The sequence below is a fragment of the Mytilus trossulus genome, chromosome 13 (assembly GCF_036588685.1).
Source record: "Mytilus trossulus isolate FHL-02 chromosome 13, PNRI_Mtr1.1.1.hap1, whole genome shotgun sequence".
Taxonomy (NCBI): Eukaryota; Metazoa; Mollusca; class Bivalvia; order Mytilida; family Mytilidae; genus Mytilus; species Mytilus trossulus.
In genome coordinates, this window is record NC_086385.1 from 33,453,711 (window position 1) to 33,592,769 (window position 139,059).

Sequence of the window (139,059 nt, forward strand, 5' to 3'; positions counted from 1 at the left end):
GAGTGTGAGTTCCAATGAGACAACTCGCCATCCAAATAACAATTTATAAAAGTAAACTATTATAGGTTAGTTAACGGCCTTCAACACGGAGCCTTGGCCCACACCGAACAACAAGCTATAAAGGGCCACAATTTACTAGTGTAAAACCATCCAAACGGAAACACCAACGGTCTATATAATCTATATAAAAAACGAGAAACGAGAAATACGTGTAAATTACATAAACAAACGACAACTATTGTACATCAGATTCCTGACAGTTGCAAACATTTACAGCAGGATTAAAACGTTTTACTGGTACCAAACCTTCTTCCATTTTCTGAAACAATAGCATAACATCATAACATAGAAAAACACCAAATTGGCAGGCTTAACTCAATCAAAAAAAGTAAGTTAACACACCATGAACGAATAAATTTAATTTGCTATATCTGAAGGCAAATGCCAGTTAATAAAATATTAGGGACACACATTCAAGGCCAAAAAGCAAACAAACAAGTCCAAACAAAGCCATGGCAAGACACCACTGCAAAATATTAAAGTCTTGATTAACAAACAAAGATAAGTTTTTACGGGTTGTAATGAGTTAATTAATAATCAATGAAAGTGTTCAGTCGTGTACAAACACCGTTACAAATGTCTCTAATTAGGTTGGTAGGGTTTACCGCAGTTCACTCTGACTTTTTTTCTTGTTTAGAAATATGATCTGGTCAACAATTTCAGACGAACTACTTTTTGACTTCCTAATTTTTGTAACAAGTAGGGCACATGAAAACATTCCCTCGGAAAGAAAGGACGTTGGTAGTAAAACAAATAGTATCCTCAGGATAAACATATTGATGTTGTTAATCGATTTTATTTAGTATTACGATGGGGATATTTTAACAGAACTAAAGAGAGTGGAAGACGTATAACAGGCAAACGAGTATCCGAGTACTAAAACTGTACTCGAGAAATCGGCCTTCCGAGCAAGAACCCGAGTACTCGAGTACACGTTGCCATCCTTATTATTATAGTAGTCTTACATTGTCAATAGTTGCGTCATTGAATTTAAATCAGGATGCGCACTTGCATTAATAAAAAAGCCACAACCCAATGGTTCCTTTTCGTTTATTCACAAGGGCACCACAGTACTAAACATCTTATAAGCCTTGACATCAAATAATATAAATGAAAGACTGGCGCCGAAATAAAGCCTTTGAGTATAAGTAATAGAAATTTTGAATGAGATGATTCAAGTTTCAAATTTTTTCACCATCTTGAATGTATTATGTTAAAGAATATATGTATATAAATATTGTTTACAAAGTTGAACGACAATTCACAGAAACAAAACACAAATAAATCCATAGAAAATGTGTACAAACTTTTGTGTGTACAAACAATGTACAGAGCATTTTGTCTTTTAAAAATCTGAAACTAACTAAAGAATGTCAAACAAGCAAAAAAACAAAACGTTCTGAGATGAGAAAAGTATAATGTCGCACAATTCGAAAAAAAATAGTTTACGTTTGACTTGCAATTTATTTACCAAACAAATTTTCAAGCTGAATATAATGAAACAAAGTACAAGGTAACAAAAGATACATTCTTCAATTTTTTTAAAAGCAACAGGTCGAAATACTGAGAATAAAACTTAATTGATGTGTTGCGACTGAATGGCTTTTCTACGTTTACCCTCATTAAGGTAGCACAATACAAAGATTTTTTTACCTCCAATCACTAACATTTGAAATGCTGTAACTTTCTTATGAATCCATAGAAAATAATAAAAGAGGTACATATAGATAGACAAAAGATTAATCTTTTAAATGAATGTAATATTTCAATTATGCAATCATTATGTAATCAATTATTATGTAATTAGTGGCAAAATCTGAGTAAGGTCACCTGAATGAATTTAGCTCTTTCATCTCTTTAACTATACAGAAAATTTTAACGAAATCTTAATCAACACATCATGGGCTTCAAACATGTCAAAAGGGTGTCTCAGATTGTCTCTATGGTATTCTATTCTCTCATAAATCTCCAATTAGTGAAACATCCTAACCACATAAAGGAAGATAATGTTTAATTAGGTGTAAAATTTGTTCTATACATTCTATCTGAAATCTGAGACACCCTTTTGTAGATAATGGCTATAGAAACAACATCTAATAAAATCAAGCCTCTAGTGATACCTATGCAGAAGCTAATTTCATTTGAAAGTGGAAATTTAGTGAAAAATAATTTAGACACCGTTAACATTTTAATTGGTTACATAATTGTTGTATAATGCTAATATTGCATTCATTTAAAAGAGTAATCTGTTACCTATCCAAAACTACCACTTTTATAAATTTTCAAGCATTATTAAGAAAGTTACAGCATTTTAAAACTTGGTAGTTGGAGTTATAAAATCTTGTATCGTGCTACCTTAAGACAAAACAAAACCTATTAAAATATGTCATTGTGATGTCGAAAAATGTATGCTTTTGATTTCAATGTATATGTTTGCATTTTTTTTTAATCAATATCGATTTCATTATTTCTATTCGAAAATATTTCTAGATCCTCAATTTCAACGAAATCTTCGTCGTCACTGTTTGATTCATGTTGTGTATTGAGGACACCAGTCTGACCATTTGTTAAATTTTCATCAGCATACTCCGTCTTGTTTTTAATTCCTATGATACGCGTTTTACTTATTGGTAAAGCAGGTTTGAATGTTATATCTACATAATTCAATTGTCTAGTCTGAAAAATAAATAAAACTGAAAAACAGCATTTTATTGTGGATATGTACTCTACTGTCAAATTGATTTTCTTTTTAAATAAAAATAATGTGGTTTAATTTGGTTGAATAATCCGAAATAGAGGTTTCGTGTGGCCATATTTGTTCAATTTCATTCAAGCTTATGGTAGTTGTTTCATTAAGGTCTTGGATTACTTTTATCTAAACGTTACATCTTTTACATAAAATGTTTTGAGCAAACAATTGTTTTTCTTGGAGAAGTTCAAACTCTGCTGATTCACATTTGTCTCAACATAATTACCAGACAGACTGTTAATTTTTTTGGGCGTCGATTTCGTATCTTGCATTATACATGGTGATTTTAAATTATAAAAAACAACTATCCCTTCTGTTTTTGACTACATAATTTTTTTGAAGTTCATTGTACCAGATAACGACGATTCAGGATATTTTAATTCTGATTTCGGTCTCTTTATTTGATTTAATACTTTACAAGCGATTGACTTTAAAAATTCACTTGATCATTTCAAACCAGCATGCAGCAAATTAAAAAATGCAGTATTACAACTTCACAAGTACCATTCATTCAATTGCAATAATATACTATTGTTTAAAGTTAAGCACTTTTTTTTTACAATGTGTCTATACTTTGTTCGTTTTTAAAATTTAGTATGAATCCGTTTTATTGTATGTATTGCTATCTTAAGATTTTATTTTTTTTACGACACGTACTTTGAATGAATGTTTAATTTTGAGTTTTTAAACCGTAAACCCCAATAAAAGATTACTTCCTTTAGTTTTTTGTTTAACATGTTTAAATAAAAACAATAGGAGAAATACATTTGATGTTGGTATAATTTAATCTCTTGTTACATTTTGAACGAAACAGTCAGAAATTTAAGAGTGCAAAACAGATCATAACTTACCGATTCCTGAACCCTGCTGTTTAACCTCTGAGGTCTTTGGTTTTCTAAAAACAAAAAAAAACTAATTAAAAAGAGGCAAATTGAAATATATTTGAAAAATTCATTTAGCTCAAAATGTCACTTAAATATAAAAGGTTATATGAAGATTCAAAACATCTCGCAAGAAATTTACAATTAAATAATTTAAAATCAGTCAAATTGTAAGGCACTCAAAAAAGAATAACCAAAACAATGTCGGAAAAACAAACGTCATTTTGTTAAAAACAAAATTAGTACCTGACATAATATGCACGATCTAAATTTTCATAAAACATTGTATTTTGTACTTGCTTAACATTTTCTACGTGTAAATAGATGATAAAGATAAAAATTTTCCTAAATCTCCTAAAATGATGAAACACGTACCTTCATTAGTTGGATTACTTCTGTGGCTGTTTGAAACTGCAGCACTTTTTGACAGAGTACTTCGATTTGTGGCTTCAGTGTATATACATGCATTAGACTGGTAAAGTACATTCTCCACAGCGTCTGTTCTATCTGTAGTATATAACATTGTTAGTTGGCCATGTTGAATGTAAAGAATCATGGGTAATTTCATTGATCGTATCCCAAAACGATAATAAGTTATTGGTTGAATTTCCATTGTTTATGACATTTATAACCAATCACGATGTTTTGGTGTACACTTTTTTTTAAATAGTACCCAGGATGCATTAGATTATGAAACGTCGAATTGAAAAACTTCAGATCAAAGGGGTTTTCTCATTAGTATCAACTAATACATTATGGCAATTTATGTTCATTGTTCTTTAAATAAGATGTTTACTTTTAATAAGTTGGACATGAGAAGCAATATTATTTTTAATTTTGCTTGACTGTGTAGACGTAACACATCAGATGCTTTACTTTACTGTCGCAGAATTAAGAATCACTACTGTAATACTAATTATGCTTATGTTTTCAATAAGTCTGCTTTTCGTCAGATTGGGATACTATCCTTGACTGTCTTACATTCCTGTGCATTCAATGTTTTAAGAAGCGATTATTTGGTCAATTTGTTATTCTATATAAAATATTTTCCTAACTTTTTGTGTGTTTACATTTTGGTAACAATTTGTTCAATGATTCTATGACAAGTTTTTCAATACCCTTCATTTCCCATAATATTTAAATTGTTAACAGTAGTTAATGTGGTAGATGTTGCACTGGTAATGTTCTTATACAGACGTGAAATTAGTCAGACTACCAACAGATTTGTATATATTTACTAGTAAAGATGAATAAAATAATTTATTTATACCTTCCACAACTTCTATAACATCGTCGGTAGTTTGTATTCTGAAATAAAAAAAATTACATCTGATACATTGTAATAACACTCTGTTGTTTCTTATTTAGAGGAAAAATTGCGTTAACAGGTAGATGAGTGTCTTAAAATGTGACATGACAGAAAGCAATAATTCTACATCTTTAATGAAATGCACACCTTTTGGAAGATAAATATTATCAATCATTTAGACTTTTCATCTGAATGTAAATTGTTATTTTCTATCTAATTTTTACAAACTGTTTTACATAATTATTGAAAATAGTGTTGTTTGCATTTATTAACGTACTTTGTTTAAAAACTCTTTATAAAGCTGTCTCACTGCTGCCCTAACTAAAAGTACTTCGTGTAAAAAAGGATAATGTTCTGAGATAAAGTATTGATATACAAATATGATTTCAAAAGAGAGAACAGGACGGGTTCGTACCTTTTATTCTCAAATCTTTTAACCAATGCTGAAATAGAAAATAAAATAATTAGTAGGTTCAACAAGAATGTGTCCATAGTACACAGATGCCCCACTCGCATTGTCATTCTCTATGTTTAGTGGACCGTGATATTGGGGTAAAAATGGCATTACAATTAGAAATATCATATATCAGGGAACATGTAAACTAAGTTTCAAGTTGATTGGGCTTCAAATTCATCCAAAACTACCTTTACCAAAAACTTTAACCTCAAAACTCCAATTTGGCATTCTAACCAGAACTATCATATCATATCATAGGCTTATGTGTACTGAGTTTCAATTTGATTGGACTTCAACTTCATCAAAAACTACCTTATTCATAAACTTTAACCTGAAGGGAGACGAACGGACGGAAGGACAGACGAACGGAAGGACGAACGAACGGATGCACAGATCAGAAAGTAAAATGTTCCTATACTATCGTAGGTGGGGTATAACAATCTGTTAACCGCACATCTGGCATTTGTACATCAACTGATGTAACATCGACAAACCAGTTTCAGAAGAGAACATGAACAAATTAAGGTTCAATATCAATATATAAACCAGGTTAGCTTAAAATGACAGTTATTTTCATCGTCCATTTCCGATCAGTTCGATAAGTTTGTGGTAGCCAAGTACAGTTTATAATATAAAAAAGATGATGTGTTGAAACAATGAAACAACTCTTTAAAAGTGACCAAACTAACTTAGAAATTAACAACTATATGTCACTTTACGGCCTTCAAGACGGTCACCTACAAAGAGTAAAATGTGTAAACATTTGAAATTAAGGATACTAACAAAACTAAAAGAATACCTCATATCTTTATGTTTGTGTTGTCTCGCTCATAACACGGATAGAATACTTTCAACTAAATTCTATGACAAACTTGAAGATTTGAACTGCCAAATTGTCAAATTACAAATGTATCATATCATGCATATATCTGCATTAAGATTGCATCTACCCACTTGGTAGTCGTTTGTTTATCTTAATTGGTACGTTTTTCGCGTGTAATTTTTACTTAAACATTTGTGATCCTTATATTATGATTGCTCAACAAGTGAGGAAAACTTAAATCTAAATTTGACATAACATCAGTCTTAAGTCACTATCACGATACGATAGATTAACTCACTAAGACATTGTGTATATAAAGATACTTGAACTATAGTCAGCATAACAGTTATTTTATAGTTCTTTTCCAATTCCATATTCGATTTGTGAATTAGAGTGGATTACAATGGCGGATGATGCATGTTTATTAAGTGACGCTGATCCTGTCGACGCATGCTTGTTTTTTTTTTGTTTTTTTGGGGTATTTTTTAATTGATAAGATTTTCTTAGTTTAAATCAATTTGTAAAAGATTAATATGAGTTAATTCTTTTTGTCTACATTTTTTCCTACAAAAAAGTAAAATCACAAAAATACTAAACTCCATTGAAAATTCAAAACTGGAAAGACCCTAATCAAATGGCAAAATCAAATGATAAAACACATCAAACGAAATGAATGGACAACAAATAAAGACTCCTATTTGCTGTTTTCCATCTATATGTTTATACTTACCGATAACTATTCCTGTTACCAGAAGTATGGTAGTCAATAAACACAGAATAATAACATTCAAATCTAGTGCACGGGGTATTTCAATTTCTACAAATATTTAAAAAGATCAATATCATAGCAATAACATTAGGATCTTTATCATATAAGGGTATGTAAGGATTTTATCTGTACTTTTCTTAAGTATGAACATTTTCATTGGATATTTTGATACGCTTTTTGTGGTGAAATCGTATGCGTAAATCCTATGTTTTTCTCTTGTGTTTATTATAATCTCAAGACGATTACTATCATTAATATATATGAAATTAAACATTCCTGTCACAATAAATGTTATATATTACATATGAAACTGATACCAAAAAAATTAAGGAATTTGACATCGCATTATAAGTGGACTAAGAAGCGTAATAATTTCTTAATTCTTTCATTGTGGATAAACTTCCTACAAGCAGTAGTGGTTTACTGTAGAATAAAAATAGAAATGGATATCATTAATGATATGATTGAAAAAATGTTATGTCTTAAACTGTTCTAAAGAGATAACAGAACAGTAAATACAAATTGATTTAAGCAAATAACTCTTATAATTAGAGGAAACCAAATCCCTCTTTAAAGATTAAAGCAGATTTGGTGTTGCCTACCTGTATCCATAAGTTTTAATTCCATAATGCAACTGCTGTTGCCATCATGATTGCATAGTGTAATCTTATATTTCTGATAATCACTTTTTTGCATCGAGGTAAAGCTGATAGCAATTTCTAGCTCTGGTATAATATTATTCGAGTCATGAACAAAAGGCGTTGTGTTTTCAGGAATACATTCCATATCATGTGGTATTTCTCTTCCGTTTTCTCCTTCAATATGACAGCACGTAATGCTTGATACAGAGTGCGCAACCAACTTTTCATCAGTGTGTTCTCCCAAATTTCTAAACTGTATTATTTTGTGTTCCTCTACAAAAACTGGAGGATCTGAAAAGAAATAATCAATATAAAAATTATGAGTGATTTGTAAAATAATCAAGGAAAGATAAACCCGATACTTTGAATATAAATGTGTACATAATGATCTCTGTTTGTTTTGTTTTATTCATTTCTGTACGTGTGTATATGTGGGTTGGAATTATTCTTGGTATGATAAAAAAAAAGTAAAAAGTAGGAAAGACACAAACATGACAAAGGTTCAGTATTAAAAGTCTTGATAAGAAATTGATGCAAATCATTATTGGTACTTTGAAGCAAAGGGCATTATAATAAGAATAAACAATAGTTAACAATTGATGTTGATTTATAGCGTGTCACTATTTTCATTAGACGAAGTATATGGTCTGCTTTTAAACTATCACTTTTAAATGTTGTATTAGTTTCGGTTGTCATATCAAATCCTGTTTATTTTCTAGTCGATTCAACTACTGACATTCATTTATGTGTAGATGCTTCGTAGTGTATTGTTTAAGAAAAAATGCAACATATCCTTTACATGGAAAAAAAGAAAAGAAGTATCCTTTTTTAATCTCAAACTCACTGATTCTATCTAATTTTCATTAGCAGAAATAGCAACTGAATGATAGAAACAATGTTTGTAAAATAGCAGTGAACTGTATACATTATTATACAGGCATTCATTTGTTGTCTTAAATAAGTTTGTTTTTATTTGCAGGACAAAATTTTATTTCAATGTTATTTAACAAACTCTTTTTGATATATTTATTCTTTTAAAATCAAAATGTGTGCCCCTCGAATAATTAAGATAGAATAATATTCAAAGATAATTAAACATTATAAAAAAACAATTTAATATCTCCTCCCTCTATAAACAAAAATAAAATATTACTGCTTCGTTGAAAAGTTTCTTACATAATACATTGATGTTGATTTCTTGTTCGACACGTCCTATTTCATTATCCCCGAAACATGAATATATTCCGCTATCGCTATCACTAATATTCATTAGAGTTAGGCATACATTGCTTTTATAATGTACTTCTTCTGATGCTTTTTGGTTTTTCAGCCACATTGTACTAGTTGGCGGATTGCTGTCTGAACTACAGCATAGTGTCTTTGTTTCTCCTTTAATAAAAAGGCTTTTTTCTGTATAATTGAATTTGAGCACAGGCGTGTCTATAAATAAAATTGTTTATATGCATTAGTAGAACAAATAATAAATATAACAAATAAAATATAAGAAAATTATATCTACAAAATTATTAAGATTAAAGGTATATTTAATAAGATAAAGTATATTAACGATCAAAATCTAAATTAAAAGTAGCTCGACTGGTTTCCGACAAAAAGTTAACAATAAGACCCTGTTCACACTAGCATGTTGTTATGAATCTAATTTTAATCGATCTAAACAAAACACGTTAGCGTTCACATTATCTCTAATCATAGCAATCTCTATCGGTCTAATCTGAAGTTCTGAAAAATGCTCTGCTTTTGTACTACAATCACAAATGAAATCGATCTAACCTTGTTACCCATAAAACTGTAAACATTGTGTATTGAACAGTACCGATTGATCAAGTCATGTGTTGATACACTGATACACACACTTACAAAACCATTTGGATAAAGTTACTGTTTTTCTTGAATCACAAGTTGAAATTTTGTTACTGGTGTTATTGTAGTTTTCTTTTATTTAGAACAAAAATTAAGAATAGCAACGAATTTACAACATGACGAAATACTGCGGTTCTTGAATAGAAAAACAAATCAATATAAGAAGACACAGATTTCGCTTAGATATGCTACGGCGAAGACAACATGTTTTCAGTTTGTTTAATATGTCTCTTTCAGAGAAATATGGGTTAAACAACGAACCTCTGATATAGTTGTACCGCTGTCATAGCAGTGAGACGTTTAGCCATGTATTCATAAGATTTAAGTGAACCATTTTCTTTTTAGGAAAATGCATCTACTAAGTTAGGTATATTACAATTGTTATTCATAGGTTGATGTGTTTGAGCTTTTGAATTTGACGTTTGAGTGTGGACTTTCCGTTATGAATTTTCATCTGAGTTAGGTATATTTTTTCGCATTCACTGTTTATTACAATATACGGTAACGTCCTAGCTGCGGCTGCTACAGATGATTTTTAACGAAATCAAATCTATTTAAGATAAATAAAAATCGTACATATATCAGAATCAAAAAATTAACTACTGCTAAGTGGGAAGGTAAATCTGCCACTGAACAGTGCATAGCAACTGACATTTGTTTACTTATACAGTTCGTTTTAGTGTTTTTTTATCAATAGAAAAGGCAAAGTTTTAAAAATTACGTCTGACCCATCATACAAAGAATTAACGTTCTCTTGAAATATTAATAACAGTCAACAACTGTATCTATTTTGGTTTTTGCTTAAGTTCTTATTCATAACATCTCATCCGAAACTGAAAGAAATTTTAGAAACATATGTCTTTATTAACACGGGAAATTGGAATCTTTTGTTTTATTCCATATGGTATTTCTATTTTCCGGTAATTTCTTCACTCAAAATTATAGATTTTTTATACGTTGAAATCGAATTTCGTGGTTTCTTTTTTTAGTGAAGAAGCCATATGATGTAAGTGAATATCTCTAGAGGCTTATTAAGTTTCTATTTCAAAAAAACAAATACTAACATTAAAGAACAAACAAAAAGCAGTTATCAACATACATTTTATATCCAGTGTTATAACCTTTTCTTTGATTTCGCCTTTCCGTATATCGTGCACTTCACAGCAAAATTCGGACAAATGATCTTTCTTCGTTGGAAGAAATGAAAACAACGCATATCCATGGCGACCATTTGCCAATATTTTGCCGTTTCGTTTCCAAATAAGAGTTTCCCATGTGTTTATACCGTCAAATGAGCATTCTAAAGAGAGACGTTCATTTTCAGTTCCACGACGTATGCCCCCTGGTTTTTCGTTCATAATGATAATGTCTACCATCGAAACTGTAACAATAAATAGATTTTTATTTTGTAGAGTTTTACAATAAACGAAAGTTTTACTTTCTTGAAATACTATTCACAATTCCTTATTTCATAAGAAGTAACACTGTTAAAGAAGCGATTGATATAATATAGAAACTACCAACAATTAGCAAAAACAGATAAATTACGAAAGGCAAACAAATTCATAAACTTGTGCGTCTTAATAATGTCAGATTCATAGAACTATTTGTTTGATCTAAACGATGTTTATTTTTAAGAAAGATAGATGTTGCCCTCCAGAAATCAAGTTGACACATATGTTTGACCATGTTGTCTTTCAATGGAAAAAAAAAATTTTAAATTTTGTAATGTGAAATTGTCAACGAGTTCTTTTAACGGTATAGGGGTTTTCTTCTTTCTTTGATTAGAAATAATGCGAATTATCTTGACAGATTTAAACTGCACTAAGTTTCGATGCAATCGATGCTTACAATTTTTACATATAATTCGTTTAATATAAAAAAAAAATGAAGATGTGGTATGATTGCCAATGAGACAACTATCCACAAAAGAATATATTTGTTTATTTGTCACTTGTAATACAACATATTTTTTCAATCATCAAATTAAGATATTATCTCTGTGTTTGTATCGCAAAATGAATCGCCTTATTTTCTTTTTTCCTGGTTTATTTATCAAAACCAAATTCTTTTTTAATGATAAAAAATAAATTGCTAAAATTGTATGTGAAAGCAAAATACTATTTTTCAAATGGTAATACCTTGAGAGAAGAATTATACAAATAAATGTTATTAAACAATATAATCATATCTTATGATTAAATCTGGAAATTTTATGATGGTTAGTCATCTGTACAAGGATTAACCTATTATCAATACATCATATCCAGCATTGTTCAACCGGGATATTCCGAAACCTCAGATATTTAGCTTAGCATTCATTTGAACAGCTTACACTTACATCTGTACTACAATAATTTTAGAAAATAAGAAGATTTGATATGAGGGCAAACGAGAAAACTGTGATGATCAACAGGAGATCACATGATGTACATTTAAGTAATCAAATGTTTATGATATAATATGTAAGGAGGAAGATAACACTACAGGGAGACAACTATGTAAAAAGCAACTAAACGATGTAATCATAGATATAGGAAGATGTGGTGTGAGTGCCAATGAGACAACTCTCCATCCAAATTACAACTTAAAAAGTAAACCATTATAGGTTAAAGTATGGCCTTAAACACGGAGCCTTGGCTCACAACGAACAACAAGATATAAAGGGCCCCAAAATTACTAGTGTAAAACCATTCAAACGGGAAAATCAACGGTCTAATCTTTATAAACAAAACGAGAAACGAGAAACACGTATATATTACATAAACAAACGACAACTACTGTACATCAGATTCCTGACTTAGGACCGGTGCAAACATTTTAATGGATCCAAACCTTCTCCCTTTTTCTGAAACAATAGCATAACATCACAACATAGAAAAACATACGATAAAATATCAATTGGCAGACTTAACTCAATCAAAAAACGTATGATTACACAAGGAATTATAAATTTGATCTGCGATATCTGAATACATGTATGTTCAGATATATATATATATATATGTATATGTTTTTTTGTTAAGAAAATGTAACGCTTCTCAGTGATCAAAATAAGGGTTGGTCACTAGTTATCAAAGGTACCAGTCTTAAAATATAAAACGTTAGACGCTCGTTTCGTCTACATAAGACTCACCAGTGATGCTCAGATCAATATTATTATGACGCCAAACAAGATCAAAGTTGGAGAGCATGAGGACATAATGCTCCAAAAAGTTGTGTCAAACTTCTATATAACCAATAAAATTTTCTAAAAAACTGGCTGGTTCAAATTTTGAGAATTTTTTATATTTGTAGTTTGTCAAAGGGTCAAAGAAAATATTTTGTCATTTTTTTATGAATTAAAACTAGCCAATGTAATAATAGTTAATGTGCTTGAGTGACCATGATGACTTTAAGCACAGAATTATATAAGTTGAAATTGAAACTTACCTGTTCTTAATGTCATCATCAGAATATACAGTTACTGGCAGAATATTTGTTTCTGCATGCTCCTGGTCTTTAAATAAATTTGAAAAATTACAATTGTAAATAAATAAACTAAATATTCAGACATCAATAATTTTGCAGTCTTAATATTACGCATTCATGTTTGAAAACTCAAACATTAAATTTAGCAGCAAGAAAATATATTACTTCGATTGTATATATTTTGATTTGAAAATCATTTTTCATGTTATTACCGAAAGACACAGTTTGGTCAACAAATAAAATATGTTAAACTTAATTTATGAAATATGTTAACAAACGTATATTTCAAAAAAGGGTTAAAGCTTTGTCTATGCTCTTTTCTCGTTGTGTTCAAGAACCAATTGGTGGCCTTCATCTGTTTTCTTTTGGTTGGGTTGTTGTCTCTTTGACATATTCTTCATTTCCATTCAATGTTATGAGTTTCCTTATGCTATTTATTAAGGTGACTCAATCTTTGTTAACGATTGTTTAGCTTAATTTTATTTTGAAAAACCGCTGTATTATTATGTTTTTACGCACATCATGTCATTTCTTGCAAATGTATAAAAAATAACGATAAGTAAGCTTTAATACGTACCCTTTTAATAAAACATGTCTGGAACACTTTTTGTACATAAATAAAACCAAACGGCATTTGTAAAAATTTATCTTGGTCAATTTCAGATTTTCTATATAATCAAATTTTTATACAAAAATACAGGTTATCGGGTCACAGGAGTTTCAACTATGCCTGAAATCTAGAGACGCAGATGCTTTTCCTCCGTTTAGTGCTGAACATAACACATAATTTCACTATGATCCGTAATTGGTTGTTATTTGTGGTTTCATTCCAGGTTTCATCAAACACATAACATCCCAGTCAACCTACTATGAAGAAACTATCAGCTGGCTTTATATGTTTTTAATGCCAAATTAGTTCGGGACGTAAATCAGAACAAACAACAAGAAACAAAACAAGAAACAAATGTTGGTGACATTTATATATTTCGTATCTTTTAAACACATTTGAGTATAGAAGAAATGGCAAAATAAACTTACCTGCAAAAGGTAAAATCACAAAAATACTGAACTTAGAGGAAAATCAGTTCGGAAAGTTCATAATCACATGGCAAAATCAAATATCAAAACGCGTCAAAAACGAATGGACAAGAACTATCATATTCCTGACTTGGTACAGGCATTTTCAAATGTAGAAAATGGTGGATTAAACCTGGTTCTATAGAGCTAACCCTCTCACTTTAATGCCAGTCTCATCAAATTCTGTCATATTTACATTGATGCGTTAAATAAACAGACACAATAAATAAAATAGTCAAAAAATGGGTACATCAGTCATCACCGTATAACAATATTTAAAGGGAACAATTTAACAGAACACAAAAACACAAAAACATCTACTTTCTACTATCTACGAACACATTCATTGATTTAAGTGTCTAACATCAGAAAAATTGTATACGTCAAATAAATTTGTCGTTCAATGTGCATGTTATGCCCTCAAAGCAAACTAATACGTTATATCTCGGACGGATTTTTACAATGATTAACAGTGATGTGTGTCTCCTCCGTTAACTGTTATGTAAATCGTTTCGTTTACGTTTTCTGAAATTTTAAATCCAATTAAGATAATTTGTCTTCGATTAAATTGACAGATGAAATATAATATGATGTATTAAAATTAACCTGATACTTTGGTAATAACGTTTACTTATTAACTTACTAAATTAAAAGTAAGTAGTGCTGCTCCTGGACTTTATACCTATTCTGATGAATCATTTCAAATATAATATACATTCAAACAAATAGTGTCAAGTGGGAAGAGAAATATGTATCATGATATATACGAAATTATGATGAACATTTTTAAATCATTCTTCCTGTTGAATATTTGATACTCTATGACGTCAAGTCTAAACTTCAAAGTACTGTAAACTATAGCTTCTATTGCTGAATTATATTGAACATTTGTCTTTTGACATTACTCCATATTAAAGGAGGAAAAGGTTCCTCTGGAATAATAATAAAAAATGTAAGATCTTTTAAAGAAAAATGACTACCAAATTGTTCTGAAAACTGTATATTTTTTTCAAAAGAAGCAATTTTTCCACAGCACCATCGTTTTCTTATTTATTGGTTTTATAACGTCCTTGATGATAACTTAGAAACTATACCATGTTTTCCTTAATCATTGTCTATCTTTTACTTAATGGTAGGTTTTTTTTCGTGCATTGGTTTAAGGATTTTAACAAAATAAATTATAAAAACAGAAGAAGTGATTTTATTTTTTCAGTCAAATTAAAAAAAAAAACACACCGTGGTAAAATCAAAATTCAATATTATAAACATTTTGGTGTCATTGAAAAATAGTGATCGTTTTTTAATTTAACAGCTTTTATTTCCTTTAGCAAAATAATGAATTTTCATTTTCAACAGTGCAACGACTGGAAGATAATGTCTATTCTTTCCTATATTTTATGACTAATCTGGCAAAGAAGGAATTCTGTTATCTGTATATTTTTTTCTATATTTCATTTGTTTAAGAGGGGTGAGTCTGAATGTCTTTACAGTTGTAACAAGTTTTAAGTTTTAAGGTTTTAAGTCAACCGCATTTGATTATTTTATGAGTAATCATAATTAAATATTACAGATGCTTTTTGTAAAGCTTGATTTTTTGGAAATTTTGACATAGATTGTTGAGTGCTTTCTTCCTTAAAAGGTTTTAAATCGACAACGATGTGTCCTCGTGTGTCATACAACAGGAAACAAAAATCTCGAGCAATAAAGTTAGAATTTATGAAATAGACTGTAATGTTACAATTAGGTGAAACTTGCACATTATTATATGATTTGTATGTTTTATTCAACATTTATTTAAAAAAAAAATTAAAGTGTAATTTAATATTTTTCCAAATTTTTCCCCACATATTGTTGGGTTGGCTGGGTCCTCTTAATAAATGTCAATAGATTTTTGAATAGTTTGTCAGAATTGAGTTAGTATCATGCTTTTTTCCAAAATATGGTAATGAGTATATGGGTCACAGGACTTTTTTTTCTCATTCTGGTGCAAAATTGTTAGATTTTGTAAGGTTGTGAATGTAGACAATCCAACTTTGTGTGAAAAAAAAAGCAAAACTACCTTGTAGAATTTTGTATAAAATGTGAGAAGATAGCTTGAAGATAAGACAAATGTAAAATGGGCACTGTCCACAACAATTGTAATGGCGTTTCTATGCCTTATTTTATCAGAAGATTGTATTAGCTGCAAATTTTTGTACAATAAAAAATACTAAACAAATAATTGAAATAAGGTTTTAATAAAAAAAAAAAAAAAAAATTAGTCACTGATATTTAAAGTAAGTAAAAACAAGTTGGAATGACAAACAAATATCAGGTTGGGATGGCTGCACTAACTAAAACTCAGCCTTTTCTCTCTAAAACTAATCAGTGAAAGAAACAAACATATAAAACGAAGATTAAAATCGAATCTAAAAACTAAATATCAATATAATTGCATAATGATAGACATAAAAAGACTAACAGATATAGAAAGGATTATATCCTGCAATGTATGTTTAACATTGCTCTTTTATAGTTCATTTTAAGTCTGTAACCCATACCAGGGTCAAATTCTCTGTGTCAAATAGCATTGTTTCAATGCATTACAACATTTTACTTAAGTGAATGTGGAAATAAATGTGACTTTACAGGAAGAATTATATATGACTCGTTAATCCTATATCCTCTTTCCGATTTCAATTATTTTCTCACTTTAAATGTCGAGATTTTTGTTTTATCTTCTATTTTTAAAAAATAGCTATTAATATTTAATGAGAGTACTTTCCTTATAAGTGCATATCAACAGAGTATCTACATGTAGCTGTTTGGCTCTAAAACTGGAATAAGAAGAGAACAGTCGCATCCACATATGAAAACGTCATCGTGTTTGTAGTATGAAATATCTTATTGTTACCAGATCTTGATTCAAATGATGAAGACAACTAATATACGATATAGCTGGCAACTGTTAACTGTTCTATTGTTTAAAACAGGTAATTGTGTAAAATTACTAAGTCTAATTTCTTCCTGTTATCAATTTTATGAGTTATGACTTGCCAAGTAACAAAGTGTTTCCTGAGTTATGAAGCAAGTTAAACCTATCATACTAAAATTTAAAAATACAAATAAATTTCATGAACTAATTTTGACTTTGAGCGTTCCTGATGAAGGTAAATCCAAAAATTTATAAGGGTTCCGCGCAACCAAGTGTCTCGCCTCCTTTTGCTGTTAATCACACGCTCAACAAAAATGAGGAAACAAATAAACTAAATTATTCCCGTTTATACTATCTTTTGATTGTAAAAAGCTTGTGTCCAAGTTTGGTAAAAATCCAAGATAGTTTATGAATCTAATAAATGTTTGAAAATTTAAATGCAGACTGTATGTAATGTTAACTAGAAGACAAATTAAGTCCATTTATAAGTAAAATACAGATACACACTGTCAGGTACAAAATTTCAACAAAATTTCCTTCTCGATACAACCTTTTGATTATAAACAAGCTTTTGTCCAAGTTTGGTACAATTCCAAAATGGTATTGGAAAGTTATTAAAATTTTAAAAACTTGAACCACAGAGTGAATGTGTTGTTTAATGGCAGAAAATCTAAGTCCATTTAAATGTAAAATTCGGAAAAAATGAAATTCATTTTTTCAAAATTTACTTCATAATACTACCTTATGATCATAAACAAGCTTCTGTCTAAGTTTGTTAGAAATTAAGTATAGTTTAAGAAAGTAACTGAAATTTCAAAAACTTTAACCATAGAGTGAATGTAATGTTTCCCAGCAGAAAAACTAAGTCCATTAATAAGTAAAATACAGAAAAAATGTAATTTTATTTTTACAAAATTTACTTCTTGATTCTATCTTATGATCATAAAAAAGCTTCTGTCCGAGTTTGGTAGAAATCCAGTATAGCTTAAGAAAGTCATTGAAATTTCAAAAACTTTAACCACAGAGTGAATGTTATGTTTCCCAGCAGACAAACTCTGTCCATTTATAAGTAAAATACAGAAAAATGTAATTTTATTTTTACAAAATTTACTTCTTGATACAATCTTATGATCATAAACAAGCTTCTGTCGACGCCGAAGCCGACGGAATGTAGGATCGCTATGTCTCTTTTCTAACTAAAGTCGAAGGCTCGACAAAAAAGCACTTCGGACGCAATAAATTATTAACCGTGGTTGGTTTCCATTTTTTTTTATTGCATTTATAACCAAATGTGGATTATCGGTAATACATTTTTTATCACGCAGACCCCTCCACATAAAAGATAATTATTGGTGGGCATATTCAAAGGATTTGCTTATACTACTGCAAATTTGGCACGAAAATGCTCAAAACAAGAAAATTGATTAAATGTTAGTTGTTTTTAAACGTATTTTACATAGATTGGGCCAAAATACTGCAGCAAAATGATAAAAAGTTTTTTGAACAAATTATGATGACAAAGATACATCGTCTTATTGTTAAACACGTGGGTCAATATCCCTAATTGACCTTGAGATGAAAAACTCAGATGAAGAAATAGAAGAAAAAAAATAGTCCGCCAGATAATTGTGGATGCTGTGATTCAAGAAATGGATATAAATGAATAATAACTGTTTTATAGAGCTGATATGATGAGAAAAAAATATGAAGATTTGTCCTAAAACATGTTAAATTAATTATTTGAAAGACCAATTTTTTTATTGAGTTTTATGATCAGAATTAAATTTTTCGGATTATTTCTTTAGGAGAGTAACATTTTTCACCATCTTTAAAATTTAGGGGTCCTGCAATTTGTGAAAAAAAGAAATCTCACTTGGCAACCCCAAAATATGACCAGACATGTATAAATGTACCAGCTTCGACATGGGCCACCATACATATTCAAGTAAACGATATGGACTGAGCAACAGAGGGAAATGATACAATTGTCGCCTTTGAATAATTATTTAAAGATCTTGACTCATTATAATAAGATGTTGTCATAACAATAAAGGTTGTGCAAACACATAAGAAAATAAAATGCATATATTATCAGCCTTAATTAGATTTAACTAAACATGTATCATGTATGTTACGTGATTAATATTGATTATTACACCTTACATTACATAGTAATCATGGTAATCATTTGATTGGCTAATACGGAATTACCTTTCATGGTTAAAAAACGGTTACACATTTTAGTGTTAATCATTTGTACGGTATAATCGTACAGTTATGGCCCTTTGAGTCGTTGAATATCCAAAATTGTTAACCCGAGGAAGTGTAATTCTTCGACTGCTTTATTCACCTTCTACGCGGGCCATAATTGTATGTTGCTTCATCATTCATTTATTAATTTCAAAGTTGTTTGGTATACATTGTTATGCGTTTACTTTTCTACATTGACTAGAGGTACTATAGGGGGAGGGTTGAGATCTCAAAAGCATGTTAAACCCCGCCGCATTTTTGCGCCTGTGCCAAGTCAGGAGCCTCTGGTCTTTGTTAGTCTTGTATTATTTTAATTTTAGTTTCTTGTGTACAATTTGGAAATTAGTATGGCGTTCATTATCACTGAACTAGTATATATTTGTTTAGGGGCCAGCTGAAGGACGCCTCCGGGTGCGGGAATTTCTCGCTACATTGAAGACCTGTTGGTGACCTTCCGCAGTTGTTTTTCTATGGTCGGGTAGTTGTCTCTTTGATACATTCCCCATTTCCATTCTCAATTTTATTCATTTTAAAATCACAAACATAATCAGTACATCCTTAAATAAAAATTGAACAAGTAATACTTTTAAGTATGACCAAATATGTAATTAAATATGTATCAAATATGTTTAAGATTCAGTGTGAACCCTGGTTCTACCCTAGGTGTAATATATGTCTTTTTTTTTTTGTAAAGGTTTTGTGCATCTTATTACAATACGCAATGACCCTACGATGAAAGGAAATTCAGCAATGCTTCACGGCGAAAACAGGCAGGATACCTTTCAGAATTACACGCGTGGAATCAAAAATACAACTTATAAAAGAATAGGAAACCTTAACCAAGAATTCCGCCACAGGTCTCCAATTAATTCCAGTAAGTCATGCTTTTTTTCGTGAAGTAGATTGATGATATCAACAAGATGGTACTACCCTCAAAGAAGAACTAACAAAACACCTGAACACGCATCCAACGAAACAACCAGTCAAGCAGTATTTTTTCCAAAAAAAAAAATTGAGTTATAAATGAAGATGGTGTGTCCTCATTTACCACGAACGAAAAAAATATTTCATTGACTCCCTTTTACATCAAAATTTGTAAAATTAACTTTTGTTTTTAAAATGTCAAAAATACATAATACCGTTGGCGACAAGACAGGGTAGGCGCCTCCTGGTACACATGTATGCATGCATAATCCACTATGCAAATCCTCACTGAGTAAAATTGTCAAGATAAATATTGACGCGTAATGCGTTTATTTACAAATAAGACCACTAGTTTTATAATTAAAGGTTTACTACTGCAAACCGATTCACCATTTAGTTGAGACACCATTCCATCTTATCAGGTTGCATTTTGTATAAGGGGCTGCTTCAAAGACCACGTCTCTTTTATGGGTTTATTGATATTGATATATTTGGTTTTATTTTGTTACTGGTTTTATACAAAAAGTCATAATCCTCTTGATTAATTGCATTTAATCTGGTAATTTTCCCAGTATACATACAGTTTGATAGCCGTCTAATTGAAATATCTGGAAAACTCAAAGTCAAAAGGGGGTAACACATAAGTTTATACATGTATCAACAAAAAATTCTGGACGTTCCACATTGTTTCAGAGGTTTTCCTTGTTGAAGTTCTCATTGTGACCCTGAGATGAAGATCAGAAATACATGCGCCTTTCTTCATACTTTTTATTTGTTTTTGTTTTTTTGCTGAGCGTGTATTGATTGTGCATCATGGCTGGATACATCATATCCTTTGGTTTTTTAATGATAATTCAGGAATATGATATTTTTTTTAATTTCATAGTTAAAGTGGCACATTTGTATGCATACAGGGATATCCCATGAGAAATACATTAGTTGTTATATGTAAAAAAAAATTAAAAAGTGTGCGTGCCGAAAAAATGTTAATCAAGGAATTGAATATGTGGCTGCAACTTGATGTTTTCTGTAAATCTTACGGCTTTATAAATGTGTAATGAATTTAAGATATTCGTATTGAAAATGGCTAAGCATAGAAAATATCACATTTTGAATATTATAATTTGACTTTTTATTTTTATATAGACGCACCCCATTTAACCATGAACATTACGCCAAACAAGGTTTATGAGGGACAATCTGTTATACTCTGTTGTACCTTTAATAGTAGACCGATAACAATAGATTTGTGGTGGGATCAGAAAAGTTCAGTTCTATTTTCAAAACAGGATACGACCGTCCTTTGTTATAAACTTGTAAACGCCAGTCGTTACAATAGCGGTGGTTACAGATGTTATGCAGAAGATGGGTTTGGATTTGTAAATACTGATGTTCAACTTAAAGTTTTATGTAAGTTTTTTTTTCAGTAGTCTACTATAATTAATATTTTGTTTATTCGTCCAATTGAAGCTGTTGGTCACATATTGTAAGAATTCTGCTTAATATCATTGGACCAGTCGCTACACGTGTTAATCAAATTCAATAATATTATACGCAATTCCATAATACTGTTTCTTGCCATTGGTGATTAAAGTGTTCGTGGGAAATTCATTATATTGATGGAATTTCAATTATTCAAAAAGATCATACCCATTCAGAACGTGTGAGTGTATGTCTTAAACAAAATTGATTTAGAATGTATTAGGTTATTCAACGCCGAAGTTGGCTCTACTGAGTCGTGCAATATTTATTTTATTTTTTTTTTTTTCAAAGTAAATATCTTTAATTATATATCTGCTGCTTTAACAATTTACTCGGATTACAGCGTTAGCCCGAGTATCCCTGTAATTAGTTACTGAATTTCCAGGGAAAAGTTCAGTAAAGTATACTAAAGTATAAAGTGTTAATTATATATATCACATACACATTCTTTTAAATACAGTGTATACATATTAACAATAAAATTTCATAGTATAAATCACGTGTTTACGGAACATCATTTTGCCTTCCGAATTTGTGTTCATCGTCCCGTGTTTACATCTTTGACCCAGTTAATTGTACTTGACCTTTTGTGCTGGATTAGTTACAAATCATTGTCCGAAAGCTAGTGCAAAAGGAAGCACATGTTTGTTGTGAAAATAAAGTGCAATATTTTTCATTTCAGCTAAATGCTATAAAAAAAAACTTCACAAAATACCAGTTTACTATGTCATCGTTTACCTTAATTTAACCTGTTTTGAATTTTTGAACTTCTGTAAAATTTGAAAATCAAACTCGAAACAAAATTTGAAAATGTGACAGCTAAAAAGTGGTTTTTATCAATTATTTACATCAACTTACTTTAAGTCATTATTCATGTTATTGTTTAAACATTTTTTAAACAAATCTTTCAGATCCTCCTGATATTTCTGATCAACAAGTAAATTTTAACGACACTGATGTCTCACGGACCCTATCATGTCTTGCCAATGGGGTTCCTGCAAACTATACATATGGTGAATGGAAGCATTTGTCATTCTTCGGCGAACACATTAGATCTATAAATTTTGCAGATAATGGAAGAGTAACTCTGCCTCAAATTTCAAAAAGAATCAACAGGTATCAGGACAGCGGTATCTACATCTGTAATGCGTCAAACGGAGTGGTTGATAGTACTGGCAAACATTTTCAGGACGGAAAAATCTTCGTTATTGCAAATGGTAATTTAAAAAGTAGCAAACAAATATCTCTCTCATCATTCAAGACAGTTGCACTCCTTTTTGTAGATAAAGCACTGTTAAGCGCGAAGATATCATTAATAGTTTTATTTGACATGGAAAAACATTGGACATAGAATGTAGAAAATTAAACGTTGAATTATTTCAGAAATTAAAAAAAAAATGTTTAGCTATTTAGGAGTAGATCTAGAGAACTCACATCTAATTTACACCACTTGATGAACATACATATCCGAACTTCATTTGAATATGGTCCAATCGTTAAGAGTTGAAAAAATAGCAGTAAGAACAAATTATATTCGGTAACAAAGCTTTACACCGATAATAACTTGAAAACTAAAGTTTTATATTCTGTAACCAAGACAAAAGCTTTTGTGACCTAAGCATATTATATTTCAGGGTATATTGACCTTAACATTCAAGTGATATATGAATTTATCCTGAATTGAAGGTAGACCAACATAATGAGTTTAATTCTTAAATTTATCAAATACTGTTCAAAAATATTCTTACTGAAAAACCAAGGATCGTTTTTTGTTGTAAGTTTTTATGCCTTGTTTTAGGTAAAGACAAAGGTGATACGGGTATTATTTTGTTTAAGGTTTGAACCTTTATTTTCCGAGATATTAAGTTAATATCATTATCTGTATACTGTAAACAAGATTTATATACATTTTTATATTGCCTTTACACAGGGACTTTACACCGAGGGATGTCAGGATTGATCAAATGAAAGACCGACCGGAGGGAGGTCTTTCTTTGAACAATCCTGACACCCCGAGGTGTGTTCTACGACTAGAAAAACCTTAAAATATGCATTATCTGACTTATATACCGTCAAAAAATATTAATTTTATGAGATTTGTAAAATTTAGTATCCTTTTTTACCGACAACACTAAAGTGGGATATTCCTTTCTAATGCGTTCATGTTTTAATACGCCCTGCGGCTCATTTAAAATGTGAAATAAAACTCACTAAATAATTAAGATATAAACCTTTTAAAAATTGTTATCCATACACAATAAAAATATTACTGTAACTGCATGAAGTAAGACACAAATGTATTGTTACCATCCGATAACGGTGTATGACAAATACAAGACAAATTGTAAGTTATTTATTGTACCATTTAGCTTATGGAAAAGGGGGAGGGTATGTTTTTTTTCTATTTTTATGTTATTTCTATCGCGGAAAAATTGTTATTTATTTAACCATTTTACTTGAATCGAATGAAACGAAGACGAATATAAATACATGTAGGTCACAGTATGATTTCCTATTCAGTGTGTATCGTTCTGAACATGCATGAAATATTTGCCACTGGACGTTAAGCAAGCAATCAAAAATCAATCAACCTATTCAGTTTGACTCAATAAGATTTTCAAAATCTTACACACGAATATGTTAAATCTGGATTTATTTTATGAAAGTCTACATTAAAATTCATCTGACATATATGATAATGTTTCTTTATTGTAGCGATAAATCAACAAAACTTCACGTTATTTGTTTTTAAAATTAAATTGCGGGACTACAATGACGGTTTCTTTTACATCTATCATTGGTTGAACTTTAGAAAATAAATTTCAAAATCGGCAACAAAAAACTATTAGACGAATAAATGTTTGAAGTAAATCATAGATTGCATGTTTATCAAGGAAAATAATGACCTTACACAGGTCATTATTTTATGCCTTGGAGCATATACCATTGAAACATGGTATCGTCCGGGTTGATTCTGAAAAAGAATGACCCGACGTTCTGAAAGAAAATATCTCCTTATAGGTATATAATTTTTAATATATACATTAATAAACAAAAGTCACTTAATTCGCCTTTTTTTAAATTTCAGGCGGTCGCGAAATTCAGTTCTATGCCAATTTCTCGATGTCAACCCCACTTTGATTTGTAATTCCGTAAATCTACATTTTCTACATTTACTACATTTACTTTTCTACACTGGCTAGAGATATAGGGGGAGGGTTGAGATCTCATAAACATTTTTAACCTCGCTTCAATTTTCCGCTTTTGGCACGTCAGGAGCATCTGGCCTTTATTAGTATTGTATGATTTTTAATTTTAGTTTCTTGTGTATAATTAGGAGTTTAGTATGACGTCCATTATCACTGTACTAGTATACATATTTTTTATGGGGCCGGCGTAAGGACGTCTACTGGTGTGGGAGTTTCTCGCTACATTGAACACCCATTGGTGGCCTTCGGCTGTTGTCTGCTCTCTGGTCGGGTTGTTATCGATTTGACACATTCCCCATTTCCTTTCTCAATTTTATGATGTTTTCTACACAATGATGTATAACACGTCTACTTTTTTTTGTCGGAATCATCAGTAGCAGGCCTACCAGAGTATTTCAATCGTAATTAGTTTATTTACCTACGCCAGATTGGAAACAATTAACTCGCAGTAAATTATAAATTATAAAAGTTATTAAAAAAGCTGTTGGTTTTGGTCTGAAAAGAACTTATCACTTAGTTAGTAAATTGTATAAGATACATTTTAAAAATCAAACAAGTGTTATTTGTGATATTCTGTCTAATAAATTACGAGTTTCTTTTTTTATGCTCAAATTTTCCCATTACATCAATGTCATCCAGACTCTCTCTGGACTTTACGTATGAAATAAAATAAGAGCAGATAATTCAGAGAAATATTTACACCTTCCCATAAAATAGGAATTGGAAACCGGGATATATAAAGAGAGTTGAAAGATACCTTTTACTACGAAATATAACGGAAGTCCGCGACCGGGTGACATTTTCCAAAAAATATTAGTTACATACCTTGTGTTATATTATATATATATATATAAAAAATGAGACAAGTGACTGCGTGCTTTTGTCTTAATTGAGTTGATTTTCCAAATTTTTCCTTTCACTATTAAAAGTGGTAATATCTTTTTTTCAAGGACCGCCTGTTTTCGTGGATAAAATTGAGAATAAGCAGTATTGTGGTATTGGGAAGATATTCAATATGCAATTTATTGTATATACCAAATCTGAGATAGAATGGTGTAACGTACAAAGTGAGAATAAAGATATAGCAGCTTCAATGGAAAAAACAAGTGTGAATGGTACCACAATCTTTTATGGCACCGAAATAACTGTAGAAGCAACTCAAGTAGTTTTGAGTTTCGAAATATCAAATAATTATAACTCTCAAATTTACACTGTGACACTGTGTAATGGTTATGGCAATAGTAGTTTTGAAGTAGAGATAGAACCAGTCACAACAGGTATGATTGTTATAATTTTCAAAAATGCAAAACTGATATACGTTGTATACTTCTGACTTATTTGGAGCAAAGTGCATTTATATTCTAGTATAACACTGACGATAAACTATTGGTTTTGGTATTCTGCAGTTGCTGTCTTTATTCAGGTAAACGATATACGTTGCTAATACGCAGTCCGTGGTGAAAACATAAAATATTTTGGAAAACGTCAGTTCTATCTTTGAATTAAGGGAATGATCTGATTGCAAAACAGATATAAACAATTTCATAAGTGAGATGATTCCAAAGTTCTCTGTTGGTGTTATCTTAGTCAGTAACACTCTAACCGAAATACATAATGTAATACAATTCAAAAAATGCCTGAAAAAGTGAAAACGCTATGACTAGACAGAACCTTAAACGAAAAGTTGCCAAATTCGCCCTATTTCAATTTTACTCAAAGAAGTAGGAACCTTTATTTCATGGAAATGTGAAAAGAAAACCAGCATTTAATTGACAACAAATCATATATCAGTATCTCAGGATTTACTACCCTAAGTTTAAATCATAAACAACTGATTGTAACAACATGGAGACACACAAACACATCTAATTTATAAAAATAATACTAATTCCTTCTTCTTTTTTTTTTATTTCAGAAGAGAAAGTTAATAATGGTACCAAGATTGCAAGTATTACCATTTTGGTAATTTTGGTAATGTGTGTTTCTGTTTTAGTAGCAGTAGGTATGGAACAATAAGCAGAATAACTACGGTATTAGTTAAACCGAATCTTTGAATTAAGTTAGACACAATAGCTTTTAGGTCTTAAAATCAAGACCATGTGTGGCAAATACATGTAATTGTTTAACAAGATAATTAAGATATGATTTAGATAATTATAATGGCACATTAAAATATATGTCTAGCAGGACACAATTTTTCTAATTACAACTGACATTTTTTTATTATTATTATTGTAATAAAAGTTTAGGGATAAATTGCGGAATTTAAATTTATTGTGTTGTCTTCAAAATCAAATCTGTGGCCTTCTAACAATTATATATCATCACAGTATCAATATTGAAATGTTTAATCAATGTAGTATTAAACATTCCTTTTCATTTCAGTTTTCCTGAAAAAGAAAAGAAAACGAGACAGAGAGAGAAGGTATGGTTGAAATCAGCTGTTAACCCCTTATTAAAACCTACTTGAATATCAAATTCTGATATTCACATATAACTATTTTCATTACTGGTTTAAAATACCATGAGGTTTATTTTAAAAGAAATAATAGCAGTTTATAGTGAAATGACATTTCCGGGTTTATATATTGAATCTCATCCATATTTTTTTTTACTATGCAGAACTTCTAAGACATTCACGAAAGTCGTTTCATTGTTTTTGCTCCAATATCTATTTTAACTTATCAAATGAACATTTTAAATTAAAAACTTTCAAACATTGTATACTTTTTTAATACTTGCATTGATTGATGCACTAATGATTGTTTCCGTTTTCCTTCATTTCAGAATAGTGGATGACATACCAGAGTTGGTAGAAGGTAAAAGATGTATTTGTATATTGTTTTGATGCCACTAACTAGATGAAACGTAATCTTATTTCATTTGACGTTCTAATTAGCTTGATTCAGGTACAACTGATTAGTGAATTGTAGAAGAAATCTGCGTTTTAAGAATTAAAGTAAAGCCTCTTGTCATTTTTCAATGTTTCTGCAGATATTCAACGAATTTTGCTGAAACAGTTCGACAATTGTATATTTTTTAATCAATTGCAGGACAATATATAAAGAATTTTCTAACTCCCGCCATTATTGTTTCAAATCTTGAAATGGGGGTTTGTTCTGTTTTTTTGTTGTTGCTACAGTTCTGCTCTATTGGTACTTTAGTGATTTTCCATTTTGACATTCTCCATCATTAGTAATTCATGTTTCATTTTTATTCGTATCGTAGGTCAGCCAGTGCCTGTTGAGAATATTGTGTATCAGGATGCAATAGTATTTCGACCAAGACCCCTTCAAGCTAGTGGAGAAGTCATTGGTAAGATTTTTCTGTAAAATTTTAAATATTAACTAGAATTTTAAAAGCCTGTTATTGTACTGTTTGTTTGTTAATCTATCTGGTTATCTAAATGACCAATTTACTTACAGAATTTTTTAAGGTATTTATTAAGTTATTTATAATGATCTTTTTTCAGAATATAACTATGAAACATACAGTCACCAGGAGAACATGCGTCCATTGGTAAGTAAATATGAATATTTATTGCCTTGTTTGGGATAAAAATATTGATAGCACTACTAACGTAAAATGATAAGGAGGCAAATATATATGCAACACAAAGAGCCAAATGATACAAATGTGTAACAAAGTTCATTATAGGACATACAATAATTAGTAAGACTTATACTAGAAATAAGTACACGACACCGATTAAAATGTCCAGGTTTGACATAAGAGATGAGGAGATTTACACTTTCTAAATGTCTTAAGCAGTGAATTAAAAAAGATATATATAGTATATGGTGACATGCTGACTTGTAAATAGATGATTACATGTCAAAATAATACTGAGCAAGGGGACTTACCTCGAAGGACTTTCTAGCTTTCTGTTCCTGGTCTGTGCGTTTCATAGTTAACGTACTTAAGAATGTTCAGAACTACATGTCACGAACTAAAGTTAATATCTATTTTGAAAACTGTATCACTTCTCAAATTATTTTAAATTGAAGATAGTTCCCCATCATTATTAGGTCTGATTTCCTGTCAGGATTTGGTTATATGTCTGGTTGTTTTCTGTGTAACAGCTCTCAACGTTTGTATAATGTTTTCGATTACCCATATTTGAAAGTTTATGATTGATTACTAAGATATTGCAGATAATTGCACATACAAAATTAATGATTCCATTACATTTCAGACAGGACAGTTGAATCATTCCGACGTGTATTTTCAACCGTCTACGTCACACGATGTTCAGATCAGAGGTATTGAAAACAGAACAGTATATAGCGAAGTACTTAATTCAGAAAGAGGTAGTAGTGTCATCGAGACGCGGAGTATGTCCAGTAGTGACGAGGAAGACTTTGTTGATATTGAGGGTCTTGAAAATTTCATTGACAGAAGTGAGGACTGATTTAGAAAACATTTTATAGAAGATATCACGATAACAGACTAAATGTTGAAAAATTAGAAATAAAATTTCAACATTTCCATGGTCTAGCCATCGACCATCAATTGTACTATGTAAAAAGCAACAATGATTAAATACCAACAGTATCTTGTTTGTGGACGATTATCAAATTAAAGTGTTACCTTATTGTTTTCTTATAATATTGAGACAAGATTAAAAAACATATCCCTCCCCTTCATCTTCTAAACCTACATATTGATTTAAATAAAAGATCTGTTTCATAGTTGGATAAATGCTTATCCATATCGTATGTAATTTCTAAATTCAAATTTACGACATATTTGGCAAGCATCAGCCTGTATTTTAATAACAGCCTTCTACAGCAACATGTTCTATTGTTACATTGTCACCAATCTCTTACATTAACACTTTTTATTAAAAATGTCTCCTCACAACATGATGTATAGAAACAAAGTCATCCTTCTCAACCACCAGTACCTTTTAGCAATGCTACTTATATTAGGCACAATTGTGTATTGTCATCACTACATGCTTTTCCTGTACAAGAATATGTTGTAACGATGTCATCCTTTTCCAGTACCAGTAGCTATTGATGTGTAAATCTATGATTGTACCAGCGGGATTCGAACCTTAAATCTCGAGATCTAATGGCAGCGCTCTAACCAATTGAGCCAAATAAAATCTTCCCTTACTCAACTAGTTATACTACCTATATATCTCAGGTCTATAACACTATGTTTGAAGATGCCACAAATCTAGAGCTCCAGGGTCTTTTTCTAATATGTCTTCAAAAAAAGATATTACTATATATTAAAAAACACCTATTAAAACATACCTTTACCATGTTGTCAATGAGTACTCGAAAAATCGACTACTGCTGCAGTATTTATCGTTTATATCGAGTATTTAATTTTAAAAAGATAATCGCATGATCGATTTTATGTTAGACAATTGTTTTTTGGCCTACATTTATTGTATATTCTACTGAACGCCCATCAAAATTTGAAATAGCAAATCACTGAGAAATATTTTTTTAAATACGTTCCAAAGAACTGTACTAAATTGTCCAGTAAATACCGATATTTACAGTTTGGTAATACAAACAGTGTGATGCCATATATCCTATTCCTAGTGACAACGCCTTTATAAGAAACGATCAAAAGAAAATCGGTCCACATAACACACTAAAAAAACCTACGACTGAGCAACACGAACTCTACCAAAATGCGGGGTTGATCTTTAAGTCATTTGCTATTTACGACAACAATTCTCTATGCCTTCACTTAACTCTGTAGTTGTGCAATATTGTATCTAACCTAAGGTAGAAATGTAAACATTATTAGGTACATTATTAGGTATTAACGCGAAGAAGAAATAAAACAGTATCATATAGTATAAGATATGATGTTGATGATGTTCGATACTCTGTTTCAAAATAATTTGTCTATAACTTCTCACGAAGATAGTTTATAGAAAGACTTGATAAGACGTCCAATCTGATTTTGTCTATGATTTCTTATCACCTATAATATGAGATAATGTCATCAGAACAATAACAATTATAATTATCATAAGGACCAACTTGGACTATTTATTCTCATTTTGTTATGAAATGTTGCCATCAGAAACTAAAAAAAAAATACTTTGTCTTCGTGTGTAATTTTCAAGAAAGTTTAATCAGTTGGACGTCAGCTAGTCTGATTACTTTATCCTTTCTTTCTTTGTATTAGAAACAATTGCAATATGACATTTGAACAAAGAAAAAAATCCAATCAAACTTCGACATTATCATTGTTATAACCTTTAATTATTAGACGATATTTTTTTTTATCAGAAACACCATTTATTGGTTTTATTTTTATCAAAATCTTTCACCACATTGAGGTTTTGAGTGTTAAATATTACAAATGCTTTATTTGTTGTGTTTATGTTATTATTTTTACAACAAAAATGTCGTTTGCACTAAGAATACTCTTTAATAAGAAAGTATCCTCAATTTATAGATAGTTCTTTTTATTTTTAACCAAACTCGATTTTTTTTAGCCAAGTTTGGTTAGATTTGGTCAAGCAGTTTTAGAGGAGAAGATATTTGAAAAAGTTAACGGACGACAGACGCTAATTGAGTAATTGACCCTTTGGACATGGTGAACTAAAAGGGACTTAAAGATGAAACACATATATACCAATGTAACAACATGTAAATTAAATGCTGGATGTTATAAGCTATATTGTGCATTAAATTCACGAACAACAAAAAGAAGCCATGCTTAAATTGCTAGATGAGGTTTCATATAAAAAGCAAAAAATGGTATTGAGGACACAATATTAAAATTAGAAGATGTGGTAGGATTGTCAATTATACAACTCTACACAAGAGTCAAATAACACTGAATTTAATCAATAACATGTCAGTTAAACTAGATGTGTCAAAGCGACATGAATGACCCCGTCTCAAAAAGTTTTAAAATCTGCAGTTTCAATAACACAATCATGTGGACACAAATATGATGGAAGTCTCACATATCGAAAAATCAGCTCAAAATCTGGAGGCGTATAGAAAAAAAGTCCGTATACTGTAATTTTCAACACCCACAATTTTCTAAGTTGTTAATCCCTAATTTTAGTAAAAATTAGAGCAGCGGAACGAAACTTAAACTTGATCTGTAACTCATCATGGTTAGCTCACATACCAAAATTAGACCAATATCTGAAAGCATTTAGAAAAAAGGCTGCATAACTGTGATTTTCAGCAATTTATCAAAGTCAATAGCCCGTTATTTCGGGAAAAAATAGCCGACCGGAACAAAACTTTAACTAATGGGGCTAACACGGGTTAAACGCGGGTAAAAGTATCGGCGAAAATAATTATTGAGATTACATTTTACAGGTTATGTATAATAACCGCAGAGGTCTTGATAAATAAGCATAATCTTAACAAAAGCACTAAGACCAATCTAAGAAGTAAATGCCATCACCTGCAAATAATTAGCGCGTTTACTTTACACAACAACTTGGTATTTCCGTTAAACAATAGGTGTAAACAAATTCCTATCTGAGAATTAAATTGGTAAATTTATTTGCAATTAATTATTTCGCGACTATATTATCTTATTCTCCATTTAGTCCCGTTTTTATCTCGCGGAGAAAAAATATAGCGTTGATTTATGTAAACTATTTTTTTTTAAATAATGGTAATGATAAAAAAAAAAATGAGATCTTCAACCTCGCTGAGGAACCAACCGAAAGACAGAAGAAAACAGAAAATAATTTTGAGGTCAATGTAGGTTTCCTTACAAATATTAAAGTGCTTATACACAATTTCAATTTCTTTCTTTGCTAAATCGATACTCTCTAATAGAAAAATTATGAATATATTTAACACAGACGGGTTTAAATTTGTCTCTTTCTTATCGACTTACAAGGTTTGTCTATTTTTCTTGAATGTTCTTGTATTTATTTGTACTGTATTCATGTCATGTTATGTGTTCATTTCAGTGTTATGTAAAACATTGCCATTAAAGTGCGCTGTCTGGCTATCTAAAGAACCAGGTTAAACCCACCATGTTTTCTTAAAATGTCCTGCACCAAGTCTGGAAAATGACAGTTGTTATATTGTAATTAGTTTCTGAATGTGTTGCATTGTCGTTTGTTTGTTTTTTGTTGCACTTCAGTGTTTCGGTTGTTTCCTTGTTTCCCTCTTATATAGTTGATGTGTTTTTCCCTCGGTTTTAGTCTGTAACCCGACTTTACTTTCTCTCAATCGATTTATGAATTTCGAACTGCGGTATACTGCCTTTATTTGATAAATTTTATATCGATAAACTAACATTGCCTGTTTGTGTCTCATCGTCTGTTATTAAATTGAGAATCGAAATGGGGAATGTGTCAAAGAGACAATAACCCGACCATAGAACAGACAACACCAGACGGTCACCAACAGTTCTTCAATGCAGCAAGAAATTTCAGCAACCGGAGGCGCATGCTAAATCAAGGGATCAGGTATTCATGTGTTTGCAAATTTTACTCGAGTGATAGCTTATCTTAATTAATTATAGATATAACATCTTTTTGAAGAAAAAAAGTAAGCGTGAAAAAAAAACCTCGTCAAAGATATCAGGCTTAAAATAGTGTATGCCACGCGCGTTTTGTCTACAAAAGATTCACCACTCATAGGTTAATTAAGAAAAATAAAAGTTATTTCACAAAAAAAAAAGCATAGCAATAATAAATCATGCGAAAACAGCAGTGCTGTCCACTGGTCTGGTGATACCTTCGCGAATAAACTATATCATGCAGGTGCTTATTTTTACTTTCTGACAAAATTATTACTAGAACACTTAGCTAGCATGGAAATAAATACAATTTTGATATTGTAAAATTCTTTAAAAATGATTTTCTTTTTGAATCAAAATTGTAGACATGAACATTGCAAATAACACGGATTATTATACGGATTTAAAAATGCTCAATTTGACAACACTTGTAAGAACAATACTAATGAAAAACGCACTTAACAACTTTTTTTATGTTGGGAAGGTTATGATCCGAACTTTGACATGAAATAATTAAGGTTCAAAAGGATGTGAATCATATTTTTGGAAAATTTACCCGGAAGTTCATCAGGCCAGTAATGGTTTGATAAAAGACCTTTCAACTTTGTATTTTAAGAATTTCTATGACCAACGTTTTGACCCACATCAATTGAATTCAAAGAGGATATGATTTCAATTTTGGTTGATATCCTGGAAGTTTACAAGAAGGAAAGTGATTTAGAATATGGTTTTTTTTAATAACAAATTGGAAAAGCATCTAGAAATTATTCATTTTATTGAATTGACCTGTTTTATAAAGAGGCAACTAAGTTGATTATATGTTTTGTTCTAGATAAATAAAAGGTCTTGTTAGTCCAAGATGAAATTATTTAAGAAATTTTGTAGAAAAACGTCTAGCGTACATTCTTTAAAACCTGGTATATTCGATTACGATTATTTGAACCAGAAATCCCATGAAAGTAATGTGTCCATTCCCACATCACAATATAATTTAATCCCGAATTTCGGACTATTAAACCGACTGTTCCTGAAATCCCGGGATTTGAACATCTCTATGATACTAGCTCGAATTCACGAAATAAAAAGTAACTCCGTCTCTATCCTTTGGTCTCGGCCGGGTAGATGGTTGTCTTATTGGCAGTCTTATCACATCTTCTTATTGATATATTAAAAGAAATCAAGCATAAATATTAACACAATAAATCTTTAAAAAAAAAACAATTCGTATCTAGCCTGCATGGTTATTTCTTTCTTTTTTTTATTATCTGCGAATGATCGACTAGAATAGTTTGAACATAATTCAATCTGGGTTTTTTTCAGACGTTTGTACCGTGTTTTCATTAAAAATGGACACTTAAGCCTTACATTTCATTTATTTCATATCAATGTATAATATTAGATTCATTCTCTGATAATATATTAACTCATTGTCATTATTCATTCGTCACAAATCGGCAAACTCCGTAGAGAAGCGGATTTACCCGAGGATTGCCGATTGTGTCATTATTTAGTACAGTTACGTACTAGATCTACGGAAGTATTTTCGTACCTTTGCGAATAGTCCTGTATTGCCATTTATTTTAGTTTTAGACTCGTTTTCATTACTCCCTTGTTCATATCTTGTGGTTTTATAAGAGTATAAATCCTCCATGCTTTTCCTTGCAAGTTGTCTAGTCGCAGAAATTTTTTCATTGCCTGTTGGTACACTTGTGCTTCTAACATTAGAAGGTTTTTCGTCATTTTTACCAAAACTTTTTTTCCTTGCCAATGCATTGTTGGAGCGCAGTTTTGGTTCTGGTTTCAAACGATAAATGGTGTTTTTCTTATAACCAGTGAACGCAACCTGTTGAAAAACTTTAGTAGAAGAAACAACTTTGTCGTATGCCACCATTTTGTCGAACCTTTTCTTTCTAAGTTTTAGTCTGAATCCCTCATCTTCCACTGGTTTCCTTGATAAGCTTGTAGATCGAATAGTGAATCGACCAGTTTGGGGAGCCCTTGTGTTTCCGAACTGTTCCAGAAGAATGTCGAAAATATCCTTGACGTTCCCACCCTCTTTAGTTGAGACTTCAAGAAAACATCCTCCAAGATTTTGATTAAAGGCCCACTCGAGTGCATCGAATGTTTCTATCTGCCTCTTATTGTCATTGTCAATTTTGTTTCCTACAACAACACATGGGATAGTTAATACGTTTTTGCGAACGCATTTAATCTGTTCCCATATTCTTACTACTTCTCTAAACGAATAAGCATCGTCAATTGCGTACACTAGAATAAACCCGTTTGCTTTAGAAATGTATATCTGTCTCATTGCTGGAAATGCAATGCTTCCGGCAGTGTCTATAAAGTCAACATATTTGATATTTCCGTTTACACTGTAAGGTTGCGTTTGAATATTTTCTACAGTTTCTGTGTAAATTTCGGTAAAATTCCCTTTCATATATTGATTTAAAATTGAAGTTTTACCAACACTGCCTGCTCCCAGCAAAAAAACTTGATGCCTTGATGTATCGTCTGTCATTTTAAAGAAAATCCTTAACTGCTGATTGATTTGTTGATTGTCGTCTGCTTAATATTCTCTCTAACTACTGAGGCTGAGTTGTGAGTATTGGGGTATATTGGGCGCGCATAACTTTTAAACTAAAATCCTCAACCAATAAATGTTCACATTTCTCTGTTACCATGGTAACATAAATAATTGTTTTGAATTTATACTTTTCTTTAAGGTGTTGATGTCGAAAATAAGGAGTGCTGAATTTGAACAGATTTGTATCATGCGCAGGTGTTGCTTTTTTCATCTTCTCGATGAATATGCCTTGTGACTTTACTAATACATGTGCTAATATCATATTAAAAACAACTCCCTGTGAGAATCTAGGTGTTTACATGTTGTAAACCCAAGGATTTTTCATTTAACATAGAAAGCTTATGATTTTGTTTATCCCGTTACGTTTTGTGTACGCGCAAAGTATAAATAGCAGAAAACAGTCTCTTTGAATGACAACAATATTTTAAATTAACTGTTTACAAACATTTTAATTTTTTTAAATACTAAGGCTTTTCTACCTCAGGAATAGATAAAGCTGTATTTGGCAAAACTTTTAGGAATTTTGTTCCTCAATGCTCTTCGACTTCGTACTTTATTTGGATTTTTTTTTTATCAGTCTGGAGAGCGTCACTGATGAGTCTTTTGTAGACGAAATGCGCGTATGGCGTAATTACACAATGTAGTCCTAGAATCTATGATGGGATTACTAGTATAGAGAACTAAACACAAAAATTGCTTTTCATTTTTGGTTTTTGATTTCGTATCTTTTGTTCTTAGCAATTAACAATGAAAAGCGAGAATACCTTAGTATTTACTTTTGTTTTTGAGAAATCAATACTGAAAAACCTAAACATTTTCGATTTTTTGTTTTCCTTTTTAAATGTCTCACAAAACGAAGAGACGCAAATACACACGGCCTTCATTACCCGTTGTTTTCTTAAGTGTAATATATTGTCCAATATTCCGTTACTTGATACACTTAATGCCCTTTGTGCAATTGATATATTTTATTCTTATATATCTATCTCCCCCACCCAAGACATAAACAGCCTTCTGTTCTGTATAAGAAAAAGTCATGCAGGGTGGATACCTACATAGTTTCGGGAGAGAAGGAGTTGTTGTCTAATTTGAATAGCCATTGAATAGCGACATAATTTATAAAATTTTAGAACCATTTATTTATTGCATGCTTTTTTCGTTTTAGTTGTAGTTGAAAATGATGTAAGGAAGAATAAGAGCAACACCATATGTCAATTTTGATAACCTAAAGACGGACGAGGATAAATTATTTGAAATAAGAAATTCAAAAGGCAACAAAAGCAAGACTGGCAACAAAAACAAGACTTGCAAGAAAAACAAGACTTGCAACTACAATAATCAACTTATTTAATTAGTGCGAAAATAGAACCTAAAAACATGAGAAAAAGGGCTGTGATATAAGTATTGGTAGTGGAAATTGAGGGTCCTTTGTTTATTATTGTTTTGCCAATTTGCAGAAAAGTTTTCTCTTTTTTTTCATATTTATCTTGCCCATGTTTTAGTATTGTATAAGTTTGATAGCTGTCGCTTCTCTTCTAAATAGACGGTCAATCGGTTCCCTTTCAATTCATACTGAATTGAAGGAATTTGATTTGCTATTCTTATATTGTCTGGATGAGTTTACAGCATAGAGAATGGACAAAAGGCACAGAATAAATGGAGAACAAATAATGAACGGAGAAATTGTGGCAAAAAAAATATATAAAAAATGGAGAATAATTGGATGCGAAAATATGTAGATTTAGAAAATAATAGGAAAATAAATAAAAAAATAAGAAACTGGTCTAAGATATTAAAGAATCCAGAAATTATTAACCCCAGATCCAGACCCTCGTGGGTTTAGTGGGAACAGTTATAAACCACGAATTAAAATGTTCAACGAATTGCAAATTGCCCATAGGCTTTTATCACAGGCACTTGTCTCAGAAAAAAAATTCCTATATAACTTATTATAATAAGGTATATAGGAAATTTTTTTCTGAGACAAGTGCCTGTGGCTTTTATGCAGAGATTGGTAAAAACCACGAAATAAAATTTCCGTGAAAATGTAAGTTTTCACAATCCACAAAAATTGATTCCCACGAAAATAAATGAATTCACAGTATTCAATAAATTAAATATAGACAATCGATACTTGAGAAAATAAGAAAACAAATCACTACAAATGTGAAAGTTGTTTGTAACTTCAGGGATCTTTATTTAGAAATGCATGTTTGATATTTACCACACCTTTCGTTCAATTTGTTTAAAGAAGTTTGTAAATTTACTTAAATAAAAAACTTTTTTTCTGGAAAAAGCATGGTGAATCTTAAGATTTAAGCCGAGTGACAAGGTGACTGTCTTTCCCGATTTCTTTTTGATTTTTTATTGTAAGAGGTATCCGTAACGTTGGGTGTTGGTCGTTTGCCCATTATGACCATATCTCTTGGTCTTAAAGGGAAATGACCGATGTAAAGACATATTGAAAATGTCACACGTGAAACTTCCTTCAGGATGTCATCTTGAACTATATGCGCAATCACGAGTTTTAAGATTAATCATGTAAGTAAACAACCATCATGTAATTGTTAAAATTGTAGACCCGCTTTCCATCCCCCCAAACAAATCTCACCGCACCCGTGGTTAATGTCGCATTTATGGTAGATCAGATGGGGGTATTCAAATCCATAGATTTTTAAAATAATTTTTAAAATGTTAAAATGCGGTTTATATCATGCTTTTTTCATAACTATGATAAAAAGTATGGGTCAGCAAGCTTTTTTCACACTACAGTCGGTTGTGCAAAAATATCAGATTTTGTATCGATTATGCCTGGAAAACCCAAATTTGAGTGAGAAAAAAAATACACCATAGAATTTTAAGATAAAATATAGGATTCTAATATGACGTGCTTCTTTCGCTTTGTAAACAACACTGTGTGAAAATTCTCGATATATCTATACTTAGCGCAGACTCAGAGATATACATAATAATGGATGTTACAATATACCTCCCACGTAAATCCACATGTATTTGAACCTACATTGCAAACGCTTTGCCAAATTTATTGTATTACTAATTTTAATTAAACAGAAAACATTACAGAACTTTTATTCTTATTCAGATGCATAATAAAAAGAATTAATGTATTGCAACTAGTTTTGTTTATTTCCTAAATACAGTAACACTGTATATTTTGTGCAATGTCAATTTCATCATGGAACACTTTCTCTACAATGAGGGGTTCATTAAGGGATGCAAATAAGCTTGATATTTATGTTACGATTTAAAAAAATATCAATATACTAATTTAAGTTGCAATATAAAAACAATATTTAGTCAATATCACAAAAATAAAAACATTTTTGTAACCAACGAAGTTCGTATAATATTGTATTTAAATGGAATTCTGAGGTTTTCTATTCTATTGCCTTTGATTCAGCGAGTCAACATGGCAGCTCCTTCTTTACGAAATGTCAATTTTGGATTTGACGGTAGCTTACGAGAAAACATGTAAATTCAAAATCGGAAATATTGGGTTTGAGAATTAAACATATTTTTTCTAGCGGTTATTAACGAAATAATTAATGCAAGTTAAAGATGTATGAGAATATTTGAGCTTTATCTAACAAGGAGTAAAAAAGAACAGCTCCCGGACACACGGCATACCAACCCTCGCTTCCGTATTTAAATTAACTTATTTGTCCTATTAGAATCGAAATAATTCATGGAAGCCATAGATTTGTTGTAAATTTACACATTGCCTGGGCCGTGATATTCGTTAATTTTATCCCTCGCTAACGCTCAGGATAAAATTCGAATATCACGGCCCAGGCCATGTGTAAATTTACAACAAAAGCCATAGATTTGTTGTAAATTTACACATGGCCTGGGCTGGGATATTCGTTAATTTTATCCCTCGCTAACGCTCAGGATAAAATTCGAATATCACGGCCCAGGCCATGTGTAAATTTACAACAAATCTATGGCTTCCATGAATTATTTCTTAAATATAAGAATAAAAAAAATCTATTGTAAAAAGTAAAATTACAAAAATACTGAACTCCAAGGAAAAGATAAAATTCAAAAAGAAAAGTCCCTAATCAAATGGCAAAATCGAAAGCTCAAACACACCAAACAATCGTATTCCTGACTTGGTGCAGTCATTTTGTTATGTAGAAAATGATGGATTGAACATGGTTATATAGCTATCTAAACCTTTCACTTGTATGACAGTCGCTTCAAATTCCATCATATTGACAAATTCCTATGCGTGAACCGACACAAGAGGTAAAAAGTTATATATATACATGATATATATATAGCCTTTGACGGTTGGATAATCAGATTTTAAGAAAGGCTCGAAATCCTTTTATTTCAAGACCCCCGGTCCCCCCTCCTGAACAAATATGATTTATATTAAACCATTCTTTTTCATTTAAAAATGAAATAAGCCATATGTTTTAAAAGTGGATGATTTACATTCTTAAAATATAATTGCAAATACATTTTCGTATCATTATTGGAGAATAACTTAATTTATACTGCTTAAAGATCCTTGAAAGCTTTGTTAATTTGAAAGGAAACATGTTCATACAATTGAAGGGTTTAAATTACTCAGTAACAGCAATTTGATTTTATAGCACTTCACTAAGGTTTTCATAGGTATTGAAGTGGGACAGAGACATATACATACGACGAGATTGCATCTTTTTTTAATAAGTGGGGCGAGTTGGCAGACCAAATTCGGCGGAACTTTAACCCTTTTCATACGTGGTGCATGTTTATCTAACCTATTTGCAATGGGTTTTTATCCTCTTTTTTCAGAAGTGGGGCGATTTGATAAACAAGACTGCAGTGGCGGATCCAGCTAGGCCGGGAAGGGTTCCGGGTGTTGGACCCCCCTTTTATTTGGCCGATCAACGCATTTGAATGGGGACATATGGTTGGAATCCCCCTTTATCCTTGGTTGGAAACCCCCTTTTTTAAATGGCTGGATCCGCCGCTGAAGAGTGGGGCGAGTTTGTGAACAAGTGGGGCGATTAATTGTGGGGCGATTTGTTATGTATTCGACGAAACTGTACCGCAATCAACAGTAGTTTTGTCGTTACTTTCCCTGTCCCAATCGAGTTCCCAGTCTCCCGGACATATTTTTTTTTGTGGCGATGAATCCGAGATGGTAAGAAATTGCACTATACTGTGTTGTTTTTATTTTACTAATTTTAATGTAAGATGTGAATATGATTGAGTCGCTGTCATTGAGTCGAAAGCTTACATGAGGGTTTGGATGGGGTTAAATGATTAAAGAATAATGCCCTTAAAAATTGAAGATTAGAGAATAACGGGCCAAAAAATAGAAGATTAGAGAATAAAAGGGTTAATTTTTGGAAAATTAGAGAAAAAAGGGGATAATTTTTTAAAGATTAGAGAAAAAAGGGGTAAATATTAAATGTTTACAGAATAACAGACCCCCCCATCCAGACCCTCTTACATGCATAAATGAGGAAGGTGTTTACAACCTTGAAAGTGAAACCATGAAACCATAATGATCCGTGAAAAGGAAGTTTTTGGTCCGTCTATTTTACAAATATTTTTATTTTCCGGTTTTAATGAATGAACCTATAGTGAAAGCTAGTGAGCACCCTCATGGGGAGTGGAAGGGGGGTCGAGTATTCATATCCAGGTGTAATGATAAGTCGTTATACTAAGGCTATTTCTTTCTTATTTTTTCTGTAGACTTAGCTTTAATTTTTTATAACCATGCATTGGCAAGCTTGATAACTCGTAATTGTTTGTCAGTAACTAAATGTACGATGATGTCCCATACGGAACCTTCTAACCTTCAGTCAGAGCTCAGACATAAATAAGTCTGAATCTGCTTTTGACTCATAGAGGTCTAAATTTGTAAGTTTAAGGATTTGTCTCCCTTTAATTTAAGACAAAATATGACTTGAATAAGTCTAATATTGTTAAACAAGAAATAATTGACCAGAATCAAAAAGTTGCAAATATCGACTCCTACAAGTCGATGAGTGATCAAAATTGGTTAACTTCAAGACCCACGCATATTTATAAGGAGGTCATGCATCTAAATCAAATAATGACAACATTGGAAGCCAATGCTTTGTCTTCTAAAGAAAAATATGAATGAGAGTCTAAAAAATCGGAGATAATGTTAATTAACCTTACAATGCAACCACCTGGAATCACACTTAATGAGGTAAAACATCTGTGTTTAGTAAGGATGTTCAATTAGATAATTAAATATAGATAGCTCAAGTCCTTGTGAACTCTCATACAGGTTTTTGCTGTCATAGGTGGTGTAGTTTGGCCACAAAGTAACATTAAGTTTTTTCACCAACATAAATAGACCTAAATTTAAACAAGTCTGTCATTTTCTGACTCAGATAAGTCTAAAATTGAAACTACATTTATATAATAAATACATGTTTCGACTTATTTAAGTCAAAAACAAAATTAGACTTGTTTATGTCTGAGCTCTGACTGACCTTGTTTGTTTACATTAAAATTTCAATGGCGTTAAAATCATGTGATGTCAATTCGTTATATCCAATCAAATTGCTCTACTGTCAATTAGGGGATTTTTCAGTCTACGGCAATTACGTTATTTCTTTCTGGGATATTGCTTCAAAATAGTTTGCAATAGTTCTGGGTTTTATTCCACAGGAAAACTCTTTTTTTGCCATCCCTTTTGACATCAAGGGAATTTTGTATGAATATTTACCTACAGTCATGATGGTCAGAATATCGATCTTTTTATAATGAATAAAAAGAAAATTCTATGAAAAATAAATGTAAATTGTTTCTTATCAACCAACTCTATATGCCTGTTTAAAATTATGGCATGGACATCGTTTTTTCATATAGTTTTCCTTTCATTTTGGTTAAGCTTTTTTTGCGGGAAAATCGAGAAAGAGGTAAGGAGCATGTCATTTTTAAATTCCTAAAAATACGATTTGCATGACCTGTATTGCCTGCCACAAGATTGATAACGCTGAATGGAATGTACACAAAGCAATGGAGGCCGGAAATGGGATTTTGTGAAGTTCTAGAATGTTTTTAAATATTCAGAAGTTGGGATTGAAACGGGCATTAGAAAATTGGCATTTTTTTGGCAATAATTGAGAACAACAATGAAAACTTACCTTTGGAAATGTTTTTTTTATTCAAAAGTGCAGAAAAAACGTATTTTGCACTGTTTTTCTACGCCAGAAGTACAGTAGTGACATCAATGCGGAGTTTCCCCGTGTGTTAAGTTCAAACACAAATACCTAACGAACTGACAAGATGAACGATCTTAGACTACGGTAGGATATATATGGCAGGATCCTGGTCATCATAAATTCATGATAATCAAGATAATCAAATAAGTATGGATTATTAGGTTTTCTATACACATTTTTATTTAAGAATTGAATGCTTCTTTTTGTAACTTTATTTGGGTGTAAAAGGTTGACCGAAGTACAAATGTACATTTTGTATGAAGGCGGAAGCGCTTCATTCTAAAAATGTGCGCACTGTCAACGCTTTTACAACCCTTTGAAGTTACAAAAAGAAGCATTCAATACTTATAATTACATTTTTCAGCTAGGATAATAAAAACACAATTTATATTAACTTTTTATTTAATTTACCTGTGCACTTTGTTATGGGACCTCGTGTCATCATGAATGATAAGTTTTATTGTGGAATGCAATTTTTTTACGGAATAACATGTGAAGTGCAGTTAGCCAATCAGAATAACGTAGTATTATGAAACATACATCAAATGTAATTATATTGTAAAATATCAGTCTAGCATGTCTAGTGACACGTGCCGCAATGTGAATCTCTTTGGTGAGTGACTCCAGCATATAAACTTTCACATTGTCATGATTGTTTATAGCTGATGATATTTTATGATACATTTTGTACCTGTACATTTTTGTACATAGAAAATCTGATAATAAATATCTTTTTTAACCATAGTCATGATAGTCGTGTTTCTCTCCCTATAGGGGTATTTAATTAAGTAAAAAATCTCCAATTGACTTAAATGCTAATCTATATGTGGGAATAAATTTATACCTGATTTACCTTTAGAAATTAAAAACTTTCATATATCATTCATGAAAGTACAAAGGCCGAGAAAAAAAAGAGCTGTGTTTCCGGTAACCCGACCGACCCTGTTTTTTAGCCCTGACCCTAACTTTTTTATTGGATCTTCCACAAAAAAAAAAAAAAAATTATCAACTGACCCTGTTTTTGACACAGGCTTCTGATACATGTAGATGACATAATATTTTTTCTCTCTTGCTTCCTCTTGCATAGAAAGCCAGTAAAACATTTTATTAACATTGTCAAAAGGTATTCCAAATAGGTTAAATCATAGAAATTTGCACATCAGGTGCTTCAAAAACATTGCAAATGGCACACTTCAGGTTTTTGAAACTAATTACGGATCGGACTTGGAAAAAACATGAAAATTTTCCGGATCTCATTTACGATGTCAAAAAAAAATAAAAAAAAAAAAAAAAAATTCCGATCTACCGACCCTATTTTTCAAAAGGATGTTAACGGAAACACATATCTTTTTTTTTTAGGCCAAATGTAGCCCTATCTTTTGTAACAATAAAAACATAGGGTCATGCAGCATTTTTAGGCATTCACATGGCCTGGTTTACAAACAATGTAGATTCGCACTGAATTCCTATACTGACCCCCATAACTTTTCAACCCTGTCATGCCTGAAGGGGAAAAAATTAGTACATTCAGCATTTTTTTTTTTTTTTATCAACTCTATAAATTTCGATCCAACTACCAAAAAATATTGATTACAAACACTATCTACCAATTAGAAGAGCACATGACTTCACTTTTAGACATAAAGCTCTCCCCTAAATGGGCGGTCCCTGATGACGTATATTTATTTACTGAATTTACCCCTAAAATACTTTTACGCTTGACAAAAGCAAGCTTGATAACTTCTCCTCTCACATTGTGATATCGCTGATAATGCTTGAGAATTATGGAGCAGCTGAGCAGGGTGATATAATAGGCGTATTATATAGGGAAGGACGATTATCAAAAATACAGTCCTAGATTATTAATTAATCAAATATTATGAAATATTTGGTATGGTAATCAAATAAACACTTATCAAAATGGCCAAGTAAGGCCATAATAAATAATAGGTTTGTTTGCCCAAACGCTACCTACCCAAAACAAAGCTGCCTACTCAAATTCTTTTATTGTCCTGATTTGAAGAAGTTTTTTTTTAATCAAATAGGCATGAAGACTAATAAACATCTGATACTTCAATTTCTTTTTTTGAAAAAAAAAAAAAGAAAATGCCTACCTACAATGTACCTACCCACTGTCTCAACCTTTGGGTAGGGTTTGGGCAAACCAAAATATTTTTAAGTGTGGCCTAATTTTGCACTTAAAACCTCATGAAGAGGCTCACTTAACTTTAACCATGCAGAGATTAACAATATTCATGTGTCAGTCTGAGGTTTACTTCCAACAAACATTGACAAACACCTATTAATTCAGATATATATATGAAACAAATTTTTGGAGTATTTTGTTCCTTACATGATGTACAAAATGTACATTTGTGCATTAAACCTTAAAACATTGTAAAAACAACTTATCACTATTCATTGCTATTTGTTCAACATTTAAAAGAAGGATGGTAAAGGGTTATTTTTGTACAATGTTATCACAGGTTTTTTTTCAAGTTCAAAGTGTTATACATTTTTATTTGACATTCAGTCATGCAAGACAGATAGTCCGAGACCACAATTGTTGTCCCTTGATTTTCGCTGTTCACGAATATACATGTAGTCCCTTAAGTGTTGACAGTGGGTTACTTGCCATTAATTTTTAAACCCCTTCCAAATTTATTTCTCCATGTTTAATGCCTCAAATTGCAAGAAGGGGGGTGAAATTACGCTGTAAAAATTTTTGTGTCCCGAATTTTTAAGGAAAGTAGTGATTTGGTCCAGCTGAAAAAGGTTAAATATAAGCACTTCCGAAGCTGTTTTTAAGATTTGAAGACGCCCTGAACATAAAATTGTCCATATTTTGAGTTAGCAGCTGAGCCGATGCAGTTTTCTATAATTTTGATATAATTTGTTTTAAAACTAGTACAACGCACTAAAAATTTCATTGAGAAAGCGCAGGTGGGATTTTTAAAATTTTCATTTTAATATGTACATGTACTAAAAGAAATTGCATTACGAAATAATTGTGGTCTCTGACCAGATGCCTCGTTCAACGTGTTCTGCTTATTTAATTTTATGTGCATGGTGATTTTTTAATGCTGATTTTTCCTGCTGGGTATTTTTCAAATAATATTGAATCACTTGGCAGGGATCGTCAAGAAATACTTTTTTAAAAGCCGTAAACCGTTTATATCATACATGTGTATACTAAATGGGGAATATCAAGTAAAATGAAATACTTATCTTTGACACATATGAAATATGAATTTTACATTTTATTCCTATTTGGGGCACATAAACATTGATAAAATGACAATTAACATATCAAATACAAATCACTGATAATTGTATATGGTCATTGATGGTTAAAGAGAGGGCTCAGGCAGAAACGATACATTTGTAACTATTATATTTTTTTTTTTTAAGCTAAGATATGTTAAAGTACCATATCAAAACAAAATATCATGATTTTCAAAATTGATTGTGATGCACATTCATGACATTTAAATTTAAATCACAAGATTTTATTTACATGATTTAAGTTTATGTTAAACATGTTAAAGTGGAAATTTAAATTACAATGTAGATTCCATTTATTGTTGAAATTGACTTTGATGACTATATGTCATCTACATATCATTAAACCCCAATTGCAATCAGACCCACTATTAAGTTACATTTGTTTTGTCTGTCCTTAGCAGTGGTTAGTGGTTTGACCATGTTGACAGTCTGATATGTTTAAAATTTGCTGGTTGGTAAATTAAATGTTTTCTAAATTTAGATCTAGACTATTGTACCATGTTCATGTACATGATGTATCCTACACTGTAAAAAAAGTATTTATAACCTGAAATGGAGCATACATTACACAATGTCATGAATGTATTATATATAGAAAAAAATCAGATATTTCTGTCGATTGAATCAAATTTAAATTAGCTTTAATTTGTGGTTGAACGTAATAAGATTTAATCATGATAAAATATAATCGCCACATACATGTATCATGCATATAAAAATTATATCGAATAGAACAAAAAGAACTAGGATCAACTCCATATTAGCTTTAATTCAAATTTTTAACAATAATAAATTTTCATGAACAACTTATGGAAAGTTCAATGTACACAAATTCCAAAGCCTCAAAGTTGGTTTCTGTTCTCTAACTTTAGTTTGCCTCAACCAAACTTATCCAAGGCTCCGTGTTGAAGGCCGTACTTTAACCTATAATGGTTTAATTTGTAAATTGTTATTTGGATGGAGAGTTGTCTCATTGGCACTCACACCACATCTTTCTATATCTATTAACATTTTTAATGAAACTTATTTATGCTCAATATAACCACATCATTTCATAACACAGATCCAGTTTGAATTTTGGTGGTGTCACTCAAAGAGTTCTAAAGTTATGCCCCTTTACAAATGGAAAAAATGCTGAATTTTAAAACATGTGGACGTGTTTAAAAGTTTCTTACTTAATTTTGGGTATCCAAATGTTATGTAACTTATACATAAAACTCATCACCACAAAACTACAATCAAGAACAAATTTGAATAGCATGAATAGGTTAATTCCCTTTTATCGCATTTTATCGCATTTTAGTTTAATATGTCCCTTTATAACTTTATGTGATAATAACAAGCTAAGGCATCATCTGTGTCCCATGGACACATTCCCCATTTATTTACTTCTGAGTATGAATGTATTTATATCAATGGTACATAATCATGATAATGTTTATATAATGTCATCATGAAATCAGGCAAATTGCTGTTTGTGTAATATAATTTTGACACCACATGCTATACATGCTGCTGTCTTTTTTAAGTAAAATTATACGTTTAAAATAAATAAATAATGTCTAAAAATCTTCTGTGTAAGTAGATTACAACTTGTTTACAAACGTTTAAATTGGAAAACTTAAATACAATGTTGTTTAAATTTAATTAAAGTACAAAATAATTAAAACATATATATAATGAGCTTATAATGACTTTCAACCTGTCATGGAGAAAGTATGTCACAAGTGGTGTATTTACATGATTAACATGATTAAAGGCCAAGAAAAATAAATGTCTGTATATTGTGTCTGTTTGCATTGAAGCCTGAATAATTTCGTTTATAGACCTAGATACATGTACTAGTTTAGGTTTTTTTTTGCCTAATTTTAAGACTAACTTCTCTTTTTCATAAGCCCTTCAAAATTTGGCGGGATGTATATTACTGTATACACATGTCTAGCGTCCTTTTGTCTGTCTATCCGGTGTTCGCATGTTGCACCGTACATTGAAAACTGCTTATCCAAATTTCATGAAACTTAATATACATGTAGTTGTTTCTTACGATGATCAAACGATCTGTATTATAAACAATTAATAACTTTTTGGTGAAAAATGGATTTCAACTTTTTGAGGTACGGGACTATAACAAAACAGGGGTGCATGTGTATTTTTCACATATTATATGGCGCTGTATCTTGAAACTATTTCTGATTATTGCTTTAAACTTCACACACTTCTTAATTATATTAATCCAAAGATCTGTATACTTTTAGATGATGAATCAAATTTTATTTACAGTTATTGAGTTTTTTGTAAAAAAAAAAGGGGGATGGGTTTTTCACATGTTGCGCCATATCTCATAAACAATTTATGATTATTGCTTAAAACCGTACACACTTCTTAGTTATATTAATCTAAAGATCTGTATACTGTGTGGTGAATATTCAAAATTTTGTTCTGGGAATTACTGATTTTTTTCTAGTAAAAAAAGATTTTTTTTCACATGTTGCATCTTATCTTAAAAACCATTAATGACTACTGCTTAAAACTTTACACACTTTTTAGTTATATTTATCTTTAAGTCTGTATATTTTTTGGTGATGATTTGAAATTTGATTTTAGACATGTTAGAGTTATTGATTTTTTTGTAAACATCAGAAAATATTTATGAATATTGCATAAAAATTCTCACATAAGACGAAAAGTGTATCATGTGCTCATGACACAGCTGTTTATTTCACAATGATGGGGGATCCCTGGGGGGGATTAAGGGATTAAAACACAGCATAGAGTTTGAAATTTTACAACCAATGAACTTTTTTCTCTCGTTTCTTGGGCCATAAAGGGGAGGGGCACTATACACAAATGCGCACTATACATACATGTACCAACAGACAGTAAATAAAGGATATACACAAATGAACTTCAAAATTAAAGAATACCAAAAGTGAAAATAATGACTAAAACAAACAAAAACACAACTTTGGCCTAATTATGATATGACTGACCTGGATTGTTTAAGCTTATAAGAAATTAAAAGATAATTTGACACATAATGCATTTCATTTACAAATGCTTGTTGTTAAATATATACTTGTATGATAATAACCAATGCATACTTTTTAATAAATAATACTTAAAATTTTAAGTTTTATTACATTTAAAGCAAATATTGATTTTGTTACAATGTAGTAGAATTAAATATTTGTTTGTTTTAATGATCTTATCAGTACATTTTTTGTAATTATCTTTTTAAAGGTATGGCACACCTGTACGATCAATTTAGGATACCTTCATTATTTGGTGTGAATATGAGCTTTATTATATTCGTAGAAGAATTGTCATGCTCTGAGAATTGAACTGTTAAAGACAATTATGAACCAAGATAGAAAGACATAATCAAAGATTGATAAAGAAAAAGGAGAAATCTTGTATAATTTATAGAAGACAAAAGTGACTAGATCATATAATGAATGCAGAATGCTAATGTACAGAAGCAGAAGATGGAATCATCAGTACTGCCTTATACTTGTGTATATATAGGTGAGTCAAATACATGCAGTAATAGGGTTGCAACATACAAATTGGGGAAAGCCATTATAAGGTCTTTTCCTCCTACAGTGAACCATAGACCTATACCTACCAACTTTTCAAAATGCCCATGGGGGTTTTGCGTGCAAGATGGCTGTCATAGATTTTAAAAACCTGCAAGGGGGCCTTCAAATACATTTTAACTTTGTTCTTTTGGCTTCTTCATACTTTTTTAACATTACAAGCCTTAAGTAATTGTAAAATTAATTGTTTTGTTTAAAATTGTGGACAAAATTACTCGTTCCATATTTCAATTTGGGAGCCTCCATAGGGGAAATCCCCCGCAATTAGTGACAGTTGGCAGGTATGTAGACCTATGACCTATGTACTCCCAGGCTCAACCATGTCAACTGCTACCTTGTGTAATTTGAAATACATTTTCCACACTATCAGAAATACAATCTATGACATTTTTAAATGTAAACCAAATAAATTCTTCACATTGTTATAAATGTTACCTCTCAGGGATTGAACTTAAGACTTTGGTAATTGTAGCCCACAATTTAAATATTGTAGCCCTCATATATAATCCTATTCAAGAAAAGCAAGAATTTAAGTAGCTCACACCAAAATTTGAAATAAAAGGGGCCATTGGCGAGTGGGCCCCTGCTAATTTCAAACCCTGCCTCTTCTAAATTGTACCCCATTGATATACTTGACATTCAAAAAAAGTTATCCATACTTAAGCTGCACTACTGTGTACCTTGTACATGTACCTTTAATACACTGTGGAATCATCATTATCATTTATTTTCTCGGGTACAAATTTTCATGGATTTGGGAAAACTTAGTCATTGTTAGTGGATAGTTATTTTGTGGTTTGATGAAGTCTATGTACATATATATATATGATGTACATACAAAATTATGTCATTTGTTGATTTTTAAATTTCATGGTTCATCTGTAACAGAAATATAGAAAAACATACCCTGTTCTGAACAGGCTCAGAAAATGTATACCCTGTTCTAGACCGTATAAAATAGATGCTGTTCTAGACCCTGATCTAGATTGTATCTTAATCAGTTAATTAAGCAATCCAGTACTAGACAAATACTTTGTTTTTACAAAACACCCTGTTCTCAGCAACAGGGCATGAAAAAGCAACCCTGTTGTAACCAGCAGGACATGAAAAGGGAACCCTGTTCTAACCAGCAGGGCATGAAAAAGAATCACTGTTTTGCAGCACACTCATACCACTAAAAGTATAGGAAGTAACCTCCCCGGATTGGTATGCAATGAAAATGAATGAATCCGCAGTAGATATAGAACCTAAATGATCTTTGTAATTTTAAAAAATAATTTTTTTTTTTTCAGATGCCAAATGGAAGGATATTGGATACAGTATTGCCCAATGTGCCAAAGTTCACAGAGACAAAGACAGGGACAAAACCATTGGCCAGCTAAAGACCATGTGGTTAAATCCGTCCAATCAAAATCATGTTTTACCTTGCCTTTCAGTCAGAACTGGATTAGACCTGTACCTGAGGGTCATGAACTATCCTCCTGGGTCAGAGATTATAATGTCAGCAATAAACATACCAGATATGGTGTATATAGTTAAGCATCATGGTTTAAAGGTAAAATAGATTTAACAGGGGCAGATCCAGCTGTTTAAAAAAGGGGGTAGGCAACCCAGGATAAAGGGAGGGGTTCCAACTCTATGTCCCCATTCAAATTATGAATTGATCATCAAAAAAAAGGGGGGTTGGATAGTTTTTGGCAGTTTTGAATTAATTGGGGAATAGTTTTCAAAATGTCTGAAGGATGTTTGCTACTCTGTTTCAAATTACAATTGTTTTCATAGATTGTTATGAATTGATAGTATATGAATAACCATGATTATAGAAAGAAAACAGTGTTGACGTGTCTGTGTCCTTGTTTTTTTTGTTTTTTTTTAGATATAATAATCAATTGAAAATTTGGCTTGAAATGATTCTCCATATTTTTCCAAAATTTTCAAAATGGCTTTTAATATAATATTATATACATGTATATATGTAAAAATTATTTTTGCAAAATTGTTACTCAGTTTATATTTATTATATTTATATATTTTTGCAGATTATTCCATTAGATGTACACATAGAGACAACATCTCCAAAAACCAATCTTTTAGAGGCTCTTATAAGTGATAAAACAGTCGCCATTTTGATTGCCCATTTGTATGGGAAATGGTCAGAGATGGATGAAATTATAAGTACCGCTAGACGAAAAAATATACATGTCATCGAAGACTGTGCAGAAACATTTTGTGGTTTTGAAAAAATCGGCCATCCCGAAAGTGATATAGCACTTTTTAGTTTTGGAGTAATAAAATATTACACAGCATTTGGTGGTGCCATCGCAAAAGTCAAAGATGAAAATTTGTACAAGAAAATGTGCGATTTAAATTCAAAATATCCGATCCAATCACAATTTGTTTATTTCAAGAAACTGTTCAAATATTGTTGTGCTTATGTTTTACTTGACTGCCCCAGCGTTATTCATCCTATGATGGTTTTGACGAGAAAATTTAACATAGATCATAAAAAATATGTCATCAAAATGTTACGAGGATTTCCTGATCATTTGATCGAAAAAATTCGACATCAGCCATCTACAGCTCTTTTAAAAACTGTGTTTCATAGACTTTCAAATTTTGACCGAAACGATTTTAGAACATGCTCTGTAAAAGGGGAATATGTAAAAGAGAGACTTCCTGAAAGTGTGACTCTGGTTGGATCACAGGCAGAAATCAACAATTACTGGTTATTCCCAATATTAGTGGTAAGAATATATAGAAAAAATAACATTTAGACAACAGCACACCGAAATATGAGCATAAAATTAATTCAAAATAAAGAGATCTTCAAATCTTAACATGTTTTAAACCTCATGAAGCTATTAATCATGTTTAATTCCATTTTTCACTACAATTTGGTTTATTTGTTTTAGATTTCATGTTCAACAGTATAACATTCAACAAGTTCATCAAAGAACAGAAAATTCATTACTAAAATAGCAAAAAGCAACTAGGAAGTTTTGTTATTCAAATAAAATATTTTTCTTATAAAATCATGAACATGTACATGATGTATGAGATTAATCTGGGGTACACTATTTATAGCTCATGCTGATATTGTCATTTCAACCCGTAATTGCGTAAATAATGAATTCAAGTCTTGGTAAAATATTTTGAAAGTCTACTGTGTGGCTATTCTATAGATTGGACAAGCCATTTAATGTTTTTTCTACATAAAAAAAATACAATTTCTAAATTTGAGGTGAAAAAGGACATATTTGGGGAAGTCAGGATAAGGTTTTGAGACAAACTATCATATACAAATTACGTTAGTTTTTGTTCATGATTAAAAATAAATCTTTGGTCTAATTTTAAAAGTGGGCAGAAGTGTGCTGATCACTGTGGAAAGGTGTAAATGACAGAAATAACATGTGCTATAGTGTAATTGACCATAACTGCTTCAGTACCTTTGTACCTAAATGAAGTTGTTAGTATATGTACACCTAATGCTGTACACAAAAGAAAACAAACATATTTTTGTATATTTTACAATGAACATATTTATATAAGTCTCAATTGAAAACTACATTCAAACCTATGATTGGGCTGGATAAAAACCACAATTTTTATATGTGTGCATGTAAACAAATTCCATTATAGAGGGGTCTTAATACAGCACAAACAACATTTTCCAAAAAGACCAAAAGAGTGAAAAAGTATATTTTAACAAAACGCATTTGACTAATATATCTATATAATTACAAATTCAAGAAATAAACTTTATTTTATTCTTTTTTTCTTTTTAGGATAATGCAGATACCTTTGTCAATCTATTACATGCTATGGGTATAGACGCTTATCGTGGAGCCACACAGGTCAACATTATTGAACCAGAAAAGTGGAACCCTTACTTGGATTATTTTGCACCATTGGTCAACTATTACCCACACGAAGCTCGTTATCTAATGGATCATGTGGTGTACTTGCCAATAAATAAATCCGTACCATTCAGTGTTCTTGATCAGATCTGCCGAGGGGTGGAAGAGGCTGAAAAATTGACGAAAAAGAGTGTGAATGTTAGAATTCAGTCGAAATTATGATGTTTTTTATTACTTGTAGAATATGATAAGTCAATGTTATGTTATTTTTACTAATGTTAAAATTAGTCAAAAGTATGATGTATTTACAATGTAAATTTTAGATGTACATGTTTTTACTATTGTTAAAATTTAGTAAAAATATGATGTGTTTACTATCTTAGATTTTACCCTACAGTACGATCATCACTTCAGGTGTTGGTTCTCAGTCAGTTAAAAATTATGTTAGAATTTAGTCAAAGGTATGGTGTTTTACTAATGTTAGAATTGAGTCAAACTTACTAATGTTATGAATGTTGAAATCAAATCAAAAGTTATATGGTGGTTTTAAAATTAGTAATGTTAAAATTGACTCAAAATTATGATGTTTATATTAAGTCATTTACTATAATATATTAATGTACTGAATTTTATATAATAAATTGAAAATTCAGTCAGTACATGTACTACAATGTTTATTTATAAATATTTAAATGTTTTTAAAATATGCTTTTTAATATGCTTCAAGGTTGATTGTCATTGGACATGTAAGATTGGTTGCATTTCTGTCCAAACCATTGAATTTTGTAAACATTATTATGACTATTATTAGTCAGTGTACCAATTCCTTTTTTAGCTCACCTGGCCCAAAGGGCCAAGTGAGCTTTTCTCATCACTTGGCGTCCGGCGTTAACTTTTACAAAAATCTTCTCCTCTGAAACTACTAGGCCAAATTTAACCAAACTTGGCCACAATCATCATTGGGGTATCTAGTTTAAAAATTGTGTCCGGTGACCCCGCCAACTAACCAAGATGACCGCCATGGCTATAAATAGAACATAGGGGTAAAATGCAGTTTTTGGCTTATAACTCAAAAACCAAAGCATTTAGAGCAAATCTGACATTGGGTAAAATTGTTAATCAGGTGAAGATCTATCTGCCCTGAAATTTTCAGATGAATTGGACAACTTGTTTTTGGGTTGCGGCCCCTGAATTGGTAATTTTAAGGAAATTTTGCTGTTTTTGGTTATTATATTGAATATTATTATAGATATAGGTAAACTGTAAACAGCAATAATGTTCAGCAAGGTCAGATTTACAAATAAGTCAACATGACCAAAATGGTTAGTTGACCTCTTTAGGAGTTATTGTCCTTTAAAGTCAATTTTTAACCATTTTTCGTAAATTTTATATATCTTTTACTAAAATCTTCTTCTCTGAAACTGCTGTGCCAAATTGATCCAAACTTGGCCACAATCATCTTTGGGGTTTCTTGTTTAAAAAATGTGTCCGGTGACCTGGCCATCAAACCAAGATTGCCGCCACGGCTAAAAATAGAACATAGGGGTAAAATGCAGTTTTTGGCTTATAACTCAAAAACCAAATAATTTAGAGAAAATCTGACATGAAGTAAAATTGTTAATCAGGTCAAGATCTATCTGCCCTGAAATTTTCAGATGAATTGGACAACCTGTTTTTGGGTTGTGGCCCCTGAATTGGTAATTTTAAGGAAATTTTGCTGTTTTTGGTTATTATATTGAATATTATTATAGATTTAGGTAAACTGTAAACAGCAATAATGTTCAGATAAGTCAACATGAACGAAATGATCAATTGACCCCTGTAGGAGTTATTGACCTTTGTAGTCAATTTTCAATCTGCTTCCTTTGTTTAATATTCACATAGACCAAGGTGAGCGACACAGGCTCTTTAGAGCCTCTAGTTTTATTGAGGAAAGTTATCCTAAGAACTTAAATAAATCTGCAGTTCTTCTAGTTAAGTTGTATTTTAGTTATGCTTAAAAATAATAACTGTGTGAGGCATATAAAAACTATTTTAAGATTCAAACTGCCACAATATTTTTATGTTTTCTATATTTTTGTAAAAACAACAAAATATCATGTGACTGCCTTGCTATGTATAGCTTTAATAGTATATATTTCTTTTTTATTTTTAATTGACCTTTTAAACATTGTAAAATGTGACTTCTTCATTTGGTCTCAGATGGAGATTTGTATTATTGGCAATCCTGTTTTTATATATTAACACCTGTCTTGTTTTTAGTTATATTAAAAGACTTATAATTGGCAAGTTTGTTGCAGTTGTGTAAAGCTTTTATAATTAGCATGTTTAGCAGATGAAATGATTTGAAGATGAATCTCAAAACATAAAAGTTTTTGTTTATAACACCTTGTTTGAAAATACAACTCAAAGTTCAATTTCTTATAAAACATTATTACCAGCCCAGTAATCAACACTTCTGTGTTGACATGAATATCAATAATGTTGTCATTTTTATAAATTTCCTGTTTACAAAACTTTGAATTTTTATAAAAACTAAGGATTTCTTATCCGAGGTATAGATTACCTTAGCTGTATTTGGCACAACTTTAGGTGTAATACCAACATTGATTTTCCCAAATTAGTCTTTGTTAAATTTGCACTTTTCAAAACCAGCTGCAGAAATTATCTGTGTTTCAAATAAAAAAATACTTGCATAAGTAAAGTTTTATCCTGTCAAGTACTATCAGTGATATTGTTGGCTTTTTTCTAAACTACCTCTACCCATTTTTATTGGGAAAATATGTGTCATTTTTATCAAATTGAAAAATTTATAATATATCATGAATTTGACTGGAACTTTAATTTGCAGACCCCCTTTCAAGAGGTAAACCCTCATTTGAAATATGCCCCCTTATTGTCAGTGATGATACATAAATAGACCCTCAAATCTGCACATATAGTCATTTTAGGCATGCAAAATTTTTATATGAGTGTTTTTCAGTTGGTTTTTATGCACAATAACTATACTGAGACTGCACTGTTTGGGAAAAAATGTTGTCTTTTTGGGAATGATTTTAAGCCACTTATTTTTCAAATCAGGGGAAAGGCCTACATTCCCCAGTAATTTAAGACAAACAATATCACTGACTATAGACATAATTTCACATATCATTTTACATGTTTCATATTGCGTATTAGAAAATATTCATTGCTGGAAATTAACCAACCAAATTTATTTTTCAAATTTTGTAAGGATTATAAAATAAAATAAACTTTAAAACAAACATAAGTCTTGACAGTATACACTTATGTACAACCGTAAGGATTATTAAATAAAAAGATTTTTGAAACAAAAATTAGACTTGACAAGACTAGTCTATAACAAGTTTATAATACACTCAGGCACATATTGTGTGCAACAAGAGCAACAAAATGTAGTATACAAAATAATAAATTGGTCAATGAATATTACAAATAAAAAATAATGCAACCCTTTTATCGAAAAAAAGGTTTTCAGTATTTGTGAAGTAAGTTCCAGATAGTACTAGCGTAGAATGAAATTTTTGAAGATAGATATTTGGTAGAGTTCATGCACTTCAGATTGATTTAAAATTGGCTAGGCTTTACAAATAAGGTTCGTCAGAATGAATTCTGTTCCGCTTCTGATTTTTCTGTTGTTGTAGTATCAGACTATTCCATGGGTAGAAATCACTGGGTTGCGTTGAATTAATGAATGGCATTTTATCTGCTTCGATATTTTTGATTTTTTTGACAGAAGTCCTTATAAACAAATATGTACAACAAAATCTCATCCTAGATTTCAATTGTATTTTGAAATGATACAAAGGTTATAAATAATCTAGTATCAGTTATTTGGTTTTAATAAATTCTTGCCAAAAATTACTCAACACTTTAAAATAACATTGAATGTTATAGTTATACATACAATCTAATATCAGTTTATTTTTTTTAAAAGTTCTTGCCATAGTACACTTCTCTTGAAAATACCCTTGCAAGATGTAGATAAAAATCAAGGTTGTGTTTTTATGCTCTTTTACCAATAGTGCTCTTTATAAAATTGAATTTTGATTGAAAGGTGTGTCTTAACTAACAATTAAAATGAATAATAAATTGTTTGGCTATTGAAAATTACAGATGATAAAATTTGTAAGGGTTCCGCGGAACCCAGTGTCTCGCCTACTTTTGCTGTTAATCACAGGCTCAACAAAAATGAGGCAAAAAATCAATAAAAATATTCCTCTTGATACTATCATATGATTGTAAGAAGGTTCTGTCAAGTTTGGTAAAAATCTATGATAGTTAATGAATCTAATAAATGTTTTAAAAACTTTAACTGCAGACTGTATGTTATGTTAACTGGAAGAAAATCTAAGTCAATTTAAAAGTAAAATACAGAAAAAATGGAGTTATCTTTATACAAAATTTACTTCTGGATACTATCTAATGATCATAAATAAGCTTCTGTCCAAGTTTGGTACAAACCCAAGATAGTTCAAGAAAGTTATTTAAATTTTAAAAACTTTTACCACAGAGTGAATGTAATGTTTCCCTGCAGAAAAACTAAGTCCATTAAAAAGTAAAATACGGAAAAAATGGATTTATTTTTTTACAAAATTTGCTTCTGGATAAAGTTATTAAAATTCTAAAAACTTTAACTAGAGTGAATGTAATGTTTCCCTGCAGAAAAACTAAGTCTATTTAAAAGAAAAATACAGAAAAAATGGATTTATTTTTTTATAAAATTTGCTTCTGGATACTATCTTATGATCATAAACAAGCTTCTGTCCAAGTTTGGTACAAACCAAGGATAGTTTAAGAAAGTTATTAAAATTCTAAAAACTTTAACCACAGAGTGAATGTAATGTTTCCCCGCAGAAAAAACTAAGTCCATTTAAAAGTAAAATACGGTAAAAATGGAATCTTATTTTTACAAATTTACTTCTCGATACTATCTTATGATCATAAAAAAGTTTCTGTCCAAGTTTGGTAGAAATCCAGTATAGTTTAAGAAAGTTATTAAAATTTCAAAAACTTTAACCACAGAGTAAATATTTGTGGACGCCGCCAATGAGGACGCCGACAACGGAATGTAGGATCACTTAGTCTCGCTTTTTCGTCTAAAGTCGAAGGCTCGACAAAAATGAAATATTATGTGAAATCTTATGAAGAAAATGATAGATCAAATGCAGAATTTATAATGATAAATTTTCAGTTTTATTTTGAAATACTGTGTAAAATTTCAGCAAAAGCAAATTTCAATCTCACCTTTTCGTTTAAATCAAAATCTTGTTTCTTTTATATAGTTTTATATGCACATGTACACTAAATTAGTTGGAGATTTATATCCATTTCCCACACGTATGGGTCAAAATAAGCCATTATTAAGCAATCACTATACAATGTTTGTCTTGCCATCCTACTTAAATAATCTTTGCAAATGGAATTATGTGGGTTAAAGCTTTGATTAGATTGTTTAGCAGATAAGATGAAATAATTTGATCATGAATCTCAAAATATAAGCTACTACATCATGTACATATATACAAGATTTGAAAATACCATTGAAATGTCATTGTCTGATATAAGGTAACTGAAATAGGTTGATTATAATGTTAATTACATGTACTTATTAGGATGTGGAATATTAACAATGTATACACTTTTTTTAGAAAGCTTTATATAAAATGGGATTGTTTAATAATGAGTCTCAAAATACTAAATATTTAGATCTTGCCTGTGACGGTCTTAAAAGCAATACTAAAGACTGCTCTTACCTCAGGTTGTGTAGTCAACAATTGTTTAAGTTAGTGATTTTTATCTGAGATTTGGTATACAGCTGTATAAGAATTGGCATATGTATCATAATATCTTAGTAATATTAAAGTTTAAGATAGGGTCAATCTATTTGTATACCTACTGCATGGTATACTGTGGATCACTATTGGCACTGGCTACGGATACATGGAGATGTAACAATAATAATAATAGTATTGATACATTGGAGACTAATTGCCGGAATTAACCGTAGCCAGTGCCTTCATTATTATTCGTTGGATACCGATTTTCATGGATTTCATGGTAACCTGGGAAACATGAGTTTCAATGTCCAACATATTATAAATTCTATATATATAAGTATGCAGACTTTGGCAAAGCCATGAAATCAAATATCCACGAAAATGAAAGTTTTCCTCAATCAATGAAAATTGGTACCCACGAAAATAAAAGAATCTATTTAGTACATGTTTTTTGTTTCCAGCACATGAATAACTTAGACCGTTTTCATCAGGAAATACATTGTTTCATGCATTATCTGAAATGTACAGGTGTTCATACAGAGTTGGACAAAAGTGAATTCCCAGTCAAAAAAAGTCCTATCACTTTAACTAAAATCAATATTTTTCAAAAAATTATTACGAAGTAACAGTATGAGCTATTTTCTAAATTTATATACCAAAAGATGTTGAAATATCTGAAGTTTAAATGTTTATTGGTTATAATATTATTCATGCTCATTTTAATTTTCTGACAAGATAAACACAAAGAAAAAAAATTCTTGAAAAGTTTGCTATTATTCTAACAAAATTAAATAGTAAAATTTGCATTTGTTATAACTCATCAGATGATGAAATCAAAACTCAAGAAAATTTTAACCAAATAAACAATACAACTTCAGACATTTTTACATCTTTTGGTATCTATTTTATAAAAATTGCTCATACAGTTACTTGGTAATATTTTTTTGAAAAATATTGATCTTGGTTGAAATGATGGGACATTTTTTGAGTGAGAACTCACATTTGTCCCATGACTGTACATGTACTTTGTTGCCAATTGAATTTGAACATTTGTAGTATCAAAATTAATCATGTGCAAGACATATCTCTGTATAAACTGTTTATGTAGATGTGTAATCGAAGAAGATGTGATTATCTGAAAACATATATCTGGTGATGTAATATTTTGTTTAATTAAACTTAGATATCTATAAGATCACTGATTTGTATTTGTAAAAAGTCTAGATTTACAATTCCAAGTATCAATTCAACTTCTGAATTTCATTTATTTGTTAATTTCCTTTTCAACATACTTAATGTTTTATATTATTTGTCAGAAAACCTTTTACTTTTGTAGAAACAAATGGGATCTGACGTTTTTTTATGCCCCGCCGTAGCGGATGGGACATCAAGTTTTACCCTTGTCTGTCTGTATGTACGTACATTCCAAAGTCAGTTTCCATTCCCTTACTTTACACTATGTTTATTACCACTAAATACACATCAACTGTAAATTTTGGTGGTGGCACTTTTACTGTTCTAGAGTTATGCTCTTAAATAAAAATACAAATAAAAAAAAATCAGCAATTTTTCATTCAATCAGGTAATTTTTACATTTGAGTTATCTTCCTTTGTCCATGATTATAGTTGAATCAACTAAATCAATGCTTTATTCAATCCTGACTTTTTGGTTTCCATTCTCTAACTTGACTTTATCTCAACTAAATGTAATAAAATGTATATATATATATATATATATATAATGCTTTTTACCACCAAACTCAGTCTTAGTTCAATTTTTGGATGAGTTACCTCAACATTTGTTGAGCGTTATGTGCTAGCTGGAACATCATTCCACACATATTTTCTTAATATGTTGAATGTCTTGAAACATTTATGAAATAATTGCCACTGGACATTAAGCAAACACCAATCAAATCAATATGAGGTGTAAAAAAGGTATATATATGTGCATAACTGACGTCAATGTTTTATTTTTTGATTTTTTTTTGTATTATATCTTTATTGTAAAAAAACTATTTTTAAGATAGAATTTATTTAATATATTGTATTCAAGTTTTATTCATTTTTACATTCTAATAAATAAATTTAGGAAATAAGAGACAATTGTGTTTTGTTTACAGTCTGTCATAGGCCTATTAATTGAAGTAGTACAAATTGTATTTGTATAAGATGTAAAAAATGCACATGCATTTTAGTCATATAACAGGCTATTATTTGAACTTGGAATTATTTTTAACTCTGGACCTTGCATAATTTCTTTTGTTTAATTTTTTTTAATAAATTCCATGTTTATTTTGTATTATAATCTTTTGAGCGGTTAACAACACTTTCCATACAATGTTTTTTGGTTAGATAGTGTTGTGTGCGGCACAGTACATTCTATTGAAAATATACTATTTTCTTTGTAATAGAAAGTGTTGTGCGCAGCACAGAACAATTCAGTACAAAATAAACATCGAATTTATTAAAATTTCAATAACAAGAAATCAAGCTAATTCCATGATTAAAAAAATTCCAAGTTCAAATAATAGCCTGTTATAGTTTCTTATCTGAAATATGCATTACAAAATACAGTAGACACTACATAAAATCTTGTACTGTTTTATTCAGAAGATAATATAAAAAGAATATTCAAACTATCATATTAATGTGCAAGGGCTTTATAGCCGTTTAAATTGTTAGAACTTCCATCATCATTATGTTAATGCAAAACTAATAATACGAGACAAATAACCTAAAGACTTCACAACAGTACTGAAAAGTCACATCATAGAAATCCAATAACACAGGCATCATGAACCACACAATAAAACATCAAATAGGTGTGATCTCAGGTACTTTTAAATAGGGTTTTTAATTTGTTTTATTTTATAGTTCAAATTCTAATCTAGGTCATACTGGTTAGTCTGCTACTATAACATTTGAAAAACTTTTCTATCATATTTAAAGTCATCTAGTACAGTACTTCCCCAAAAACCATAAGGAGAAAGGAGATATGGTATGATTTCCAATAAGACAACATATAGAAACATTTAAAATATAAAGAAAATCAATTTAGAAAACTAACAGTATAATTTATAACAAAACAATGTTCTGATAATATTGAAAATATAAGACAGCGTTTTTGTGAGAAAAAAATGGGAGCCATAATAATTCAAGTGTGTGTCGATTTGCCTCTTGCATGGTCTGTCATAACAAATTTTAAATGTTTGATAAGTTCTATTTAGAGGTAAGTAATAGCATAGCTGCAAAAATGTAGCTCTATTGTCCTTTGAATTTCTTTTGCCCGAAGTCCGCAAATATCAAAATCCTCAAAAGGACCTGAAGAGCTATGTTTTTCGCAGCTAAGTAATGTTAATGAGCATAATCCTGGTGATATTAAAAAGACTCAAGGGTTTTGTCAGCTGAAATAGCAACATTGATATTAAGCAATGACAGTTCATCATAATTGTGGAAATTACCGTACATACAGTTGATCATAACTAGGCTGCATTATGGGTGCCAATGGAACAAGTTTCCATCAAATTTACAATGTATATAAAGTAGGTAATTAATGGTTAAAGTATGGCCTTCAACACAGAGCATTGGCTCACACAGAACAGCAAGGTTCTAAAAATGACTAGTGTAAAACAATTTAAACAATTCAAAAGAGGCTTTAAGCTGGATAGTGGCAGTGATGTGGTTGTTTTCAATTTGACTCTGTTGATCATACCAACCTAAATGTAGGAGTGATCATTTCCTTATTGAGAACATTGTTAAGTATATATGCATCACACCACCACTACACTATTGGTTGCATTGTATATAGTAGTAATTTGAGCCAAAAACTAGATGCTCCAAGGAGCCTGTGTCGCTTACCTGATATTTTTATGTACAATTGATACATGAAAAATGCAATCATTATAATTTGATTTAGTTTCAGAAGACTTTTGTAAAAGATTACAAAAATGTATGAAAAATTGTTAAAAATTTACTTAAAAGGGAAAAATCTCCTAAGGATCAATTGACCATTTTGGTCATGTCTGTAACCTATTTTTAGATCTTACCTTGCTATGCATTTTGCTGCTTATAGTTTATTTATATCTATAGTCATATTCAAGGTCATAACAAGAAACTGCAAAACTTCCTTAAAATTACCAATTCAGAGGCAGCAACCCAACAACAGGTTGCCCGATACATCTAAAAAGGAGTAGGGGCATTGAGGTCTAGTTTTGGCCCAAGAAAATGAAATGTTTGATAATTATTTCAAATTGGCACATAATGTTTAGAAATGCATAGGGTCAAGAAATATAAATGAAAAACATAAAGATTTTTATCTGATGACGTCATAATATGTACATTTTCACAAAAACGATGAAAAATACAGAAATTATGCAGTTTTCTTATTTTATTTCCGTTGTAGAAACATCCTGCGCAGCCGGGAAACAACAAAATAATTTAACAAAAGCTTTATTTTAACTATTGGCATTATTTCACCAAATATAAAGTTGTTTCTTGGGTGCGCATATACTTTTTCAGTCTAAGATATACTTAAAATTTGATGAAAGAACAAGGAAAATCACGAAATTTAACAAAATATGCAAATTAGGTTATGATTTGTTGCCATGGTAACTTGTTCGATGTCAATTTTTTTTTTTCTAAGTACCTTAAACCTTAGACAAGTTTTCAGTTATTTAAGAATATGTATGATAGCTTTAAAATTTGCAGTAATTTTTGGGCCAAATAAGGGCCTTATTGCTCCTACTCCTTTCAGGGCAGATAGACCATGACCTGATTAACAATTTTACCCTATGTCAGATTTGCGCTAAATGATTTTTTTATTTTTTTTGGATATACAAAATCTACATTCTACCTCTGTGTTCTATTTTTAGCCATGGTGGCTGTCTTGATAGGTGGGCCAGTCACCGAAACATTTTTATACCCCCGCTTTCAAAAAAGGGGGGGTATACTGTTTTACCTCTGTCTGTCAGTCTGTCTGTCCGTCCATCAGTCCGTCCCATGAAACTTTCGTCACATTTTTCTCAGGAACTACACATCCACCCTTTCTGTAATTTGGTATCAACATTTATATATGTCAGCCTTACCATGTGATGCGTTTTCAGATTCATCACTCGACAACTTCCTGTTTACCGAACACTTGCATATTTTTACACTTGCGGCAGGGGTATCATCAGTAAGCAGTAGCTCGCAGTTTCACTAGTTTAAACTAGATACCCCAATGATGATTGTGGCCAAATTTGGTTGAATTCGGCCCAGTTGTTTCACAGAGGATTTTTGTAAAATATAACAAACAACGATCGACGACGTACACCAAGTGATGAGAAAAGCTCACTTGGCCCTATGGACCAGGTGAGCTAAAAATTGTTTTATGTTGCCTACCTAGAAATTATATGAATGCAAAATAAGAACCATTTGCAATTTCCAGGTGTTAACTTTAAAAGACTTTAAATATGAAGGTTATTCAGTTATTACACAGGGGCATAATGGTCCAAGTTAGACTGGACATAGATATAAGAAGATAATGTGTGAGTGCCAATGAGACAACTCTCTATGCAAGTCACAATTTGCAAAAGTAACCCATTATAGCATTTATAGGTAAAAGTACAGTCTTCAACACAGAGTCTTAGCTCTTGTCAACCGGTGTCTTCCTCCTATTCCCACTTTTTAAAAATACTATTCCTTCTATTCCCACTTGCAAATAACGGGCAGAATCAATTTGCGCCAATTGCAGTTTTGAAAAGGAATTAATTGCGCCACCCTCTTTAATTTTGATGGTATAAATTGCGCCAATAAATGAAATGAAATAGCGCCATATTTACCTGTAAATATTTTTACCTATAGCATACCTGTATATGTTTAACCTATATCATACATATACTATAATAAATTTCAACATAAGATTTACATTGTAACTGAACAGGGAATCAAATTTAAGAAAACTGACCAAAAAATATTTTTTTTAGTAATAAAATATTTTTTTACGAGTCAAAATGTCTGATATACCATTAAAAAATAGAGTCTGATAGAGAAAAAAACGGTCATTGTTGAAGAAAACAAAGTCCGTCAGGCATTTAATAAGATGAAGATGTACTCGTGTACAACTATTTTGAATGGAGCATTAGATCATCTTCATGAAACAAATATCCAAAAATTAGAACTTCAAATTTATTTTTGCTGATGGTACCTATAAATGTTGTCCAAAATATTTCAAACAAATTTATACTATACATGTCTAAGTCTTTATTACCACCATTCATCTAAATTTCGAAAATAGAATGTACAAAACAGTAAGAGACATCTTTCCAGACGTCGTTATTAAGTCATGTAGATTTTGTCTTGGTCAGGCTTGGTGGAGGAAAATTGCTGGTCCCAAGTCAGAATAAAGGAGGAGGGAAGTCAATATATATACAGTTGTTATATATAAATAAAAAATAATAAAACTGGCGCAATTAGATGATTATTTTATTGGCGCAAATGATACCTATAGTTTTGAAAATTAGGTGGCGCAAAAGAAGTATTGGCGCAATTAAGTTGTGGCGCAAATGAGTTACTTTTTGGCGCAAAAAGATATCGCCCCAAATAACAATATATGTTTTGATAAATAAGTTGTTTTTATAACAATCAAGGTTAATTAGAATGTCACCTAAGATTTACCTGTATTTCTTTCAAAGCATAACATATTTGGTACACTATTGAGGTATAATACCTTGTTTATTTGTAATATGTTTCTTTTTTCATCAAAGAAATAGTTAAAAATAAAGAATGATAACAAATTAGAGTTATCTCCCCTTATTCGTTAATTTCTGGTGCATTTCAACCAAATTGTATCTTCTTTTACCAGAACAGAAAATGGAAATGAGTGTTATATTTGTTCCATAACTACATATTATGAACTGAAATCAATGTCAAATTGAGTGGTTTTTTTTGTCATTTTCTCCAATGCCTGATTCTTAGGCAGACGGACACTTAAATATAAAGAAAAATTATGCTAAATAGATTTGAGTTAGATTTATTTTAAAATTTTGAATTTTTACTTAAAAATAAAGAAAAATTATGATAAATAGATTGGAGTAAGATTTATTACAGTGACTTGACTGTTAGTGTTGCTATCCACTAATTGCAACTCATTCAAAATTTTGACCCAATTGCAATTTGTTTTATTAAACCAAATTGTTCAACTGGTCAGAATATTGAACAAATTGTTCAGTCAAAATTGAAAGTGCAAGGTGATAAAATAAAACATACTTACAATCCTATAAGACTTTAACTCCACTTTAATGATGTTGTGAAAATTTGAGTCTATCAGTTTGTATAGGTATATTATAGTCATTACAATGCTTAAGGTGAAATTGTTTATTTTGAATAGCTATAAAAATGTCCAAACTAAGCTTTCATATAGTTTTTCTTTCTAAAAGTATTCTATATTCATTAGAACCAGATATCATTTTAATAAAACATCATATACTCAGGAAAATATGTGTGAAATAACAATATGCTATTGATAAGTTTTCATGGGGAGATAACTTAAATTATTACATTGGTTGCAATGAATTACATTGATTTCCCAGTTAGATAAATCCGATAATATCACATGTGAAATAAACGTGGTCATTTCACTCTCTGACGTCATACAACAATAGGCATTGGCAAGAGGCGATAACGTCGAAACAAAACATGCGTAGGAAAACCATAATATAGTTCCTTACATTTTCTACATTAATTTCATAAAAAAAAAGCAATTTGACAATGTAATAAAAAGTATAACTAATCGCCGTATTTGAATATAAAAAATAAGACAACACGTGACCGAACGCCGCTATGGATTAAACTCGTTTAATCCATGCATCGTACGGTCACGTGTTGTCTTATTTTTTATATTAGTTATACTATAAATATTAATCTTTTGAATTAAGACTTTTTGAAAGAAAAAAAATATTATCTCCCCATGGAAACTTCCTACAAACATGTTGCAATTTTACACATATTTTACTGAATATGAAATGTTTTAATTCACACAATGTCTGATTCTTATGAATATAAAAGACTTTTCGAAAGAAAAACTATATGAAAGCTTAGTATGAACATTTTTACAGCAATTCAAAATAACAATTTCACCTTAAACATGGTAATGACTATAATATACCTATACAAACTGATTGACAAATTTTGTCACAACATCATTAAAGTGGAGTTAAAGTCTTATAGGATTGTAAGTATGTTTTATTTTATCACCTTGCACTTTCACAACCTGACTGTGGTTTTCTACAGCAGTTGGTTCAAATTTCTGACCAGTTGAACAATTTGGTTTAATAAAACAAATTGCAATTTGGTCAAAATTTTGAATGAGTTGCAATTGGTGGATAGCAACACTAACAGTCAAGTCACTGTAAAAAAAATTGAATTTGTAACCTTAAAAAATTGACTGCTGTACTAATAAATCATGAAATAAATAATATTATAACCAAGTATAATCTTAAGCTGTGGAATAAAAGTATACTCTAAAAATATAATTATTTGGACCAATAATCAAAGATATGACTATGTAACAATATACTGGGTTGAACAGAACAGTCACTTTTGGAAACACTTCTTAACACAAGGACCAAGGAAAACAAATCATCTAGAGGGATGGCATAGCAAGCTGAAGAAACAAATCACCCATCCACATTCAACATATTTCAACTTATTAAACTTCTGAAAAATGAGGAAGCCTTCAACGCCCTGACCATGATCCAGTATGCTGCCGGTGGAAAGAGCTAGAGTGGCCCCAAAAAAAGAAAGTATGTAGAAATCAACAACATATTAGACAAACTTAAGGTTAGACACTGCAACAAAGAAGTCACAACAGTAGAGTTTGGTGATGCAGCCTCCCACCTTCTTCACGTGGAATATCTATTGATAAACTTTAATAGACTTATATACAGTGATTGTTTAATGTTTATGCTACAACGTTTGATTTGATTTAGTGCTGTTGTATAATTTGCGTTATATTATACTTGCTTGAATCTAAAGATGAATTTGTGTTGTAAAAGAAATAAAATAAATTTACTTATATTTGTTTTAAATTCTTTCATATTTATTTTGTTTAAGGGCATACGATACAGTTACAGGGGAGGTAATGACGTTGCTAACGTAAAATGTTATTTTCGCGACGTCAAATTGTAACATATCGGGAAAAGATGCATTTTTCGACTGATTTTTGTCATTCAAACTGATTTAATTTGAAAACGAGTTCATGGACCCCTATATTTCAAAACGGCAATTTGTTTCATTTTTCAGGGAGGTTATGTAACCCAAATTTTATAAAACTGTAAATAGAGGATTTTTTTAAATTTTGATAAACATGCAGTAAAAAATGACGTTTTTTCCTCAATTCATGAACATTTGATAAATATGAGTTATTTCTGAAAAAAAAGGCATATTTTTTTTTGATACTTAAAAAAAGAGAAATTACCGATTATTTAACAAAAAACAATTTGTGTTTATCTTTTATAACAAAAAAGTTATGTCTTTCTTTCGAAATAGAAATTACATCCACAAATCTGAATTTTGAGCAAATATGCAAAATTTTGACCTCATTTTACTCAAAAAGTAGCACATGAAGGTATATTTTTTATAACATATTTGATTTAATCAGGTAAAAAATAGCCTATATGCAAATTTTCATGAACTTGTAAATACAGAATCAAAACTGTATCGTATGCCCTTAAAAAAACAGAATTCATAGATGCAAAATAACTTACTACCTGTTCTAACAACAACAAAAAAACACTGGTCAATTAATTAACAGTTGATTAAAAATATGTTTGTACAGTATAATCCTTTGTTTGAACAAGTTTTCCTCCTATTCTCACATGAAATTTTACCTTTTCTTACTAGATTTATAAAAAGTGGGAATAGAGGGAATGAACCCGTCAACATGTAAGCTATAAAGGCCTCCAAAAATGATTACTGGTAGTGTAAAATCATTTAAACAGGATACCAAATGGTATAATCTTTATAAAAGATGAGAAATGAGAAACAAATATGAACCACAGTTCAAAAATCCTAGAAATTGTTTGATACATGGTAAGATTTACAGGTGCAATAAATTATATATTGGGTTTCAATGAATTTGCAAATACAATGTACATACAAAAAATCATTTTATTTTTAATGTTTCATTTTAAATCAAAGACATTGGAAATTCACATGTTGAATAAAATAAATATGTTGACAAATGAACAACACAACAAACATGCATATATATTGAGAGTCAACTAATATACTTAATTTAATGGATTGAGATTCAATTGAAAAATGACATAAAAAGTATGTCTTCTTATCAAAATGTAAATATAACTAAGATTAAACAAACAATATAAAATAGATAAATGATACATTCATGTAAACAAAAAATACAAACAAGAGGTAAAAAGCAAATTATTGAATCTTTTCACTTGAATGTATTGTATTTTGGGTTAACCATTATTGTAGCCATGGGTTTTTTGCACAGTTTAATTGTTTCAGTTTTAGATGAACAGTTATAAAGTATTTCACTGTCTTTATTATTCCCATTTCATGGACTTGTAAAATGTATTCAAATGACATTTTGTGGTAAAAAAGTCTACTTGAAAATTTAATTATACATGCTTATGAATATGGTATATGAGGGTGACAATTTAAAATAGACACGGTTTATTTAAGAATTGAATGCTTCTTTTTGTAAATTTATTGGGTGGTAAAAGCGTTGACCGAAGTACATTTTGTATGAAGCGCGGAAGCGCTTCATTCTAAAAATGTACGCACGGTCAACGCTTTTACAACCCTATAAAGTTTCAAAAAGAAGTATTCAATACTTATAATTACATTTTTTTAGCTAAAATCATGAAAACACGATTTTTATCCAGTTTTATTTAATTCACCTGTGCACTTTTTTGTCGGACCTCGTGCATGATAAATGTTATTGTCTGATGCAATTGTTTACGGAATAACATGTTAGCCAATCAGAATAATTATTATAATGAAACTTACATATAATGTAATTATATAATAAAACATTAAAATAAAACAACCAAAATTAATATTTATGCATCTATCAGAAAACTGTATCACATTGGGCAAATAAATCATGTTTATGATTAAATATGAAAATAATATTCAGTTTGGTTTTTGAATTGAACATTTGTGAACATATTCTGTGCTTTATGATCTGTCTGGTTGACCTCAATGACTCTTGACAGTAGCAAAAGGTTAATGCTATGATATTTATTTTAAAAAGTGTGTAATGTTGAGCTAGGAAATACCAAATACAAAAACCACCAGGGAACTTGATTTGAATGTAAGGAAAAATAAACGGTATAAAATTATATTAATATGAGGAAGTCAGAGGATTGCCAAGTAGCAATCAACACTGCAGTTAATAAAAATACAGTGTAACCTGTGTTATGGGAAACACAGGGGACCCGAAAAAATGTGGGATAAAGCATGATGTCGGAATACTGTAAACCAACTTATTTTCGTGGATACTTTATTTCACGTTTTATCCTTTCTAGTCCAATTCGCGGCTATTTAATTTCGCGATTATCAAATTTATATGATGTAGTTTAATAAGGAAAGATCCAAGTTTTACATTTTCACCAAGAATTTATATTGGAATTAATTTTTTTACTCATGAAATTCGCAAAAATAAATTGCTCGCGACAATAAGTTAGTTTACAGTACTCAATTTGTTTTTTTGCAAGGATAGGAATATTTTGGGACCACGAAAATGTGTAGGTTAATACAGGATGTTGAAAAACTTAGATGTCGGATTATGAAGGTTACACTGTACATACAATACTGTGGTAAAAAAAAGACTAGATATGTTTGTTCATTAATGACTACATGAATTACCCTCTTTAAAAAAAATGACAGAAAGACAAAGTAATTTTGCACCTAAAAAACACAGGACATAATATAAGATATAACAATGGTCTAAGAAAAATGTATACAGAACCCGAAGATTGAGTCACTAATATAAGATTAAAACCATGAGATTAACTTTGGTACACAGAAAAGGTACACAATTAGACAGACAATGCAAAACAAGAGAACCAAATGCAAAGGGACAGAAAGCTCTTTTTATTTATTCCTATTATCCATTAAGGTAGTGCAAAACACCTTGACTAAAATAATTTGGCTTATTTAATTTTCATAAAATTTTGATAAAATATTTACTATGTGTCCCTTCTGAAAAAAATATAAATTAAAAAAAAGAATCACACTCATTATAATCAGATTGGATAAATACATGATATAGCACTTTGAAAAACATTAATTTTGATCATTGAGAAGCTTAAGAATTCCTTAACAATTATAAGAAAGTGATTAAAACATTCAGCTATTCAGCTGATATTAACAGAGTTATCTCCCTGTAGTGTTATGTACCACCTTAAATAAAAAAAATCTACTCTATCATTACAACTGAATTCTGACATCTTTCTAATAAAGTTCTTGACATAATTTCCAAATGTGTTTGTATTTATTTGGGTTTAATTACAGGTACACATGTTTATACATATATAAATATGAAATCAATGTGATTCAAAGTACACTAAAACATGGAATATACACATGATAGATATTCAAATGTTTAAAAAACAGAAATGTAAAAAATGTTTCCGTCTTCACAACAGTAACAAAATGCAAAAAAATCATGAATTTACAGCATATATTAGACATACAAAATACTTTTATAGTTTCTCAAAGCAATTAAAAAGAAATCCAAAAGGAAATACTTCATGTAATTATTTCATTCAGACTTTTTATCACAAGAAAACCCATTCAATTTTACAGTTCAAAAATCATTGGCAAAATACATCAAAGAGTAGCTAAAAATATTATCTGTGTTGGTCTTTGGTCCAGTCAAACTCTTTTATTGCGTCAGTTTTTGAAAATGTTCACTGTTGATATCACTGTTCACTATGTAGGACAATTGTGTTGAAAACAGATCTGTAAATTAAAAATAATAAAAAATGAAGAAGAAAGCACAAAATACTAATTAAAATACAACAATTATTCCTGTAAGGACATTCATGAGAAATGCTCTTTACCATCAGGCGTTAAACAGTCATTTCAGACTTCCATTTTTGTCAAATTTGTTAAAATATCCTTACCTTGAATGGTCAGGCATCTCAAATAATTATTTGTTACCATTTATTTGGACAAAATCTACTATGATTTGTCAAGTCAGCTGATTATTTTTTATCACCATAAAGATATGTTTATTTAATTGTCCTGCACTGAAAATCATCGTTAACGTCATTCAACATGACTTTTTGAAACATGTGGTCCTTACCTTAAATAACAGTATTTTTTTTATTAATTTGCTCCTTTGAGGGAGTTTAATTTTGATGAATCTTAAAATTCAAATGACTTGACCTCTGTGGTCTGATAATATAATAAACAATGTGAACTATAATTAATATGTATCATGGTTTCACAAAAATTGCAGCAAGATTAAATGTCTTTGACATGCTGAATACACCTTATCGCTATTTGTCCGCCATTACTGGATATCACAGGTTCCTGTAAAATTTTGACGTCATAAAACAAAATATCTGATGCCACATTGGAAAAGTGATTGTTGTATGCCTCTAAACTTTAAGCGGCCGGGTCAGCCGGGATTAGCGATAAGGTGTATATTTTGTTTTTATTACATTTAAGATGGTAAGATGTTTTTGTTACTGTTGCTCATATGATGAATGTGATTGATGTCCGTGAACACAGGCATGATATTGAGATAAACCAGATATACAAATAATACTGGTTTTACCAAGTGCATATTGAATTGCCTCTCTTGATTGTTTTCACACTCTTTTTCACTTAATCCTCAACTGACTTGAATATCACTGTGCTGTCTGTTTTTAAGATAACGAGATTGGAGTGTATAACTGTGGATTTATTTATTTTCGTGGGTACCGATTTTAGTTGGTTATGGAAAATATGCATTTTCTTAGGTATTTGATTTCGTAGTTTTGGTTAACATTGTAAAGTGTGCATATACTTCTTTGGGAAATTTGAAATTAATTAAACATTGGAATTCGTGGTTCCCCTGTATCAATGAAATCAACAAATAATTGATATCCAACAAATATTAATGAATCTACTGTATATTATCTTTAAATAAACCTACCATGCATAATTCTTTCTGAATGATTTTCATCCATGCCATTCTGAGTTGATAGCATCCCAGGCACACCTTATCTCTTCAACGTTATTTTGATCCTATAACATAAAGGGAACAAATGTTAAATGCCCCACTCGCACTATCATTTTCCATGTTCAATGGACCATGAAATTGGATAAAAAATATAATAAGGCATTAAAATTTGAAAGATAATATCATAGGGAACATGTGTACTGAGTTTCAAGTTGATTGGACTTCAACTAAATCAAAAACTACCTTGATCAAAAACTTTAACCTGAAACATGCACTTCCATTTTCTATGTTCAGTGGACCGTGAAATTGGGGTCAAAAGTTTAATTTGGCTTTTAAATTAGAAAGATCATATCATAAGGAACATGTGTACTAAGTTTCAAGTTGATTGTACTTCAGCTTCATCAACCAGATGCTCCGCAGGGCGTAGCTTTATACGACCGCAGAGGTTGAACCCTGAACGGTTAGGGCAAGTATGGACACAACATTCAAGCTGGATTCAGCTCTAAATTTGGATTGTGATTAAATAGTTGACACAGCATAGGTTTCTGACACAGAATGAATGTGTTCTAATGAACTTAATTTTTTTGTTTTCTTTTAGAGCAATTCACTATGCTGTTGAATATTAATCCTCTCAAAAAAATGTTTGAAGAAATTTTCTTTTTATTTATGAAATTTCAAATGAGAAAATTGAACCCAATTTTTTTAATCACATCCCCCTTTCCCTTATTCCAAAACTAATCTCAATTAAAATTTCTAATGGAGTTTGCAACAATAACTACTCATTTAAATACATCATAAAATATTAAGATGTAAAAAAACTGCTTGTTATCACTGAATGGTAAAGATTATTTTAATTTATCAGTTGGTAGTAAAAAGTGAATATACATTGTATATTGTATATATAACAAAGATTTAAGTTGATTCTGGACAAAGAAAGATGACTCCAAATAAAAAAAAATCTTACAATTAGATATTTCTTGCTTACTATTCTGGACAAAGAAAGATAACTCTAATTAAAAACAAAATTGCTATTTCACAATATTTTGCAATAAGATATTTCTTGCCATTGCGCAATACTGTGCAATTGAAAAGACTTGCTATTGCACAAAACTTAATATAATAATTTTAGATCCTGATTTGGACCAACTTGAAAATTGGGCCCATAATCAAAAATCTAAGTACATGTTTGGATTCAGCATATCAAAGAACCCCAAGGTTTTCAATTTTTGTTAAAATCAAACTAAGTTTAATTTTGGACCCTTTGGACTTTAATGTAGACCAATTTGAAAACAAGACCAAAAATGAGGAATCTACATACACAGTTGGATTTGGCATAATCAAAGAATCCCATTTATTCAATTTTTGATGAAATCAAACAAAGTTTAATTTTGGACCCCAATTTGGACCAACTTGAAAACTGGGCCAATAATCAAGAATCTAAGTACATTTTTAGATTCAGCATATCAAAGAACCCAAGCGATTAATTTTTTGTCAAAATCAAACGAAGTTTCATTTTGGACCCTTTGGACCTTAATGTAGACCAATTTGAAAAAGGGACAAAAGTTAAAAATCTACATACACAGTTAGATTCGGCATATCAAAGAACCCCAATTATTCAATTTTGATGAAATCAAACAAAGTTTAATTTTGGACCCTTTGTGCCCCTTATTCCTAAACTGTTGGGACCAAAACTCCCAAAATCATTACCAACCTTCCTTTTATGGTCATAAACCTTGTGTTTAAATTTCATAGATTTCTTTTTACTTACACTAAAGTTAGGGTGCAAAAACCAAGAAAAATGCTTATTTGGGTTCCTTTTTGGCCCCTAATTTCTAAACTGTTGTGACCTAAACTCCCAAAATCAATACCCACCTTTCTTTTGTGGCCATAAACCTTATGTTTAAATTTCATAGATTTCTTTTTACTTACACTAAAGTTACGGTGCAAAAACCAAGAAAAATGCTTATTTGGGTCCCTTTTTGGCCCCTAATTCCTAAACTGTTGTGTCCTAAACTCCCAAAATCAATACCAACCTTCCTTTTGTGGTCATAAACATTGTGTTTAAATTTCATTATTTTCTATTTACTTAAACTAAAGTTATTGTGCGAAAACCAAGAATAATGCTTATTTGGGCCCTTTTGTGGCCCCTAATTCCTACACTGTTGAAACCAAAACTCCGAAAATCAATCCCAACCTTTCTTTTGTGGTCATAAACCTTGTGTCAAAATTTCATAGATTTCTATTAACTTAAACTAAAGTTATAGTGCGAAAACCAAGAAAATGCTTATTTGGGCCCTTTTTGGCCCCTAATTCCTAAAATGTTGGGACCCAAACTCCCAAAATCAATACCAACCTTCCTATTGTGGTCATAAACCTTGTGATAAAATTTTATAGATTTATATTCACTTTTACTAAAGTTAGAGTGCGAAAACTAAAAGTATTCGGACGACGACGACGAGGACGCCAACGTGAAAGCAATATACGATGAAATTTTTTTCAAAATTTGCGGTCGTATAAAAACTACCTTGACCAAAAACTTTAACCTGAAGCGGGACAGACGGACGGACGGACGAACAGACAGACGAACGAACGCACAGACCAGAAAACATAATCCCCCTCTACTATCGTAGGTTGGGCATAAAAATAATGGTGTATTGAAAATAAATCATATCGATTAAAAAATAATTGAACTGATCTAATTCCTGAGAAAACAATTCATTAACAATACTGATTCAAGCATTTTCACCATTTTGATTGTTGTTGTTTTAATGCCAGTTTCAGCACTCTTAGATAACAATAGGAAACAAAGAGGAAAGCAAGAAAGTAAGACATCATAATCAGATTTAAACCAATGAAGAACTGAAATCAAATGAACCACATGTTGATTACATTTTTTTATACAATGGGTGCAGAAAGGGATAAATAACAGGAATTAGAAAAAAAACATTATAAAGGAGCATAATTCTTGAACAGTGAGAGTTAACCCACCAAAATTTTAACTTGTTCTATGTTTATTGGAAATAAGCATTATATTTAAAATTCATAACACTTATACATAAAGATAATCCTTACAAGATAATCCATGTCATCTTCACTTAACGTCCAATCAAAAACTTGCATATTATCTTTTATTCTGTTTGGTTTAGAAGACTTTGGTATGGTAATATATCCGTGCTGCACACTCCATCGAATTAAAATCTGTGCAGTTGTCTTATTGTACCTATAAAGAATTTATCAATGATTAAAAGATGGACAAATTTGTATGATTATTATATTTTAGTTAATGATTAAATCATAATTTAAACAAAATAAAACAAGTGAAGATACTGCTCAATGATGATACTTCGGTCCAAATATTTTGGTAAACAGGAAGTTTTAAAAGTCATTTGTTTAAAAAGTATCTATGTCCTTAACTTTATTTTCTGAAAAGATATAGTTGAAGGAAAGTGCTCAGATATTACCAATAGCCTGTATGACTACATGTAGGTCTTAAATGGTTTAGACATTAATGTAATGGTCAGAATGGTTTCAGCAAATTTTTAAATCAAGACTAATGATAATGTTTGACTTGGCAGTTTTTGAAAATTTAAATCTAAAATAATTAATAAGAAATGATTTCAAATTTACTTACTTAGTGTTAAAAACAAGGAGCTATTCAAATTCAAATTCTTTCATAACTTTTTTAGGCGTAAGGCTCATCAGTTTAATCAAATACATGAACAGTGTTTACATATGGCATATTACAAACAATATCAACAATATACCTGATTAACAATCGGTGATGTCAGAAGTTTCTTCAATACAAAACATCTTTTATAACAATATTGAAGATTGTATGGAATTTGTTTTCATATTGTATATTAACAGCTAAAATAAATCCAATGCAAATTACTTAAATGATGAATAAGTTACCTTGTAGCAAGATCACAGATTTGTTGATTTTTTAACATTTTGCTTTTCACCAAAGGGGAATAACCCATGACAGTTATGTCATACTTTTTACAATAATCAATTATCTCCCTTGGCTGAAGCCATGGATGGAGTTCAATCTGATTAACCGATGGGGTTGGTAATCCTGCATTTCTTAGACCTTCTAAGTGGTGAATGTTGAAATTGGAAACCCCAACTGACCTGGAAAATAGAAATGTATAATGATATAAACTCACTAGTCTTAATGAAATATTTTTTGAAAATCTCTTAAATTTACAACCATGTTGACATGGGTTTATAATAACACAGTTAAAATTTGCTCACCTGAATTTACCTGAATCTCACATGCAATTCAAATGAAAAATGTGATGTGAGAATCACCTCCAATGAAAACAACATGAAAATTATCATTCTCTTGAATTGAGAATCACATGATCTCACATGAATTTTTTCACATGACTTTTACATGAACATTCAAAAAAAATAATTTGTTTTTTTACATAATTTTGATAAATTTGAAAATTTGAATAACTTTATTTGAAAAATCATACCAGTTTCATGCATAAGCTCATTTGAGGGGAAATGTTCATGTGAATTTCATGCAAGATTCTGTGGGTGAAATTGGCCAGTGTATATTGGTTGGTATTGTCTTTTGATTAAAACGCTTTGATGTCCTTGGATGGTTTTTTTTAGTTGTTAGTTTAATATTCAATTGATAAATATCCCATATTCAAAAAGAATTTTATTAACCTAAAGTTTGCTCATGATAAAATCAACAGTAATGGATGTCAGCTATTTAGACTTCTATAGTGTGAGCAAAGTCAGGATAAATTTAAAATTACTAGTTTTTGTACAATATTTCTGGTAGAAATTTTAAGAATAACTGAAAATCATTTAATTTGTGGCAGAGGAAATGACACTTTAATATATCTGAGATTGAATGACAAATTAACAATCATGAAAGGTGTTAATTTGGGCATTAACCATTCGTTAACATGTCACTTTAGGAAAATGTACTTTGAATTGTAGAATTAGTTCTTATGAAATGAAAAAGCAGGCCAAATATGAAATTATTTCTATTTTTCTTTTCATATAAAAATTATGAGGAGATAAAATTAACACTTCATAATTGCATATCATAGCCTACAAATATGTATGTCTGACTTTCATCAATTAAAACTAATTTTACATAAGAATTAAATCGTTAAAAATCAAACAGTTTAGGTTTTGGAATGTTTAAATTTGTAACATCCCAATAATAGGAATCATATTATAAAATCTGATAACATATTCGTATGCAAATTTTCCTGAAATTGCTATAAATAATCTAGCCTTTGTGTCCAATCTTCAAAATTTGCAATAATAAATGCACACAATAATTTCTACATTTATAATTAGAAAAAATAGGTTGTTATAAAAATGTGGTGTGTGGGCACATATCCTAGTTTAACTATACTATTCTTTAAACCATATAGTTGTTTATTGTTTAATGGGCCAAGCATTGTAAAGTTATATTAACATTGAAAGGGAAATTTAGCCCTTATGGAGATTCTTTTAAAAAAAGATTAGATAAAAGAGAATATGTATTAACAAGATTATAGACATATCCAAAGGAGGGATTTTTATACATTTTGAAATTTCTCAGTCACAACTGTACTTGAACTGGTCCTTACCCTTACCTCAACCCTAACCCTCAACCTAACTCTAACCCTAACCAGTCTCAACCAAATATCCTATGTATTTCAAACAACAGATCACCTGACCAAACCTTGTTTCTTTAGTTCCAACATGGCTTTGTAAGTCTCTACATTTCTCCCCTCTCTTGGTCCATGAATCAGAAACAGGTCTATATAATCTGTATCTAATCTGAAAATACAAATCCACAAAGTATTGAATATTTGGTAAATATAACAGAAAGGTGGATTTAATTCTGGTTGATAATGTTTGATATGTCTTTTTATTATTGAGGTCGCTAGTAAAAACATAATGGGTTATGTCCCTTTGAACAGGTATATAAAACCCATTTATTTTCTATCTTAAATTTAACTAATAATTAATTCACTTTGTATGGGTGCCACATGTGAAGAAGGATCTGCACACCCTTCCAGAGCATGCACCTGAGATCACTCCCAGTTTTTTGTGGGGTTCATGTTGCTCAGTCTTTAGTTTTTCATGTTGAGTTTTGTGTACTATTGTTTGTTAGTCTTTTTATTTCTTAGCCATGGCATTGTCAGTTTATTTTTGACTTATGAGTTTGAATGACCCATATTGGTATCTTTAGCCCCTCTGACATTTGCATTTTTTGATTTACACTTAATAATATTTAAATGAATAATGCAGTACATCTATCTACTTAAATATTCTGGTAGATAATTTTGATCAAGAGTAAAACCTTTTTACTGTGGATTCATTTGTTTTGAGGGTATCAATTTTGTGCATAAAGACAATTTGTATTTTTCGTGAAAACTTGATTTCAGAGTTTTGCTCAATATTGCATACAAGCCTATATAAAAATTCTTTTAAACATTAAATTTGTGGTTTATCTATAACCACAGAATCCCCCAAAATTGGTACCTGATTAATAATAAAAATATATATATATACAAAAATTTGTATTGTCTTTCCTATTTTGTATATAAAACTTCAGATAGATGAGCAAAATTCTACTAAATGCCAAGAATGCTTAGATCAACACAATAAGGACTTGAATTAGGTTCTCCCTAAGGCTTTTTGAAAGCAAGTCCAGGAACTCATCATTTCTGGCCATGGCAAGTCCAACAGTAATGAGAGTGAAAAGAAGAAATTTTATCACCAAATTGGCAAATGATTAATTTTTTCAGTCTCCCATGACAAAAAAGAGTCACAAATAACATCAACTTGAGACAGTTTTTTAACTTTTGCTATCACATGATGATATGTGTGTCTAAACCAAATTATTGAGATATTTTACAACCTTGATGCATCACTGGACTCACCAGTTTGAAAATTGATGTGACCACACTTATTTTAATGAGTCCAGGACTCATGGACTCACTTTTATACATGTATAGTGAGAACCCTGTGTTTATCATAATAATATAAAATAAGGAGATATAGTATGGAATTGCCAATGAAACAAAATTTGTTAAGTCTTTACCGAACTAAACTCCTCTGTAAACCTTGAATACATGCATCATGTCCATTCTGCCATTGCTTTGTTACTATAAATAGATCTTTTCTATCTTTACCACTCATAGCTATGCCTTTACCTACATCTTCCTCATTCCTGTAATGAAAAAAGTATTTTCCTCCATTTCAAACTCAAAGAATGCATATTTGAAAGTATTTAAATACAATGTACCCTTATAATATACAAGTAAGCATCTTCTAAATGTATGCATTGCAAGGTATACATTTTCAAGCAGTAATTGATTCATGGTACTAATAATACTGTTAAGGTGTCAAATTATTTTTTATAATGGTAAGCTGAATAATTTTTATTGCAATATATATTTCCTTTTTGAATTGGCTTCATCCCCCATAACTTGTCATTCTTATACAAATTAAAATTAAAGAAACAACAGCTCAACACAAACCTTTTTCCAGGGCATATCTCAAGAGTACTTTTGTCTAAAAAAAACCAACAACATTTTTTTGTATATTTTACCCATATCTCTGAGCAGTATCAATCATTCTGTATCCCTGTTCAATGGCATATGACACTGCCTGTGAACACTCATTTGTCCATGCTGTTCCCAAACCAAATAGGGGCATTGTAGTTCCATCATTCAAATTGATTACAGAGTCAATATTGGTTGCCATGGTCACCATTCCTGCCAAACTGAATGTCTACAATGAAAAATTATAGAGGAGATAATTGTACTGTTTGTTAGAATGCTTTTTTTATCTTTTCGGCTTAATACATACATTGTATGGACCATAATTTGCTATTGGGCTCCGTTTCCTATAACTATAGAAAAGTGATAAAATGTGAATTACTTTAAGAAAAGTTGTAACTACATCTAAAGGTGCCATTATTTTTATAAACATACAAGTGAATGCTACTCTACCCTAAAAAAAAAAATTAAATATACGAATTTCAAAGATTCTACAACCGTATTTTGTGTCGTTTCTCGCGTTACTTTTTGCTTCCGAAGAGCATAACGCTGACTGATTTATAGATAATCGTCACCGGCAACTTCGTAACTTTTGCTTTCAAATAACAAAGAACATCGACCAATAAGAATAGTGAGAAGAAAATGCCGAGAACTATAAGTATTTATGTAGCAGATGTAAGAACAGTGGCTTGATTTTTGTGTCCGATTTCGTAACGCAATTTTTAGATGATGTAATCTGCTTTGTTGTAATAGAATTCTTAAAAACAATATGCAAATATGAACTCTCGCGAGATGTTCAAACAGGTAAATCCGAGATGATTTACATTCTTGTTTTGACCTTCGTAATAATTAAGTAAGAAAATTACGTTATTGTTATACGTTACATTTCACACGAAACAGAAGTCCAGTTATTTATTAAAATTGTTTTTGTCCTTAAGTTCTAATCATTTCCGGTCATACGTAAAACATGTGACTAACATGTGATAACGCCATTACGGCCGGATGTACGAAATACTAGGTCTAAACATTGTTTTTGTTTCCAACGGGATGTTAGCAAACATAATCTGTAGACATGTTTCGTCTTGTTTAAAAGAGGAAAATACAATTGTCAAAGAGATTGCGCCGGTGGTCTGTTATTTTTCCTATGTGCATAATGTTACATACGATCCTGTGTGAAAATAAATGCCCAATGACTTGACAAAATCGATTTCATATTTGACAGACGTTAGAACACACTTCGATTCCCGATAATGACGTGAAGAGTCCTTGGTAAAATCAATCGAAATTACGTCTCTTATCATTGTACCAATGCTCGTTGGATTGATTTAACTTCAGCAGTAAATATTACTGGATATTTTAGGTGAATAAATATAATTTAATAAAAAATACATGTTAATATACCGTTACACTTGGAATGTACAAAGTTGGAATCTTTGTCATAGTTTTTAATTAATATTTTTTATTCATGTTCTGCAAACACTTATCAGAAACGCAATAAACTTGTCAAAGGAGAAGTAAACTTTTACCATGCATGACTTGAAAGGAAGTACTTTATTGATTTTAGCCCACTAAAGTAGGTTAAAATGTGGAAACCATGTAGATGGTGTACAGGTCACAAGTATCACATTGTGCCTATTTTAAAGATTTTAATTCCAAGTTAAAAGTGTTTTTCTTTACTGGATTTAAAGAATGTTACATTGCCAATGATTTGGAATAAATTGTATATAACTGGAATATCAAAACCAAATATAAATACATTTTTTTGGCTTAAACATCAAGATACAACGATTATGGTATCCTGTATCAATGAAGAAAATATGGAAAATTCTGAATAAATTGTACTAATTGTTTTCTAAACAAGCACATATTTAGGAGTTTTATAATACTGTTACATTTAAGATGGATTTTTAGAAAAAGTATACTGTTCAGATTATTTTAAGCAGATTTTGCAATAAAATAAAACTAAAAAAATGCTTTCGGTTTCTTATGGTTTCCTGTCAGGTTTAAAAAAAACTTTAATATATTAAACATTGAAAATAGATTTTAAATATTAACATGAAGCAAGTAACACTAGTAATGGTGTTTATTTATGCCTTTTGAATTATATTGTGCAAAATAAAGAAAATAAAGATTGGTTTCCTGTTTGGTTTCATGTCACGTAAACGGTGAATCAAAATGTATTAATTTTTTCTCGAAAAACTCAATTGTTCCATTCATACTATTCTAACACCAACACAACCCACAAAATAAAAGTTAAAATTTTAGAACTTATAACCAGTTGCTTCGCAGGGCGCAGCATTATACGACCGCAGATGTAGAACCCTGAACAGATGGGACAAGTATGGACACAACTTTTAAGTTTGATACAGCTTTAAATGTGGATTGTGATTAAATAGTTGACACAACATAGGTTTATGTCACATTATGATTTTGGACCCTTTGGACCTTAGTGTAGACCAACTTGAAAACTGGACCAATAATTAAAAATCTAAGTACATTTTTAGATTCAGCATATCAAAGAACCCCGAGGATTCAATTTTTGTCAAAATCAAACAAAGTTTAATTTTGGACCCTTTGGGCCCAAAATTCCTGAACTGTTGGGACCAAAACTCCCAAAATCAATACCAACCTTCCTTTTATGGTCATAAACCTTGTGTTTAAATTTCATAGATTTCTATTCACTTATACTAAAGTTATAATGTACTGATTTCAATTCAAATTTCTAATGAAGTTTGCAACAATAACTGCTCATTTAAATACATCATACAATATTAAAATGTTATAAAAAGTGCTTGTTATCACTGAATGGTAAAGATTGTTTTAATTTATCAGTTGGTAGTAAAAATGAAAATACATTGTATATTGTATAAAACAATGATTAAAGTTGATTCAACTACTATTCTATACAAAGAAAGATAACTCCAATTGAAAAAAATAATTGCTATTGCACAATACTCTGCAATTTGATATTTCTTGCTATTGTGCAATACTGTGCAATTGAAAATTTCTTGCTATTCCAGAATACTTAATGTAATAATTTTGAATCCTGATTTGGACCAACTTGAAAACTGGGCCCATAATAAAAAATCAAAGTACATGTTTAGATAAAGCATATCAAAGAAGCCCAAGAATTTAATTTCTGTTAAAATCAAACTAAGTTTAATTTTGGACCCTTTGGACTTTAATGTAGACCAATTTGAAAACAGGACCAAAAATGAAGAATCAACATACACAGTTAGATTTGGCATATCAAAGAACCCCATTTATTCAATTTTTGATGAAATCAAACAAAGTTTAATTTTGGACCCCGATTTGGACCAACTTGAAAACTGGGCCAACATTAAAAAATCTAGGTACATTTTTAAATTCAGCATATCAAAGAACCTAACTGATTCAATTTTTGTCAAAATCAAACTAAGTTTTATTTTGGACCCTTTGAACCTTAATGTAGACCAATTTGAAAACGGGACCAAAAATTAAGAATCTACATACACAGTTAGATTCGGCATATCAAAGAATTTCAATTATTCAATTTTGGATAAAATCAAACAAAGTTTAATTTTGGACCCTTTGGGCCCCTTATTCCTAAACTTTTGGGACCAAAACTCCCAAAATCAATACCAACCTTTCTTTTATGATCATAAACCTTGTGTTTAAATTTCATAGATTTCTATTTACTTATACTAAAGTTATGGTGCGAAAACCAAGAAAAATGATTATTTGGGTCCCTTTTTGGTCCCTAATTCCTAAACTGTTGGGACCTAAACTCCCAAAATCAATACCAACCTTCCTTTTGTGGTCATAAACCTTGTGTCAAAATTTCATAGATTTCTATTAACTTAAACTAAAGTTATAGTGCGAAAACAAAGAAAATGCTTATTTGGGCCCTTTTTGGCCCTTAATTCCTAAAATGTTGGGACCAAAACTCCCAAAATCAATACCAACCTTCCTTTTGTGGTCATAAACCTTGTGTTAAAATTTCATAGATTTCTATTCACTTTTACTTAAGTTAGAGTGCGAAAACTAAAAGTATTCGGACGACGACGACGACGACGACGACTGACGACGACGACGACGACGCCAACGTGATAGCAATATACGACGAAAATTTTTTCAAAATTTGCGGTCGTATAAAAAAGGATACAAAAAGAAACCAAAGGCCGAATACCAAATTATGGTCCATTATATGTTTTATCGTAATTAGAACATGGCATTAAAATATTGTTTTCAAAGCCTTAAAAGCTGGAAATTCAATCCAAACTGCATGAACTGGTCTGAACACAAATATCTCATTAAAATGTAATATAATGGTTTTGTATATCTACCAGTTTCTACATGTATGGCAAATGAGTGTGCACTTATGACAGACAATGACAGAAAACAATGACAAATCATACATTTAAAATCTGTCATAAGTTGTCTGCACTTGTGCCTAAGTTTCCATGACATCAAATAAAGATATTTACCCTTTTGCTCTTTAGAATTGATGTATTTTGCCTCCAAATGACCTTAAATCTAACCAGAATTACTTTCTGAAGTCTAGCAACAATCACTTTTTAATTGTGACGACAAATGTTTTGAATTGTGATGGGAACCAGTGTGTATAGATTTTATTTAATTAATGATTAATGGCTTCAGAAGAATAAAGTGTCTGTTTATGATGTGCCAACGTAAACATTGATCATCAACAAAAAAAGACTAGTCGAGTGAAAATATTAAAAAATCATGAAAAGTTTTACTTACAAATCATGATTAACTACTGTGGATTCATTATATTTCGTGGGATACCAATTTTCGTGGTTTTAATTGGTACTGGTGAACCACTAATTTAAATGTTCAACAAATCACAAATTTGCTATTGGGTTGCATACAGACCTGGACAAAACCACGAAATCAACTATCCACGAAAATGTAAGATTTCATCAAGCCACGAAAATTGATACCCACGAAAATAAATGAATCCACAGTATATGAGTGCCAAAATAGCTTGTGATGAATTAACCAAGTCCCGATTTGACTGTAACAGGTGCCGAAAATGACCAGAAATTTATTAGAATGTTTCACATAAACCATTGACTTTTTGATACGATGTGTTTGATTGAATTTTTCACATACCATCCAAGTAATTGCATTGTAAAGATTTTCTCCGATACTTAATTGTTGAACAGGACAACTAGGTATAATCATCAAGCAATATTTTCTAAATTACATTTTTTTTCGGGAGTCACTTCATCGTAGGGGATAGTAACCGAGATAAAATGTTTACTTCTGTTCTATGGTTCATGCGTTTCCTTTTCCATGAATGGATCACCATGGCCATTGATAACCAGATAACGACTACAAGAAGAAGAATAACTGTTACAAATTAAACTTAAAAAAAGAAAATGCTCCATGTGTACGCTTAAAATGTAATATTGTATTATATTTGACGATACGAATTTAAGCATGGATGCAATTTGGGTACTCCTCATTTCAGAATTATTGATGGTTTGGAGGTTAGTTCAGACCAATTTTTCTATGATTCCAGATGGAATAAAAATCAAATTGATGTACCTATATAATAAAGCAGGATAGGACTACAAAATAAACACTAAATGGAAATTGTTGTTTTGATCATAAAAAAAGTAGTTAAAAAAAACTGTCAAAATAGGTGCTGAATTTGGGAACCGTCACGTTATTTCTATATAAAAATAACTGACGTGAAAGTTAATTTTAACAAACTGATTCATATCAATCAAGTAACTCGGCCTTGAATGGTTTAGTTACTTGGATAGAACAGGGACAGCCTATATACTAGACATACGGAATAGAATGATTCCGGCCTCCGAACAACTGTACTACAGATGTTACGCGGTATAGAATAGAATATAGAATGGTATATAACGTGAGTGGCGTAAGTTGTGTCATCTTCACAATTCATTTTTTTTCTTGCTGAAAAATCTTTTAATTTTTTTTTTAGACAAGTTCGCCTAATCCTTAAAAGTGGTGGGACTCTGGTCAAGCGGGGCTATGTTTTTCCTAAAAAAAATATGATATCATGTAATATGTTCCATCATTATGTTGTTAAATATATATAGGTCGAGGGTATGTGCAGTTTGAAAAAAAGGTATCATCAGCAAAATTATCCGTGGTTAATAGACATCAATAACTTTGAGGTGAGGATTAAAAAAAAGAAACGATTTAAGTGGAGAATTTTATTTTTTTTCAAACCGTCTTAGAATTTTACGAATCATAGACATTAGCCAATGATTAAAAAATAAACATTTAAGATAAGAGTGAATAATTTTACTCTAAATAGGTCTATAAACACTTCCCAATGTTACAATTTTCTTTTGAATAATAACATAATAAAAAGAATCTTGAATAGGAGGACATGTATGTATTGCCCGATGCTCAGATCACTGAGAAAATACGAGTTTTTGTACAATATAATTTCCAGAAACCAGCCAGTGCGATCCAGTATTTTTTTTTTAATTCAATTCAAAGTTTTATTGCCATATATATTTGTTTGATGGTATGCTGAATTTTTAAGTCAGGATAAGGCATAGTTCCGAACGGGTGCTTTTACAGTTAGAGTTCTCATCTTTATGTAAGATGTTGTCTTCAGATTCAATAACACATCGACAAAGACAAATATGGTAGGATGGCTAGCGTAAAACTGCTCGTTCAGGTAGGCACGAAAAGACTCGACACCATTCGTTGTTCTCTTTTCCTCGGGGTCAGGGGTGATGTCCAAATGGTTGGTGGAAATCTCAATTGCCATTTATATAAAATTCCAATATATAATCGGCAGACCTCATGCATTTATCGTCAGATTGAGCATCGGCAATTAATTCAACAAAGCATTCTTCAATCATGTCAGTTGGCAAGTAAGCAAAACCAAAGATTTCTCAATGAAGTTTAATTCATCCTTACCCGAGTCAGTAGTTATATCTAGTAAATTGTAGCTATACCGAGATCAGAAAATTTTCTTTATTTAGACAGAAAAAATAAATAATTCATCATACATGTACATTCAAATGTTTTTAATTTACCAGGTAAATTTGCGGAAAAGTAATAAATACAAATTGCGGAAACGTATATTTCAAATTTGCGGAAACGTAGTATTGGGACTTTGAAAAATTAGCGGAAAAGCAATACGCCCAAAAAAAATAGGGCTATGAATATTTTTTTCTTGTCTACTTGTTTCCTTGTTCACATGACATCCGATACAAGATCGTCTGGAAAAGAATAAATATAAGCTATTATCATGATTTACTTCACGTTCCTCTATTTGAATGTTATGATGTGCTCTTGCTAACTGTGCCAATCGAAGGTTTAAAATGGTGAAAATGTTGAACATAACTTCTTAGTCGAACTTGAAATAAGGAATTCAACAGATAGACATTAACAATATGGTAGCGGTTGACGAACATGTTTTACGATAACAGTAAATCTTTCATTCCTATGTAGCACAATTCCAGTAGCTAGATTGTAGAAGATGTGGTCACACGATGAATTCCATTGAAATCGACAACTCTCCATCCTTATCACTATATATGTAACAAAGAAAACCTTTGTAGGTCAAAGAACGTCCTTCAACATGGAGCCTTGAGCTTTCCTCACACAGAAGAGCAAGCTATACAGGGCAACAAAAGGAATAGTGCAAAACCATTCAAACAGGAAAACCATACAACGGCTTAATGTATATAAAAAAACGAGAAACACTTATTAACCTACAACGAACGACAACTACAGAACGACAGGTTCCTGACTTAGTAAAGGTGCAAACAAAATAAAAAGCTCCTACATAAGGAATATATATATATAATATATATCTCCCAGTTTATATAGTGTTACAGACTTTCTGTTTCCTGTTATAATTTCCTTGATAGAGGACAACTGTTACAATGAAGCTATTGGACCACTAGATCCAAGTGGTAGGTTTGAAATCATCCCATTCGGATCGTTTTTCAAATGTCATGGAGTATTTGAGACGCATAATGATAAGTTCAAAGTGTATAATAACCTCAATTGCAACCTTTTATCAATTGTGACACCACCGAATGAAATTTAGATCGCATTTGTACTTGTGCGAGCATCACAGATAGGAAGTTAGTGGGCAGGGAACCCAGTCGCCCTGTTTTGTGAGAGAAAAAAAGTTGTTTATATTGAATCACCGAAAACTTCTCTTAGGCAGTCAAGAGTCCCCACTTTATCCACAATTTATGGATCCGGCACTGCATCACAATTCAATGGGTATCACCTATGGAGATGAAATTGCAATGTATTCTTTCGGAGCTAATAAGTTATCAGCCCGTATTTGATTGGTACATGTGTTGCTTAATCTTTAGTTTTTTTCTGAGTAGTATTTTATGGATTTGTTTGTCTTTTCGTCGTTTTTTTGCCCTGGCGTTATCAGTTTTTCTTCAACTAAAAAAAATAATTTCTTCGACTTATGAGTTTCATTGTCCTCTTGTTACATTGTTCGCCTCTTTTGTATGATAAACAGATGAACTACAAACATCATTTGGTTGTAAGTTCCAGTACTAGTTGATTCACTCTTTTAACTTACTTTTTTTATTATTATTTGTTTCGTTTTTCAAGAAGATATTCGTTTTTCAAGAAGATATATGGATCTGCATATGTGTGCTTGTATTAAAGACAGTCCAATTTGAACCATGTACCGTGTACCAATTACCGCTACCATATTAAGACCTAACTATTATTGGTAAAGAAGTCTTTTGGAAAAGAAAGACAGAAATGAGCTTTGTCTTTGAAAGTAATAACATATATATCTTATTGTTTTATTCACTGGTGAAGTTTAAATTGACGTTGGTTGCCGAATAAAGGTAATTTTCCGTTGCTCACTATTTTCAGAATCGTGACTTTTGACAGCTCGGCAGCCTTATATAGGTACATCTTCTGTTTTAATTGAAGATTGCTTGCTGCTTTCTCGATTTAAATTGGTTAATTTGGTCATCGTGTTCCGTCTCTTTGTGTTAACCGCATATCTCCTTTTATATAATAGAAAAAAACAAAGGATCTGGGATATCTACATAAAAAACACACACAAAAAAGCAAACGAAAAAAAGCTATGGTGTCTGCTTTGTGGTCGGGTTGGTGTTTCTTTGACACATTCCCTATTTCCATTCTCAATTTTAATTTTAGAAGTAATTTTTTACACAACCGAGATAAATTTCTTTGTTTTTGATAACACAATCAATTGAGGGTTACCAGACATAAATAACACCCTTTTTGTCTGTTAATCTTGAATCATTTTATAAATTCACATTAGTGTGTCTTTCCTGTCTTTTCGTTGTAATCATTGATTTAATTGTATTCAAATAATTGTAATAATTTTGTAATCATTGTACCAAATTTAACATATGATTATTCTGCCTTTGTTGAGCGTCTTTAATTGACAATAAAATATATTTGATTTGATTTGAATCAACTGGTTTTCGAGGTATAAATATCGAGTTGAATGATAAATTTATATGTTGAACAATATCTTCATATACTAAATTTAAAACTATTTCAGTAATGTTGCCCGTTTCGAAATAGCATTGGCGTGCGGTGGAGTCCGTATAATGGCGATAATGATGCTACCAACTCTTAAGGAGACAACTTAGAAATGTTATTAAAGTCGCTGGTATAAAAGTGAGAAAACATGTTGACAACTATAGGTCACCCTACCTCTCTTAAAAAATGGAGAAAAAATCAACACGAAATAGAAAGCTATAAAGTGGATAACAAGATGTGAAACCACTTAAAAGAGAATTGCTTACACAAGCTTCATTTGAAATTTCATGGATAGTTGTCTCATTGGTATTCATACCAAATGTCCTTTTTCATCATTGTTCATTTGTCAACTTCTATTTAAGTTATACGTCTAGTAATGTAATTTAGAATCTGTTTATAATAATGATGCAGTCTTAGTTTGAAGATTGCAAGACCAGATACAGTTTCTTAAGTTATATATAAGTGTTTGTCTAGTCTTCGCCTTAAATGATCTTTAACTATAAAATCCATGCAAGAGGATATTTTCATTCCTCGCAAAAATGTCCAGCCCTTCAGCATAAATCAATATTGTTTCCAGAGTTTATATAGCAAGGACATTAGATTGGATGCTGTTGTACACTAGTACGTCTAATTTTAAAATCGAATGGAGCTCTTGCGAGTCTTGCTGCGATTGTAAAATATTCTGATAGCAAGAGCTAGCCGGTTATGAAAACCAAGACGCTTGTCACAATCTTAAAAATAAAGGGAATATGTTTACGTATACAGTGGAAACGGATCTTTATTACGAACCATTTATTGTAAATATGATACAAGGATATAATTAAAATATGTTACACGGCCAATAACTAGGAGCCTTTACAAGATTTAGTAGTTTATCAACATCGCTCTCTGTCATGTGAGACCCAATGTCATGTAAGAAATCACGAATGATCCTATTCCTGTTTAGTCTATTTCCTGCTTGCAGTTTTTGTACAAGTTCAATAACTTTAAATGGAGTAATTTTTATTTCCTGTTGCATTTTTTCAAAAAAATCAGCGGGATCCTCCGAGACTTCATTCCAATTCTCGTTTCCTTTCAAGGACGTGCACGTGTCAATATCATTCTTTTCCCAGTCGTAAGGTATGCTCTCACTGACACGACACCATTTGTTCTGTTCACTGCCATGTTCTAAAACGGTTTGTACGTGCCTAACTATTTGTTCTACCTGTTTGACCTGTTTGGCTCCTCCTGGTTTATTAGAATAACACAATAATTTAATTGCAATGATGATATTAGTTTATAGATACCACCAGCATTTCTTAGCCAATTTTCAAATTTATCTTCATACATTTCTTCACCTTTTTTTGATAATTCATCAACGCATGTGAAAATCAAAAATGTTCTACGTTTAAGGTGATCTCCAATCGCCTTATCTTTGAATAAGACATGCATTGTTTTAATGAATCCGGGATTCGATCTACCTATTCGAATCGTGAGCCCAAATACAACTTTCTGGCAATCCAAATCTTCTAGAGATTTGTAAATTTGAATAAACTGAGTCAAACTTTCAAAGCCTGTCGTGTTCCTAACTGTAAGATGTAGACCTAAGACATCATGCGTCTCTTGCTTTTGTTGTGGTTCATTTTTGAAAACCCTTTTACCAATAACTGTGTTACCAGTTTCACTTTTACCGCTACCAGGGAATCCAATCAGCACCAAAATTGCTTCACTCATTTCAGTACTGTAGAAGAGAAAAAAAAGTAGTTTATAGTTAGAATGCATTTTTTTTATGTTCTCAGTTTTGTAAAACTTGCAATGCATTGGCCTTTGAATAATTGTATTTTTGCCTCATTTCTCCAAATCACAGAGTTAATAACGCATATTTGTCATAATTATGCACGAATAAATTTTTGTTTTTCAGTAAAAAGCTTTCACGTATTCTTCAAGGGTGTAGTCTCTGAGTAAAAAAACATCTTACAGCTTGTTGTTCGGTGTGAGCCAAGGTTCCGTGTTGAAGGCCGTACTTTAACCTATAATGGTTTAATTTTTAAATTGTTATTTGGATGGAGAGTTGTCTCATTGGCACTCACACCACATCTTCCTATATCTATTATTATAGTTTTAATAATTACGACTTCAGGCGTATATTCACATGTCATCAATATTATGAAAAATCATTTAAATAAAGGTGAGGTAATTACGTATTCCCAATTTGAAATCAACTTCATGAAAGTATTGTCGAAATATTTTCTGTTTTAAATGAGTTTCTTGTATTTCTTTATGAGGGAAGATTTATGAGCTTTTTATAAAAAAATCATAACACAACTAGTAGCTAAGACCCGACATTAACTTAAATAATTAACAACTTTTCAACATCAGTCATTAACAATATGATACAGATTCTTATTCGCACTACAGTATTTCTGGAATAATTAGCAGGCGGAACCCCGGTTGAAATAGAACAAAAGAATCGAAGCTCTATGTTAGAGAAGGCGATAAATGCTTACTGTAATGTTTACCATAGTAACAAACATTTCTAAAGTTAAGGTTCATGTGGACCCTATGACTAAAATGGCCGTATTTTCACCTAAAAATTTACAATGAGTACAGAACATTAAAAACGAAGAAGTACTGTGAACAAAACATCCCCCCTTTTCACCTTTAAAACTTGTAAAATCAACCATATTTGAATTAAACATACGAAAGCAAAGTCCGTTTTTAATTTTGTTAAACATATTTGACAAGTTTGCATTGCATACTTCTAGAAGTTCCGAGTATGTTTTGTACCGTCAACAGAATTAATCCCTTCTTGAAACACACTGACACCACACACACGCATCACATGATTCACAATGATACCACACACACGCATCACATGATTCACAATGATACCACACACTCGCATCACATGATTCACAATGATACCACACACACGCATCACATGATTCACAATGATACCACACACACGCATCACATGATACAAAATGATACCGCACACTCGCATCACATGATTCACAATGATACCACACACACGCATCACATGATTCACAATGATGCCACACACTCGCATCACATGATTCACAATGATACCACACACTCGCATTACATGGTCCACTATGATACCACACACTCGCATCACATGATACACAATGATACCACACACTCGCATTACATGGTACACTATGATACCACACACTCGCATCACATGATACACAATGATACTACACACTCGCATCACATGATACACTATGATACCACACACTCGCATCACATGATACACAATGATATATACTACACACTCGCATCACATGATACACAATGATATCACACATTCGCATCACATAATACATAATGATACCATACACTCGCATCACATGTTACACAATGATATCACACGCTCGCATCACATGATACACAATGATACCACACACTCGCATCACATGATACACACAAGATTAATACACAAACACATACCTAAACAATGCATATCTTAATTCCTTTATTATAAAATAAGTTATTTTATAACCTTCACTCGGTATTCTCTAACTTAAATTATAACAGAGATTTTTAAATTACAAATTAAATTCTTATTTTTCTTGAAAAGAAGAAGGCTGCAATGATACTTCTTTTTCTTAAGCCTTTGTCAGGTCGAAAGGGGACTACGGTTCATTCAGAATTAATCGTATCATAGCAACAGTTATTGATGTACATGTCTTAACCATAAGTCGGCTATTATCTGCCCTTTGTTCGAGTTGTTGCCTCTTTGACACATTCCCAATTTCCATTCTTAATTTTAAATAAATCTTAGATACGATGTATTTTACAAGATATAATTTTTTTCCTCGTTAGTATGTTTATTTTTTCTATGATCTTCTTAAGTGGTTATTTTCATTCTCACTCGACTCGCTGAGAATTATTGAAGTTAATAAAAGTAATTAAATAATATTTCTTACAAATGTAAAATGACACTTTTTACCATAAATCCGCTACATAATGGTTGTATGTCTGTATTGTAACCCCAAACACAGCTTTTAAAATTGTGAAAATTGTGTTTGCAATTTCTGAACACACCGACAAAGAAGTTCAAACCCCATTAACAAATTTATAAAAGTCATTGTATGACGAATATATATATCGATTAAGGCTCTCCGATAAAACAAAATAAAAAAAAACCAGAAAATTCATGCTTATTATAGCTATAGAGATATCTTTTGATAGAATTTGTATTATTTATAAACATTATTCGAATATACACATTCATGAAAGCGATTAACAGATGAATATGTCTTTTTGTAAACTCGATGCTATCGTCCTTCGATGAAGTGAGAATGGGAAAATACAATGTCATTTAAAAAACCATAAATAATCTATAAATATCCCATAAAATCGAAGTTTTCACCATCGCGTGAGTAAAAAAATAAAGTCGCCTCAGACCAGAATACAATAAAAGGAGATGACGAGAAGACAAATAAGAAATGAAATTTCAAACAAACTTTAAAAAAAGGACAAGTTCACATAAAATTTCTGCAATGTAAATTTAAGACCTTATTCATATTATTCAAAATTCCTTTCTCCCAATTTTTGAAACAGTTTTGATAATAACTGTTCTTTAAATATCATAGTTATGTTTGTTGTTTTCTAATATGGATTATCTCCACTTTTATACTTATTTTTGCAGACCCTATTAAAATACATTGGATCGCACCATTATAAAATTTAAAAAAAATCAAGTCAGGTTTATGTTTTGAATGACATAAGAAGATGTGCAACAAGTGTCAATAAAACACCACTCCATCCAAGTCACATTTCATAAAAAGTAAACCCTTTTAGGTCGAAGTACGGCCATCAAAACGAGGCATTGCCTCTCGCTGAACACCAAGCCCTAGTTTTCAATCATGAAAAACAACGATCTCAACATGTTTACAACTTAATGTGTCAATTTTCTTAGACTTTTGGAAAATGTTATTCTATTCTAAAGTAAATAAAAATATTTTTTCAATGCTGGTTTTGTCTTGAACAAGCACAAATGCAAGTACATTCCGGATCCAGTATTTTGAAACAAAGTGAAATAGCCAGGCACCGTTTGAAAAAAGTAAAATCAAAAAAATACTGAACTCAGAGGAAAATCAATTCGGAAAGTCCATAACCAAACGGCAAAATCAAATAAAAAAACACATCAAAAAGGAATGGACAAGAACTGTCATATTCCTTACTTGGTACAGGCATTTTCAAATATAGAGAATGGTGTAAAAATGGTGACCGTCTGTGCATTTATCGGAGACAAAGCTCCATAAAGAGGCTGGACCCCTACCCCCGCAATCGAATTCTGAAAATATATAAACTTTCGCTCCATATAAAGGACATAAACAGATACATTAAATTCGAAATTTCATAAAAAAGCTGATTATGCATAGCGGAGAAGTAGGAAGGCAAACATTATGGTACACAGATACAAAATGAAGACGGCACAATACATTTTCTTGTTGACATTACCTTTCTGTTATTGATGCCATTACATCTCTGTTTATCTCGTCTAACAAAAGTCCAAGTGCGACCAAACATGTAAATCATAGATTATATACTTAATCTATAGTCTGTTTTCTTGAACGACCAAATAAAAGATTTAGTTTTTCATTGAAAATATTCAAAAAAGAAATGTGTAACACCATCGACTAAGCCCATGGATGAAAGAAATTTCCACAATGAAAAGCAGAAACAAATCCTAAAAACATTCTACATATTCTCTTTGTTTCGATCTGTTTTTGATGTAAGTTATCGTAGCAAGTGGCCGGTAAAAAGAGGCTCTCTTATCACTTAAAATTATCTTAAGACTGTCTTAGTGAATAACTGTGTCGCAAGAAGCAATCTTATATCAATTTAAGAATGATAAACAGCCCTGAAGACATTTTAATTTCTTACAAATTTAAGGGAATTCTTTGCATCCCCTTATCATAAATTTATTAATTCGGGTAAATAGAAACCATATTTGTTTCACCTTTCGTAAGAAATCTTTTCAGCAACTGCAGCATTAACGAGTGTTACACGATTCTTACTACACATGTTTAAATGTAAATTTGGCTCTACCCACCCCTAAACCACTCTTTGAATGAAAATGGCGCTTGTTTTACATATAATTAGTTAAACAGACGAAGAAATCAAGTTAACTTTACATGAAGTGTATTCCATGATGCTGAAATCCTCAAATTGCGGTTAGACATAGCAAGCATATATGATTGATGGCTTTAACCTCTAACACCCTATACTAATATCAAGCCGGAATGATTTTCTAACAATCCACAAAAAAGAGGCCTTTTTTGACACTAATATATTAAAGAAGTTGTTGTTTAAATTCATGTTTCTAACAACTCTCTTAAAATCCTAGTCAACAGTATCTCATATATACAAATATTCAAATTTCCACTAAAACTTATACAATTTCTAACAATATATCGATCTATCAGTACAGTTTATTCAATTAATGAAAACCTGCATTTTAACGGAATAAACAATATGAATATTTCGATATTTCTTATATTTAAATTAAAAACCTTCTTATATATACTATACTAATTTTCCCCCAAATAACTCCAAAACACTCTCTTATATATATTTTCTTATCATTGATATTTTTTAAGTAAAGCACTGTCAAATAATACTGTCTCAGGACAGGAATCCGCTAATATTCAGTGGTTTTCGTTTGAGGTAATGGGATTTGACTAACTGTTTGCACCAAACCTGCAGCGTATTTGCAGCAAACATGCCGCAAATACAGACTCTGTTTTCGCTGCAGATAGTTTGTCGCAGAATTGTGGAAACACGTTGCAGGAGGCGGTTTTTTTTCAGTAAAGGATATCCAACAAACAGTATTACTAATATAGACAACATAACAACATAAAGATTGCAGTTCTGCAGACCTTCAGTGTTTGTGGAACATCTTAACTCTTTGAGTTTAAAATTCAGTCGACATGATAGTGCATGTAACTGTAGTTTTAAGATATATACATCTAATTCTTTTAGAAAATGACAAATATCAAAGAATTATAACTTATAATAATCAATAAAACGCTGAATGATACGATAGCATGATAAGAGTTGCTGACAATTGGTCAAAAGGATGTGAATCAGAACCCAAAAAAAACCAGATCGGAAACATGGATTTCAGTGAACAGTAAGTAAAAATACAGTTAACATAAAAAATAGAAAAAGAAACAAAACATTTTCCATAACACCTGTTTTTCATTTTAAAATGCATCTTTTCATTATCTTTCTAAGTCAAAAATGTTCAAGGACATATCATGTTAAATGTTGTGACGGATAAATTGTAGGAGAAGACACTTTGCTCTAAACCAATTTCGTACAGTGAAGAATTGTCTATTCATACTTTGATTACAACACATGGTGACCATTTTAATAGTTATAAATGTTACGAATAATCTATCATTAGTGTCGAATGGCTGATGTAAAGTCTTACATTATTTTGTTTGACATCATGACAATTTATATTTTTTTTATTACTTAGTACGCAAAACAAGCAATATTACAAAAGAATTAAATCAAATATTATAATGAGTACTATAACATTAAAAGAAATGAGTTATTTATATAACTTGTTTAACATTAGCATCTTGTATTGCATCATTTGAATGAAACTTTGTGTATTGAATTTACTGCTTTAAAAAACGTCAAGCGTAAGACTCGTATAATATGCAGAGAAGGCAATGTTTAAACGAGCAAAACAGTTAGATATTTGTCTTTTAGAATGAGAATTGTATTAATTGGATGTACTGGTGTTGGTAAAAGCTCTCTTGGAAACACATAACTCGGAATCGAACTTTTCGATGATTCCCCCGGTGCAAATTCTGTCACCTTCGAATGTGGAATGGGCGAACAAATAATAGGAAAACGAAATGTAAAAGTTGCTGATACACCAGGGATCATTAAAACAGATGGAAAAAATATGGGGTCCGTATTTAAAAAGTTCTTCAATTTCCTAGCACCTGGTCCTCATGCGATTATCATTGTTACTGCACCAGGAAGAGGAAGTATCATGGAACGACAAGATTTAGACGGCTTACGCGAGTTTTTCAGTGATGACCATTTTCTTGATTTTACTATGCTTGTTATGGTTAGAAAAAGTGAGATCATTGGCAAATCTAAACGTTGCACAAACATACATGATTTTATCGCTGAAAAATCCTCAGAAAATGTAAAATAACTTTACAAGAAGTGTAAAAAACGAATAGTTGCCGTTGAAAATAAAGAGGAAATGACAGAGCGACAAAAAGACGCAGAAATGGTTTTTAAAGAAATCGACAAAATGGACGGATATTACCCACATCGGTATTTTAAAATCCTATCCGTTGTACAGAAGAAAGATGAGACAATTGCAGCATTAGAACAAAGGATCAAAGATCTTGAATGCATAAAAACAAAAGAACAGGAAAAGAGCAAATGTGTTCAAATGTAAAACACGTACTACACAAACAATAAATTGCACACCCTATTTTTAGTAAAGTAACAAAATACCTCATTTGGACATATACTTGACATTGTATACTGGTATATATGTTTCAAATATTTACATAATTTGTCAATACTTTTATATTTTTGTTTATCTAAACTTCCGTGTTATCTTTCATGTAGAGGTATGATTTAGATGAATTTTAGAAATTTTGTATTGTAGTTGGGACATTTAAACTAATGATAACAACAAAAGACAAGATAAAGGCATATAACAGTAATCTCCGCTGCTAAATACCTCAACCCAAAGCACCTAAATTGAAAAATGCAAAATTCAAGTTTAACGTGTTGATTTATTATATGCTCTTCTGTTTTCGTTTTATTTAAAAAAAGCATTATTTATATATTGATTTAAATGTACAAACATCATCATAATATCTCATCAGGAGTATGCTTAGTCTACCAAAATGGATATATTAACAACTGTATTAGGTAAAAAAAAAAGGTACGAAAGAGGGACATTAAAACTCATAGATCGAAAATTAACTGACAACACCATGGATAAAAAAGAAAACGACAAACAGACAAATAGTAGAGCACACGATGCAACATAGAAAACAGACGACTAAGCAAGATTAGCCCAATCGAACACTGGGAGTGATATCAGGTGCTTAGGTAAACTCGTCTAAGGATTTTTTAATCATTTGTTTTCAGCAGCATTTATAACCAACGAGTTTGATCACATCTTTAGTAATTTATGCTTTTCATTTGTGTCTAGTCAGTTCATTGTTGATTTGCTTTTTTAGTTCCCTTATCTATATATCTATACAGATTGGATATATGTTATTATAATCTGCTAATGATCAGAACCGACGATTATTCCAACAAACTTATTGTAAGTCCTTAGAGTCTGAAAAGACTATTGTAGGAGTATCATTTCTTAAAATCATGATAACTTTGTTTTTGGTAAGAAGATGTTCTATTCTGAACGAATTCTTCAAACCGAATTTATCACATTAAAATGATCAGATGAAAATGGAAAATGTCCTTAGTTTATTATCAAAGGCGTAGGTCCGGTAAGGACCGATTTTGGCCTCGAATTCAGGGTCATCCGAAGAAAGATTTTTACCACCTTTTAAACATTCAATTGTCTATTTCATCTGAATCAATTAGTTTATGTGAACGATTTTAACTCATTTAATCATTAAAAACGATCCGATTCAAGCTCAATTATGAAAAATCTACCAAATATGCCGAAAAATGTCACTTTTCAGACGGTTTTGGTCAAAAATGAAAGTGGCCGAATCCGTGTTCATCCTCAACCTTTACATATGTTACGTATTATCACAAAATACAACTTACATTTCAATATAAAGGATGAACACGAATGCAGCCACTTTCGTTTAACACTGAACTAAAATGCTAAGATTTCAGTAATTTAGCATGACTTAATGGTGCTAGTACCCGATATATGTGTATTGTATTGGCACAAATAGCCCATATTTATGTAGCAGAAGCACTCATCTGTCTAATAAATAACTAAAAGTTTACATTTTAACGATTTTGTAAAACTGCTATATTTTGGGGCCAAAAGGGGTCTTACTGGACCTTCTCCTTTTGTAAATAAGATTATATTGTCATCAGATAAAATAGATCAGCCGCTATAATAATATGCTATAAGAAGTACCAAAGTCTTTCTCGAAAACCTATGTCTAGGCTGCCGATACTGATTGCAGTGTGAAATTGTTGTTATATTGCCAATAAAAAGTAAAAGACAAATTGTTTTCAAACTTTTTTTTAATTGGTTTGCAATTTCTTGATTTTGAATATTAGCTTCTGTCTTAATTGGAAAACAATCAATGAAGGTAAACACATTGAAAAAAACCGTTTATTCATCAGTTAAAACATAAAATTTAATTATGTCTACATTGTTAAGATCGGGTCTTAATTTTTGACCAAGTAAATTTGTTTAAAACTCATAAAGGTTTGAAAAATATATTGATAACTAAAACACTCTAACCATGTTAACCTTAAACTTTAACTAAAACGGGATATTGGAAACCACAATTTTAGACATTTTAATTTAAGTCTTCTTCAAGTCATAATAAATATCTTTTCCAAATGTACATCAAAATTAATGAAAATTTGACTGTTATTGATGTATTAAACATCAACCGCAGACTAAACTTTAATGATGACTGTGCAAAATAAAGACAGCAGTAGTATACTGCTGTTCAGAACTAGAAAATCTATAGACAAAAAAAAATCATGTTAACAAACTAAAACTCAGAGAAACGCATTAAATATAAGAGGAGAACAACGACACAAAAGAGGACGATAATGGAACATTACAGACTCAACAGTATACCCACTTCATCAAATGAAAGTTAGATTACAGTTTATAAAATTGGTGTAAATGACAAGTAAATTTTAATGAATCAGTTACACTCAAATCCATGTTAGACATGGGTGTATAAATACTTCAATTCGTTTAAACAAAATGACTTTAAAATGCAAAAAATACATCTCAGTTCTATTTTGCAAAGGGGAATTGAAATTTGGATTCATAATAATTTCAAATTTCAATTGTACACCGTTTCTTATCTTTTTTATACCGTTTTATTATAAAATTGTGTGAATTAGATGAATAGAATAAATATGCTATTTAGAAATGAATGAAACTAGGTTTTTTCAAATGTCTAAGAACAGGATAAGTCATGTTGTGTATGTAAAAAATCAGGTTAACAAACACCTGTTTATTCCAAATTGTTTAGAATTTTAGATACAAAACTTTGACATTAGAAAAAAATCCAAGGTAATACACAACCTGACATCCTGGGAAAATAAACTTAAATTGATAAAGGAGACCTGTCTATTTCCTGAAGGATAAACAATTTGGTGAAATAATGTAATTATTCGGAATGAGGCAAAATGAAGAAATTGAAAATACTATATTGGTGTATGTATATTTACAAACAGGGTTCTGATTAAGGTTACCCAGTAAAATATGTTCAATTTTTAGTGTGAAAACGGAAAGAGTTTAAGGAAATATCTATTCTTTAAATAGTATTTATCTTCTTAAAATTTTGTTCGATTTGCGATAAAAAGATTATATAATTTTTTTTTTATAAGTTTATAATACAAATAGTTTTGATGCTAGACAGAGCTGTGTAACCTTTCTGTCATGTTCATTTAGACTAAAAAGAAAACTTTTCGATTCATGTCTGTTAATGATTACATCGACAAGCCTTTAAATTGGTCACATCATTATCAAGTTTGAGGGTTATTTATTAACTTTGTTTATTTCCCATGAAATTTCTGCTTTGCACTGATTAATACCGTCAAAAATATATTTTGGACAATGTTTATGATGAAGATATATTCTTATTCTAAACTACAAAAAATATTGAATGTGTTACTGATTAAACCTTAAAAAATCATAATTACAATTAATGAATATATTTTTAGAATAGACAATTTCCTTTGTTGAATCATTTAATTTTTTGACAATCATGTATGACTTCACAGATGCAATTCCTTCAAGAAATAAAACAACATCAAATATAGCAGTTGTTCCCAAACGCCAAGTTCAGTCAGGTTAAGTTTTTTGGACGCCATCACGAGTTGGTTGATCATTATGGACAAATTGTTTCACAAATGATATCGGATATGTTCCTTACGTCGTAACTACATTGCCCTTCACTTAAATAATTGTGACCTGCTGAATAAGACTATTTACCGAATAACATGAGCAACACGAAGGGTGCAACATGTGGAGCAGGATTTGCTTATCCTTCTGGAGGTCCTGAGATCACCCCCAGTTTTTGGTGGTGCTCGTGTTGCTTATTCTTTAGTTTTCAATGTTGTGTCTTGTGTACTATTGTTTATCTGTTTGTCGTATTCATTTTTATTCATGTCGTTGTCAGTTTATTTTCGATTCATGAGTTTGACTGACCCTATAGTATCTTTCTTCCCTCTTTTAAGCGTAAAATATATATATTTTTTTCTTCAGCAAATGATGAATTCGTTTGCTATCAATTAGTTTGTTTTCTGGAGAGACGAGAAAAAACCCGAGGTGTTCCACAAAAACGTAATAAAAGCATATACCTATTTGTTTGAACCAAATATACACTATACAGTCAGTTCTACATTAATGTCTAGAACTGTTGAGACAAACTTAAAAATAAAAAATACTATTATATCTTTTGACAAATTGGATATAGAAACTTGATTATTAAATTTGTGCTAAAGAATAACAATTTCGAAGTTTTGTAAACATTAAAATCTAATTATTTCCTTTGTATTTCCAACAACAATATTAATATCTATACCATTTGAACCCTATTAATGCAGAAATCTTTGTGATAAATGAAAATTACGTGCTTAGGAATGGTGTATTGATCCATGTACATGATGTACTAGTAAAAGAATTACGCGATGCATTCTTGTATCTAAACCTGATAACGCTTTTTGAACTGTAACTGATTTAATATTTTAACAACTGTTGATTGCTTTGATACAGTGTACGGTATATAATACCATATCAATTATGTGAGTATATTTGATATTTGAAAATAAGTTAGTTCCTTTAACTTAAAAAACTAAAGAAACATTGGCTTTTTTTACACTGTTTGGATCATAAAAGAATAAAGCCATGGGTTTTGGTGAGACTAATGATACTGTAAACAAGTTAAATAATAAATAAGTTATTTTGGTACTATTAATATTGTTTAAGAGGCATTAGTTGTGTTATTGTCATATTTGATTATATATCATACCAAAAACGAATACATTGTTTTGTAGCTTTTCTGACAAAATTTACTTTCATTTAATTTCATTGCTGCAACAAGCGATTTATAACTACACGCTACCACTGTCATCATTTACTGTTCTATTATCGAGAGAAAAATATATTCCAGAGGTTTGTTGATTTGGTATCTTTGAAACACATTAAAACTACCCAATGCTTTAATTCTGGTATTATAAATTCATAATAATATATTCGAGGCTTTATAAATTAACATTAAACTATTAAAGCATTGCTGTAGGTTGTGTATTGCACACCTTTTCAACTGTTTAAAGTTTCTTACAATTTCTACTACGAAAATTTAATAAATTATAGAATGAAAATTACTTCCACCTTGGTTCACCACAGGAAAACATTGGTTTATTAATATAATTTCCCTATGAGTGTCAACGGAACCTATATTCCAATGTTACCATCGGTAAATTGAAATTGAAAAAGGTGTATCATAGTCATCAGTCATAAAGTGGTTCAGTTTTTAGTAAAGATATATTTTATTTTAGATTGATCTGTTGCATACAAAACCTGACCCTGGAAGTATTATTTTATCTTCAGTCAGAACTAAATTAGGGTCTCTTGTATAGAAATGTCAATATACAATTCTTGCAATCCTCAAGATTAAAGATAACGGGGAACCACTGTATTTGAAATGTAAGTCAAGCAGAGGAGATATTAAGTCGAGCATTGTTACAGAAAGTTTATAGCGCTTCACTTTTAATCTTCACCGTTGTACTCTACATATCGAGTGCTTGACTTTAAACTTATACGCTAAATCAGACATCGGCATCTGTTCTAGAGAAGAGGAAAAACACATTTTTTTTTTTATATGTATAAGATTATCAGAGCTAAACAAACAATGAATTAATGCATTTTGTTCTATGTTTAGTCAGACACAAATCTTATTACAATACCAGATCTTGTGTGTCCAGGTTTGCTTACAAGTGTCTGGAAACGTTCCATTCTACTTTTTGTTTAATGACCGTTTAGGATTGTCTGTTTTATCGGATCGATAAAAAAACAGATAAAAAATTCAGGGTTGTGTATGAACAGCTTCTAACGAAATGTTAGGCCGAAAGCCCTATGTGTGTGACGAGTCTTTTAAGTTGCTGGTATCTGTCCGATTGAAGCTGTAATACAAAAATGAGTAATGAAATTTGCGCACACATGTTTTGATTATAACATGCAAATGTTATGCACCGAGTTGAATTTCGTCCATATCTCCTTTGATCAATATCGGTATAATTATCCACCCCTTAAACGTATAACCATAATATTAATTTTTTTAAAGCATTACAGTAACTGTATGGTAAACAGCTAATCTGTTTTTATCATATTTTTGTAATAGCAGATAAATTTTTCAAAAAGCTATGTAACTTATTATTGATATAAATCCGAAATGTATGAAAAGTTTTTTTTTCTATACTTGCACTTTCTGATGTTGATACTAGGCTGGCGCTAGTGGATCAGAACCAGTAAACAGACAACAAAGTGAACAAACCGCAAAATATCCTGAAGTATATTAAAAATTTAAACTATAAGTGTACATTCTACTTTCGAGAACCGATCACTTATACTCTTTAACAGAATGTTCATTTATAAAACCAATCGATTAAACCTTAAAATTGCAATTGATATTTTGATGATTCTCCAACAAATCCAGATGTGATTTTTTCATCTTTAAAACGAGAAGCAATGTGTTAATGTTTATATCTTTTAAAATGTTATCCATTTTCAAAACGATAGTTGCAGACTTAAGTTAGGATATAAGCCATTCCAGCAACGCAGATCGAAATCAGTTATGACGGAGAGAGTAATCGTTCAAAAAATCTTTATCATGACCATAACAACGACGAAGACAAAATCATACAAAAACGTTTTGATATCATATAATTAATTGATCCTCATCATATTTATAATGTCACAAGCAAATACTATATGACACACCAACATTATATAGAGATTTTTGCACATATTTAAAAGAAAAATGCACATCCTATATAAGAATATTTTGCACAAAATATATTTGCACATTTTTAGCGTTCTGCTTATTTCTCAAATATAAAAAGGCAGTAATCATTTTTGTTCTTTCATGGCGTATACAATTATATGCCTTTAACCTTTGGTAACTATTTACACATCTGGGTCGATCCCACAGCTGGTGGAATTTTCGTCCCCGCGGTTATTACCAGATCAGCAGTGATCACTTTGGTCATTTTTATAAATTTTCTGTTTGTTCGAATGATTTAAAATACTAAGAATACTTGAGCTGTATTTGGCACAACTTTTTGGGGAATTTCGGGTCCGCAGTACTCAACTTTATACTTTTGGGGCGTTTTTAATATTCTGGACCGAGCATCACTGATGAGTCTTATGTAGTGAAAATAGCGTCTGAGGTATCAAATTATAAGCCTGTTACATTTTTTAACTATTATCTTACATCCATACCAAATTATATCACAGTGCATTTTACCATCAATATATATATACCTAAACGTGTTAAGTATGGTGAAGTCAACATGCTAGATATGATCCAAAGTTCATGGGCAAACGCCTCCAAGATTAAAAAGGCTCTATGCACTTTTACATATTAAAGTTATTCTAAAAAAACGTTTCGATTCATGTCTCTTTTACATGATTGCATCGGAATAAATTACAACGGTTGCAACCTTCATATTTATGTTGCGCTTTTGTTAAATGAGAGGCAAAATATACCAGATGCTCATTTAAACTCATAAGTAAAAAAGACAAACAGACAAACAGACAAACGACAGTACACAATACACACCACGAACCCCACCAAAAACTAGGGGTGATCTGAGATGCGCCAAAAGCAGAGCATACTCAACATATGGCACCGGTCATTATATTTATGTGTAATACCACCATTGATTTTTCACCATTAATCTTAAAGTAAAGTTCTATCCTGTCTTATATTAAAGTAAAAAATTCACATCACATTTCATTGAATATAAGAAAATAACCATGACTGGGAGTTAACCAGTCAAATGTTCCCCCTTATTGAAACTATGTACATGTTTTCGTAACCATGTAATATCAAAGTTTTCAGATTGTATAGACCCCCTTCCCAAAAAAATAAAATAAATAATGGTGCTTTGGAATAACCAAAATATTTATTTATGACACAGTGATGTTTTATTACAATAAAATACAGTATTAATTACCTACAACTGTCAAATTCAATGATTTTTTCGACCTATTTTCGTATACAGCAGGATTTGGTTGTATTACACCTTTATTGAAGAAAATATCCAATAATAAGTCTTTTTCGATAGGTAACATTTGGGAAAAAGGGGAGTGATAATAGTTACAACAATCGTTGTTATCTGTTGTCACTTAAACTTCGAATATTCCATAATGGAAACGCACATTGTATGGCGTCTCTAAAATTTACTAAGTAACGATAGACATTTAAATATCTTACTTGATCGAATTTTGAACATCTAAAGGCGGTTATCATTCTCGTCCTATCATAGTTCAACTTCCATCAATAGAACAAAGTATATTTCATCATGTTTGCTCTTAATATATCTTCTTTTAAATATTGATATCTAATCGTCTTTAGTTAATTGAAGTCAACATGCAAATTATGTTCCAAAGTGCATACATGAAGCCTTCAAGTTTATCAAATTATTATATAATCTATCAATGTTTTTATCAAATTTGAGTGCTACAAATATGTCATGGACACGGTATATAAAAATACAATGTATATGCATATTTTCCAATTCTTGTACTGAAATCTATTTAACTGTTATCGAATTAAACATAAAGAACATATTCCAATTAATTAGTTTTATATTTGATACTGAGAATTAATTCGCAATTCCAATTCTTCATCATTTACCACCCTAAAAAGAAAAGTATTTGATCATTTGTGTTTCTGTAACTGTCTGTTCCATCGCTAGTGCCATAACCTTCAACTAAGATTTATGTAAGCCAAGCGATTCATTTATGGAAAATTTACAACAGTTATTTCGGTAACGTTTCCAATACATGTTCTATTGTGCCTATTATGGCTTTCTATTAAAAAAAATCATTCCAGATCACAACTATCAGAAATCGTGTTCAAGAATAAAATTCGAATCGGTAATTTTGTATTTTGGACTTTGTCATCTCAGATTGTAAATTGTACGGTAGCATAGTTTTAACATGAATTGTAGAATTCTGATTTACGACTTCGATAGAACATTTTGTAAAATAATTATTACATTTTTATTGCAATTTGTGATTTCGGCACAAATTCAATATCATTAATTTCATTAATCGTTTACGGTTATCACAAATTAAGGGGTTTCGTTTCAAACGAATTGATTCCGAAAAATCGGTGTTTTTATCACTGTATATTTGAAGTTCTGGGGTTATTTTCAATCAGCTGTTGTTGTCATTGAATAAGTGTTCAGTAACTCCGAGTTTTTTAGTTTGATTTTTATATTTTAGAATACGTATGATAACATTTAAATTTGCAGTAATTTGTGGGCCAAATAAGGGCCTTATTGTCCCTACTCCTTTGTCAGAATACATTGAGTGTAGTTTACCAAAATTTTCGTCAAATACAACTCAATCATACAAATGCACACGTATTTATACAATCTACATCAACTCTGCGAATCTCTTCGCGATTAAAAATCTAGGAATTGGTATATTCAACCAATGAGTAACTTTATGTTAATGGATCAAGAGATGTTACTCAAATATGAATTTACAAGCTTTATTGATAATTTGTCTCATTGGCAATCATACCACATCTTCTTTTTTATATTTTGTGCAGGGTATGTTACTCGCGTTGTGTAGATTCAGCAGAATGTGTTCCCGTGCCTGTAGTCCATGCCCTTATAATTCTACAGTTAGGTGATTTTTGCTTGTGAGAGAGCTGTCTCCTTATTTTATTGGTCTTTTGTGAATAGTTGTCTCATTGGCAATAATACCACATCTTCTTTTTTATATTTTGTGCAGGGTTTGTTACTCGTGCTGTATGGATTCAGTAGAATGTGTCCCCGTGCCTGTAGTGTTTGCCCGTATATTTTTACAGTTAGGGGTTTTTTGCTTGTGAGAGAGCTGTCTAATTATTCTATTAGTTTTTGGTGGATAGTTGTCTTATTGGCAATCATACCAAATCTTCTTTTTTATAATTTGTGCAGGGTTCGTTACTCATGCTGTGTAAATTCAGTAGAATGTGTCCCCGTGCCTGTAGTGTATGCCCTTACATTTTTACAGCGAGGGTGTTTTGCTTGTGAGAAAGCTGTCTACTTATTCTATTGGTCTTTTGTTGATAGTTGTCTCATTGGCAATCATACCACATCTTCTTTTTTTTTTATATCTATATATAAAAAAAAAGATAGTTATGCGGTTTTTCTTCAGTTTGAAATTCGTTTTTTTAGAACCCTAATCCCGCCAGTTTGAAATATATTGTGTTGGACATGTTGGAACTGTATACTGCGAAAGGGTCATCGATGATATGTACCGTCAATATATCCACATATATTTATTGAGGAGAAAACTGGTGTTAAAATAGGAAATACAATGAATTATCGTAGTTGCAATGTTATAATAGTCATTGCAATGTTATAATAGTCACTTATATTTTCAACAAACTAGAATTTAAATGATATCACTGTTGAAATCCATCAATACATTATTTTGCACTAAATATCTTATACATTAAAACATACATTTGTTATATGTGATTGTTTTTACAAATCACATGCATTTAAAGGGGCAATAGCCATGATAGCTGCGAGATATATAAAAATTCTTAAGTTTGATTTTTTTCTGTTCAATCAATAATGGAAGTGAAATAGTGAAATAACAATTTGCCCTTTGCAGCCAAAAAGGTTCAATTTTGTCAAATTACGCTAAGAAACATTGATAATTACTAATTCACTTGCAAGTGAATGAGTCGATCTCTTTAAGTCCGTATTCATGTGAACTTTAATTTAACCCCTAGCTAGAGATTGATAACGCATGCATTGTACGTGTACTGGTTATTTAAGGAAAAAAGAATGTCAACAATGAAAGTGAAACTACGGTAAATCATTTGATTACTAATTCGATGCACATAAAATCATTCTTATACGGTTAAAAACAATGAGAACATCTATTTTTAATCTATAAAATAAAATCAAACAGACCTATTAAAATTAAAGTGCACGTGTTGTTTTAATCTATTCATATCTTTATTTATGTTTACATCGCTTATATGGTCATGTGAGGTCAAATCGATAGTTAATTAGATGGCGTCTGAACTAAAATACACACGAAACAAACCTATATATTATCTCCCCCATGTTCTGTAAACTGTTTATTTTTAGACTTTTGATAGTTTGGGGAAATGTTTTACATTGTTATAAATCAAATATGAGAATTTAAGTCAAATCGGTGACCATGAATTTGACAGCTGATATGACAAGAAATATGATGGGCAATGAAAAAAAACCAAAAACCCTCTTAACCAAAAAAATGTTAAAAGTTGTTATTGGCTTATTGAGTTTTCCGTAACTGCAAGTACTCTCATATATGCACTATGTGTCTTTTGAGTTTTTGTAAGGGTTTTATTTGGTAAGAATCGAATTGACGAAGTAAACTGATTTTAATAGTTTGCTCGCGATCGTATGCTCACTTTTAAAAAATAAACTCATTATCGATACCAGGATTAAATTTAGAATTTACGACAGACGCGCGTTTCGTCTACAAAAGACTCATCAGTGACGTTCGAGTTAAAAAAAAAAGCCAAATAAAGTAAGAAGTTGAAGAGCAATAAAAACCCTGTACTTGATAGGGCAAATAAGTTTACGACAGACATATAAATATCAGGATGTATGACAGTATTGTCAATGAGACAGCTATTCACTTGAACTAAAATCAGATTAAGTTATAACATTGACACTACATAGTTTTCTGAACCATACGTGCATTTCGAAAAAAAGACGTCTCTTTAGTGAGGCTCTATAATCATATCGTAGCAAAACTAAAGCTTTCTAAAACGATGAAGATATACACAGTTAATTGGTACCATACGGCCTTCAACAATTCAGCAATTAAAAATGAGAATAAATTTCGAAGAGACAAAATCCCAACCAAAGATGATTTTTTCGTTAAATATTAAACAACACATTCAACAAAATATTGAAAGGTCTTGTTAGCTTTAGAATTTTGTGGATACATGTAGTACTCAAAAGCAGGGAAAGGAATATACATATTTGTATCAACTGTCTTCAATGCAGGATTAGTTTTATTACTTGTTATTGGCTTTGAAGTAGCAGTCCGTATCTACGAGTACTTTCAGATCTTTACTTAGTGTTTATGTTGTTGAAATACAAGTCCCCAGTGACGCCCAGACGTTTTGTTATATGTATATATGGGAAGAGGCTAGGAATCATGTTTAACCCAGCCACATTCTGTATGTATCTGCTCGAGCAAAGACAGGAGCCTGTAATTCAGTAGTTGTCGTTTATTGTTGTATTAAATATTTGATTTTAGTTCATTTTTTCTACATTGAGTAAGCCCTTAGTTTTCTGGTTTGACTTGCTTTACAGTTGTGATTTTGTGGCATTTTACAGCTGACTATGTGGTATAGGTATTGCTCATTGTTGCGGGGTGTTGGGCGATCTATAGTTGTAAATTTCTTATGTCATTTGGTCTCTCGTGGAAAGTTGTCTTATTGGCAAAGATATCAAATTTTCTTTTTAATACAAACGAAAATATAAAAAATACTTTCCACACACCAAAACATTCTATTCGTAGCCTTCCAGTTATGACTTTATTTTTGCTTTGAATTTGACCCTTGAATACTTAAAGTACTATAAATAGGCATATGTTAATGTTTCAAAGGAATGAAACGTACATTCCGTGAGAATTCGAAACAAACTGAGGAGTATGTAACACTTCATTTAGGCTACCATATACAACTTAATATTAATTACAACATACACATAACGACAAGATACACACTAATAAATCATGTGTATATTATTTATAGAATGCTGAAAACACTTGTGCAATTCGTAATTCCCAGCCGCATTGAGATGATGCCCAACATTTTTAAAGGCAACTTAAAAGCCGACTTGATTAATTCAATTATGAAAACATCTGTTAAGAGACCTAATATAACTTAAATTGCTGTAGATTGATATAAAGATCGACGAATGGGTAGTAACTCAAACATTTTTCGCTACGTAATTACTATTTTAACGGAAAAAAATGATTAATGACTTTGAACCAAGAAAATAGTAGGTAACTTCTTCTATTTCTTCAGATTATCGTTTCATGACTATTTTCTACTATTTTTACGTTTATTTTCTTGAGGAAACAATTTTATTTCAGATTTATATCATTATTCAGATATTGAACACTTAAATCATTCATTCAATATAAACCTTAATCTACCTTTAAAATCTTCTTTATCAAAACTTTTCAATATCTTCGGTTTGTAATTGTAGTGTTTAAAACAGACAAAACATCATCATAGGTTACCTAATACTAGAACTGCAGGCGCGAAGCTTTTTTGACGTCAAAACGACCGGGCGTGCACATGCATATTGAAGTGGAAAATATTTGTATCCCTATAAATCCGGGAAATGTTTAAAAAGTACGAGAATTAATATGGCATCCTCACGGCGTGACAAATTGTTATTCAATGTTTCTTTTTTCTTTCTACATATTATTATTTATATTCTTCGTCACTTTTTGTCCTTGCTATTTCGTGTTACTTAGTCTTTAGTGTTTTATGTTGTGTCATTGTACTATTAATTGTGTATTTGTCTTTTCTTTTTTAGCGAACGTTGTCAGTATATTATCGATCTATACTTTTGAATGCCCCTCTGATATATTTCGCCCCTCTTGCAATGTTTAAATCTATTGCTAAGTAGCAACATTCCAGTAGAACCAAGATATGGACTATATATCTCCCAGTCGATACGATATTTCCAAACTTGCATTCCCCATCATAATTAAAATTTATCAAACAGTTTCACTCTCTTCAGCAACAAGACAGCATATACTTACCTTTCACAAACACCTGAGATATACCATAGTTTAAGGTACATTGGGTTCTTATTGTCTAGTTTATATGTTCCTATGTTGTCATTTAGTTAGTGTTGTTTGTCTTATTGTCATTTTTCGTCTTTTGAAATGTCATTGTTAGTTTGTTTTAAACTGATGAGTGTGAATATCACTTTGATATCTTTTAAAGTTTGATTTTGTTAGGTTCATTTTGATTTAGAATCTTTTGATCCTTTGTTTCAGAGAACAAAATGCACCAACCAGTTACCTTTAGAATATCCTTGAATGTAGAGGTTGGGAAAACCAATCAATTGATCAAAAAAAATTATTGTAAATTGGTAAAAACTACATATACTCTTACACTTTTTACGGGAAGTTTTCGTTAAAGGAAACATAACATGAGTAATGTTTATAATTGGTCAGCAGTAAAATAAAAATGCAAGCATACATATTGTACCCTGGCAGCAGATAATTCATTGCTTTAAAAAAAAGTAATCGGAGTAAAATATTCACAGTTGTTTCAAAGTTTAAATCAAAATGAAGATTATTTGATTAAAAGTAAACTTCGTCATTTGTTTTCTTCAATTACGAGTCATCGAATAAGCACGTAAGAACATAAGACGTGTACCCATTTTAATATCTGTTCTTCGACACACTTACCAATTTAGTTATATTTGACACCACTACGCTAATAAGTTCTTTTGTTTCAGTTATGATGGTGATTTTACCATCCAACCTAAGTAATGACTCTGAGTTGTTGTTTCAATTAGAAAATAAACAAGTATAGCTCAGACGTCGGAAGTTCCCTAGATGACTGATTGTGTTACAGGCCCGCAAAACTTTCACTGACAGACGAAAAATACTAGCGGTTACTCTTGTGAAATATTGATATATTCAAGATTTGATCAAACATGGGTGAGGATTAAAAAACTTGACTTCTAATGTAATCATGGCCGGAAATGTAGAGAGTCACTGAAAAAATATTTGCCATACAACATGCTACTTTTAGATCTCCTAAAGAGGTGTTGCAATGGTTCCCTGAGAAAATGCATTCCCTACAAATTTCAACAAACATACATGTACACAATGTTTTTGGCCTCTGACTATTTTTCGATTAAATTATCTAGTTTAGATATTATGTTTAACAGTCATATATATTTACACATTAAAACTCCTGGTCTATCAATAATAAGTGTTTATACATTTGATCCGCTAAATCCCAATTATTTTCAAATTAAACAATAATGTTTGTTTTGGTTGCTCATACATTCATCCTTCAACCCGGATAGATTTACAGCTACCAACCAATTATTCTGAAATGAGTCAAACAAGTCGGAAACATGACAGTTGCTATCTTTTTGTTCCGTTGATAGATATAATTGAGCATTTTGTTTTGTCAGTTTTATCAGCTTTTAAAGACTTCCCCTTTTTTAAGTTACCATGGACTATGGTATTTTGTTACTGCAGTTTCGATCTAAAGATGAGACGACAACAAATATCCTGATTCCTTCAGTGTTCATAATCTAGTCAAATATCTTGTGCTTCTTTTCAAGAGGACTTTGGTTCATCTGGTTCGCATGTTTTATCTAATATTTTGAGGTGTCTTTTACAAGTATTTGATAGTGTCCACTTTCTTTATTTCATTGTTGTTCCTTTGCTTGTTTGAATTTCAAAATGTCAACCTTGTCGTGTATTTTGTAAACAGAATTTACATGTACCGATGTATTATCTATAAACATAATTTCTCATGCTACCCTGTCATATTGATAGATCTGCTATAGTTGCATGCCCTATTATTATATGTTTCACTTCTTTATTTCAACAATAGCTACACTTAGGGTGTCAATCGTAAAACAGGAACTATTGATTCTCCAAGTGCATCAGATTACCTACGTTTTTTTTGCAGATTTCGTGTAGCTCAGCAGTTTTTTGTTTAGGTTTTAAGTTAATTGTCTTCTTGTTGTTCTTACTTTTTGCAATGGTGTTTCGTTCTGACTTTTGGTTATTCAGTTGTCATTGATATCTTTAACCAAATTTTTGGTACCTTCTGATCGATTTTCCAAACTTTAAACAAACTCATCATATTAAATGCCGTTTTCCCGAATTTCCAGCTAGTTCGATTATTGATATAGTCAAAATGTTTTGGGGTCTGCCCATTCTTTATAAATGCAGATTCAGCAAAATATACCTGGGATATGCCAAATTAAATATCAATTAATTCAACCACTTGTAATAATACCTTTGATTCCTAACATATTCAAAATCTGGTCAAATAACTAAATGTTATATCTAGTTGATTATAAGTGAAATATCTACTGCTACCAAATGAGATAGAAATTTTAAAACAACTATAGGTCACGTGCTGCATGAGTAGAACCCATACCGCATAATAACCTTTAAAAGGCCCTGAGATGAAGATTGTCAAACATTTCAAGCGTGAAAAATAGAAGACTGATTTAAACAAAGTGAAAATTCAATGAAAAACAAGTATGATATATACAGCGAAAAAACGACAACCACCAAATTACAGGATGGAATAATTTAATAAGTTTAAATGGTCTTTGGAGGTGGTCGGGTGTCAACTAGCTATATAGGTAGTTTATCGGATTGCGTCTTTATTATATACACACACGATACGAAGCTACATGTCATTGTGACCTGGAAACTGTTTATTTAAGACTAACAATAGTTTGGGTAAATGTTTAGCATTGTTATAAATCAAATATGAGAATTTTAGTCAAATCGGTGAAAAAATGAATTTGATAGCTAGTCCCCCTTTAAAACATTTATTAAACATTTTCGTATAAGCCTTGGGACTGCATCCTTTTATTGTCTGGCGGGAATTAATATTGAAGTAACTATTTTCACCAACTTTACTCTACTACTAATGACAAAACCACATGTATTTCAGACGACACTTACTGTTTGTCCCCGAAAAGCATTTGAAAAGTATACAGTCCCGTAAATTAGCCTAAACAGGCTGAATTATGTCACACATTTCGGGTAATCGGAATGATCAAATAGAGGTATATAATAGAACGAAGTTTGACTGTACCTATATTTAACAACTAATAACAAGCAGGATATCACATTCTTATTTTTATAGCAATGCTGATTACCTAAGCGGTTAATCTAAAAGCGATCCGGTAATCTTAAAGAGGGACGAAAGACACCAGAGGGACATTCAAACTCATAAACCGAAAATAAACTGACAACGCCATGACTAAAAATGAAAAGGACAAACAGACACACAATAGTACACATGACACAATATAGAAAACTAAAGAATTAACAACACGAACCCCACCAAAAACTAGGGGTGATCTTAGGTGCTCTGGAAGGGTACGCAGATCTAACTCCGCATGAGACACCCGTTGTGTTGCTTATGATATAACAAATCCGGTAAATAGTCTAATTTGGTAGGTCATATTCATGAAAGGGAAGGGGATTGTAGTTACGACGTAAGAAAAATATCCGATATAATTTGTGAAACGGTTCTTCCATAAAAGTCAACCAACTCGTAATTGCGTCCGTAAAATTAACGGAGTGATAATTTTAACTGCACCATTTGGAACTCTTGATTTAATAGCTTCCTTGTGAGCAAAAACCCTCTATCAAGAAAATCATGATAGGAAATATATACACCGTATGCAGGTGCTGCTGGGATGTTTCTACTTAGAAATGGAAAGTTCACAATCGGAAAGCTGAAAACATCAGTTTTGTTTTCAATCGACCCTCATTGTCAATTTCTAGATGTGAGTCAAGATATGAGGCCGACTTAACTGTATCTGGTGTATCCTTTATCCCTAGTTCAATGGGATAGATGCGTTCAACATATATTGTCACCAAATTTTAAATTATTTAGCGAAAGAATATCATATATACAGCGGAAAGTAGAGTTAAAGGATATTGCTAACTTCTTATCTTTCTTTCTAAGAAGTTCTTGTATGAAGTCATCCTCATAATAATAAAGAAACAAGTCGAAAAGAAGAGGCTATCTTTTACACAAATTCATTATAAAAAGGTTACCAATATAAAACTCTATCAGGTATTTGAATGTTATTTAATCGGTTTGATATTGATTTTATCATCAAGGAATTAAAAGCCAGCTGAAAAATATTGCCATATCCTTATAAACATTCTTGGTCCTACATTATGTCGATAGCTATATTTTGGTACTCTATCAAGTCATATTTTACAATGACTGTTAATGATGTCATTACGTTGAAACCACATGATGTTAATATTTTCTTTTTTGACAGTTTTTTTGGTATCAATCTGATGAGTTATTCTGTATTCATATTTTGTGCTGTCACACCACTCTCATCGGTAAGGTATAGGGTTAGTCGCCCGCAAATAGTTTTAACCTCATTAATCTGTAATTGCATGTCCAATATCAAAGCCTGTAGTTGTCGATTCTTGCTACATGTACATATCATATTTAGTTTTGTTAAGTGTTTTGCCCACAATCATGATGAAATAATCCGTGATCACGCAATTTTTTTATTTTTTTTATTTATTGTTTTACATTTGTCTTTTACATACATTTTACATTTTATGCTATGAGTTACGGTATTTACTCGTAGTTGAAGGTCGTACGGTGCCCTATAATTATTCTGCTATAATTCTTTGGTTTATCATATCTTTTGATTTAAAGTCAGCAAGAAAGAGAACATAGTTGATTTCTACTAGAATGCCGATTGCTTGTTGATAAAACCACGTCCTCCAATCAAACCAAATATGTTCACGATGTTTTCATTCACGAAATCAAGCATCTTGATTATATCAGTTTCAGAATTTTGCCTTAATCAAAGCGTTGTTGTTTTGGTTTTAAACAAAACAACCTTTCCTCCATACAATATTTGGGTTTACGTTAGTCTTTTTCTTTTAAATAAGAACCAATTCAAGAAAGTAAGTCTGTAAGTCTGAAAGGGGAATAAGGGTTAAGAAAAAAAATACATGCTTTAAAAAAAATGCGTTAGGAGAGAGACACATACACTATCATTGACCTAGTCAAATTTGTGTTTAAGGGCCAGCTGAATCACGACTCAGGTTGCGGTAATTTCTCGCTGTGTTGAAGGTGGCCTTTTAAGTCTTGCCTACTCGTTATACTTTGGTGAGGAATTGTTGTCTCTTGAATTTTATTGTATGCAATTAAAAAACAGATCTTTATTGAAGTACTGATTTAAAACTACTGTTTAACGATCAACAAAGTATTGATGGAGTCCTTACAATTGTCGATGCAATGTTATCAATTTTATCACTTTGTTATTATAGGATTATTAGCTTCCTCGTGAACAGCATTCCGCTATCAAGGGATATCCATGATGAAATTTACACCTGTATATCAGCGGAAACTTAATAAATGTTTTACTAGATGTATATGTTTTATTGCAATGACACCAACGTTGAATACTGTAACATACGCTGGTTTTGTCTTCTGGTGTTATTATACGTATTCAAATATTTATTTAATAATTTAAATTCGATCACAGGTTACCTGGCTTTAATTTTTGATTTTCATATTAAAATAATGGTACGAAATATGTTTTTGTATAAATTGATTTGTTTTCTACATTACATTTGTTTACTGTTGCCTCTATTTTTTTAATTCTTCTTTTTCTTGTTCTTTTGTTTTTATGCTCTTCTCTAATTTTGCAATAACCTCAAACTTTCTTTTTTCATCGGTTAGTTTTTGAAAATAGCGTTGAGAATGATATCCGTCTAACTTGTCTATTTCTTTAAAGACCCTTTCTGCATCTTTTTGTCTGCCAGTCATATTTTGAATATTTTCAACAGCAACGATTCGTTTGTTACATTTTTCGTAAAGTTGTTTTAAAGCTTCTGGAGAATTATTTTCAACAAAGTCATGAATGTTGTCCGAATTTCCAAATTCGCCAATTATATATTCTTTTCCAACCATTACCAACAAAGTATAATCAAGAAAATTGTTATCACCAAAAAAATCAAACAAGAGTTCTATAGCTCGACGTTCTTCGTCGTCTTTTGGTCTGTGAGGATGAATAACAATAATTATTGCATGAGGACCTGGAGCAAGTAAATCGAGCAAAAGTGCTAGTGCTGACATCATATTTTCCCCATCCGAATTAATAAGTGGTGGTGTATCAGCAACCATTATCCTTCTGTCTGCCACTTTCCTTACAGCAATCTCACATTTCGACGTACATGTAGGAGATTTTAATAATGTACTTGTTTGAAAATATCCTTCTCCTAGTAATGTGTTTCCAAGAGAGCTTTTACCGACACCATTACAACCAATTATTACAATTCTCCATCTAAAAGAAAAATGCGAGACTGTTGTTTTTCAATTAATTAATTTTGCAATTGAAAAGAGTTTTCTGTATGGCATAGTTTTCAAAGTAAAATTGCGCTATCCATAGCTTTTTTTAAGTTTCAGACAATAAGCGACGAGATTTTTTGTCAATTTCCATATAGCATTAAATTACACAAAATATAGCTTTAAATGTACCTTATATAATAAATCAAATATTAAAAACAATTTTTCATTAAAAACAAACAAATAGGAGTTTTACTGTGCGCATTGCTATGTGTTTATTCTACAATGTCAAGATGTATTTAGGGGGTATGTGAGATCTAAAAACATATGTTTCACCCCGCCACATTTTTGTGCCTGTCCCAAGTCAGGACCCTCTGGCCTTTGTTAGTCTTGTATTGTTTTATAATATATCTATGTGGGATTATCCTGGTAAACAAATGTGGATTAATCGACTTTTTAACGGAAATGATGGAAAATACATGGTAATGCCAATTTTCCAATGTTATATCTTAAAATCGTTCAAGACCACCAATATAACTTGTCCTTTAAAAGCCATATACAATAGCTCTAGTCTTCATTAAATCGGGATGTGATCAATATTTTCGTCATCGTATGCAGATTCGGTAGACGTGTTAACATTGCAGACATTTCCCCTTCTTGACACAAACAAGTTCGGAGCAAAACAGAGTTTGTTAAAAGCAAGCACAGCTTTTCCGCACAATGATTTACCTTTGCAAATAAACAGTTAATCTTGTAAGTATTCTGATGATATTTGTCAATTGAGGAACGTTTGAGTTTTTTCCATTTTTGTCTTACCGGTCTAAAAATTCAAGCTTAAAGTAGCAGAAAGAAATGTTAAATCCGGTCTGAAACGGAATAACTTGATTGCAAATGTTTCTGATTTAATGCTTGGTATGATCTTACCTCTGCATAAATAGCACAAAAGCAATATGAGTACAAAGTTTCTTTCAATTTCGTGACCAGCGACCAGGCCAATCCCATGTAGGAGCCGTTGGGGCGAATGTTGATCTTGCTACAGAAACGATTGATTTTTTAATAGCCATAAATTTACGACTTTTTTTTATCTTTGGGGTCAAAATACGGTTCAGAAGCGCCTTTCTATGATTATTGCATTAAATAACCAACAAATGAATTCAACAAGGTGTAACACCACTAATTCGGGCCTGGCCAGAAAGCACATACCAGAAAGTAGTACATATTTAACGCAAAAGAGTTCCTACGCATGAGTGTAACTTTCAAAATATGTAAAGATATTTAGGTATTGTTGGCATCAAATGAAAGCTTAAGGACTGGTGATCATTGTAGAACACTTTTGGACTTTTAATTTTAACATTTAAAAACTGCAACAAATTTTAAGAAAGAGGGTACATTTGGTCTGTTTGTCAGATCTGAAGTACCTGTTTTGGTACATTCGAAGTTCCGGGAACCAGTTCTTTCTTATATGCCATGAAAGGTATGTAGATGTTTTCAGTAGAAGACACCATTAAATATGTTGCTTTGACATGCAATGATTGCCACTTTATTTGAACTTAAAATGAAAGAGGTGTGCCTAGTTGAAATGGAGGAATTTAACATAGAAAGTAATGGGACCATGAATTATTGGTGTACTTCCACAAGCGATGCGGGCATCTTTTCTATAGAAGCACTCACCGAGGACAGTCATAAGAGCGCTAGCGACAGATTGAAGTAATTGCTCTTATTTTAATATGACACCTTGGTGTAATTCTGAAAGTCTTAACATAGCATTCAATTTTTCTGCAGCCGATATGGTATTCCCTATAGTGAGCTCAGAGATAAAGTCTATATTTGTCATTATAACTAGTTAGTTTGTTCTGGATTTTGGCAGTTGAGTAAGCATCATAGAAATATTTGGGTGAAAGTAATGGTATATGTCGAGAATGTGCTACATGATACAGATTTTTTATTGAAGAACAGATCATCACTTACAATCCTTATCAATGAATTGACAGCAATTACATATTCTAGTTTGTCAGTACTGTTTTAACGAATTGCACAAGTGTTGACATCATTCAGTGTTTGTTGATATATGATCGTGATTTACTTGTAGATATAAGACCGTGATATATCTTGTTAATTTGATAGAAATGATAAAATTGACATTTTCCACGTTGTTGCTGCCATTTTGGAACCGGAAGTCATTTTTTCTTCATGTTTGTATTGTTTTATCACACTTTACAAACTTTGATTGAAGTTCTATCAAAACTTATATTGGGTTATACATATAAAACAACTTTAAAAGGATTTACAAAATATAGCCAATCGGTTATGATTCCATTTCCAAATGGGTGGTGGCCATTTTGAAAAAAAAGAAAAAAATTGATGGCCAGCAACAGATTTTTTATCAATCATTTAGTCAACCTATATACCAAATTTCATGCTTGTATCACGATTTGCACAATTATGTCCATAATATTTAACACTAGCTATATAGATAATGCATGCTGAAAGGTAAACTGCATTTGAAAATAAATCTGTACTCGCGATAATCTTTACCTTAACTGATCACTCACATTAGCATACATCAATAACTGTCAACACTTTCAGACGACTAATTTTTTGGTAGTTTTCTGTCCCATTTAAGGCTTTTGCTTTTTTTTTAAAAACATGTTTTTTTATATCCAGCCTACAAGGAGGAAACTGCGCTTGAGATTGTAAAACATTGTCAGGTTGTGAGGATACACATGGATCAGATTAATAACATATTTGGCTTTCTGTTCTTTTTAATTCAAAGACACTAGAATTTTACCTTCTAGTGTAAGTCGTATAACATCACTGATGATTCACAACTCTTTCGTCCAAAAGGAAAGGCTAGCAGAATAGTTCGATACTTAGAAAAGTTAGTTGTAAATGTATTTTCACCTTGTCACACACCATATTTCTGCGAAACTTCAATAGTAATTTTTCTCGACCGATTGTATGTATATATATATTAATTGATCTGAGGTTGAACATTGCTCCCATACAATGTATGTTTTCCTGACAATTTCAAGTCTTCTCCTTTTAATCAAGTAGGAGTGAATTTTACAGGAATTCCACAACTTGTCATTATCCGGTAAAAACAAAAATATAAATATTTATAAAAAAACCACAAAAGAGCTACTACATATGATCAAATCACAATAAAAAAAATCAAATTTATCCAAGAAAATGTATATAATGGCATCCAAACTACCGAAATCATTGTAAAGGAAAATTTTAATGAGAGAGTTGATTGACGGGTATGAAATTCCGAATAAAAAAAAGGTACAAATGATTTTTTTTTTTGAGTTTTTGACAAAATTGTTTTGAATTTACCCAACAAAGTTTGCATGCAGTATCGCAATAATATATTTTATCGTTTCAAATATCAAATGCTTTTTTTGAATCGTATGTTTTCTCGTTTTAAAAGAAAAAAATGCTTTTAATTCAATTAAAAAACAGCTAACTTTAAGTTTGAAAGCTTTACTCAGGGATGATATTATAGTTATGTCTTCGTCATTTGTATGATCCTTGATGATATGTGCATCGAAAAATGTTACGAAAGAACCAGAAATTTAACAAAACTTTTTTATTTTATTTTAAGAAGGCAACCAAACACTGTAAATAAATTGGTACCTCATCAAATGTCCAAATACCAAAATGTAACCAAGGAAACTTTTAATTACCAGACGAAAATTAAAATATAGATATTATACTATCATTAAAAAAAATTGCAGCCGTTTGTTATTCCGGAATATTAAACTCGTTAGCTAAACGTCTTTTTCGCTGTCAGTTGCACTACTTTGTATAAAAGACCCATATCTGCCCTTTCGTCCAATGGTTGTCTCTTTGACATTTTCCATTTTCAATTTCATTTAATTGTTGCTTGTTTCATACCCAACTGTATTCATTTGGTGATTGCGTGAACTTTTTTGCAATTAGTGTTCACCTGTTCACTCGTTAGAATTGTATATAGAATCTAAATGGGGTGTAACATATAAGTCAAGATCATAATGTCTTTAATTTTTTGACAGTGTAAATAGTTTTTGATTATTCTTCATTCAACTTTCAAATTCTATATAGTTGTTATCCTCAAAATTGCTTTAAAAATATCTTTTTAGAAGTCTGTACTTTGTGTTAGTTTTCCTATGCAATATATTTTTTATATATCCAATAACACGACTTCACTCGACATAATCAACCTGACTCAACGTATTAAGGTCTATTGCATTGAAGCATGACAGAGGGGAGCATACATTGCTAAATATTGGGAGAAAAAGGGGTTGTACTGAACCTTCTCCTTTCGTTATCGACATTTACAACATCTTTAAAATATCTTAGATCCGCCCATTATCACAACTTGTATTACACGAAAAAACTTAAATTATTGTCGTTCATCTTTGATGAATACTTTTTAAACATCAATGTCTGAACATAAGCCATCTCGCAACAGATTTTAAATTTTAATACTGTATTGGATTTTTCCGTGATTTAATAGCCCACTGAACACAGAAATAAGTAAAAACACAAAAATACAGAACTCCGAGGAAAATTCAAAAAGGAAAATCAAAAATAAAAAGGCAAAATCAAAAGTCCAAACACATCAAACGAAAGGATAACAACTGTCATATTCCTAACTTGGTACAGGCATTTTCTAATGTAGAAAATGGTGGATTGAACCTGGTTTTATAGCTAGCTAAACCTCTCACTTGTATGACAGTCGCATGAAATTCCATTACATTGTCAATGATGTATGAACAAAACAAACATACTCAAAGAGTAAAAATGTCAAAAAAGGGGTACAGCAGTCAATGTGATACTGACGTGTAATATAATGGACACATGGGAACTACATATAATCTGCTATACAGTTATGACGACTTATGGTCCTACAAATACTCTGTGATTTTAACATGACAAGGAGTCTTGCTTTACTAAGTTGTATATGATTTTTTTCTACTTAATTTGTGATATGTTCAAACACCAAGATGTAGTACAATAATGCATGATTGCCAATGCGACAGCTCTTCACAAGTGCCAAATAATGGAGCGGGCATCGCGTTAAGAATTAAAACCAACAATTTGATTAAAAACTCAATATGGAAAAAACTGAAATTGAATTTTTGAATGATCTTAAGACCAGTGGCATGTAAGGCAAGACTAAAAATTCAGGTAATTACGAGTTACTCGACTTGGTATTGCAATGTCATCTGCATTCAATAAGTTGACTGACATAACATCTTTTTCGAGTAATGATGCATATTGCTACAACGAATCCATTCAAGAGTGTTTCAATAAATGCCGAATTTCTAAATGCTGCACAATTAGATAATTACAGATCGAAATTTCTGATGATAGGTAAAAATACGTTTCGAAGCAAAACCAAAAAAGAATGAGGCGGGTGTAGCTGTTGTTTGTAGACGATAAACTTATTTGTTGAAAGCTACTTGGAACAAAACTCACTGAAAGTTGCTACCTAGTGTAGGACCTTGTGTATATTTGTTTTAAGAAGGTACATGATCAGTATCATGCAGTAGAAGATGTATTGTTAGCAAAAACGAGGAGCAAATTCTGACAACCAAAAGTACGCCAACTAATTTCGATGTATCATGTATCGAAGTCGAGTTAACACATGTATTGGACAACAAATAGGTTTATTGCCATTTTAAACCGTCACCAAAACATATAAAGATCACTAACAAGTGTTACTAAACAATTGTGTTAGATTAATAAACAAGAATGTGTCCGTAGTACACAGATGGCACACTCGCACTTTCATTTTCCATGTTCAATGGACCGTGAAATTGGGGTCAAAACTTAAATTGACATTTAGATTAGAGATATGATATCATAGGAAACATGTGCACTACGTTTCAATAAAATCAACGGTACCAATTTTGTTGCACCAGATGCGCATTTCGACAAAATATGTCTCTTCAGTGATGCTCGTGGCCAAACTATTTGAAATCCAAAGCTTATATAAAAGATGAAGAGCTATATTTCAAGTTGATTAGACTTCAACTTCATTTGAAATGACCTTGACCAAAAACCTTTAACCTGAACTGCGCACTATCGTTTCCCATGTTCAGTGAATCGTGAAATTGGGGTCTAAACTTTAATTTGGCATTAAAATTAGAAAGATTATATCATAGGGAACATGTGTACTAAGTTTAAAGATGATGAAAGTCTTGACCAAAAAATAAACATGGAGCGGGACGAACGAACGGACAAACGGACGCACACACCAGAAACATAATGACCCTCTACTATCGTAGGTGGAGCATAAAAAAAGTTGAACATTAGGTATTGAATATTATCGGTTATGTTGATATTTAAAATCGTGTTTAACAATTGAGATTGAACCATGTTCATAATATAGAATACCATCATTGTCCTAATCATATGTATACAAATTTTACAAAGGTGATACATTTTCATCATTATTTCACACGAGATAGTGGATATAACTCCTTGGTTCCACCAATAAAGAGGCACCAAAATGTTATTCTAATGGCATGCAAGATTGCAATATGTTGCCAAATATTGTTAAAAGAAATATAGGATTTAAATTTGCGATAAGAGTACTTGACCAAAAGTTATAGATCGACTTCATCAGAATCTTTTTCTAATTCTAATTATTTATATTCGAAGTGTTTATGTCATATGTGCGGTTTGTTTTGAGAAGGTACATGATACATATCATGCAGTAGAAGCAAAAATGAGTAGCATGTTCTGAATACCAAAGGTACGCAAATCAATTTCGATGCATCATATATCGAAGGCGAGATAACACATTATTGGACAACACATAGGTGTATTGCCATTTTAAATCATCAATAGATATGAGAAGATGTGGTATGAGCGTCAACATCCATGATAGCGTTATTGTTCCGTTAAATTGGCCTTTTACAATCAAGGATAGCATTAAAGGTCGCACTGGTAAAAAAAAAACCATATGGCGTATTGGTCAATTGAATAAGCTACAGGAAGTAATGACAGTTTCGAGTTGAGATACTATCACAATGGTTGGTATGGACAATAGAATGTACATGTAATAAGAATTCACAATAGGCGTTGACGATCCTTGGAAAAGTTTAATTATTGCCACTGTATTATCAATAATACTTTTTTTTTTATAACAAACAGTGCTATTTCTGGTAGCAAACATTTTAAATAAGCCACCTATAAGAACTTCAACATCTGATAAAATCGAGGAAACTTACTTGTCTTTTGATGATCTCATTCTTTTAAGAGCTATTCAGACGCTTTTAGAAAACGTTTGAACTTTGTGCAAGAAGATGTTTATACATTTTGGAGAAGATGGCACAGAGATTATTTTCGTTGTTCTTTGTTATGTTAAAATGACATGCCAGTCAGTGGAACCTTCCAGTATTGAAACTTGCTCTTCCTGAGGACAAATATGTATTGGAATCATGGAAAAACGAACAAATAGTTGTACTACGTCAAGAAGAGATGGTATGACGAGAGATGTAACAGTTCATTATGAGAACAAGGGAACAGGTACTAAATGCACAATAACTCATTAAGGACTTATAAGTCATACGATATACGCATATACTATAAGTGATGCTTCTAGTTAAAGACCACATTAGTCACATAAGTGGTGTAACTTCACAGAAACTTTGTGGCGGGAAATGTATCGGACCAATAAAGATTATTACTTTGATTAATTCTTAATTTTTGATTTTAAAGAGCTTTATTGGGTCGTTTAACATTTTCCGATATATGCATTAATCAAAGAGGGATTTTACCTTGAGTTGATATTATCCTGATTTGATAAAGAAATTGTACAAATTAAAAGTAGCGGTACTCCGAATAATGCACTTAGAGATATAGGAAAATTAAACAAGTTCAGTATATTATGTGTTTCCTTACAATTTCTAATTATCCCTTCACTTTTCTTAAACTGATTTTTATCAATCCGAAAAAAAAAGGTAATTTCGAATAATTGATATGAAATAGACCAACGTTTAAATAATACATTTTTTGGATGCAACATTATTGATTATCTGATGTTTGAATTGCTTATTGCAACTTATTAATAATCATTATTCTCGTTGTCAACACATATATCAAAGTTGGAATTGGTGTGTTATTTGTAACGATTGCCAAGCGTTCCTCTAGCGGAATTTTTTTCCTGTATTTTAGTGCACATCGGACTATACGTCATTGTATTACGCCGGCATAAGACTTATTAGTGACGCTCAGATCAAAATAGTTAGAAAACCAAACATCAATTAAAATAAAAGAAGGGCTCCTACAGTACGCCCTTCGCTATGAAGTGATACTCTTTCAATTAATAATAAATTTTAAGATGTCTATGTTGAAAGCATCAATCGAATATGAAAAAGGGATACATTATTATACAGTTTAGTGTTGTTTGACAGGAGGTTTACAAACACATATACCAGGTGGTTAAGATCAATTCATTCCTTAAAAATTGTAAAAACGTCATTCTGTTGATTTACCCTTATGCCAGTTATGGTATATATTTTTTAAGATAAAACGAAGGATATGTTTCAATAGGTAACAAACTAACCTGTCCCTTTGTCCTCAAATGTGCCATTTTTGAAAATTTAACGTATTACAAGCTTGTTAATACATGACAAGTACGACAAGTGCCACACTATTTACTCTCCGGAGGCACATGCGTTCCTCTTTGGAAAAACACAACGTATACTTTATTTTGATCGGATATGGCTCATAGATCTTCTAATCTAAATTCAATCATAACCTCAATAGGGGTTAACATTTAGAAACATTACATTTAGCATAACATAGATGTGATATCATTAACAATGAGACAACTCCCAAGAAACCAACTGACACATACATTAACACTATGCCTTCTTTATCTTTACTTACAATGAGTTATTTTACTTATGTTTAATTTTAAATGGGTTTCTGCCTTTAAACTGTTAAAGAATAAAATATCCAAATTAAATGTTTGAAGACGTCAAGTTAATAAGACTTACGTATCTGTGTGTCGTTGTTGTACTATCAGATTATGTTTTAATTCATCCATCTCCTTTGTAAGTCTAGCAACTGTTGTTTCCTGCTCTTGTTTGTGTGTATGTCTATACATAAACGATATCAAAAGGCAGAATATTTATATGTGCTGCATACAATGTCACAATATCGAAATAACCACATACATTAGAAGGAAAAACGTTTTACTGTCTTAACATTGATTTAATGGCCATGATATTATCTCCGGTTACAATATGTATCATTTGATTGAAATGTATATGGTTATTTGTAACTTTCAGTTTATCAGATTAAAGTCTTTTGCATTTTTTAATTCAATAATTTATTAAACAATCAAATAGATATCATCAACACTCAGTCAATTTTTTTTTAAACACTAGATTTAGATTTAAAAAAGTGGCACCTGTCCTACCTTATAAAGGTTCTTGCACAATATTTTCACTGCAGTGGACTATTTTTATGACAAATCTTATCCAACTTAAAATATGGATTTTTTTCTATCTGAAGGACATTCTACGTTTTTTAACTGGACCAAATCACCTTTTAACCCAAGTTTTTAAACATGTTGTTTCATCCTTTTACTTTATACTAGTGTAAGATATTAGGATGCTAAACCGAGGTAATTATGCAAATGATGATGCAAGCATGAAAATTAGCACGACACATCATTATTATATTCTTTTTAAGAAAAAAAACTGCTGGACATGAGCAAAATCATTTCTTCAAGATGGCCACGGCGTTTTCAAACATGGCTGTCTTTTCGAGTTCGAAAATACTTATTTTTTCTACAAAACTTGTTCCTTGACCTTCTTTTAGTGAAAAATATAACATGGTGTGGTGGCGACATTCCTTGCATGTGACATATTTCATAGAAATAAATATTTGACTCTTCAAAGTTTGTGCATGCGCGAAAATGTAACAAAAATCACATATAAACACTTTTCACTATTGTCCACACAAATTACTATATTTGGAGATATCGTTAATTCAAACCAAAGGACGATATAACTGTGTCCTTGAACCTTATAGAATAGAACCAACTTGACCAATTCTACGAAAAGGCATGAAATATGCGAAGGGTGTTATGATATAGTTAGGAAAGTTTTTTCGTCATGGGTTGTCAATTTTGGATACTAAGGCCATAACAATGGTCAACTTTGTCGTTAGAATCGAACTATCTCAACTTTAAAGATTAAAATTTAAAACATTTAAATATTACAAAACATGTGTTTCTAAATGCCCTTTTCGGTAATGTATCATGTATCAAAACCAACATAACATGCATTGCAATGTTTAGATGGTAAAATGTTTACATGTATAAGTTTGAGCATGAAAAACATGAAATGTCGGATGAAGTGAGGCCTTATATCAATATAATGATGCGTCAGACGTTTAGACTTTTCAGAAGTTGTTGAAATAAATTATTCTTCCGTATATTTTAACTGTATTTTAAATGAAAACAAATGAGCATAACATGGTATTAGGCCATATACGTTGCACTTTTAGAAAAGATGTGTTTCTCAAACCATTCCTCTTTTTGGAAGATATATAATATTCATAGATATTTCGTTTTGTTTAAGTTTTTATTACCAGATTATATCTTTACATTCTTCTCAAAGTGCGGTTAAGATTAAGTAGGCACGAAGTGATGGTAAGGGTACTAAAATATTCAAGTATAAGTTTAAACTTTGAGTAGTTCGGGGCATGTAAATGTTGGAATTATGCCGCACAGTCCTATATTTTGGGATTTAATATAAGTGCGTATCATGATAATTTATTACTCGACTTCATAGTAAAAGCATTACAGTTTTAGCTGCAAAGATAGTTCCTGTGGAAAATCGCATTGTCTATATTTACAGAAATGCAGCCTGTAAGACTGAAAAATTAATTGCGGCAATTTAGGCCTCAATACATATGTGTATATAAAAAGCATTCATCAACTTCACATACTCTCAGATGTGAAATACGCGTTCTTTTTCAGTTTTGCGGATATGTATACCACGTGTGGTAAGTGTTTTTGTAAGATTTGTTTCTGCTTTTATCGATTCTATGATTTGTCCTTATGGTAAACTGTGACACCAATGTCCTAGAATAGGAATAAATTTGGCGCCAATACTTAGTTGAACTACGGCACATTATGTATGTGTCTAACACAATTCAGGAGCCTGTAACGAAGGGGTTGCTGGGTATCATATTTATCTTTTATTCGTTGTTTTGTACATAAATCAAGGTTTTGATGATTGTCGAAGGGTGTATCGATATCTATATTTTTATACTTGTATGTCGTAATGTCTCTTGTGGAGAGTTGTCTCGTTGACAATCATACCAATTCTTCATATCCTTACAGAAGTTATAAAAAAGATAAATGTGTTTCTTTTTGTATACGGTACTATCATGATACACGTATCAGAAGTATGAATTCCAAAGAATTATTGCATTCAATTTTTTAAAAAGACAGTATAGAACTATGTATAGATGTATAGTTTGGATACATTTCAGAAGGAAATCTGCATGCTAGTTTAGTTTCAACAAGCATTTATTTGGACCAATTACCATTGTTTAATTACCATAATGCACTTTCTATCATAAAATGCTTCTTTATTAACACATTTACTGAAATTTTGTTTAAATTCACCTTTTAATGTACAAAGCTCATAACATTTTCATGTCATTAGACCATACAATACATACAAAAAATTTTGCTCACTTTCTCTGTAATAATCTTCTGTTTGTATTTTTCAGTTATTTCACGTTAAAAAAGGTTTTTTTACAAGTTATACACTAACCATCCAGTATCATGAATATAAGACTTACAATTTGACTTCTCTAGTGTGGCGTTCTTTTATCTCTATTTTCAGCTTGTTATTGTTGTCCAAAAGTTCAATTTCTCTTTTCTTTTTAAGTTCTAATTCTCGAGATAAGCTAAGCATAGTAAATGAAATAAAATTGTTTTATATTTCAAAGCGACATAATGATATTACTTTATTAATTCATCTCCTATTTTACTGATTTATTTGTTCAGTGTATGTTCACATATGTTAATATGTCTTTTGATTGAGTTAAACAAACCAAATTGATATTAATGGTGTGTCTTTCTATGATGTGATGTTGCAATATTTTTTCAGATACGATTTGGTACCAATAAACGTTTGTTTGCACCTATCCTTAGTCAGGACTCTTGTGTTCAGTAGTTGTCGTTTGTCGATTTGGTTCATAAGTGTTTCTCGAGTTTTGTTTTTTTTTATGTAAATTATACCGGTGATTTTTCCGCTTGAATGGTTTTTAATTTTTAGGGCCCTTTATATCTTGCTGTTCGGTGTGAGGTGTGAGCCAGGGCTCCGTGTTAAAGTCCGTACTTATAACTTATAATGGTTTACTTTTATAAATTGTGTCTTGGATGGAGAGTTGTCTCATTTGCACTTCTTCTGTCTATTGAATGTGTATAGAAGAAAAGAATGTATAAAAAAGACAAAAATCCATAATCAATTTATAAAGAGAAAATCTAATAAAACTGACAAATTTTTACGTTAGACTGTGTAAACCTTACGCTCTTGTTATTAATTTATGTGAACGAAATAAATTTGAAAAAAATAAAATAAAATTATTAGGGTAAAAATCCTTAGTATTTCGAAATTCACAAAACGACATGGTTTGGAAAACAGTTATCTATAACGATGGTAATATCAATGATAAATCATGTCAACACAGGAAAAAGATTACTCGGCTGGTGAAAGCGGCCTCATGAAAAAACCTCACTGATCAGTAAATGGATGAAAGTATTAAAGAAATCATTTGAAAAACAAGACAAATATATATGAACAGTTGCATTGTCCCCAAAGCATGTTTAACAATCGAAAACTGGTGCAAATGAAATCATTTGTTATGTCAGCCCCAGTAAACAAAGATTATTTTGTACTCTGCTTTTCATTTTCAGAATTGTTGTCTAATGATTCGAACTATATAATTTGTGTTGTACACAATACCTGGTAGCAAATCGCAAATCCTTCTTTCGTGGTTGGTTAACAGATCGAAATTTTGAAGTAGCAGATAAGTCATTATATATATGTTGTTTTTGTTGTAATTATAAAGAATAAAAAAAAAAACAAGCGAATACCTCAGATATATCAACCTGATATTGAATACTCGAACAAAAATGTTTAAGAAACACTTATATTTTATAATCTTAAACTAAAATAAAGTATCTTCAACTTGTCAGATAAACAGATACAATTTGATATATATTATTATAAACATTGTGTATCATGATAGGGCAAATCAAAGATCACCAGGTCTACCTTTCAGTCAACATAAACAGGGATATAACCATATCTTTAAAACATTATTGAAACGATGTATTATACTTTACCATAATAATATTATATATTATATACCATTGCAAAAAGAGTATACAAATAAACATATTTGTTAATTCATATGACGGAGACCTTATATTTTAGTATATAAATCCGTCAAAAAAATAATTACATTTTTTTTAGATAATGTTAGTAGAACTTACTTCGAAAGGTTATCTATCTGTTCTTGTTTTATTTTCAGTTTCTTTTTTAAGACTTTCATCTCATCTGTAAGTCTGGCAACTGTTGTTTCTCTCTCTTTCTGTCTGTTCATAAACGATACAAATACACACATGAGAACATCAAATGTTGCTTACTTTGAATGCATAACACATATAAGACAACCGGGTTCCCCATTGTCGTCTTAAAATGTAAAACTATGAAGCTATGAAATTGGCTATTCTAAAGATAAACGAATGAGGTTGTTAAATTGGATGTATGCGTTTTTGTGGCGCGTGAGTACGTTATAAAAAGCATAGAAATGACAAAATGAGCGTAAAACAATTTGCATTCCATAAAGGAAGTATTTTATCTCAAAGTTAATTAAAATCAAAAGATGAGACAAAATACTTCCTTGATGTCATGCAAATTGTTTTACACTCATTTTTTTCATTTCTAGGCTTTTTATAACGTATTTTGCGACCTTGTTATGCTCTTTGTAGACATTTACTGTACAAAGCCAAAATTTAGAATTGTATTTGAAAGACAAACGGTTGAAGAATCTGTTGCATACCATACTTTGACTTACAAGGCGAATTCTCGTTGATTTTTGTCTTTTATCTCTGTTTTCAGCTTGTTAATTTCTTCAGAAAGTAAGGTTTCTTTTGCCTCCTTTAATTGTAATTCTTGAGATAATCTAATAAAACAAAATGTGAAAAAGACAGACGTTTTTAAAATTAATGCTTAAAGAAATATCCACATAAATTTGATAAATATTCCACAACTGCTTTAAGTTTAACAATTTGAGGATTCACTGTTTTGGGGTTGTTATTTGAAGAAAAAATATGCCAATGCCTAAGATCAAATCAAGCATTTTGTAAAAATGTTAAAATAGCAAAAAATGCCTATTTACCCTTTATTAACTTTTTGCTATACATACATCGTACTTATATTAGGTATCTTTTACCTGAAAGGCATATACAATTGTTCATACATTCAAGTTATTTTGGATATTGTTTACACAAGTAAGGTAAATCGAATATAGGACCGTTTACGTTTTCAAAAAATGAACGAGCTCAGTTTTACCAAACATGTTATATTAATGGGTTTTGAAATGCTTAAAGAAACCTCTCCTAATGTCATTGTAAAACGAGAAAAAGATTACCAAAACAATGTGTAAGAATGAGTTAAAGTAATTAGATCGTTGATACAATTCAGAAACCACAAGTTGAAAAACTGTTATAGTGTTCTACCTACACCTCAAGGTTTTTCATACAAATTTCACAAAACATTATAAATGACCTTGGTTAAAAAATTAGAAGAAACAAGTCATCTTCGTTAAGGCTGTTTGATTTATGTTCATCAATTATTCAAAACTGTTTAGTCTTGTCCAACCTTAGCTATTGAGACTTACTCCGACAGGCTATCTATTTCTTCTTGTTTTCCTTTCAGTTTCTCGTTTAGGGTATCCACCTCTCCTTCAAGAACGGGAACCGCTGTTTCTAGTTCTTTCAATCTATATATATAAACGACATAAATATACTAAGGCAACTGGAGTTTGTTATTTTTCAAATTCCGTTAATCGATTCTGAATGCACAAATTAAGGTAGCAAACAAAAAACTGAGACTTAAGAAATGAGAAAAAGGTTAGCGTCAACGTGTAACGGATAGTGTCTCTTATCAATTCGGAATCAACAACCACGATTGTTATGTATGTAGCTTAATTTGTTGCCTGAAATCAAATATCGACAAACAAGGCAACACGTTTCCAAAGTCACAAAAGAAGCAAAAACCAAAAAGCGTCTACTTAAGTTTTGTTTTACAGGAAATGCGCTTTATCATAGAAAAATACCACAAAACGTCGGGAAAATGCGCACGGCATCGCGTTGTAGTCTGTTGACGTTTAAAGTAAAACGTCGATGTCTTTAATATCTCTACAACCAACAATGAAACAGATAGGTTTGTTAACTAAAAACGAAGTCAGTGACCATATGATTATTTTGTACTATTAAAATAGAAATGTATGTGTTCACCTAGTTTTAAAATACTATAAAACAGATAGATTCATATTTTTTTTAAAGTTCAACAAGCTAGTTGTATGCCAAATTTCACCAAAACCGAATTTACTGTATCCTGACCACGGGTAATTTGATTTAATGAAAGCAATGAGATGATCATAAGGCGCGGTCAATTTTGAATGCTTAAAATGATATGCTAGATATTTTCAAAACATTTATAACGGGAAAATTTAATTAAAACAAAAAAAAGCCTTTTCAATCTAGCGCGTATGTGAAGGTTTGTATGCGTGTAAAATACTGAGAAGAGTCTTCCTAAGACGAATCAACAGTTTGTTAACGATTATATTTTATGACAGAAACAGGTTGATCATGTTGATATTTGTTTATATGTTATTTAACAAAAAATGAGTTCTAGATCAGAAGATAGCTTCTAGATGACATGGGGAAATATCATCTGAATATAAATGAACAAAATCATCATTGATAACATACCCCATTTTAAACTGTTTATCAATTCCGTCAATAATAGCTCTTCGAAATGTGTCCTGATTGAAACCTGACATTTGTCTTGGGCTAGACAAAGGCGGCTCACTTTCCTTCGTCATGATCTTGTACTCGTTTTGCAGAACTTTCCATTCCTGAAAGAACGTATTGTCGTGTGGTTCTTGCAAGAGATTTTCAAACTTTAACATTCCATCAGAAGATTCATTATAAAGACGTTGAAAGAAAACGCGAGTTCCTGTTAAGTCGAGTGTCTCGCTATCACGAATGTCAGACGCAGTCTTCATTTCAATTTGCTTATAATGATCAATGATATGATATATCTCCGCCGACGTTTTCTCTACAACCTCAATGTAAGAATCACAACCAGATTGTATGAGTAACGAATGTTCGCCATCAATAATTTCCAATGTCTTTGTTAGTTCTTCAACTTTCGTTTTCAACTTGTTTATTATCTCGTCCACCTCCTGCCGATGGATATCAGTTATCGATTTAATTTCCTTTGTGATATGTCCGTTATGAGAACTTGTCATGCATTCCTTGCATGCCAAGCAATCACATTCACTGCAGTAATAAATAAACTCTTCCTCATGAGAATCACAAACAGGAACACGTTTGTAAATACAATTTCCCGCCTTATGAATATCTACAACATTGTGATCACGACAGACTGCCACTCTGTCATGAATATCCTTTCGGCATTGACAACACAAAAGCTGTTTGTCCTCATAACAATATAAAGTTGCTGGTTTGTCGCAAAGCGCACAACTTTTTGTCGGAGATTGAGCCATGGTGACACAACATTACAACTTAATTTCTACCAAGCTTATGAAAATATTATCGCGGAATGTTAAAATTTATTTTATCTGTTCAATCGATAAGAATTGAACAGGTTATTTAAATAATAGGTGTGTTTATTTTTAGACAACAAACGCATTTTATCAGATATAACACGTTATATAAATTCATAGACGCTTAAATAATAAATATTGCAAAAACAATGTATTCATATATACTTTTTTTTATGAATTACATGCATATTGCAATACATTCAAGCCTTAATCTTTAGTATTTATTACGAGGTAGCGAAATAAAATTTAGAATTGCATTTATTCACATACATTTTTATTTATTTATTCATCTATTTACAAGATTGATCGTTTATATAAATATACAATGTTAATTTCCATTGTTTAACCCAAGTATACATTTTAGATAAATAAATTGAAGGCAAACTACGGTTCCAAATTTTTGCATTGAGATTAAAAATTCGATATGTATCATTACTTTCTTTTGTTTACAATCTGTCTTGTATTGTTCTGGATGTACTCAAATATTTTTGACTGTATCATGTGTTTCCATAATTTTACCATAGTACTATCATATGGTTGGGTTAACAATTACTGGTTAACTCTAGTTTTTGAATTTTAGAGTGTATCTAACGAGAATAAGATTGTCTTCACATAACTTATTTGTTGAAACAGGACGATACCACGGTGTTAATTGATCAAAAAGAAAATGGACTCTCTGTACTTTAAATACAATAGAAAACCAGTTTCATTTCATTTTACGTATGATTGTTATAATGCAATTAGGAGACAGTATATTAAGCCACATTTATATAAGCGTCCATCGTCATTTAAGCTTATCGATTGTTGAGCACAGAAAATGTAAAAGACATATGTAACCTTTTAAATGTCTTTTCCATGCATTTAAACGTAGAACAGACATGTTATAAGTTACCAATAATTAATATTGATTATTATTATTCATTTATCAGTTATGTATGTTTTATATATTTATATATGATATATTGTATTTGGATATATATTATATTTGTACTGACAAGCATCATTTGCCCAAAGTAATAAAGAATTGGAAAAAAACAATAGTGTGTTAATGTCTAATTTTACCGTTTTAATTCATTGACCTAACTGCACGACTCGATTCTCAATTATATGTGGTAAGATAATCGTTGCAAAGAATCCTGCTCAAACTTTAGTGAAAGACGGGTTAAACTTTGCATTGTTACGGGAGTTCATATTCTCTGTTGAAGGCAATTATAGTTACCTGCAATACAAGTACCATTCAATTGAGATTAGTTATATATATGTCTTGTGTTTCTGTCTCTGCCCTAGCCTACGTTTTCTATATTTTGCATGTGTAGTGCATCATTACATTGTTACGTGTAACATGATGAGCTTTCGTACAGGACTGTTGTGTGTATTTTTTACATGAAACATTTGATAAGACTTTGACTTTTTGACTCCTGACCTACATGTATGCACGTTGGGTGTGTCATCATGTTGCAGTGTGTTCCTCGGTATATTACCTGACCTCAAAATATAATTTTCAATTTACCTTGCCCTGAATATGTGACATGCAGATGTATTGTCATAAGATGATGAGTCTATTGTCACGAGAAACTTCATGTGTTTGCCCTCAATGTAAAACTTGTATGTTTTCTTTGAATTAAATGGAGAATTAACTGTATGATTGACATTCTCCCGACTCTCTCTTTGCCTATTTTGCCATGTACAATCCTGTTCGATCACAAGAATCTTCGTATGATCAAAATCTTTCAGATTGTGATCTGGTAACGCGAAGTGTTGGCTGACAGGAATATACGGTTTTTTTGGGAGGTTACTCCTGTGGCCATTAAGGCGTTTGTAAAATGGCTGCATAGATTCACCAACATATTGGAGACCACATCTAGTACACTCAAGAACGTAAATCACGTTTGAGTTTTTGCAGTTGACATTGCAGAAGATCTTGTATCTCTTGTCTGTGGTCATACTGTGAAATGTTGATGAATGCTGCAATTGGTTGCAACATTTGCAGCGCTTATCCCCACAAGGCTGGCAATTACCTACAGTATGGTTAGGTTTGGAAAGGTCAGCACGGACAAGTATATTTCTCAGGCTGTTTGGTTATTTGAAGGCAATCATGGGAGGCTCAGGACAGATTTTGGATAACTTAGAATGTTTCTCGATTGCTGTCCAATGATCACGAATGGCCTTGTCTTGAAACTATTTCTCAGGCATGGATGGTAAGTGAGCATACATGGGATTCTTTTACTTTTCTTTTTTTCTTTGTAAGTCAGCAGATTGCTTCTGGGGATGGATTCGGCCTTTTTGAAAACTTCATGCTTCGTGGGTGAATTTGATGGAAGGGTGTTGATTGTTAGCATTTGTAATAAAAGTTTGTAATTCTTGGTCTCCCTTGTCCCATTTAATGTCAACGTCACCAATGAATCGATACCAGGAATGCGGTTTTTCGATAGAGCACTCAAGCAGTTGCTTTCAACTTTACCCATGACTATATTGGAATAAGATTGGGCCATTTTTGTTCCCATAGCAGTGCCATTTGTCTGCAAATAGTGTTCTCCTTTGAATGTGAAGTTGTTCTTTTTCAAGACCATAGTAAGCATTTTTACTAAGCAATCAGTAGATTGAATTTTCAGAGATCGAGATTCCCAAATTTCTCTACATGCTTCAATACCATCCGCATGGGGAATAT

General features: G+C 31.1%; 5 protein-coding genes and 1 long non-coding RNA gene across 7 annotated transcripts; 2 read left to right on the forward strand and 4 right to left on the reverse strand.

Annotated features, from left to right (window-relative positions):
* Positions 1-2,505: 2,505 nt before the first annotated feature.
* On the reverse strand, positions 2,506-9,123 carry LOC134694294 (uncharacterized). The gene is made up of 8 exons (XM_063555301.1): positions 8,866-9,123; positions 7,651-7,980; positions 7,010-7,096; positions 5,415-5,442; positions 4,961-4,998; positions 4,066-4,197; positions 3,661-3,704; positions 2,506-2,736 (listed from the first exon to the last, which is right to left on the reverse strand). Exons 1-8 carry the CDS (start codon positions 9,023-9,025, stop codon positions 2,506-2,508), a joined length of 1,050 nt encoding a protein of 349 aa, XP_063411371.1. The 5' UTR covers positions 9,026-9,123.
* Positions 9,124-10,882: 1,759 nt separating this feature from the next.
* On the reverse strand, positions 10,883-14,913 carry LOC134695179 (uncharacterized). Its single transcript, XR_010102722.1, has 3 exons — positions 14,762-14,913; positions 13,003-13,069; positions 10,883-10,951 (listed from the first exon to the last, which is right to left on the reverse strand). It is a non-coding gene; the product is annotated as an uncharacterized LOC134695179 (long non-coding RNA).
* Positions 14,914-16,914: 2,001 nt separating this feature from the next.
* LOC134694812 (uncharacterized) lies at positions 16,915-29,456 on the forward strand. The gene is made up of 11 exons (XM_063555876.1): positions 16,915-17,090; positions 19,977-20,156; positions 21,353-21,616; positions 22,600-22,905; positions 25,848-26,174; positions 26,813-26,899; positions 27,283-27,322; positions 27,685-27,716; positions 28,126-28,212; positions 28,370-28,416; positions 29,093-29,456. The coding sequence occupies exons 1-11, from the start codon at positions 17,027-17,029 to the stop codon at positions 29,306-29,308; spliced, it is 1,650 nt and encodes a 549-aa protein (XP_063411946.1). The 5' UTR covers positions 16,915-17,026; the 3' UTR covers positions 29,309-29,456.
* Positions 29,457-34,894: 5,438 nt separating this feature from the next.
* LOC134694295 (ras-related protein Rap-1b-like) lies at positions 34,895-35,899 on the reverse strand. The gene has a single exon (XM_063555302.1). It carries the CDS (start codon positions 35,897-35,899, stop codon positions 34,895-34,897), a length of 1,005 nt encoding a protein of 334 aa, XP_063411372.1.
* Positions 35,900-41,063: 5,164 nt separating this feature from the next.
* Positions 41,064-54,753, forward strand: LOC134694859 (UDP-N-acetylbacillosamine transaminase-like). The gene is made up of 5 exons (XM_063555940.1): positions 41,064-41,123; positions 49,714-49,998; positions 51,362-51,624; positions 52,109-52,813; positions 53,855-54,753. Exons 2-5 carry the CDS (start codon positions 49,929-49,931, stop codon positions 54,146-54,148), a joined length of 1,332 nt encoding a protein of 443 aa, XP_063412010.1. The 5' UTR covers positions 41,064-41,123; positions 49,714-49,928; the 3' UTR covers positions 54,149-54,753.
* A 17,772-nt stretch (positions 54,754-72,525) lies between these two features.
* On the reverse strand, positions 72,526-86,673 carry LOC134694958 (glyoxal reductase-like). Of its 2 annotated transcripts, none has more exons than XM_063556079.1 (8): positions 86,554-86,673; positions 81,489-81,670; positions 80,979-81,107; positions 79,601-79,708; positions 77,825-78,043; positions 76,985-77,132; positions 73,886-73,977; positions 72,526-72,702 (listed from the first exon to the last, which is right to left on the reverse strand). In XM_063556079.1, exons 1-7 carry the CDS (start codon positions 86,623-86,625, stop codon positions 73,912-73,914), a joined length of 924 nt encoding a protein of 307 aa, XP_063412149.1. In that variant the 5' UTR covers positions 86,626-86,673; the 3' UTR covers positions 72,526-72,702; positions 73,886-73,911. The 2 variants fall into 2 exon arrangements, with proteins under 2 accessions (XP_063412149.1, XP_063412150.1); XM_063556080.1 differs by having other exon boundaries at positions 72,530-72,702; positions 86,648-86,665.
* Between the last annotated feature and the right edge of the window lie 52,386 nt (positions 86,674-139,059).

Bases quoted from the DNA above. Each gene is read 5' to 3' on its own strand.
- LOC134694958 (XM_063556079.1), bottom strand. From the start codon at position 86,625: ATGATTATACCTAGTTGTCCTGTTCAACAATTAAGTATCGGAGAAAAT. The intron at 81,108-81,488 runs GTAAAATATACA...TTTTCATTACAG, and splicing joins GATACTGCTCAGAGATATGG to GAATGAGGAAGATGTAGGTA. The intron at 78,044-79,600 runs GTGATCTGTTGT...TCTATTTTCCAG, and splicing joins AAGAAACAAGGTTTGGTCAG to GTCAGTTGGGGTTTCCAATT.
- LOC134694294 (XM_063555301.1), bottom strand. From the start codon at position 9,025: ATGTGGCTGAAAAACCAAAAAGCATCAGAAGAAGTACATTATAAAAGC. The intron at 4,198-4,960 runs GTATAAATAAAT...TATATACTACAG, and splicing joins TGTTATAGAAGTTGTGGAAG to ATAGAACAGACGCTGTGGAG. The intron at 3,705-4,065 runs GTACGTGTTTCA...TTTTGTTTTTAG, and splicing joins AAGTAATCCAACTAATGAAG to AAAACCAAAGACCTCAGAGG.
- LOC134694859 (XM_063555940.1), top strand. From the start codon at position 49,929: ATGCAGAATGCTAATGTACAGAAGCAGAAGATGGAATCATCAGTACTG. The intron at 49,999-51,361 runs GTGAGTCAAATA...TTTTTTTTTCAG, and splicing joins TTATACTTGTGTATATATAG to ATGCCAAATGGAAGGATATT. The intron at 52,814-53,854 runs GTAAGAATATAT...TTTTCTTTTTAG, and splicing joins GGTTATTCCCAATATTAGTG to GATAATGCAGATACCTTTGT.
- LOC134694295 (XM_063555302.1), bottom strand. From the start codon at position 35,899: ATGACAGACGATACATCAAGGCATCAAGTTTTTTTGCTGGGAGCAGGC.
- LOC134694812 (XM_063555876.1), top strand. From the start codon at position 17,027: ATGATGAAGACAACTAATATACGATATAGCTGGCAACTGTTAACTGTT. The intron at 26,900-27,282 runs GTATGGAACAAT...TTTTCATTTCAG, and splicing joins TTCTGTTTTAGTAGCAGTAG to TTTTCCTGAAAAAGAAAAGA. The intron at 28,417-29,092 runs GTAAGTAAATAT...ATTACATTTCAG, and splicing joins AGGAGAACATGCGTCCATTG to ACAGGACAGTTGAATCATTC.